This window comes from Engystomops pustulosus, chromosome 5, assembly GCF_040894005.1.
Source record: "Engystomops pustulosus chromosome 5, aEngPut4.maternal, whole genome shotgun sequence".
Classification (NCBI taxonomy): Eukaryota; Metazoa; Chordata; class Amphibia; order Anura; family Leptodactylidae; genus Engystomops; species Engystomops pustulosus.
In genome coordinates, this window is record NC_092415.1 from 131375458 (window position 1) to 131497353 (window position 121896).

The 121896-nt window shown below is 41.5% G+C and overlaps 1 protein-coding gene across 2 annotated transcripts; it reads right to left on the reverse strand.

Annotated features, from left to right (window-relative positions):
* Positions 1 to 36649: 36649 nt before the first annotated feature.
* NR4A3 (nuclear receptor subfamily 4 group A member 3) lies at positions 36650 to 109480 on the reverse strand. Of its 2 annotated transcripts, none has more exons than XM_072153062.1 (8): positions 109157 to 109480; positions 107341 to 107484; positions 99449 to 100284; positions 94754 to 94883; positions 92907 to 93079; positions 78884 to 79086; positions 57292 to 57470; positions 36650 to 38890 (listed from the first exon to the last, which is right to left on the reverse strand). In XM_072153062.1, the coding sequence occupies exons 3-8, from the start codon at positions 100280 to 100282 to the stop codon at positions 38637 to 38639; spliced, it is 1773 nt and encodes a 590-aa protein (XP_072009163.1). In that variant the 5' UTR covers positions 100283 to 100284; positions 107341 to 107484; positions 109157 to 109480; the 3' UTR covers positions 36650 to 38636. The 2 variants fall into 2 exon arrangements, with proteins under 2 accessions (XP_072009163.1, XP_072009164.1); XM_072153063.1 differs by lacking the exon at positions 109157 to 109480 and adding an exon at positions 108983 to 109079.
* Positions 109481 to 121896: the final 12416 nt, after the last annotated feature.

A 121896-nucleotide genomic window follows, 5' to 3' on the forward strand; every position in this document is an offset into this window, starting at 1 on the left:
TCTGTTTCAGCTCCCGTTCTCTGATTAAGGTCTCAGTTTTCCTGGACTTTGGTTCTGTGGCGAACTTTGTGCATGCCGCCCTGGTCTCCCGGCAAGACATTCAGATGGTTTCTCTTGAGAAGTGTCTTGATATTTCCTCAGTCAGTGGACAAATCCTGTGCGATCTTGTCTGTTACCGCATTGAGCCAGTCTTTCAGCTAATAGGAGCTCTTCATATGGAAAGAGTGTCCTTCTACATGCTTTCATGCTCCACCTCATCTCTCCTGCTGGGTCCCCCAGGGCTGCAACTCCACGTACCAGTCCTTAACTTGAAGACAAGGGAGATCTTTCGTTGGGGACCAGAATGTCTGTCCCGTTTCATGGTGTTACCTCTACCTGTCCTGGCTTCCTCCACGAATCCCAAGCCGTTGGAGGCCTACCTCGGATGGGCGAACTGTCAGAAAGTCTCTGTGAGAAGAGTCTTTGGACTCCCTGGACTACCACGGGGGATGATGGTACTAGCCGCAACCCGGTACCGGAGTCTAAGTGGCCCCTGGCCTTCGCCAAAGCCCGCCGCAAAGCGGGATGGTCTAGCCGCGGCGGGTGCCACCAGGTCCTTCCACGGGTGCGACTAGTCCTGTGGTGGCAACAAGGTAGGGAAACAGGAACCACAGGATGGCACAGGAATCACAGGGACGGATCACCAGAGTAGGAATCGCTGGAAGGATCACAGGAATCGGACACAGGAATGGACTTCGGCTGGATGGCAGGACCTCAGAACGACGACTGGACCGCCACAGGAATACAGGACCGCCACAGGAATACAGGACCACCACAGGAGTACAGAACTGCCACAGGAGTATAGGACGACCACAGGAGTACGGGACCGCCACAGGAGTACCGGATCACCACAGGTGTAAGGGAATGCCACAGGAGTACGGGAATACAGGAACAGTAGGAACAGTAGAGTACAGACACATACAGGAATGCGGGACCGCCACAGGAGTACGGGAGTGCCACAGGAGTACGGGAATACAGGAACTTGGAGGAACACTGAAGTACAGACACATGGAGGAAACCTGGGAACACTAGGAAACACAGGAGAGCTTTCACTTCAGGAAAATGACTTGAAGATCCGGCAGTGAGTGAAGGGAGGTGCCACATTAAAAGGGCAAGCTGAATTAGCCAGCACCAATTATGAGGATGCTGGCCCTTTAAATCCAGAAGAGTAGGTGCACGCGCACCCTAGAGTACTTGGAGGAACACTGGAGTACAGACACACGGAGGAAACCTGGGAACGCTGGAACACTAGGAAACACAGGAGGGCTTTCACTACAGTGAAATGACTTGAAGATCCGGCAGTGAGTGAAGGGAGTTGTCGGATTATAAGGGCGAGCTGGATTAGCTAGCACCAATTAGGGGGACGCTTGCCCTAGAGACCGGGGACGAGCGCGGCCAGAAGCACCGGGAAGCAGGAACGTGGAAAGGTGAGTCAGAGTCTAAAGACGGGGTAAGCACATAGGGGAGCACAGGCGCACTACGATCCGCGACATAGGTCCAGGCGCCGCACGGCACAGTTACCACCTGTAAAAGTTATCAGGACTTTTTCCAAAAAACAAGCAGAAACTTTGCCACCACACCGTCCCGATGATTGTCCTGTGGATCTCCTACGTGTCATGTTGGTTTATTAAAGAGAACCTGCAGAGAGGCTTCATAAGCAAATCCTCCTCTCCGGCTGGCAAAGGCTTCATTTTCATGACCAAGAAGGATGGCTCCCTCTGTCCTTGCATAGAGTATTGCGGACTTAACAAGGTCACGGTTATAAACCGCTACCCCCTGTTGTTGATCACGGAGCTCTTTGACTGCCTGCGTGGTTCCAAGGTGTTCTCCAAGTTGGGGCCTACAATCTCATCCGGATCCGCAAGGGTAACAAGTGGAAGACAGCGTTTAACACTCGTGATGGACATTTCGAGTACCTTGTGATGCCATATGGATTATGTATTGCTCCCGCTGTCTTCCAGATTTCCATAAATGACATCTTCTGAGCCAGTCTCTCTTCAAAAAGGAGCTCTTCATAAGATAAGACTGTCCTTCAACGCTGCCACATTCCACCTCGTTTTTCCTGCTGGGTTTCCCGTTGGCTGCAACTCCACGCACCGGTCCCTAACTGGAAGACAAGGGAGATCCTTTGTTGGGAACCAGAATGTCTGTCCCGTTGCATGGTGTTGCCTCTACCTGTCCTGGATTCCTCCATGAATCCCAAGCCCTTAGAGCAGTGGTGGCGAACCTTTTCTGTGGGCACCCAGGCCATCGCCCCAGCACACCAGACAGGACTCAAAGAATCCTTTCAGTCATATAATAAATTTATACTTTGCTACTGGGGACCTTAGATGGAGGAAGAATGTGTAGACAGGACCAAATGATCTCTGGAGGGCCTTCTGCTGGCCCCACAATTCTCTGTATACAGATGGACACTGGAAAGAAGCTGAAATGATGCAAATTTTCCATCTTGTTCTCAGGAGGCCAATATGATTGAAAGTTATTGAAGAACAGGGAACAATAAGTTACTGCTTTAATTTTTGGTTGGCACCTCACAATAAATTTTGGGAGTTTTGGGTTGCAGTTTGGGCACTCTTGCCACTCAAAGGTTCACCATCACTGCCTTAGAGGGCCTACCTACATGTTATCAGGACTTTGCCAATGTTTTTTCAAAAAAACAAATAGAGACTTTGCCACCACATCGTCCCTATGATTGCCCTGTGGATCTCCTACCAGGTGCCTCTCCTCCCAGAGGCCGTGTTTATCCTCTTTCAGTTCCAGAGACTGCTGCTATGTCAAGTTTATTAAAGAGAACCTGCAGAGAGGCTTCATACTCAAATCCTCCTCTCTGGCTGGAGCAGGCTTTTTTTTCGTTACCAAGAAGGATGGCTCCCTCGGTCCTTGCATAAACTATTGTAGACTTAACAAGGTCACGGTTAAGAACCGCTACCCTCTGCCGTTGATCACGGAGCTGTTTGACCAACGAAACCCCCTTCTTTCTTCAGCTATATAATCTCCAGATGTATCCTGCTAAACTGTCTGCAGTTCTACAGTGGCCACACCCAGAAGGTCTACATGCCATTCAGAGGTTTTGCAAACTATTATTGTCAGTTTATTCTGCATTTTTCCACTCTGGTGTCTCCCATCGGGGCACTCACCAAGAAGGGTGCCAATCCCCGTCTCTGGCCCTCCGTGGGTTGAAGTCTGCCTTTGCCTCGGCTCCAGTTCTCTCTAGGCCTGACACGGCAAAGCCCTTTCATCTTGATGTTGATGCATCCTCTGTAGGTGCTGGAGCGGTGCTCACCCAGAAAGGTCCTAAAGGCTCACTCGCGGTTTCTTTTCCAAGACTTTTTCTTCCACAGAGAGGAACTATTCTATAGCAGATAGAGAGCTGTAGTCCATCAAACTTGCACTGTAAGAATGGCTATATCTTCTGGAAGGAGCCCTCCATCCGGTTTGTGTATATACATACCATAAGAACCTCCTGTATCTCCAGACAGCTCAGCGTCTTAATCCCAGGCAATACCATATTCTTTTCTCGCTTTAACCTGTTAATTCATTTTCGTCCTGCGGAGGAGAATATCACAGTGGATGCTCTTTCCTGTGCCTCTGATGTCATTGTCTCAGTCAATCAAGATGACTGGTCCTATCTGCTACAATGGACTGAGTTCTCCTTTAACTCAGGTGCAGCTTGTAGAAGATCCCACAAGAGGTGACGCGTTGTTGGTTCTTGTGATTTCTAACAATGAGGAGATTGTCCAAAATGTCAGTATCCGGGAACCCCTTGGGAACAGCTATTATAATATAATTATTTTTCTCTTAAACTTTAAAAAGCAGAAACAGGTGGGAAAATCAAAAACTTTGAATTTTAAGAGGGCTAATTTCCAAAAATTCAGGGCTGCAATACAGGATATAGACTGGGATCAGATGTGTCAAATGATGATACTAATGTTAAATGGGAGAAATTCAAATCTATCCTGGGTTTTTATACTTCTAAATTTATTCCAATAGGTAACAAGTATAGATGGGCTAGATTACACCCCACATGGCTTACAGCTACAGTTAAAAGGGCAATTAATGGGAAAAAGAGGGCATTTAAAAAATATAAATCTGACGGGTCACCTGAGGCTTTCAATACTTAAAAAAAACTTACCAAAATCTGTAAAAAGGAAATCAAATCACCCAAAATACAAAATGAAAGACAGGTGGCTAAAGATAGAAAAACAAATCCCAAGAAATTTTTTAGGTATATCAATGCAAAAAAAATGGGTCAGAACAGGTTGGACTCCTTTATTCTGAAAATGGGGCATCGGTTACTGGAGACCAAGAGAAGGCGGAGATACCTAATAGGTTTTTTAGCTCCATTTATACAATAGAAGAAAGAACTTCTGACTTGGGTGGTGCCAGTGTGGGTCATGCACCCTGTAATATACTAAACTGGCTGAATGTAGACATGATCCAATCTAAGCTCAATAAAATCAATGTGTACAAAGCTCCTGGACCAGATGGGTTACACCCCAGAGTTCTCAAAGAACTCAGTTCTGTTATTGCTGTATCGCTGTCTAAAATCTTCAGGGATTCCGTAATGTCTGGTGTGGTGCCAAGTGACTGCTGCAAGGCAATTGTGGTGCCAATATATAAAAAGGGCTCTAGAACTTCTCCAGGCAATTACAGGCCTGTAAGCTTAACTTCCATTGTGGGGAAATTATTGGAAGGGTTAGTAAAAGACTACATACTGGAGTATGTGACATCAAATAGAATAATGAGTGACAGCCAGCATGGGTTTACTAAGAATAGAAGTTGTCATACTAACCTTATCTGCTTCTATGAAGAAGTGAGCAGATGCCTGGATGGAGGAGCAGCTGTGGATATTGTGTTCTTGGACTTTGCAAAGGCATTTGACACTGTCCCTCATAGACGCCTGATGGGTAAAATTAGGGCTATTGGTTTGGCAGAAATCATTTGCAATTGGATTGAAAACTGACTGAAGGATTGTGGTCAATGATTCCTACTCAGAATGGTCACCAGTGATGAGTGGTGTACCTCGGGGTTCTGTGCTTGGCCCACTACTATTTAATATATTTATTAATGATATAGAGGTAGGAATTAATAGCACTGCGTCTATTTTTGCAGATGACACCAAACTGTGTAGAGTAATACAGTCTATGGAGGATGTTCATAGGCTGCAGGGTGACTTGGACAAACTGAATGTTTGGTCAACCACTTGGCAAATGAGGTTTAATGTGGATAAATGTAAGGTTATGCACCTAGGAGCCAGTAATCCAAAGGCAAAATATGTCCTTGGGGGAGTAAATCTGGGAGAGTCCCTTGTTGAGAAGAACCTGGGGGTACTAGTAGATCATAAATTGATTAACAGCATGCAATGTCAATCAGCTGCCTCTAAAGCCAGTATGGACTGCCTCTAAAGTGGTATGGACTCTCGTGATAGGGATGTAATATTACCACTATACAAGGCACTGGTTCAGCCTCACCTGGAATATGCCATCCAGTTCTGGGCAACGGTCCATAAAAAGGATGCCCTGGAGCTGGAGAGGGTTCAACGTAGAGCCACAAAAATGATAAGGGGTATGGAGGGTCTTGGTTATGAGGAAAGATTAAAACAACTAGATTTATTTAGTCTGGAAAAGAGATGACTACGAGGGGACATGATTAATTTATATAAATATATGAATGGTCCATACAAAAAATTTGGTGGTAAGTTGTTTCAGATAAAATCAAATCAAAAGACGAGGGGGCATTGTCTCCGTTTGGAGAAATCAAGGTTTAATCACCGGAGGCGACAGGGCTTTTTTACTATGAAAACTGTCAATCTGTGGAATAGCCTGCCTCAGGCGCTGGTCACAGCAGGCACAGCAGAGAGCTTCAAGAAGGGTCTAGATGCCTTTTTATACCTAAATAACATTGATGGTTATGTTATATAGAATTGTTTCCCCTAAATCCCTTCCTCATGCAATCCCTTCCCTTCCTTGGTTGAACTTGATGGACAAGTGTCTTTTTTCAACCATATAAACTATGAAACTCCCTGGATTCTGGGTCTGCTGGAATCTGGGTCTGCTGGAATCTGGGTCTATGGTGGAATCCCTCATCTTTCTCTATCTGCTGCTCCAATCAAACCCCGCCGCCGGATCTTTGAGCTATATCTTGAGAAAGCTTTCCATTGTGTTCCTTGTTCCTCGTATCCTGACCTCCTCTCATGTTGTGACCTTGGACCTGACCCTGTCCTTGGACCTGACCCTGACCTTTCTCCTTCGCTGCCAGCCCTAACCTTCTGCTCTGTATCAGTTTCTGTATCATTGCCGCCTGCCTGCTTTTCCTGTACGTCGACCATGCGTGCCACCACGGGCAAGTCGAACGACCAGATGGCACCACGTAGCAGCAAGACCATCCTGCTTTGCAGCGGGCTCCAGTGAAGACTGGGTGCCACTTAGACTCCCGTCCCAGGTGTCGGCTTAAGTCATTTTTCAGTGGGTCCACTACCCCTGGAGCCTGACAGTCCTATAGACATTGAGCCATCTTGTAGGCTATAAAATTTAAGTTTTTCCCTGAGTGGGGTCATGTGTGATCAACTTTTTTACGGGATGAATTGTATTTTCCATTTACACCATTTTGGGGTTGGTATCCCCTATTGTTGAAAACATATTGGGGCACATTTTCTTACCCGTCCGAGTAGTTCATCCAAAGTGCATTCTGCCGCGATTCACTAAGATCGTGCGCCCAATATCCTGAATGTGTCGCTTCCCTGCTTAGGTCCGCAGGAGTTCACCTTCTTCTTCTTGGTATATGTAAGTGCATTGTCTTGTGACACAAATTAAATCCGGTGCTCAGTTCGAATTTGTCAGATCGACAAATCGGACCGACGACCCCCCCCCCCCCATATCTGTCGCATACAAGCCAGTACAACTGTACCAAAATTCGATCGCATGCGACACAATCCCCTGCTAAATACCAGTCCCAGCAGTGTAAATCTTGATAACCATGAACAGTGTGACGAAAGTGCGATCTGCTACCCTTAGTAAATAAGCCCCATTAACTTTTTTGGGCGTGGAGGAGTAGAAAACCATCATTTATTTTTTTGAGTTTTCACCATTAAGCCTAATAAACATCTTATTTTTACTCTTTGGGGCAATACTATTACAGGGATACCATACTTAGTTTTAGAAACATTTCTCAAAATAAAACCTGATATGGGGCAAAATCTTTCGTTTTTGGATTGCCATCTTCCAAGTGGCATAACACTTTTATTTTTTTGACTACGTAGCTGTTTGATGGCTTGTTTTTTTGCAGTAAATGTTGCACTTTGCGCCAGTAACATTCTTGAATAGATATATTTTTTAAAATCACTTTTTATTGCATTTTTTGTGAGATTAAATTATTTTTATTTAATAACTTTTTTAAACTTTTTTTTACTCGTTCCACCATCGGACATTAACAAGCATACATCTGATGTATATGCTTGTTCATGATAATACACTATTTCAAAAAGTTGGGGTTAAAGAATGCAGTGTTCCCACATCTGAAAAAATGCATACATTTAAACAAAAGAAAAAAGCAGATGTGATGGCAAAACAAATCAAATTTTATTTACAAGAAAGATTTTAAAACAATTAAAAGAACCCCCACAACAGAGCGGATAAGCACGATTGGTCCCCCACCCCACACATTGTACAAAAGTATCAAAACACATGAAACCGTGTCACTGCAAAAGGCTATACACAAATACTGTAATGATGGTATAACCAAACACAAATATTGGTACACAATATATATCGATAAGTAAAAACAATGTGGTAGATGCGTATAACAATCATAACATGAAATCGATTACAGTAGATAAGTTGACTATGGCATATAATATATGCGTCACTGATTCAGGCTCAATAGGAAGTAGAGATACACAGTTCAAAAGAATAATGGTAATCACATAAAGTGACGTGTGCAGTAATACAAATGCTATACAAATAAATAAATATCAGAACAAATTACAAATTCATGGTATTACCAGATAAATCCAAGTGGGAGGGAGAGAGACGGAGACAGTCCCACGCGTATCACCTGTTATACAGGCTTCCTCATGGGATATCCACGTGTGTCAAGAGTGTGCCTTTTATTGTTGTTGTTGCCAGGGAGGAGGAGCCGGAGGCATGATAACATCCGGATGCTAGTCACAGCTACCCGCTGAACAGAGCCCACAAAATATACTGAAGTATCGTAAAAATAAAGTACTAACCAATAGTGAGTTGTCCTATTTGTGATAAACACATGTCATACATCTCCATCCAATCCTATTGTGCCGCTAACACAGAGTGGAAATTCAACGCATGCGTGTCTTATGCATTCCACCGGTATGGAAGTCTGATCACAATATAGTACCCATCTATTAGATGCGTTCCACTAAAAAGGAAGTGGTAATGACGCGTTGTTATGGTAACAGAGCCTAAACACAACTTCGAAACGTATTGAATGTTGAATCAACTGATATATTAAACATGCGTTCCACTTGAAGGAAGGTAGTTATGACACGTTGTAATAGAATAGAGGAACCGTATTGAATATTGAAAACACAAATGTTTTTAAAACATGAATCCCTGGTGCCCAAATGTCATTAAATATAGACAATATTGTGAATGGCCTCAAAGCGGCGCTATTTTATCCAAAGCATAATACAAGAAAAGGTAGCCAAAATATTTTTTTAGAAATAGTAAATATTGTAGCTTAAAAAAGACACATTTGCAGCAGTATATGTGTGCATTGTGTGCATTACTGTACATACTGACTAAAAGTGAAAATAAAATGAGTGTACCATTTTATATGGCTGAGATTTAGGCTACATTCACACGGACATATGAAAACGGACGTATACGTACCGTTTTTTACGGGTTACATTCATTTCAATGGACAATACGTCCAACCATTTATATTGCCGTTTTTGACACTGGAGTGTACACTCACCGGCCACTTTATTAGGTACACCATGCTAGTAACGGGTTGGACCCCCTTTTGCCTTCAGAACTGCCTCTATTCTTTATGGCATAGATTCAACAAGGTGCTGGAAGCATTCCTCAGAGATTTTGGTCCATATTGACATGATGGCATCACACAGTTGCCGCAGATTTGTCGGCTGCACATCCATGATGCGAATCTCCCGTTCCACCACATCCCAAAGATGCTCTATTGGATTGAGATCTGGTGACTGTGGAGGCCATTTGAGTACAGTGAACTCATTATCATGTTCAAGAAACCAGTCTGCGATGATTCCAGCTTTATGACATGGTGCATTTTCCTGCTGAAAGTAGCCATCAGATGTTGGGTACATTGTGGTCATAAAGGGATGGACATGGTCAGCAACAATACTCAGGTAGGCTGTGGCGTTGCAACGATGCTCAATTGGTACCAAGGGGCCCAAAGAGTGCCAAGAAAATATTCCCCACACCATGACACCACCACCAGCCTGAACCGTTGATACAAGGCAGGATGGATCCATGCTTTCATGTTGTTGACGCCAAATTCTGACCCTACCATCCGAATGTCGCAGCAGAAATTGAGACTCATCAGACCAGGCAACGTTTTTCCAATCTTCTACTGTCCAATTTTGATGAGCTTGTGCAAATTGTAGCCTCAGCTTCCTGTTCTTAACTGAAAGGAGTGGCACCCGGTGTGGTCTTCTGTTGCTGTAGCCCATCTGCCTCAAAGTTCGACGTACTGTGCGTTCAGAGATGCTCTTCTGCCTACCCTGGTTGTAACGGGTGGCGATTTGAGTCACTGTTGCCTTTCTATCAGCTCGAACCAGTCTGCCCATTCTCCTCTGACCTCTGGCATCAACAAGGCATTTCCGCCCACAGAACTGCCGCTCACTGGATGTTTTTTCTTTTTCGGACCATTGTCTGTAAACCCTAGAGATGGTTGTGCGTGAAAATCCCAGTAGATCAGCAGTTTCTGAAATACTCAGACCAGCCCTTCTGGCACCAACAACCATGCCACGTTCAAAGGCACTCAAATCACCTTTCTTCCCCATACTGATGCTCGGTTTGAACTGCAGGAGATTTTCTTGACCATGTCTACAAGCCTAAATGCAGTTCCCGCATGTGATTGGCTGATTAGAAATTAAGTGTTAACGAGCAGTTGGACAGGTGTACCTAATAAAGTGGCCGGTGAGTGTACGTACCGTATACTGGCCGTATAAAAATATAGAGCATGTCCTATTTTCTCCCGTATTTCAGTTCTGTATGCCCTAAAAGTTTATGGGCATGTATAAAATACGGGTTAAATACGTGCTGCATACGGATGAAAAACGTCACGTATATACGGGCTCATATGGCCCGTAAATACAGGACTGGAGAAATCATACGGTCGTGTGAATGTAGCCTAAGATTTATGAATATAGCTAAACAAAAACAGCAGAGACATCGTGTCCGAAAAAATTATGAGTGTAAAACACAAAATAAGTGAGCAGAAAACATTACATACGGTTATGATAAAAATATCACCTAAGTAAACAGCTTATCATAAGGATGTTACAAAAATGTTACTCCTAATATACATATAAGTAATCTCTAGTGTGGTACAGAGTTGGCCAAACTCAATGATGTGTATAGTGAATACTCATCAACAACCTGAATACTATTTAGATCGACAGCAAACAAACCTGAATGGCTAGAGTAATGTCATAGATAACAAATGCTAAAGATGCGGGGGATGTCGGAATCCCACTTGTCTCTTACTTAATATGCTGACGTCGTGTGTAAACATAACTGTCCAGACACTATCATGGTGGTAAAATAGTATCACACCTACTACGTGGGTGTGACAAAGAAGTAAGTTAAATAAGAACTTATGATAAAAGGCCAGACGGACAGATGTTATAATGATGCAAAGACTTGGCCGCGAAATATAAATGGCAAACGCGACTACACAATCACAATATATGTAAATTAGATATATTATAAATTCAAAATATAAATTAAGGTAGAAAATTGGTAACGTATGAGGTCACTAAACATAAAAGAACAGGCAGCAGAAAAAAGGACAGTGAGCAAATCAGGTAACAGACCCCATGCGTATGATATATTAGAGAAAAACGACTCGGCTTTTGAGGAGTATAAGAGCAAGGAGGAAAGGTATCCTGATCATGTTCATCCATGTAGACATCCGCAACAGGGCGCCAGGTGAAAAATGTCATACAGTAAAACTCTATGTGATGACGCAGAGAAGGCCCAAATCATGAGTAATGGCTGACCCTAATTCTTCGAATGGAACCAATAGCTTCAAGAATTCTGTTCTAGTGATCAGGAATATAGATTACTGTACCTGCTAGTGAAAATATAAACAAAAATGAATTAGAAACGTGAATCAATCATAAGGGGCCCATGAATACTAACAAAAATAGGGTGTCCAGAATGTGAACCAAAAATCGTGTAATATATGGGTGAAAATAAAATGACAAAAGTGCATACGTTAATAATAAATGAAAGAATATTGAAGTAAAAGAATAAAGTGAGGGTGAACTAAATGTGTCAAGTAAATAGAAGGCTAGTAGAGAAACATATACATCATTATTTATAATGACCTGTGAAGAGTAGTTCTTCATTTAAACCCGGGGTGTCAAGTGTAAAGATGCATCTTGATTCAATTCGAAGTAATTGGGATACGATGTTTCCTCCTCCTAAAGTTCTGTGAAATCTTTTCCAACCCAAGGATACGAAGGTCCCGTGCACGACTCCTGTGGTATTGAAGAAAATGTGAGGCTACTGACGTGAGTGTTTTGCCTTTCTGTAAATTAGATGCTGCTGTGTTAATATTTGATAGATGTTGAGGGCATCTTTTGTGCATCTCTTGGGTAGTCTGTCCCACATAAAGTTTTGGGCAAGGGCAGAGTTATGCATAAACAATCCCCCTCGTCTTGCAATGTATATAATCTCTGATCTTAAAATTTCCATGGTGGGCTGGGTCATTGAAGTCCGATGTGCATACCACATGTGGATATACTGAGCAATTCTCGCATGGAAAAGAGCCCACCAAGCAGATCCCTCTGCCTATCGAAGAAGAGGGGCGTTGAAAGTGACTGCTCGTAAGGACGTCCTTGAGATTCAGAATCAATCTGGAATCACTTTTAAGGATCCCCCAGTTCTTGTTCAGAATGTTATAAAAATCACTCCATTGGTTGTTGAATACTGTCACTAACCTGGGTTTAGAATCTGTGAAACTAACCTTTGTTTGGAGTAAATCACTGCGTTCACTGAGCTTAGCCCTTGTGAATGCACGAGAGATTGTCTTCTGTGGGTATCCACAATTTTTGAGTCGATTGTCGTCTGAAATCAGAGTCCTTGCTACAATTCCGCCTGAGACTTAAAAACTGCCTGGTAGGTATTCCATTTTTCAAATGCTCAGGGTGGCACTATAATAGATGGGTACTATATTGTGATCAGACTTCCATACCGGTGGAATGCATAAGACACGCATGCGTTGAATTTCCGCTCTGTGTTAGTGGCACAATAGGATTGGATGGAGATGTATGACATGTGTTTATGATGATTAGGACAACTCACTATTGGTTAGTACTTTATTTTTACTATACTTCGTTATATTTTGTGCACTCTGTTCAGCGGGTAGGTGTGGCTAGCATCCGCATGTTATCACACCTCCGGCTCCTTGGTAACAACAACAATAAAAGGCACAACAAAAAGAAAGGGATTGGGTCAGCTCACCCATGTTCACACCGGCAGGTAGACTCATTGTTGTGGTGGAGGGTGCTCGGAAGGGAAAAGCTGTGTCAATCAACAGCGACGAACCAGAAATCCAAAAGACGTACAAATCCAGCACTCCAAAGTTATATCATCTGGTAAAAAATCTTCATAACATTTATTTAATCCATCAATAAAAAGACAAAAATAGACGACATACGGTCCAGAGACCCATAGTGACCTACGCATTTCGAATGGTTACATTACATTCTTAATCATGGTCCTAACAGTACACTTAAGACACACACTTTTAAAAGCACAGAGAAAAGCACATACCAGCTGATGGAGATTACACTAATTGCTCCATGTTCACGCATCGAGGAAGTAACGATGTGCATGCGTACAGTAAGAGAAACCAAACTTGGTGGTAACAGATAACATATTTGTGAAAAAGTATAGACAATTAGAACTAACATGAGTTATTAATATTACTATTGTTCAAACCATTAGGACTCCTTGTCATGAGATTCAGGATCCAGAAAGCCTCGCGATTGCGGAGCTTACGTTCCTTGTCTCCACCTCTAACCGAGCCGTCTGAGATATGTTCACTAATGAGTTTCTTTAGAGGACGGATAGTGCTTCCGACATACTGTATATTGCAAGAAGTACACGTAACTAGATATATAACATATCGTGTGTTACAATTAATAAAAGAATGAATGGTGTTGGTGTTACTATTGTGTATTGATGAAAACTTTTTTGTATTCTTCATAAATTTGCAGTTATTACATCTATTTACACCACATTTGAATGAGCCTTTTATATTCAACCAGGATCCCTTCTCTATTTTCATGTGAAAGGTATAATGAGGGAGATACAATGTTGCCAATGCTGCAAGCACGTCTTGATACAAATTGGCAACCTTGTTGTAGGATTTTTCTTATTTTTTCATCAGCTGTTAATACCGGTAAATATTTTTTGATTATATTGATAACCTGATGGAAATCGCTACTATAAGTAGTTGAGAACACAATATTATTGGATTTTTTATTGTTTTTTCTAGGACCAAACAATAGTTGCTCTCTGGTTTTTGTTGCAGCTATATTTTTGGCTCTTTGGATGACAGTTGAAGTGTAGCCTCTTTTGGTTAAATGGTCTGAGATAGTATTCCTTATTAAATGATTGAGAGTCGCTACAACTTCTGCGGGCTTGTGTAAATTCCCCAACAGGTAAATTGTCAGCTACATGTTTAGGGTGGCAACTTGTAAATTAGAATTACCACTAGTACTTACGGTATGGGGAAGTATCAACTGAATTGGTAGCGTTGTTACCCTCTAATGTAATATCTAAAAAAGATATGCGGTTATTTTCTATTTGGTAAGTAAAACTTAGATTGCAGTCATTACAATTAATGTAGGATAGGAAATCAATGACACCCTGCTCACTGCCAAGCCAGATGAGCAGGGTGTCATCGATGTACCTACCGTACCAGTATATGCTGTCCTTAAAGGGGTTTGATATGTTGTATAAATATCTCTCTTCCCACCATGAGACATATATGTTTGCTAATGAAGGTGAGAAGCACGAGCCCATGGGGCATCCCTGTATTTGTAAGAAAAATTCCCTGTTGAATGAAAAATGTGTGACTGATAAAATGAATTGTTTGAGTTCATAGGAGTAATCTGTGAATCTGTACATATGGCTTTCAAGGGCAATAAGAGCTGTATCATGTGGTATATTTGTGTACAGAGCTGATATATCACAAGAGATCCACCTATATTGTTCATGCCATTCTTAAGAACTTCTTTTGTGTCCTGTATATAGCCTAGTATTTTCTTGACAATAGGTTGGAGGTAAGCATCCAACCAACCGCTTAGTCGTTACATTAAAGAACCCATCCCTGCAATGATAGGGCGCAAGGGGGAGGGAAGGTCTGTTTATGTAACTTAGGTAAGGCATGAAATATAGGGCATAGTGGGGAGGTAGGTATTAAAAAATCTCCTTCTCTTTCGGATAATAAACCTAAAGTCTTGCCCCATTTTATTAGATCTTTAAGTTTAACAGTCACAGTATTGGTAGGATCACTCAGTAGTTTTTTATAGACCTTGGTTTCATTTAGCATATCATAAATCAATTTTTCATACAAACCACTATCAATAACAGCAATAGAACCCCCTTTATCCGCTGTTTTAACACAAATATACGGATTGTCCCTCAATTCTTTCAAAGCTTTACGTTGTCTAATGCTTATATTATGATTTTTATGTTTATTTGTGTTATCAAGATATTTTAAGTCACGTTCTACTAAAGTTTGGAACATATCCATTTCTGCTGATCTGGAAGACAGAGGGTAAAACTTCGGATTCTCAATCTTGATTGAAGGGATATTAGAAGACTGTATTTATTTGTGGAATCGTGATCACTTAGATCTTGTAACGTCATGAGGGCACATTGTTCATTGAAATTTAAATTTTCGTATTCATTATGATGTTCACTCTGTATAGAATCCATAGGGTCATGACTGGAATCTTCATCCGTGAGGAAATGTCTCTTGAGGGTTAATAGACGAATAAATTTATTTACGTCCAATAGTGTATTATAGAGATCAAAACCCACCGTAGGAACAAAATTAAGTCCTTTGCTAAGTACTTGCATCTGGTCCACTGATAGAAGGCATGCAGATAAGTTAACAACTGTTAAGTTTTCTGCTTCTTGTTGGCTGTATTCGCCCTTGTAGTATATTGTATCGGCTCTGCGTTTTTACGGCCCGCTCTCCTCCTGCACTTTCTTCTGGCGGAGGTTTGGTATTCTTCGGATATTTGGAGTTTTTTTTGCTGTTGCTGTTGTTTCTTCTGTCCTTTGGACTTGGTATTTTGGTAATTGTGAGCAGGGGTACATGCACCTCCTAAACTATCACTGTCAGATTCTTCAGAGACAACGTCGGTGGAGTCTTGTTCAGACGAGGTAAATGAAACTTTACTTTTCTGACTCGTTTTTTTATTTTTATTATTATTGTTATTCTTCTTTAGGATCAAATGCAGGGAAGGTTCGTGCCTCCTTTCATTCCGCCAAGTGTATACACAATTTCTTTCGTAGTCTAATAGGTCACGATTAAATTTCATTTGCTTACTCTGCGTAATGAAATTCTCCAACTCCGATATGTTACTTCCTCGATGCGCAAACATGGAGCAATTAGTGGAATCTCCATCAGCTGGTATGTGCTTTTCTCTGTGCTTTTAAAAGTGTGTGTCTTACGTGTACTGTTAGGACCATGATCAAGAATGTAATGTAACCATTCGAAACGCGTAGGTCGCTATGGGTCTCTGGACCGTATGTCGTCTATTTTTGTCTTTTTATTGATGGATTAAATAAATGTTATGAAGATTTTTTACCAGATGATATAACTTTGGAGTGGTGGATTTGTACGTCTTTTGAATAAAAGGCACACTCTTGACACACGTGGATATCCCATGAGGAAGCCTGTATAACAGGTGATACGCGTGGGACAGTCTCGGTCTCTCTCCCTCCCACTTGGATTTATCTGGTAATACCATGAATTTGTAATTTGTTATGATATTTATTTATTTGTACAGGCGGTCCCCTACTTAAGAACACTCGACTTGCATACGACCCCTAGTTACAAATGGACCTCAGGTTATTGGTTATTTATTGTACTTTAGTCCTAGGCTACAATAAACAGCTGTAACAGTTATCAAAGGCGTCTGTAATGAAGCTTTAGTGTTAATCCTGATTCTTATGACAACCCAGCATTTTTAAAATCCAATTGTCACAGAGACCAAAAAAGTTCTGGCTGGGATTATAATGATAAAATATACAGTTCCGACTTACATACAAATTCAACTTAAGAACAAACCTACAGACCCTATCTTGTATGTAACCCGGGGACTGCCTGTATAAGAATTAAAGATCACTGCACACGGCACTTTATGTGATTACCATTATTCTTTGGGACTGTGTATCTCTACTTCCTATTGAGCTTTAATTGGTGACGCATATATTGTATGCCATAGTCACCTTAACTACTGTAATCTATTTCATGATCTACCACATTGATTTTTCTTATCAATACATATTGTGTAACCAATATTTGGTTACACCATAATTACAGTATTGTAATCATGCAGTGACACGGCTCCATGTGTTTTGATACTTTTGTACAATGTCTGGGGGGAGGGACCAATCATGCTTATCCCCTCTGTTGTGAGAGTCTTTTAATAGTTTTTAAATCTTTCTTGTAAATTAATAAAATTTGATTTGTTCCACCATCACATCTGCTTTTTTCTTTTGTTTAAATTCATGATAATACCCTGCAATACTGATAACAGGGTATAAGATGTGTCAGTCTATGCACATGCACAGGCTGACACTGTGCCTTTTAGATGCCATCACCAACGGCATTTTACAGGCACTGCCTGTGGACAGGAAGTTTAAATGCTGTTAAACAACCGCGATTGGAGCCCACTCCCAATCTTACACTGGGGTGCCGGCTGTCAGTTACAGCTGACACTATGTGTGTCCTGATGCTCGGAGATAGGAGCTGGGCTGGCATCAGCTATATATATTGGACACTGAGTGTTCAGGGCCCAGGGCTCTGCTTCTAATATATTGGACGCAGTGCGCTAAGGGGTAAACTAAGAGGGCTTGAAGTTCTGTACTGAACACAAGCTTTAGTTTCACAGGCCCAAAGCCTAGCGGCACACAGTTGACACTTAACTGTTTTAATTACCTATCAAAGTTTATCAGTACAACAAAAGTTTGCAGGTTTTTTAAAATTACGCACGGGGTGGAATGCCTTGCACTCTGGCTGTTTCGTCCTTTTATGCCCCCTCCACGTCCACATGGCATGGAGGTGGTGTAGTCACTGTACAAATCACTAATTCATAGTATCATAGTATATAAGGCTGGAAAAAAAAGGAAGTCCATCAAGTCCAACCTTTAAGAATTAAATAAATGTTTTTTCCCATACTCATGATATTTTTGCTCTCCAGAAAGTCATCCAGGCCTCTCTTGAACATGTATATAGAGTCCAACATAACAACCTTCTGCGGCAGAGAGTTCCATAGTCTCACTGTTCTTACAGTAAAGAACCTTTGTCTATGTTGATGGTAGAATCGCCTCTCCTCTAGGCGCAGAGGATGCCCCCTTGTCCTGGTCACAGGCCTAGGTATAAAAAGACCTTTGGAAAGATCCTTGTACTATCGGTTCAGGTATTTGTACATTGTCGTTTTTTTTTCTAAACTGAATAATCCCAATTATGCTCTCCTCTGCACCCGTTCCAGTTCTACTATGTCCTTCCTACACACTGGTGCCAAAACTGTACACAATATTCCATGTGTGGTCTGACCAGTGATTTGTAAGGGCAAAACTATGTCCTTATGAGAAGCTATTCCTCTCTTGATACATCCCATAATTTTAGAACCCCCAATACCCCCAATTTCAGCTCCAGTTTTACCAAGTAATTGACTGTATACAACATAATTATACTTTTTGTTTCCATGGCCCAGGTGTATAACTTTACATTTATCTACATTAAACCTCATCAGCCATTTCTCTGCCCACTCCTCAAGCTTCCTCAAATCCCTCTGTAATGCTAAACTATCAGCCTTAGTATTAATTACTTTGCACAGCTTAGTAGCATCTACAAAAATTGAAATTTGACTGTGTAAACCACTACAAGGTCATTAATAAAAAGTGGCCCTAATATTGAACCCTGTGGCACTCCACTGGTAACCTCAACCCAATCTGAGACTGTGCCATTAATGACGACCCTCTGTTTTCTATCACTAAGCCAATTACTTACCCAAATACACAGATTTTCGCCTAGCCCCAGCAGTCTCATTTTATGTACCAACCTTTTATGCGGCACAGTGTGAAATGCCTTTGAAAAGTCCAGATATACAACATCCACAGTGTCCCCCAGATCCAGTCTGGAACTTACTTCCTCATAGAAACCAATCAGATTAGTTAGGATAACATCTCTTTTTGATCCTTTTTTGTATATTGGTACCACATTTGCTATGTGCCCCAGTCCTGTGGAACATAACCGGTCCTCAGGGAATCTTCAAATATTAAAAATAATGATCTGTCTATCACGTTACATATTTCATGGAGAACCCGGGGGTGTTTGCCATCTGGGTCCGGTGATTTGTCTTAGTGGTTTGCGAGGTGGCACCGTACCGTTTCTCACAGGCCCTTTTTAGAATATTTGTGAAAAAGTCCAAGTCTCCAATTTTTTTTTGGGGGGGAAGGAGGCTTTTGTCTTTGAGAACATTGTCCCAGTTTATGCCTATAAGGTCTTCCCTAATCACTTACCTAGGTTCCCCCCAACCAGTAATTTTGATACCCTGTCAGGTCTGTTGGTTAGGATAAGGTCCAGCAGTGCTTCCCCCCTTGTTTGCTCCAGGACTAGTTGCGACAGGTAATTGACTTTTGTTGTTGACAAAAACCTGCTCAGGTTACAGTATGAAGTCTCCTGGATAACTCATAACTGGATACTAAATATTATATACCCCTCACAACACAAGTGACCGCACGCTCCACACACATATAAAACATCCCTTCATTATATATATAATCTACTGGAATTATAGCACACCAATCAATATACAACACCTCTAATTTATTAATACAGACCCCCCCTAACATTTGGTTTATATGATGCAAAGTAATCTATTGTATCCTATAACTAATATATCCCACCCTGTTATTATGTTACATATGATTTTATATTAAGTGCTACCCTGCCCAATGTAAATATATAGCACCCCATAATGAATATATACTGTGTATATATATATATATATATATATATATATATATATATATATATATATATATATATATATAATTTATTTATTTTTATAAAACCCTACTTTCATATATATTAAAGGCCTCGTTATTCACCCTCCAATTAAATTATATACAGTTCCCATATACAGACCCCTACAGCTTAGTAATATACTGTATCACATAAACAGCCCCCCAGCTTACCAACATACTGTACCCCATATACTGCCCCCCAGCTTAGTAATATATTGTATCCCATATACAGCTCCCCCAGTATAAGAAGAATCTGTCCCCATATAAATATATACAGCCCCACCCCCAGTATAAGAATGTGGCCCCATATAACTATATACAACCCCCCACCCCCAGTATAAGAATAATGTGCCCCATATAAATATATACAGATCCCCACCCCCAGTATAAAAATAATGTGGCCCCATATAAATATATACAGCTCCCCCACCCCCAGTATAAGAATAATGTGGCCCCATATAAATATATACAGCCCCCACCCCCCTATCCCATTATATTATTATTCGCCTCATATATATTACATTAAAAAGTGTATTTGAAAATTAATAAAACTTATACTTACCTCGAGGCAGGGTGCTCCCACGGTGCGTGGCTCCCCTCAGAGACACAGTGGCGTGACATCATCAGCCGCCGCCTGTGTCCCTGCATGTAAATCGCACTTGTGTCTTAAAGAGACAGGTGCGATTTATCTGATGGGTGATTCAGGTGCCAAATGCCGCTCTTAAAGGGCTCCACATTCTGCCGCCTGAGGCAAGATTTTCATCTCGCCTCATGGCAGATGCGGCCCTGGACTGGCGCCATGTTGGCTACCATTGCAACTACCATGCCTTCAAGAAAAAAAATCATCTCCAAATAGAAAGTAATTTTTATTAAAATAAATTCCAACAATGTTAAAATAAAATCCTTCGTAGTTTTATTTTGCTGCACTGCTTCCCTCTGGAAGATCTATAGAAATATAACATGACACAACATTAAATGAAGCTAGAAAAACCTTTTTTGAAGTGGGAACACATCATTCAAGGTATTAATTAAATCAGCAGTATTATAGATACATGAACTACCTGTTGTAAATAATTTGCATAGAACTATATCCAAAAAAGTGGCTACATGCGAAAATATAGATCCTGTGCCTAATACTATGGGCCTACCATGAGGAGATCTTAAATTCTTAATCTTAATAATCAATAATAGTTCATCTTAATCTTAATAATAGTTTAGACAATGAAAATTTAGGATCAGTAAAAATTAATTGTTATACTTTGATTACGACAGCACCACCCATATCAACCGATTTGATGGTGATTTCGCTGTCACAGGCCAGATCTCTTCTTTGGTAAAGCTAGGATTATTCAAAGCACATCACAAGTGACAGTGGATAATGTAGCAATTTCCTTTTTTTACGCCTTTTGTGAATTCAACAGTATGTAGTGCATCTACTTCCAGGGTAAAAGTACTCTTAGTCCTCAACTGGAACTGATTAAGACACAATTCAGACATACTCATACTAAAGCTCATTACTCGATCATGAAAGTAATGTTTAAGTTTGATAGAACAAAAGAAATTTTGCAAGCTGAAACTAGTCAGGATGAGTACAAATACAAAATGAGAAATCTTTGGACAACACAGAAATTTGATCATTAGTAAGAGTCATTAGTAAGAGTCTGAGTAAGAAATATTTACCCCTAAATGCGTTGATTCTTCTTTCTCAGCATCATCTTGGGTGTCAACGGGTTAGTTTTCCCTTGTGTCAAACTTCCTGACTCTGTGGTGTTTCTAGCCGCCTCTTCGTGTCTTGGATCAACGGATGTATGGACAGTCCTTGGTGTTGTTAAAATAAAGACAAGGATTGATCGCTTCCATGTGCTGTAGTAGCAACTTTATTCTGGTATTTTGCAAAAAATCATTTTGGTAATCCTAATTGACCTAAAACAGGAAAGGTTTGTTCTGATTTTCAAAAATAATGGGGAAATTAAAAACAAAATGGATCAATTTTCTAACGGACACGCCCGTGTGAATCTGTGCTAACTGACATATAATGAGTAGATGAACCTTCCAATTTAAAAATTAGAGGTGTGCAACACTAATTAGAAACTAATGGAGTTGTGAAAATTTCATGAAATTGCAAATAATTAAAATAACGTAATAAAGGATATTTTACTAAGGAAATCTGTTGATGGATAAGGGACTAGCATCTCAGTAATGGAGCCAACATTTTCACAAATGATTCCTTATTTGATCAGAGTGATTTAATCTATGCAGTGCTTTCCAATAAGGAAAAACATTTAGTTAGAAATGCATTGTGAAAACTGTATATAATACATATTTATTTATTTTTTTTTTTTAGGGTTGACATCTCTTTTAATTGCAGATATTGTGATACAGATATGTGAAGTATTGTTTTATGTTTAATGAAAATGTTTTTATTTTTCATATACTTGCTGAGTGTTGAAACTAAGAAGATGTTTGACTATGGCTGAAGCTGATCAAAGTCCACTGCTGTCCACCAAAGGAGTGAAAGACCCCCCACAGCTGCTGTTTGCATCTCTCTTAGTCAATGTTTACATCTATCAAGAGGGATTTACGACTGTATATCCACTTCAGGGAAGTGTCTCCGATGCCCATGTAATAATTTACCAACCAATGGACTATTACATTACTTCTTTATCCCTAAGTAATTTAGCCTTTGTCCTGCCCCACTGCAGGTTTCTGTATAATACTGTGTGACACAAATAAAGCATCTCACATCTGCCTTACCTTTGATGGCAACAGTACGCAGAGACTGAGATTTTATACCATACGTTGTCTTGGTTTGATCTCTCCTGAGCTCAACTCTGTGAATGTTATCAGTCATTAGAGAACCTGAGGTTGTGTGAATAAGGGCAGAACTTGACAGCTGGTGCTGAAACCCGGGACTACACTCGAGGAGCCGAGAGGGCCCCTGGACCGGCAATCAAAGGGTGCTTTCTGGCCATTCTCTGGACTGACCTGAGCCTGATCAACTCCACTGAACACGGTAAGTTCATTGATTTTTTTGAATCTTTGTCTTACCTGTGTCGTTGGTCCGGGGTTTGAGTTAGTTGCGCTTCTAAGCCGACCCAAGGGCCGCGCCTAAGTGACAGGTCTCGAACTCTGCTGTGTAGCTCCAAGAATTTATATATTGTTATAGTGTCACTGCCAACCCAGGTTACTCTAAGCCTTCTCCCGACCAGTCGTGGTTATGGTTATTGCTGCAGCGGTGAAGATATTGAGTATTGAGTTGTGTGCGGGTCTCATATAGTAGACACTGACGGTTGAATTTTGATTTTGGGCGGATGGCTAGGTAGGGAGGGATAGTTAGGAGTCCCAAGCCTTGAAGCTTGAGTAGGGGCTTGGGACTGCCCCAAGCCTTGAAGCTTGAGTAGGGGTTTGGGGCCGGTACTGGTACTTTGTACTGGTACCCATGTGGTGTTGCCCATAGACCTGGTTCCTTTTTGGTAGGGACGTTAGAGAGGGATAGAGAGTCGACGCAGCACGCTGAGAAGCACAAGGCCCTCATAAGTCGTGGTAAGACGTCATGAGGTTGTAATTTCACAACCGGAGGAACCAGGGGTGATTTGACGGCGGGAGAACGTGAAACTGTATTAATTCCGGAAACTGAAACTGATTGTACATTGAGCAACTGCTATGAAATTCTTTGTAAAGAGGACAGAAAGGGTTACAGCTTGTCTGGGTTATAGTCTTTGTTTAAAAAGTCCTCCTGGAGGCAGAGATAAGGGAACTTATTATAGGGGATTTATTGCAAGAGAATCTTACTGACAATGGCCATGTCTGATTCTTTAGGTACACATTATTTAATATATATATATATATATATATATATATATATATATATATATATATATATATGTTAATATCCAATTTGGAGCAGAGATCAATACATTCATATTGGCACACAGGTTTTAGTGTGCAATCCAAAATAGTTACTGCCATAATTTTCTGCCAGAGCAGAGTACAGGGTTGTGCAGCCGCAAGAAATGACTAGGTCTGACTGAATAACGCAGGAGGTGGGGACTGCAGCCCCATACAAAGGTAAGAAAATACATGTTATCTTGCCTATAAGCCTCCTGTGTCTCCGGTCAGGATAGCTATATAGTCGGCTTCTCACCTGTACAGTTTTGACCAAAGTAAAGCTCTGGTTATTGAACCTGGTCATATATAAGTATTGATCTTCTGTGGGTTGATAATAGTTGTGAGCTATGTAGTGAAGTCATCAGCCATCATTTGTCTCATTAGTTATTATACCACCATACAGGCTGATGTATAAGATATTTCCCCAGCACGTAGTAGAAGTCAAATATTCCTGCTGGAATAATAAATTATCAAAAAGGAAAGTAACAAAGAGATAGTAGGTTGTAAATTATGAGATCTGGGTGGAGGATCCCTTAGAGTGCCCGCTTAGCTAAGAGCTTGATAGAAAGAGACGGGCGATAAGAGACAGATCAAAATTGTTGTTATGGAAAGCAGTTTGAAGAAAAAGAGATTTTATGTGTTTTTCCTACCTGAAACAAAGAAGAAAGATGGCAGAGCAGGGCCCTGCGAGACTCCACCCCCTTTATCCCATATCATAAGAAGGGTGGATTAATGGAGTAAGGAGAGACTTGTTATTGTTTAAGGCAAAAGCCATTCCCCACAGTGCTTTGGTGGCGGCCATCTTTAAACAGCATACCTGTGGCCGAGCCCGGCAGCCATTTTACAGTCATGTGGAGGGTGTGGTTTCTCAAGGCTTTGAGGTTGGTTACCTGTGGCTTTGCTCTGTTGGAAGCCATAGAAGCTGGTTGGGGATAATAAATTTTGAGAATAGTATGTTGTTGAAATTCAAGAGTAGGAAATGTCAGTGATATTGGGGAACTGAACGCTGTTCAGGTGTTATAGAGAGAATTCTGGAACTGAATAGTGATGTTTGTTTGTTTGTTTGTTTTTTAAAGAAACCCCCTGTGGTTGGAAAGATTATTCAGACAAGACAGTGGGCAGTTGAAGAATTGATTTTAAAATAACATTTGTAAAAAGGTATTCCCTTGTATTACTTTGTATTACCCCTGAGACTTGTAGTGCGACAGGGGGAGACAGGGGGGGGTGAGGCTGCAGTGATAAGACAAGGTTGGCAGCATTCCAGCCCATAGCAAAGTGTTATATTATCTTGTCAGATAGAAGGTCAAAGGGGGAGACTATGAGATTCTCCTCCCCCCCCCCCCTCCTCCAAGCAGCAGTGAAGAGAAAGATTAGAGAAAAACTCAAGAAAGCCAATTACATTTCATCAAGTTATTGGTAACTCTGTTCTGAGAGCAAGTGTTGAGTACCAAAAGATCGTGATTTATTGTTTTCTAATATTAATCTTTGTGGAATTATGTCCCTGAATATTCTGCAGTGCAGTTAAAATTCTCTTACCCACAAATGTAGGACAATTCCACATTTATCTGCAGAAGTTAAAATTCCTTGCCCCAATAAAAAGAAAATATATCCATTAAGATTGAGGATTTTCTGTTTGCAGAAGTAGTGTCCCATGATTATAGAGCAAGCAGTTGCAGCCAATGTCACACTTATTGGCTCAAATTCTGTACTTTTTGTATTTTTGCATCTAGATTTGTATTTGTTTTCACACAGTAAGGGAAATAATCTGTGTGGTAAGTATTGCCACCAGGTGTCCAGTTTTCTACAGTAGTTATACTCTCAAAGAGTAGAACAGTAGTCTAGATGTTCTGTTTTTATATGTTTATGATCAAGCAATCTGACCTGATTTAAAACCTGATCTAAACTTATATTGTCCCCTTTGTGTTTTTTAGCCCATAGAGCTGATTCAAGATCAAGGTTCTTATGTTATGTATAACCACTGTTTTTCCCTCAGTTTATTCTGGAGAAAGTTTAGAGCTCAGAAATATCAGCAGAACGCCATATAGATAATTCTAAAAAGACCAGTGATCCAAGGTCACCAACATTGAGAGGTACTGGCTCTAAGCCAAGGACTGTAAAGGAAAATGATAAAGGCTCATGGCTCATCATTTAGTGAGATGAGACCCTCTTGTGTTTGAGCAGATAGTGGCAGCTTATTCATTGTTATAATTATCTCTCAGATTTTTAGCAAATTGCAGTTTATGTACCATATAATATTTTAGCTGTGTGCTCATAAGTGCAGCCCAAACACTTAAACAGCCTGGTACTAATGTTTACAATATGTTTTCTTTTTTATTTCTGAGCAGATTTTGTCCTTTTATATGCATCCAGTTGACATACTGCCTTTGGAGCAAGGGGGGAGAAGATCCAGGTATTTGGTTAAATTTAATTTACTTTCCTCCTCTTATGGAGAACCATGATTATGTGGGATTTTCTCACAGATTCAGTACCCTGACCTTGTACTCTTTGTGGATGGTTCCAGGTATTATTGTGAAGGTAAATGTTATTAACATGTTATATGCTGTCATTGCACAACCCAACAAGCAACCAGGTATAAGAAACAAAAGCACTTCCATTACATATTACATTAGTGGAACAGAACTGATATAGAAGTATGTCCCTTAGCTTAGGGTAAGACAGATATAGCATGTACACAGATTCAAGGTACGTTTGGAACAGCTTATGTTAACAGCCCTATGTGGAAAGCCAGAACGTTCATCACACCAGCAGCAGGCACCTAGTGAAACATGCAGACCTAAGATACTTGGAGAGGCTACTAGAGCTTACAGTAGTAGCTATTGTTAAAAGTAAGGCACACGCCAAGGTGAACAGAAACACAAGGGAATGACTAGGCAGATAGAGCAACCAAAGAAGCTGCCAGGACGTCTGTACCCTTAGTCGCCACCATGACTGTGTTGCCAGCTGAGGAAACCTCTACCTTGGTAAGTCCTAACATGCTACAGGTCCTGCAGAGACAAGCGGCAAAAGAAGGACAGAAGATGAAGCAAGACGAAGGTGCCAGTCTGATCTGTGGACAATGGACTCTTTACAACCTACTGTGACCCAGGTGGCTTATGGTTATATCCACCAGTCTGTGAAGGTTTCCCCACGGCATAACCAAGATTTTTTGTATCTTTCCCAGAGATAAGTGTATTGACTATATTCAGTTCAAAAATGGTCTACAGGTATGAGTGACCAGAAGTGCTCAAAAGATACCCACTTCTCAAGAGAAGTTAAGATTTAGGGATAGATTGGGTAGTTCACATCCCACCCCATCCACAAAGTAGCAGTAAGGTTGAGAGGTTGAATGGGACTCTGAAACTAAAGATCTAAAAGGCAATGGTGGAGACGGGGAAACCATGGACCGAGGGTCTACCATTAGCCATTAGCCCTTTCAGTAAGATATAGGCCAGTAAAAAGACAGGATTGAGTCCCTACAAGATTTCATTTTGTTTGGTTCCTAGATTAGGATATTATTGTTCACAGTTGCTCCAAATGCAGTATGGGAGACTTAGACTGTATGATAACCTTACACATGCACTGTTCTAAAGTATATGTTTGAGTTTTCTCTTTCATGAGCTTCAACCTGGAGATCGGTTGGTGATAAAGAGCCATGTGAGGAAGAGAAATGACTCTGGAGATGATGATGCCTTCCAGGTGTTGTGGATGGACAACAAGCACTTCAAGACAGCTAGAAGAAAGACCTAATTAGATTCACTCAAGTCAAGTTTTTTTCCTTTATGCCTTATTAAAGTTTTGATGGGGATTGATAAACTTCTTTGGGAAACAAATTAACTGTAGCATTGACCACCCATGGGACTCTTATATTTGGTCGGCTAGGTGATTGGTAGTCAGCCCTTAAACGACTAGGATTGTTTCTCTTAAGGGTGTCCTTATTAGTCCTTCCATTATTCTGTTTTCCATTACATTTTGGTCATATCAGAAATACACTGAACTCCAAAGGGCCCCTTCCCTCTGATAACGAGTGCAATAGGTTTCACCTGGGGGAACATTGGAGTTTTAGTCTCCCCACTTAAAACCCAAGTGGTTTATACAGATATTTAGAAAGGGAAAGAATAGGAGGAGTCTATTCAGCAGATAAGTCCAAGTACAAAGGGGGGTGGAGCACAAGGCTCTTCCCGTCTCAAACTGGTGAAGAAATCCTATCCCCTTCCCCACTGCTGACCAACTCCTAAGGGTTTAACTGAGGTGTGAGGGAGAGATAAAATAAAATCATTTTAGGGGGCACTGTGAAGTATTGTTTTATGTTTAATGAAAATGTTTTTATTTTTCATATACTTGCTGAGTGTTGAAACTAAGAAGATGTTTGACTATGGCTGAAGCTGATCAAAGTCCACTGCTGTCCACCAAAGGAGTGAAAGACCCCCCACAGCTGCTGTTTGCATCTCTCTTAGTCAATGTTTACATCTATCAAGAGGGATTTACGACTGTATATCCACTTCAGGGAAGTGTCTCCGATGCCCATGTAATAATTTACCAACCAATGGACTATTACATTACTTCTTTATCCCTAAGTAATTTAGCCTTTGTCCTGCCCCACTGCAGGTTTCTGTATAATACTGTGTGACACAAATAAAGCATCTCACATCTGCCTTACCTTTGATGGCAACAGTACGCAGAGACTGAGATTTTATACCATACGTTGTCTTGGTTTGATCTCTCCTGAGCTCAACTCTGTGAATGTTATCAGTCATTAGAGAACCTGAGGTTGTGTGAATAAGGGCAGAACTTGACAGATAATAACCTTATAACCAGAGTAATATAACAATACGACGCTGCTATACGGAGGGGGCGGGGCCTGAAACCAGCTGTAAAGTGAGTTACTTATATTGACATCTAGTGGCCAACGTGAGAATTACATTTTTTTATTTTTTTTTTAGGTTCAAATCAAGCTTTATTCCATTATATGTACAAATTAACACATTTTTCATCGCTATACCATAAAAACAGCCCAGAACCCCTGACATGCAACTCTAGTCCAAATTATTTTCAATATCTGTACAGTTGTTAAAAATACATACAATTGCTCATACAATACAGAAAAGTTACATTATAAAAAAACAGTATTAAATTACATATATTATCTACCATAGTGCAAAATACAGAAATGACTCTATCAAAGTGCCAGTGCAGAAGTAGATGGTATAAGAAAATACCATTCATGAACAAGTTTGGACTATCCCTATACATATATCAAGTTTTGAAATAAAACACATTGGATAATACATCAATGAGGGTAAGACCATTAGTAAGCAATCTTGGTCAAGCCCAGTGTATATACAAAAACTTTGAGGTAAAACCCTCCGTGGTGTATCCTTCTTCTTCTTTCCCCTTTCCTTTTCCCTTTTCTCTCTCTTCCACTTTTTCTTTTTCTTTTTTTCCCATTTTTTCTTCTTTTCTTTTTTTCCTTCCTTTCTTTTTTTTCCCTTACCCTACTACCCCATTTAAAAATACACAAATGACTGCTTCAGAGTGACAAGTGCCTAGTGTAGAAATAAATAATATAACAATTAATACACGGATTTAAACCATTCCTATATATATACCTTGCTTTAAAGTGAAGCGCTATAAAATATATACAAATAGTTATAACAAAGTGGCAAGTGCCTAGGACATCAATACTTGGTATGAGATAGAATCCTTAATAAGCATGTTTTAACCTTCCTACTGTATATACAGAGCTTTGGAATAAAAACACATAGAAGAAAATACAAAGAACTGTATCACACATATTAACTGTTGGAACACTTTCGGATATCCACATCTTAAGAATAGTTTTCCTGGCCAGGAATAACATTTGAGATAATAATTTTTTTTCCTTATTTGATATCTTAATGTTCTTTATATAGCCCAATATTCCCACCCAAGCATCTAGCTGTATCTTTATCCCTATTATCCTATTCATTTTTGCAAGACAGCCACCCAGTAACGATGAAGTTTTGGGCATCTCCAGAAGAGGTGCACCCAATCTGCTCCTTCATTCCCACACTTTACACATTTGTCATTATGCCTGTAACCCACCTTATTTAACCACTTTGGGGTTCTATGCAACCTGTTAGTAATCAAAAATTGTGAAATTCTATGTGAACCATTATTGGATACCTGTGTAAAGTTCCTTAGGATATACTCCCATATCTCTTCACCCTCTACATGATTTCCCAAATCCTGTTCCCACCCCTGTATACATTTAAACTTTATCTTTTGCGTGTTTCCTTGACTAAGTAAATTATAAATAACAGCTAATTTTTTTTCCTTACCATTTCATTAAATTTCCCCGAGCACAGAATAGTGCATTTGTGGTTCAATTTTTGAAAAACCACCATAGTCTGATGTACCCAAAAAGGTCATTATCCCCTAGCTTAAACTCCCTTTTTAATACCTCAAATGTTTTTATTGTTATATACCTTATACCCTTACTTATCCAACCCTTATAATCCCTTAACTCTTCCCCTTTCACTAATAAATTATCCCAAATGGGGGTAGATTCCAGCCAGTCATTATTACCCCAAATTTTTTTTAACCTTTTCCCAGCTGTCAAATGAAGTGGCTAACAACTTAACCCTCTTTATCTCTGTTGTGGGAATCGTCTCCATTATTTCCTCGATCCTTAGCTCACGATCTTGATAATTAAATTGTCAAGTCCTCTGGAGTGTCTTTCAGAATGGCTGCCGCCTGAGCGGCCAAGAAATACAGGTTCCAATCAGGCAGAGCAAGACCTCCTTTTTCTTTTGGGCACTTCAAATAACATTTGCTTATACGTGCCTTCCTACCTGGCCAGAAGAAATTGACACAAATTTTATCCATTATAGCAAATATTCTTCCGGGTATTTTCACTGGTGAGTTCCTGAAGATGTACAGTGCTTGTGGCAAAAACACCATCTTGATCAGGGTAAGTCTCGCTGCATATGATAATTTTAATTTCGCCCATATCTTAACCTTATTCCTCCATTTTCTTAACAAAGGTACAACGTTCAGTTCTACATACCTATTCACTGAGTTAGAGACTATGATCCCCAAATACTTAAATGTTTTCTGCCCATAGATAATTTCCACCGGCAGGTCAGATATAACTTCTTTTTTCCCAAGGGGCATTAACATTGATTTTGCCCAATTTATACGCAGACCTGACACCCTCCCAAACTTATGAAGAATATCCCTAACCTTATTTATGTCTTCTGACGGGTTACCAAGGAAAATTATCATATCGTCCGCATAGAGGGACGTTTTTAGTTCTCTTTCCCCAAAACTAATTCCACTAATCCCTCCCTCTTTTCGTATCATAACTGCCACTACCTCTATCACTAGGGAAAAAATAAAAGGGGACAAGGGGCAGCCTTGCCTTGTTCCTCTAGCTAAGGGAAACGGGGGCGACCTCTGTCCCCCGACACAAACCGCGGCGCCTGGATGTTTATATAAAAGTTGTACCCATCTAATAAATGGCTCTCCAAATCCCATCTTCTCCATCGCCACCCACAAAAAGTCCCATTCTACTCGGTCGAACGCCTTGGTTGCATCGAGGGAGAGGATCGCCCCCCCATCCCTCAGCACCTCCGGGGCTTCCATACAAGAAAACAACTTTCTCAAATTAGCCGTGGTTGTTCTCCCCGCCATAAAGCCACATTGATCTTCAGATACAACCTCCGTTATAGCTTTCGTAAGTCTCTTAGCCAAAACTTGTGCTAGGACCTTTACATCCACATTCAAAAGTGAAATGGGTCTATATGCATCAGGGTCAGTTCTATCCTTATCTGGTTTTGGGATTAAAATGATGTCTGTCTCATACATCGATAGAGGTAACTTTCCCCTAGTAAAGGCCTGTTCAAATACCCCTAATAATACCGTCACTAGAGTTTCCCCGTATCTCTGGTAGACCTCGCCTGGTAGCCCATCCGGGCCTGGAGCTTTATTCCCTAGGAGTTCCTTAATCACTCCCTTGATCTCTTGTAGTGACAGGGGGGAGTCCAATAGTTTCCTACTCTCCTCTTTCAGTACTTCTACTTCCACCCCTTCAAAAAATTCTATTAACTTCTCCTTTGTCCCCTTCCATTCTGAAGTGTAAATGTCCCTAAAATATTGCTGGAAGAATTCTAAAATCTCCACTTCCTTATTTAACACAATCCCCGTTTATTTTTAATGGCTGTTATAATTTGCGTGGAGCCTTTTCCCTTTACTAAGCTTGCCAGGAGCTTACTGGGTTTTTCACCCTCCATAAACCACATACTTTTACAGATTAATGAGGAGCTGTACACCTTTTGTTCAATGTGCTTCTCATATTTCTCTGTTGCTTTCTCCCAGAGTGCCTTATTCTCTATTGAGGTTACTTTTAAATACTCCCTTTCTGTTTTTTCAACTTCTTTCTTCAACCCATCCTCCTTTTGACGGAACTTAAATTTACAGTCTACTACTTCTTTTGTGTTTATTCTTTTTAGAGCTTTTTCCCCCCTTTCCCATTGCTCTAACTTCCCTATATTCCCCTGAGATTCCTTAAAGATTTCTTTTAGTTCTAAATCAATTTTCTCCTGGGATCCAACCTTATTCAGCCAGAAGCTGTTTATCTTCCATCTAGGCTGACTCCTCTTCCTCCCTACCTTCAGTTGGACAATCAATGGGGAATGGTCTGAAAAACCCCTTACACCATATTTAACCTCCTGAATGTTATGATACATCCTTTCGTTGCCCAGGGCCATATCAATTCTGGAAAAGCACCCCCAAGATTTAGAATGGCAGGAAAAAACCCTTTTATCTGGGTACTTTAGTCTCCATAAGTCCAACCACCCCAATTCCTCACACCATTTATTAAGATTGGTCCCCCCGATGTTACCCTGCTTTTGTGAGTTCGGGTTCAACCGATCTTTCCTGGGGTCCAATACCCCGTTGTAGTCTCCTATAAACAGAAATGGTAAAGTCGTTACTTTGGATTATCTATGGATCCTTTCACAGACTCCATACTCAAAAGGTGGTGGAATATAGATAGATGCAATGAGGCATTCCAGCTCCTGAATTATACAGTGTATAAGCACAAACCTCCCTTCTTTATCATTCCATTTTCCGTAACAGGAGAATTTAGTGGTGTTCTTTATCAATATACAAACCCCCCTAGAGTATACTGAGTACCCAGCGGCATAAATTTCCCCTATCCATCTTTTATTGAGCCAGTTCACCTCCTCTGCCAGAATATGGGTCTCTTGAAGGCATAGAATGTCGGCATCATAACAGGCTAGGGCCCTAAATATTGCCATTCTCTTAACTCTATCTCTCAATCCCCTCATGTTCCATGACACAATTTTAGTCATCTATTCCCTCTTGGATTTGGAGAGGAGAGAAGAGAGGAGAGAAGAGAGGAGAGAAGAGAGGACACAGAGAGAGAGGAAAAAAAAAACAAAAAACCCATAACAATCGAGCGCCTGCTCATGACCTTCACCTCCCACCCCTCTCCCCCCCCTGTCTCCCACCAACATCCCTCCCTCCCGACCTCCCAAAATACAATTGTTTTTCTACCTCTCTGGTGGGAGATTCATATCCATCCAGTTTTGTACCTCCTCCGGACTGTAAAAAAATTGGGTTTTTTCCTTAAAGATCACTCTCAATTTTGCCGGAAATAGAAGTGCATATTGGATGTTATTCTCTCTCAATCGTTTTTTACAGTCCCTGAAACTGCCCCGCTCTTTTCTTGTTTGGGCTGCATAGACTGGGAAGAGTCTAATCTCTCCATTGTTCCACCTCAATTCTGTTGCTTTTCTGCTTTCCTGCATCACCCGATCTCTATCCCTGGAGGACATGAATTTAATCAGGAAGGGCCTTGGAGGGCTGCCTGGAGGGGGGGGGGGGGTTTGGCTGGTATTCTATGCGCCCTTTCTATGAATTGCTTGTTCAGGAAGAACTCGTCCCCCAACCATTTTTTGAACCATCCCTCGAGAAATGCTATCGTATCCTTCCCCTCTGTACCCTCCGGGAAGCCCAAACATTTGATATTCGCTCTCCTTGATCTGTTCTCCATATCTACCAATCTGTCTTTAATTTGTTTGTTATCCTGTTTTAGCTCCCTGATCTCTACTTGCATCTTGCCCATCATTTCTTCCATTCCCTGAGACTGCTTTTCAACTTTATTCAAGCGTTCCTTTACTTTCTGCATATCCTCTCTAAGGAATGTTATCTCATTTTTTAACCCACCAACTTCTCCTACTAGATCCGCAATGGACCTATTGCATGTCTCAATTTTTGCCAAGATTTTATCCACTGCTGATGCTGACAGATTTTCTCCACTCTCCTTTTTCTGACCCTGGTTCGTTTCTGTCCCTTCTATAGGCTCCTCACCCCCTCTCTCTTCTGAGGTATGACTTGCCCCACACCATCTCTCCATAAGTTTAGTGTCACCTTTTGCCTCACCCTTGAGGTTTTTCCCTCTAGGGGAATCATTTTTAACGGTAAAGGAACCAGATTTCCGAGCTGCCTCTTTCTGGGGATTACTCCCTTTTGGGGCATTGGCACCTCGCGTCATCATACCACACCTATCGTCAACAATTTTAAACGTTTAATGTGACCCCCTTTGCAAACCTAGTTCTTACAGGATCTCCTGTCAAGATTATCAGTTTTATACAGGAATACTTAAACCCACAGTTCAGCAATGATGTGCCTATAAATGATTCCAAGTTACAAGCTGCCAAGCCTTATCTCCAATGAAAACAGTTCCGCAGCAGAACTTTTAGACCATAAAGAACAGTCTTTACTATCATACGAACTGAGGCAGCCTAAAACAAAGTTTTTTTCCAGAGTCTATCGTTTATGCGGACCCAGCAAGTCCATACTGCCGACAGTTCCTTTGGGGGCCATATTCCAGCGTCTTGCCCGCTCAATATATACAGTACTTAGAGAGTGACCCCTCAAGGAAAGTTTTTACACTTTAACTGAGTGTGCACACTGTTCCTCAGACTGAAGGCCCAAAGAGCCCATCCTCTTAGCGCATAGTCCAATAGCAATAGATCACACTGATAATGGCCCAGACTCTATATATTTTATTTGGCCAACCGTATTTGCCCCAGAGTCAGTTCCGGGCGTGCCTTGCTTGACCCCCACCTCCGGCAACCGTCGGCGCCCCGACGCTATGTCGTCAAGGGCACCTGCCCTCCACGCCACAGCTGCAGGAGACAACCCCCAGTACCCCCAGCGGGGGCCTTGCTTTTTTGACAGCCTGACAAAAAATACTGTTCTCATGCATTATATGCACTCACGTGACCTATGGCAAAAATGAGGATGGATTTCTCCGTGCTCCAGTGTATAATACTTGGTGGTATTTCCTGATCCACTTGAACAATGGCTGGGACTTTGCTCCCACGCTGCTGTCCTGGAGTCACTCCGTGTCAATTGCCAGCACCAACGATTCACCAGTTACGGACTCCCACCTCTCACATGGGAAATCCTTCCAGACGCCACTGATGCGTACACTGGCTCCAATGAAGGATGCCGGGTTCCTCTCATGACTCCGGCTCCCCTCAGATGAACGGGTTTCGTCAGACTTAACGGCTCCCCACAGCGGTTCACCACGCTGCTCCGTCACCACCGCTACTCTCGGGCTTTCAGCGACCCGGCAGACACATGTCCGGACACATGTCCGAGCGGGTCCCACCGTCACTCAAAGGAAGGGGGTGTGGCCGCGGCACACAACTTCCGCTACGCCGCTCTCATGCTTCCCCATAATGCATATATATAATAAACTTTTTTTATATTATACAAGAATGAAGTTCCAAGAATAAACACACAAAAGCTATAAAAATATATTTATTTGACGAATAGCAATTAAAGTATTAGCAAAACAAGAATTTGCATTAAACACTACATATATTTCAAATTGCATATAATTTACTTAGCAAAGTGTTTCAAAATATCAAAAAACATTACAGATCTAAAATGGGCCACACAACTATAAGATACACATTCAAAACACTCTTTCACAAAAATTCTCATTAAGCATTTAGTGCATGTGCAAACAAGTATAAAATGACAAAAATGGAGGTGTACCATAGATACATAAATAATTGTACTACCATTCATTATAAAATATATTAAAAGTTATAAATATATGTATGAAGAAATAAGTGTATTTCTATCATGATTAGGGAATAACTAGAAATTTCCATGTCTTTTAATCCAAAACAGTTATGAATGATTTCCATAATATGCATATTTGCATATGCGTGTTTCAATGTGTATGGCCAGCTTCAAAGCTTCATTTTTTTTTTGCTGGAATCTATCACATAAGAATTAAAAATACAGCACTGAAGGGTCACAAGAATAGACATTACATATACAAAATATTTGTAACAACACTGGCAACTTAAAATCACAATGTATAGACATTTCCAATCTAAGTAGAACATCTTTTGAGAAAATAAAGAGTTTTGTAAGGCAGAATAGTTAAGTTATTCATCGTTCAGCCCTATGTACAATATTTAAACCTGTTTTTATTGAACAATTTCTATAACATATATATTTACACTACTCACAAAAAGATATGAATATTTGGCTTTGGTGAAATTGTAGGAATAACGTAAAATTCACTCTGGCCATTAGAGATGAACTGAATGTGACCTCTAAAATGATACATGCACATGTCCAACAGTCAATTGTTGTATTGCTTTTTGTTCAACTTGCTCTTCTCTTAACAGAAAAAAATCTTGACAGGTGTGTGATCCATGAATTGCAACAATAAATTTCCTTATTCAATGAGAATTGGTATTTAAATAATCCTCCTCATTGTGGGGTGCACATTTTGACATCTTGAGACCAAGATGACAACTAACAATTGATCAACCGTACATTGACATTGTAATATTTCAAGCAGGGTGTTCTCAGAGCAAAGTGGCCACAAAGTGTCATCAGCAGTTTGCCACAAAGAGCCTTGAAGAGTCACAGGAAAGCATAGAAGTGCTTTTCCTCTGAATATATTCCACACTGATGTCCTGAATACCACAAAACTGATTGATTCAAATTGATTCATCCTTAAGCTTTGATTCATGGCAAGCAAAAATGATGGCCCAAAACAATGTCCTCATAGATTGTATGCTCTTGTTAGCAGGGCCCTCACTTCTATTGTTTCATATGACGATGTTATTATTCTGTAATGTCTTATTTTATTTGTATATGTATCCTATAGTACTGTGGGATATGATGGGCCTATATAAATATATATTATTATTATGTTGGATACGCCCTGGAGAGCTATATGCATCGGATGTTGTCACATGTTGGTGGCGTTACAGTTTGGGAAAGTGTGTCTAGTTAATCCTGAACTGCCAAACACTTTTTAAGTGGTACAGTGACAAGCCAATATTGCTTGAATAACATCATTAAGCCAGTTTTTCAGTCAGCATAAACAGCACAAGTCTAATTTAATTTTCATGGACAATACTGCAGCTCATTAAAGGAAACCTACCATATGATTTAATGCATTATGAAGTAAACACACCTTGAGAATGCTGTAGTTACACAGATACAGGATCATATCTTGGTTAATCCCTGTGCTGAGTGGTTTTGCTGATAAAACAGATATAACATTATGATAATGAAGCTGTCTCGCTTCTATGGCTGGTTCAGCGCTTCTCCTAGCAAGTGAATTACTCACTGCAGGAGAGGATGATGTAATCCCTGGGTTGTGTCTGAAGGCAGAGTAATCAATTGTTGCACCATACCCCAGTTGCTGTGTACTAATCAACCAGCTCAGGTTGATTAGTCATGTCTTGACTAACCTCCATTTGTAATTACAAGCTTCCATATGTAATGTCAGCCAGCCTGACCCAGCTTTCCTGAGGTCCTGAATGTTATAATAGTTTTTTCAGCAAAACCACTTAGCTCAAGGATTAATATATGATCCTGCATCAGTGAAGCTACAGCATTCTCACAGTATTTTTGCTTCATAATGCATCAAATCAAATTGAAAACTTATGGGATCAGCTGAATACTGTGTACAGATTCGTACCCCAGAACCTCAATAACCTCATACTTAAAGTATAGCGAGATGCCATTCCTCAGCAATTAGATTATGAAATCACCAATGAATAATTCCACTTAAATGGCGTAATTTCATTATATAATATTACTGCAGAACGAGCATTTGGCGTTTTCCATAAATTTCACCTAAAAGCTACCTATCTCTTTTTGTAACTTTTTGTGAGTAGTGTATATAAGTTGTTTCTTTATATATTAATTCTCAAATATTTGCAACTTGTACAGTATATTTGTATTAAGTATGAGTATTAAGTATTTATAACTGAGGTTATTTTTTATTTTATTTTCTAGAAAACAGTAGCTATAATTATCTAAAATTATTTAGCTCAGATTTATTGGATTTATCCAATAAAATTTTTACCTGCTTTATATTTTATATGTACTTATTCAGAGAATAAGGAGTGATACACAGTGCTCTAATATACATTAATTAAAAATGTAGCTGACTTATTTCTCTTGTACCAGGGCAATAGTAAAATGTTACAGCCCACACATTAGTCAATAGAAAAGCATCCCATGAAATAGACCAAAGATTGTGTCATTCTTGTGACCCACCACACGCAATAAGTAACTCCTGATATGCAATTATGACTATCCAAGTATCTCACAGGCAAATAGTAGTTTTTAGAGGAGCACTTATACTATAGCAGCATTTAATCATGTGTCAGTGAAGCATCCTCCTGTCTTCTCTCTCTTTGCTTTATTGTTTACCTGTAAAAAGTATTAACAGTAAAACATGACAGGCAACATCATCAAAAGACCATTCGGCTTTTTTTACAATCAACTTTAAAAAAAAAAAACTTCACCTGGAGACATGCATGTAAATTCACTGGTAAGTTGATCACTGCCACTAACTGAATGCCAGATATAAAGATAACATTTTTATTTAGTTACATGGATGCAACACACAAAACTGACTGATCCATGGGCTAAAGAATTCAGTGATGCAAAAAGGGGGTTACCAAGTACTATTCAAATGTGTGAGTAAAATTCAAATTACATGTATGTTAGAAAATGTCATAATTTATATAAAATAAGGAATAAAACAAGAAAAACATTATAGAGCAGACAACCCCTTTAGATGAGCTTTTGTTGTAGATGGTTTTAATAAGTGAAATAATACTTATCCAATTAGTAAGGTAATGTATCTAAAAACAGTCTTTCAATCAGAGGAGGAGGTGGCACTAAATCTTCAAGCTTTAGGTAAAATATACGTTGTAGTCCCAATGTACATAGAGCTCGCAGATCTGTAAGGAGGCCTAATACTGCTGCAACATCCAGCTGTCCTTTGTTTTGTCCATCTAAAGATAAGTGCTCTTTCAAACAAGAAATTATTCTGTTTTGTAGTTCATTCAATTTCTTAGGTTCTTTTAGACCATGTCGCTCTTAAAAAAAAAAACAAAAAAAAACATGCATCAGGATTACATAAATAATTTTAACCAAAATGTAATTTTTAATATCAAAGTTTAATAATTCAAAACATCTTCTTTAAGTCTTATTTTGATGAATGCACTAATATGAGACCAGCCTGTTTTGGGCAAAAACAACTTTTTTGCCCTTTTCTCTTGAAGTTACGGGTATCAGAATATGTAGAAAGATTACAATAGATTATTAATGTAAAAATTAGCATACACTAAAACTCGAAAATCATTTTATAGTTTATTGATCAGCACAGTTTAAGACCCCATGCACATTAATGCATGGGCGCCAGTGATACGGCAGCACAATTTGCAGCTTCATCACAGCCCCCACAGAGGTCTATGTGTGGTGTTGGGGCATGTGTGGGGGCTTCTAGACACTGCTGGGACATTTGTGGGGGCTACTATAAACTGCTGAGGCATGTGTGGTGGCTACTTTATACTGCTGGGGCACGTGTCCGGGCTACTGTATACTTTTGGGGCACATGTGTGAGCTACAATTTACTGCAAGGGGAAGTGTGGGTGCCATTATATTCTGCTGGGGCATGTGTGGGGGCCACTGTATACTGCTAGGCATGTGTGGGGGCTATAATTTATTCCTAGGCCACATGTGGGGGTTACTATATACTGCTAGGGCACATGCGGGGGTTACTGTATACTGCTGGGCATGTGTGGGGGCTACCTGTATCTTGCTGGGACACGTGTGGGGGCTGCCTGTATACTGCTGGGGCACATGTGGGGGCTACCTGTATAATGCTGGGGCACATGTGGGGACTACCTGAATACTGCAGGGCATGTGTCGAGGCTATCTGTATACGGCTGGGCATGTGTAGGGGCTACCTTTATACTGCTGGGCACGTGACAGGGCTACATATATATATACTACATATAGTGGAGGGGCATGCACTGGAGCTACATATATATTGGGGGTGCTCTGCTATCTAAATTAATTAGGATTTGCTGGTGTTAAATATAAATTAATTAGGGGGAAGTATATGGTAGTATATATTATAATATATTGAGGGGTCAGAGTGTACTATCTGTATATGCAGGGGGTACATTGTGGAGCACTAAGGGGGCATAATATGGAGTGTGATTTTTTTTTTAGGGATGGAGTGTTCTCTGCTTAGATAATTTACAGCTAGGAGAAGTTTCCATGATGTTTTCTACCTGATGGAGAAGGATTGGCAACAATGAGGAGACTACAGGAAAAAGAACGGGATGGACCAGGCCCACATAGACATAGAAGGAGACAGCTGCAGCCTAACAGTATATGATGTCTGTACCTGAGTGTAGCCCGGATGTGCAATAAATTTATGGCTGGTATATATTTATCTGTGATTATTTACTTCTAATATATATATTTATGCTTGTAGTATATTCATTTTTGGTATATATTTATATGTGCAGGATATTATTATGTTCTGTTCATTCATTGCTGGTAAATATTTATATGTGCGGCATGGTCATTGGTATCTATGTGCTTGGTATAGAAAGGACTCATCTCTATGACCAAAGCACAGTCGCCAATGCAATGACGTTAGAACTTGGAGCAGAAGTTCCCAGGAGCACGGAGGAGGTGGCTGCAGGCAAGGGAGTTTTCAGTTTTTTTTATTTTTTTTTTGGCTATGCTTATGGGCATGTGTGGGCATGTATGTGTGGACATGTATGGGCATATGTGGGGGCCACTATATATTGCTGGGGCACATGTGGGTTATATATATACTGCTGGGGTATGTGTGGAGGCCACAATATACAGCTGAGGCACATGTGGGGCTACTATTTACTGCTGTGGCACGTGTGGAGGCTACTGTATACTGCTGGGCATGTGTAGGGGATACCTGTATACTCCTGGGGCACTTGTTTGTGGGGCTACATATATATACACTCACCGGCCACTTTATTAGGTACACCATGCTAGTAACGGGTTGGACCCCTTTTGCCTTCAGAACTGCCTCAATTCTACGTGGCATAGATTCAACAAGGTGCTGGAAGCATTCCTCAGAGATTTTGGTCCATACTGACTTGATGGCATCACACAGTTGCCACAGATTTGTCGGCTGCACATCCATGATGCGAATCTCCCGTTCCACCAGTTCCCAAAGATGCTCTATTGGATTGAGATCTGGTGACTGTGGAGGCCATTTGAGTACAGTGAACTCATGTTCATGTTCAAGAAACCAGTCTGAGATGATTCCAGCTTTATGACATGGCGCATTATCCTGCTGAAAGTAGCCATCAGATGTTGGGTACATTGTGGTCATAAAGGGATGGACATGGTCAGCAACACTACTCAGGTAGGCTGTGGTGTTCCAACGATGCTCAATTGGTACCAAGGGGCCCAAAGAGTGCCAAGAAAATGTTCCCCACACCATGACACCACCACCACCAGCCTGAACCGTTGATACAAGGCAGGATGGATCCATGCTTTCATGTTGTTGACGCCAAATTCTGACCCTACCATCCGAATGACGCAGCAGAAACCAAGACTCATCAGACCAGGCAACGTTTTTTCCAATCTTCTACTGTCCAATTTCGATGAGCTTGTGCAAATTGTAGCCTCAGTTTCCTGTTCTTAGCTGAAAGGAGTGGCACCCGGTGTGGTCTTCTGCTGCTGTAGCCCATCTGCCTCAAAGTTTGACGTACTGTGCATTCAAAGATGCTCTTCTGCCTACCTTGGTTGTAATGGGTGGTGATTTGAGTCACTGTTGCCTTTCTATCAGCTCGAAACAGTCTTCCCATTCTGCTCTGACCTCTGGCATCAACAAGGCATTTCCGCCCACAGAACTGGCGCTCACTGGATGTTTTTTCTTTTTCAGACCATTCTCTGTAAACCCTAGAGATGGTTGTGCGTGAAAATCCCAGTAGATCAGCAGTTTCTGAAATACTCAGACCAGCCCTTCTGGCACCACAACCATGCCACGTTCAAAGGCACTCAAATCACCTTACTTCCCCATACTGATGCTCGGTTTGAACTGCAGGAGATTGTCTTGACCATGTCTACATGCCTAAATGCACTGAATTGCCGCCATGTGATTGGCTGATTAGAATTTAAGTGTTAACGAGCAGTTGGACAGGTGTTCCTAATAAAGTGGCCGGTGAGTGTATATAGTGGAGTGGCATATAGTGGGGCTACATATATGATGGGGGTGCTCTACTATCTAAATTAATTAGAATTTGCTGGTGTTAATTATAAATTTATTAGGGGATGTATATGGTAGTTGACTGTGATTTTTTTTTAGGGACGGAGAGTTCTCTGCGGTGATAAGTCATGGCGAGGAGAAATTTTCATTGACCTTATCTACTTGATGAAGAAGGATTGGCAACAATGAGGAGACTACAGGAAAAAGAACGGGATGTTCAGACATAGAAGGAAACAGCGTAGTCTAACAGTAAGTGATGTCTGTGCCCGAGTACAGCATATTTATTTATTTATTGCTGGTATATATTTATCTGTGGTTATTAACTGCTGGATATATATATATATATATATATATATATATATATATATTTATGCTTGTAGTATATTCATTTTTTGTATACATTTATATGGATATGGTTATTATTATGTGCTGTTTATTCATTACTGGTTTACATGTGCAACAGTCATTGGTATCTATGTGCTTGGTATATTAATTGCTGGAATATATTTATATTTTCATTCACTAAGATTGTTTCCTTTAGCGCTGCCCGATAAGAACATTTTGTAGTTTACAAACAGCAGTATGGTAAGGCAATCTGTAACATGGGACTGTAGGAGAATTTTATGGGAGATAGACAGATGATAGGTAGATTGATGATCGAAGATAAATCATCTTAACAGCAACGTTTCAACTCTTTCGTATGAACCTTTTTCCAAGCTTGATGATGGAATAAAAGGTCACATTTTTTCATCGCAACTCTTGGTGTGCTGCCATTTCTTTGAATCTATTTTAGGAAGACCTGAAGCCCGACCCTTTTTGTGCATACACTCACCATTTTTGTATTTGTTGTTTTTGACAGTTGTGCTGCTTTTAATTTTTTTTTTTGTAGATAGAAAGATTTGTAGTTAAATACACAGATATATAGATAGAAAATAGGCAAATTATAGGAGATATATAAATAGACAGATAAATGATCACCCGGCCATTCAACCAAGTAGTATTAAAAGAGCAATACATCTTCTGCCCACAAAAGTCCACAAGCAGGGGGTTCTTTAGGACAGAGGGACATTGGCAAATGCCCAGTTTTCTACCACCTAATGCCGGCCATTACTCCATGTGTGACCTGACCAGTGATTTGTATAAAGGCAAAAATATAGTTTGCCATAATCATCTATGCTTCTCTTGATACATCCCATAGTTTTTCTTGGGAGCAGCTGACTACCAAACGCCTGTAAAATTGAGTCCACTGTCCACTGCAGTAGTTCCCAGGGTTTTACTATTCAATACACAATATTACTTTTGTTTTCTCAGCCAAAGTGCATAACCTTTCAATTATCTATGTTAATTTTCATTAGTTGTTCCTGACCTCTGAGGAACCAAGCTGGCCATGCGCAACACAGAGAAGACAGTAGGAGCCCAGGAAGTTAAAGGGAACCTGTCACTGTGAATGTGTCCCATAAACCGCAGTAAGTACCTTATTCTTTACTTTCCAAGTGTCTGATTGCCACTTCTCTATTTTCAACCTGAGATAATGTAAAAGGCCCACATTTATCAAAACTAGTGCGATGTTTGCCTGTGTAGTGTGCAGGGTGCACAGATTCATTAAAAATGGTGCACAGTATTCATTAATCTGATACCACTTTTTGGTGCACTTTGTTCATGCTGCAGAATTGTGGTGCAGACAGAATTGTGGCACACATCAGTAATGAATGTGGCACAAACTCAGACTAAGCACTAACACGCCACTTTAGGTGCACATTTTTGCTGTGTTGTCGGACACAAAAACTGACGCAGACACTTTATAAGAACATGTGCAAGCAGTCAGACAGGAAATTGGCGGAAACGCTTTAATAAATGTGGGTCAAAGACAGAGGGGATCTCAAACATGAAATCACATTCCCTTCGCCTCCTCACAGTAAATTCCCACCCATACGTGGAATGCCTGTGAGTTTAAGGGTTGTCCTGAACCAGGAGAAAGAGCGGCCATTATCAGTTGAAGGGTGCTTGACTGCATGACTTGGTTGAGCTCTCGCACCTCCTCGACTTCATCTTAGGACCAGGAGAGTTGGAATAAAAGTGGTTTGGGTTCTTAGAATACTGGGGGCATAAGCTCTATTCTACAATGTCTTGCACCTGGTAGGATATCTGATGTGTTGCAGGAGAAGATCATAGAAGGAGTAGAGGGTGTATGAATAGTAGGATGGAGTAAACTAAAGGTGTAGACTGGTCAGAGAGGGGGCAGACTATATTGGAGGGTGGAGAATTGTATTGTTAAAGTGCAACATCCCCCACCGGGGCCTAGCCTTTTTCGTGACAGGAGAAAGCCGGTGGAAGATGGTGGAAGTCTTCTGGACTGACCTCTGCACTGAACTGGAACTTTCCAGCCACAAGGGATTTTATAAACTCCCCTTTTAAGCTGGTAACTTGTTATCCAAACAGCTTTCTACTTTCATTACACTATTATAACACATTCTATTGGACAACACAATTATCTATGCTGACATTGCTCCCCAGGCAGATAGTTATCAGCTGCATTACCATCATCCAGCACTTGAGATCCCTAGTGAGTTAATCAGGCTCCTTATGAAATCTATAGTAAAGGGCATGGAGTGGGTTTTAGTTTTGCATCACCAGGTTTAACTCTTGCATCGGCAGGGGTGTTTCAAAAGGAAGAATAAGTTAGTGGACGGGAAGATCCATGAGTTACAAACTTATAGTGAAGACTGTACCCATAAAAGCACTATCAATCAAATTTAAAACAATGAATGTTCAAAATTAAAGTTTATGTTCACAAATGCTAGAAGTATTAAAAGAAAAATGGGGAGCTTAAGGTTCTGTAGATGTAGTTAGTGTAGGTGGAGACATGGTTAGATGAATCACATGATTAGGATGTTAGACTTTAGAGTTTTATACTCTCTAGGAAAGACACGGCAAATAGGAGAGGGGTTGGTAAATGTTTATGACTTGAAAGTGAGCGGGAATGAAATGAAGACTGTGAATGGAAAAAATATTTTTACAGTAAACAAGAGACACCCCAACATCACTGAGGAAATAGAAGGTCACATTTATAAACAGAAGGAGGACACTGATGCACACTGAAACTAATGCTGTAGCAGGTGGTTGGGATGGCACTCTGTATACAAAAAGGAGCCAGCAGTGATGGATTGCACATCAGCTGAACAGGTGAAGTATAAGTTTTAATGTTATTATTATTTCTTAAAGCCATATATACAAAGAGAAAATTTAAAAGCAGCTCAGCTGTCAAAAAGAAAAATGGTGGGTACACACACAAAAAGGGTTGTGCTTTAGGTCCTCCTTAAATAGATTCAAAGAAATGGCAGCACACTAAGAGTTGTGATGAATAAAGGTGAACTTTTATTCCATCATTTCGATAGCAACGTTTCGGCTCAGCTAAGTGAGCCCTTTTCAAACTTGAAACAGAGCTGAAATGTTCTGTCAAGATGATAGAATAATAGTTCAGCTTTTTCATCACAACACTGGTGTGCTTTTTCTTTGAATACAGGGCCGGCGCTATGGGTAGGCAAAGGTGGCAATTGCCCAGGGCCCCTGGGAGAAAGGGGAGAATCTCTTCTTTCAAATTAATCTTGAATTTTGTTTCTAGGTGCCATGGATCCAGAGATATTCAGGTTTAAAGTGAGAATATCAGGTGCCATTTTTATATATAAAAATCACTCCCAAAGGCAGTTTAACAGTTAATATCTCCGTTTTCCTACATTTTAGAAACACAAATTTAGATTCATATAAAAGAGGAGACTCTCTTCTTTCATAGGAAAAAAGAAGTAAGGTTCTATGTGTCACAGAGCCAGAGATACAGCCCCCTGAAATTAACCCCCCCCCCCAATCCAGATTCTTAGCCATCAGGCTGCAGGGAGCATTTGCTGCACACAGGAGCTGCTGCACCTCACAGAGAGTGGAAATATTCACTTTATATGTTACTACATTTTGAGAAGGGATAATATCAACTAATATTCATGTTTTTAACCCTTCTCTATGCAGAACTATCTAAGAACACACTTTGGTCCACATGTATCAATCGTTTTTTTCTGTTGTTTTTGTGCCTTTTCATTCATTCATTCATTCATTTTTGCAAGTAAACGCCAAACTAGCTGCGCAGCAAAAATAACCAGCTTTCCCTCATTTATCCTAGCAATCCAGATGTTTTGCTGCGCCTAATGATATTCATCACCTGCGACTTTTCATTTAGGCGCAAAAACGGGCGCAAAAACACTCCAGCCCGAAGGTGGCGTTAACTGAGAAGAAAGTACTGAGCCCCTTTGCAGAACAGCTCATTTCTAGCAGCAAAGCTCATCCAGACACTGCAGACACTAGAACAGATCATACAGACATGAGATACTCTGCAGACAGGAGCTGCAGACTCTATTTACAGTTCATCACCTTCTATTTACAAAACATTCTGCAGAATCCTGAGCTCACAGCAAGAGAGAAGAGAACGTTACAGAATGTTGCAGATAGTACTGACAAGTGTCCCCCATGTAATTCTGCACAGTATCTGAGGGGGATACTGTGCAGAATTATAGGGGTGCAGCAGGAGACCAGCACTGGGGGATCCCCTCCAGGAGAAGCCCCTGCTGAGGAGGTCACTGGGTGCAGGGTGTCACACACCTGGGTGCTGCTGTGAGTGTTATCTTCATTCTGGGCTGTGGGAGAAGCAGAGAGGAGCTTGTAGCAGGATCACATGTAACTGCCTGAATCTAACATTGCGCCTAAACTGCGCCAAAATTGCACCTAAACTGTGTTAAAGTAAAGTGATTAATAAGAGGCAGAAAATATACTTATCACAGATGGTTGTAGCTTGTGATAATTCTGGAAAACAGTGCGCCAGAACTACCACACTTAGGCGCACAAAAGTGATAAATGTGGCCCTTTCTCTCTTATTCCCTTTTATTTTGTGATAGTTATTTTTTGTTGGGAAAATTGACTGATACGATGAACATTCAATCCTCTTCGCCTAATGTGACTACACCGCGACCAGAACATGTCCATAAAGTTATATGTAACACCAAAAACACACACATGTCCTGGAATAAAGTTTTTATTTTCCATCATCCTCCATTATTTATAGTAAAGAAAAACAGGGGGTCTCCTGAGACCCCTGAGGAAGCCACAACGTAGGCGGAATGCGTGGGGTGCGTGATCTCCCCCATCTCACAACTTGGTGATATCAACTTTTTCTCATTCATATTTTGACTTTATTGCATTGTCTGATCCTATTTGAAGCATCATTTCATACATTGATTGTGGGAAACTTTCTACATTTTGACCATACCGGTAACCAATGCATAGTCTATTATTGATCACACCATAATCCATACTAACACCAAGCTTAGACAATACACAATCTCTAGTAGGGGGAGAACAGGACATGTTATTGGCATGCACTGTGGATAGCACTTTATTCTTGGAGTGCTCATTTTAAATGTTTTTAAATGTCAGTGTTTAGTGTTTTGTATAAATAAATTGACAATTTCTTGCTATACATCATAGAACATAGTTGTCTTTTTACAAATCCCACCTGTTTTTCTTTACTATATACAATCGTTAGGGATGTGCGACATGTTGAGTTACCCATACTTAACATCCTCCATTACTTACACCTATGTTATGACGTTCTCACTCTCATTCTTATGAAGCGCGGAGGGTTCTGTTATTGTGCAGCTAATACAATGGCGCACATCTAAACGTGACTTTTATTGTCTCAGAGAGGTTTATGGATATATAGTTATTTATTTGGGTTACCATTGTGTAAGGAACAGACAATGATAGATCTGTGTGAATTTTCTGCAGTTCCCTTTGCTGCATATTTTGGTGAATATATTGGTGTGGGGTATGTATGCTCTCCTCACATCTTACTGTATTCTGGATTTGTACATATTTTAGAGGAAATTTTGAATGTTAATTGCCAAATGCATCGCCTGGCTGTCTGCTTTCAAAATTCTATAAGTTTTATGGAACATTTACTGTTTTATTCTGTTTTATTGATATATTTTGCAGGTTGTGACTATCTAAAAATGTCTAGCTGAAAAGCAGATATCTAGTTATTACAGTTTTAGTGATATTATGTGGATTTATTTATGTGAACATATAAATGGGGCACATTTGTGAACTCTACAAATGTCCATGTATTACATTTAGGAGATGTGAAGGTAAACATTTTCTGTTTGGATCAAATTTTTTGCCATCAAACTCAAATTTTAAGTATTTTAATAAAATGTTTCAATTAGAATCAAAATTGCATGAAGGTGCCTATGTCTATAAACTCTTTGATGCAATTTTGAAAATGGGGCAAGTGTCTGCTTTGAGAAAATATCGGTCCCTCTCCCCAATGGGCCTCACAGTCTAATCAACCTACCAGTAATTTTTTTGGAGTGTGGGAGGAAACCGGAGGACCCGGAGGAAACCCACGCAGGCACAGAGAGAACATACAAAATCTTTGCAGATGTTGACCAGCGCTGCAAGGCTGGAGTGCTACACGGAGCCACCATGCTGCCCATAAATCTCCCTATCATTTATCTCCTATAAAATTCTCCCATATTACAGTTTGTTTTACCATACTAAAGGAGCCTCTTACTGACTGTGACTGGTCATAAAATAGTTTTATTTTGGGGCCCCACTTTTAGTTTTGCCCAGGGCCCCACTTTGTCTAGAACCGGCCCTGTTTGAATATATATATATATATATATATATATATATATATATATTTATTTTTCTTAATACCTAGACAACCCCTTTAACTTTCCAATTATTAATTGGGGTAAGGGTCCTGCTTCTGCTGTGCCCCTGTATAGCAGAAGTTACATCATGTCATTATGCCACTAAGGATGTATGAAAAGGGCTCACAGGATTCCCGATGTATCAAAATATAATAGCAGTTATTTCCAGCAGTGAAGCCAGTAAAGAAAAATAGAACCCAAAATATAGGAATTACCGCTTTTTCACCATTTGGCAAATCTTTTTTTATAAAAAGTGATCAAAGGTCATACAATCCTCAGGCCTAGTTGTTCTATATATCATAAATTGAAGGGGACCCTGTCATCAGGAATGTAATTTTAACATGGTGACAGGCATAGTGATTTCAAAAATGTCTTAGTCATGCATAATTGCACAGATCTTTTCCTTTAACATTATCTGGCTTCCTTCCAGCAGTGTGTGCTCAAACTTCAAACAACTCAAGTCTTCTTCTCCTTAATGCCTCCTCCCCTTCTCCTCACTCATTGCCGTCCCCTCAGCCTCCCCCTGCTAAAGTCAGCTCACCGTCGCAGGCTGCACATACCGCACCCAGCCCCGGTACTCAACACGCAAACTATTAAAAAGCAGTAGAATTATTTAAATGCACAACAAAAGTAAACAAGGTAAAATTACCCTCGTGATGACAGGTTCTCTTTAAATAAAAGCATGCAATGTCAATCAGCTGTCTCTAAGGCCAGCAGGATCTTTTCATGAATTAAAAGAGGTATGGAGTCTTGGGATGGGGATGTTCTAGTACCACCATAGAAGCATTTGTTTAAAGGAGGACATGATAAATTTATACCGTATAAACTTTCTGTACAAAACATATGTTCAAAAGTTTTTTTAAAAAATAAGATCTCCAGAGGCAACAAGAGTTCTTTACTGTTAGAACAGTGAATCTGTGTGCCTCAAATAACAAATAACATTGATGTTTATAAAGTAAAATTGTGTTCTCTTCCATTAAACTCCTTCCCTTGGTTGAACATGATCATTTTGAATCTCATATTTAAGTATGTGCCATTAAACGCAACCAGCAAATGGAGGTAACCAATCAAACCACCCCCCAGGATCGGAACCCCGCTGTGTCATTTACCAGGGGGATGTAATCTTTCCCTGGATACATCCCAAGGTTTAATGAATGCCCTGGGGCTGTGGGAGGATTAAGATCGTGCGCCCGATATCCTGCATGTGTCGCTTCCCCACTGAGGTCCGCTGGAGTTCACCTTTTTCTTCCCGTGGTATGTAAGTGCATGTCTTGCGACACAATTTACATTTTAAATCCCGAATCCGAATCAGTCGAGTCATCTGACGCCCCCTGATTTGTTTCACATGAAAGTCGGCACAATTGTGCCAAAATCCAAACGCGTGCGCCAAAAACCCCTGTTAAATGCAGAGCAAATCGGAAATAGTCGGGAAACCCGACAGAAATGCGGTCCGCGGACCCTTAGTACGCAGACATTTGATAAATGTTTGTTATTAAAAGGGTTGTCTAACTATTAGAAAAAAATTGTGGGCGGGCTGTGGTAGGGCTTTTTTTTTTTTTTTTAAAAAAAGCTTTACTCAATCCGGCACGCCCACCTGTCTCCTGTCCCAGCTCCTCATACAGCGCTGTGACTAGGGAAAATTGGGTGTGCCAGGCGTCCATGCTGGAGTGGAGTTGTGGTGCCCCAGTAAACAAACAGGGTCTAAGAGGGTCTAGAGCAGTGATGGCTAACCTATGGCACTGGTGCCAGAGGTGGCACTCAGAGCCCTTTCTGTGGGCACTCAGGCCATCACCAGAGAGGACTCCAGGTATCTTCCTGCAGTCCCAGACAGCCCAGGACTTGCTGTGCACAGAGCTATTTTAAAGTGACAGGACTACCTTGGACTATTTTCTGCTTTATTAGTGTCCTCAGGGTGCTGGTATCAATGAAAACTGTGACAGAGAAGGGAGTATAAATCACAAATTAAATTTCTTTGTTGGCACTTTGCGATAAATAAGTGGGTCTTTGTTGTAGTTTGGGCACTCGGCCTCTAAAAGGTTCGCCATCACTGGTCTAGAGGCTCTAAGAAATAGTTAAAAAATTTTTTAAAAAGTTTCAAAATTTAAAAAATTAACAAAATATAAAAAATTCAAATCGCACCTCTTTCCCTAGAACTGATATAAAACGCAATAAACAGTAAAAATCACAAATACATTGGGGCAGATTTATCAAGCTGTCTGAAAGTCAGAATATTTCTAGTTGCCCATGGCAACCAACAGCTCAGCTTTCATTTTATCAGTGCTCATGAATATTTTAAAGGGGAGCTGTGGTATCGTAGCCATGGGCAACTAGAAATATTCTGACTTTCGGCCTCATATACCTGCCCATTCCCATCATACCTTGCTGGTTATTTTGAGTCTTGTCTTCCCTGTGTTTCTAGTTCAGTTTTACCTGTCTCCGTTTGTCTGCCTGTATCTGTACCTGATCTGTATATTACCCGCCTGATCTTGACCTCACCTGTATATAACCCGTTTGATCTTGACGTGACCTGTGTATTTTTCGCTTGATCTTGACCAGACCTGTGTATATCCTGCCTGTTCCTGTATCTGGAGCTGACCTGTGATTATCTGCCTGAAGACCTGTATTTATCTGTTGTTTGTCCCTGTCTAAGTCCTGTGTTTGTATTCTTCGCACCAGTGTGATCACTGGTCTATTCCTGTATTCCAGTTACCTGTTCAGTCTTGAGTTGGTTTCTGTGCGCCAGTGTGAACACTGTTCTATACCTGTATTTCCGTTACCTGTCCGCTCCACCATCCAGCAGCTGCCAGACGAAGTAAGTTTCCCCTGTCATGTTGTAGGGTCGCTCAGGGACAGTCAGTTAGGTTCCTGATAGTGGGTTTGCCCTTATCAGGGCGGTTCATCTGCTTTAGGCAGGGCCTTAGCCTGCAGGGACGTCACAGGGTGAGTTCGCCACCACTTACCTAGTCTGACAGCTAGCGCCAAGCCTGGTTGTGGTTGCGCGTTTGCTGGACAGGTGCTGACAAAATGTAATAAAAAGTGATCAAAATGTCACGCAGTCCTCAAAATGGTAGCAATGAAAACGTTGTCTCATTTTTCAAAAAATGACACAGATTCGTACACCAAACTACGAAAAAGTTACTGTAAGGATTCAGGATGCGTGAATCCAATGGACCACCACGGGAGATGGTACTAGCCGACACCTGGGACCGGAGTCCAAGTGGCAACTAGTCTTCACCAGAGCCCGCCGCAAAGCAGGATGGACTTGCCTGCGGTGGCAGCTGACGTCGAGGTACCTTAGCAGGAGACAGTCTCGAGGTCAGGTCCAGGCACAGGTTCAGGGCAGGCGGCAGAGATGCAACGTCAAGTCCAATCCAGGGTCAGCATCGGGAGGTCCATTCAGATGGGAAAGGGTACACAGGTACACACCGGTACACAAGACACGGGAATGCAGGAGACACGGGAATGCAGGAGACACAGGAATGCAGGAGACACGGGAATGCAGGAGACACGGGAACGCAGGAGACACAGGAACGCAGGAGACACAGGAACGCAGGAATATTGCTGGGGAGCTTTTTCTAAGGCTGTGAGGCACCAAGATCTGGCAGGGGACACAGGAAGGGGCTGGAATTATAAGGTGGAGGTGTTCAGCCATTTTCCACAGCGCGAGTCCCCGCCTTCTAGGCAGTCCGAAGGGAAGCCTGCGCCGTGCCGGGTAAGTCCAGCAGTGCAGATGGGGCGGGGGCGCATGGGGGAACATGGGTGCGTTCGCGATCCAAGACAGGGATGGAGGGCGCACCTGTGACAGTTATTAGCGTCAGAAGATCATACCAAACCAAAAAACAAAGGTGTTATTTGGAGCGCACAGTGAGCCGTAAAAACTAAGCCCCCAAGAACGTGACGCACATGCAGGTTTTCTTTTCCAAATTTGGATTTTTTTCCTGCTTCCCAGTACATGGCATCGTATAATAAATAACACCATAGAAAAGTAAAATTTGTTACCCACAAAATAAGCCCTCACACAGCTCTGTACACGGAAAAATTTTAAAGTTATGTATTTGTGAAAGTGGAGACCGAGAAATGAACAAAAAAACCTGCATCCTTAAGGGGTTAAAGGCGTTTTGCTAGTTTCCTCTCTTACTTTGCAGTAGAAAGTATCTGCCAACTGCCTGCACATGTATTTAAGAAGTGTCTGCGCCAGTTTTGTATTGCGGCTGCACTTTGCCCGACAAGACAGAAATAGTGAGCAGCAATTGGGGTGTGTTAGTGCTTAGTTGCGCCACAACTCTGTCCAACGGGTTCCACAATTGTGTCTGCACCACAATTATACAACATGAACAAAGTGCACCAGAAAAAATATGGTGCATTCTGCCTGAGCAATGCAGGGGTGCCACATAATGCAGTTTGCCCTATTTTTTTTTTAAAAGTGGGCTTATATGTTTCTTTTTTAAAAATTGTTTCACTCTTTTACGATTATTTTCAAACTTTATTTTTATTACTGAAACATTATTTTAAGGGAACCTGTGACCACATTTTTCCCGAATACAGCTAGTGACAGGTTCCTATAGAGCTCCATTAACTAGGTTAATAATGGTTTCCCTAAAGCCTCATAAAATCAGTCCAACAGCTCCTCACCCAGGGGCGCATCTGCCATGAGACGAGATGAAAATCTCGCCTCAAGCGGCAGAATGCGGATCCCTGTAAAGGGCGGCGAAATTCGCCGCTCTAAAGTGGGCGATTCGGGCGCCCGTTAACGCCCGAATCGCCCACTAGCTAAATAAATCGCGCCTGTCTCTTTAAGACACAGGCGCGATTTACATGCGGAGCGACGCAGCGCCTTTCGGGCTGCTGCGTCGCTCCGTTCTAATCAGTGACACAGGCGTCATGTCGTCACGCCGCCTGTGTCACTGTGTGGAGCCGCGTGAAGACGGGACCCGCGCGCCGAGGGAGCAGCTGCCTGCAGGTGAGTATGATTTTTATTATTTTTCCTCTTCTGTCATTTATTTTATGTGGCTAATAAGGGGGAGTGGGGAGGTATCGTGGGCGTGGGAGGGGGGGGGAGTACTGTATACATTATATGTGGCCATAATTGTTGTATACTGTGTGTGTGGGGGGGGGTTGTATACATTACATGGAGCCAGAATTGTTTTATACTGGGGGGGGGGGGTACTGTATATATTTTATGGGGCCAGAATTGTTTTATACTGAGGGGGGGGGGGTACTGTATATATTTTATGGTGCCAGAATTGTTTTACACTGGGGGGGGGGGGGGTACTGTATATATTTTATGGGGCCAGAATTGTTTTATACTGGGGGGGAGGTACTGTATATATTTTATGGGGCCCGAATTGTTTTATACTGGGGGTGGAGGTACTGTATATATTTTATGGGGCCAGAATTGTTTTATACTGGGGGTGGAGGTACTGTATATTTTTTATGGGGCCAGAATTGTTTTATACTGGGGGGGGGGGGGTACTGTATATATTTTATGGGGCCAGAATTGTTTTATACTGGGGGGGGGGGGTACTGTATATATTTTATGGGGCCAGAATTGTTTTACACTGGGGGGGGGGGAGGTACTGTATATATTTTATGGGGCCAGAATTGTTTTATACTGGGGGGGGGGGTTACTGTATATATTTTATGGGGCCAGAATTGTTTTATACTGGGGGGGGGGTACTGTATATATTTTATGGGGCCAGAATTGTTTTATACTGGGGGGGGGGGGGGGGCACTGTATATATTTTGTGGGGCCAAAATTGTTTTATACTGGGGGGGATGCAGTATATATTATATGGGGCCAGATTAATTTAAACTGGGGCGGGGGGAGCGGGGTACTGTATATATTATATGGGGCCAGATTCATTTAAACTGGGGTGGGGGGTGCTCTATATATTATATGGGGCCAGAATAATTTTATACTGGCGGGCTGTATATATTGTATGAGGCCAGATTATTCTTTTCCTGGGGGGGGTTATATATTTATATGGGTCCAGATTTCAGCTGGGGGGCTGTATATGGGATACAGTATATTACTAAGCTGGAGTGGGCTGTATATTAGGGGGTGCTATATATTCACATTGGTCAGGGTTGCACTGTATGTAAATTCATGTAACATAATAACAGGGTGCGATATATTAGTTATAGGATACCATAGATTACTTTGCATAATTTAAGCTAAATGTTAGGGGTCTGTATTAATAAATTAGGGGTGTTGTATATTGATTGGTGCTGTGTATGCTATAATTCCAGTAGAATATATATAATGAAGGGATGTTTTATATGTGGGAGAGTACGGTCAGTTGTGTTGTGAGGGGTATATACTTCATACTGTAAGTGACTGTGGTATTTTTAGGGACGCCGGGTGGAGATGCTGCACGGAGCTGAAGATATCCGGCCGTGAACTCAGCTGTGATACGTCATGGATTGGAGAATCCGGAATAAAGTCCTCCTGATGGAAGAGATTGTCATCTATAAGGTACTAGATGCCACTAATGCCTCTCAGATCCTGTAGTCAGTCACACAGTGTCAGGGAGCTGCCTGTGGGGATGTTACTTGTTAGTAAAGTTTTCAGCATTTACTTAACAGGGAGCGCGGGGGGGGGGGGGGGCGTCGGGCAGCATTTTAATATTCGCCTCAGGCAGCAAATATGCTAGAATCGGCCCTGTCCTCACCATACCATTACCTCTTCTCACATTCAGCACTTTATGTCATTTGACCAAACGTTTGCAAAATCTATCCCACATATGTATCTGATCACATTATTTAATGATTTAATGTTATTAGATACATAAATGGGGTAGATTTTTCAAATGTAAGGTGGTAAAGGACCTTTTGGTCACATGGCATTAAATGTTCAATGTTGTAACAGCCTGTCATGTAACATTCCAGCAGGGCACTGGGTAAAACATTTGACATAGCATTTACTTCTGAGTTGTACATGTCTGTAGGTGAATATTGGCAGACTAAGTCCGGGCAGTCCCCGGGTTACATACAAGATAGGGTCCGGAAGTTTGTTCTTAAGTTGAATTTGTATGTAAGTCGAAACTGTATATTCTATAATTGAAGTTCTAGACAAATTTTTTCTTTTGTCCCAGTGACAATTGGAGTTTCAAAATTTTTGCTGTAATTGGACCAAGGATTATCGATAAAGCTTCATTACAGACAGCTTACAGCTGATCATTGCAGTCTGGGACTATAGTAAAGCATTCGGAATGCTTCACCAGAGGTCGCAGCTAGGGGTCGTCTGTAAGTCAGGTGTTCTTAAGTAGGGGACCGCCTGTACTGGTAGCAGTGAGATCTGTCAATCAGACACAGGGAGGCAGGGCAGTGCAGTGAACACTGCATATGCAGGACCCCATTAATATTATTGGACTCACCTCACAGAATTTTTAATATTGCCATGGAAAGGAACCAATTAGGGATAAGGGCAATGCTTTTTAATCATAGTATTTATGACGTATTTATTTTGGGTGGATTCATGGCAGGTTCCCTTTAAAAATACGAACACCTATTTTATGACACTTATCCCCTCTAATGTGGCTAACGAATATGTATTCTTAGTGGAAGGAACTCTTAATGTAAATTGTGCAATGTGATATGAAATATCAATTTTCTCGGTTACATGTTTACCAAATTATATAATGTATTGTAATATAATACAAATTCTGTTTAAAGAATATAAGCTACAAGATATCTGTGAATCACTCAGTGGCAAAAATGACACATGAGGGGCTCTAGATTTCTTTCTGCTTCTCTACTTGTCATGAATGCTCAATTACTATGGCAACCATTATTTATTCAGTGAATTCAAGTAAAGATCAATATAGCTCGCCAGTCTTGTCAGGGCTGCTACTCATGTTCCAGAAACAATTTACACACACTCCAGTAGAAAGTCAGCTCTTTATGGATAGCCTTTATGACAACTTTCCTTAATTTAATTAGAAAAAATCTCAGTTTAACAAAAGATGAAATACAGCAGATTTTGTATTAGTCTACAAGTTAGCTGACCACTTGTATACTTGTTTGGTGGGTGTTGATGTAGCTGTACATAATCATGCCAATAAGGATGTTTGAAAAGAGTTCACATGCTGAGCCCTCTTCATACACAGCATGTGTTTTCTGCATAATGAAGCAAACATGCATCAAACATGTACACCTTCATGTGGGTTTAACCATACTTGAATGCAGCGAGCGTAGCCGCCATCCTGGCTTGGATCATCGCCCCCTCCAGCGTCATCAAGGGAAATTATCTGATCCAATATCAAAATCAACTGGATGTGTTAGAGCATTCCAAATCTATAACCACTTCAAGTGACACATGGCAGATTTGAAAAAAAAATTGTTTGTGGGTTAACTAAAGACAAAAATAATGCTAAAAGGCCGGATAATCATGTAAGATTTTTGGTCCTACAAGCAGAACCTCTCAATGAAATTTGTAAGATGACAACCCCATTTGTTTAAATTTTGTACTTACCAGAAATAAGACATATAGCGGATAGACAAGCCACGGTTGAAATATCAAAGTTAAGGCTTTGCAAACGTAGTGCAAAGTTTCTAATTGCATCTAGCCATTCTCCAAATCCACGAAGGCACTGAAGTCTATGAAGTACTAGTCCATTACAAAACACATATTCATCGGCAGTAATATTTGACCTATTTATAAAAAAATAAGATAATGAAAGAAATCAATTAACACATGGTTAATATATCCCTTTTGGAAAGCATATGCGTAGGTCTACAGGTTTGTGCTTTCCTCTTGTTCAATATTGGAGGATAATAGGTTGAGCAGGATGGACTTTTTTTAAAAACCTGTTTTATTATATAAAGTATATTAAGTATATAAAAAAAATTCTACATTCTATATATAAATATCTTTATTTTTTGGTTAGAATCATTTCAAAAACAAATTGAACATTATTTATACATGACAATATACAATATGGAAGTAGATGAAAAAACTTCAAAAGGTCAAAATATATCCAGTATAAGATGGAGCAAGGATGATTTCAGTCTCTAAATTGCCGACTTAAACACATTATTTATACATGGGTTAAACTTTATTAACTGAATTATACATGCACTGAATTTACAGGGATTTTTCCTGTAACTCTAACCATAACCTGTAAAGTGTATAGAAATAATATATAAAATGCCATAAATTGTAATACACAATCCCAATTCTAAGTTTTACAATACTGTATGGAAGGATAAAACAGGTCACTGCATAAAGCTAGGATGACTATTGCTCTTAACTCCTTACTGACTGGCCTGTTTTGTGCCTTATTGGAAAAGCTTTTTTCCATTTTTTATTGAGCATCTTAACTTTATTTCTTGTAAGTATAGCTATATAAGGGTTTGTTTATTTAGGTTTGTTTATCAAGGGATTTATTCAGATCTAGAGTTCAATTCAAAATGTACGAGGAGACTGAGACACAGGCATACAAGCTGTTGCAGCTTTCCCCTGCCCCTGGGACTCACAACACACTGCTGGCATGGAGCCAGGTAATGCGAAATATAGTGTTATAAAGTAGTGGCATTATTAAGAATGCTGACAAAGGCATTTTTAAAATTAGCATAGCATAGGGCAGTGATGGCGAACCTATGGCACGGGTGCCAGAGGTGGCACTCAGAGCCCTCTCTATGGGCACTCATGCCATCTCCCCATGGCAGGCTTCGCCAGATAGGACACAAGGCCTCTTGCAGTCCCAGGCAGCCCAGGACCCTAGAAGGACGCTGCAATGATAATACAAACTTCTACTCCTTCCTTCTACTGTATTGGTGTCCTCAGGTGCCTACACAATTTAAACATGTGACAGAGCAGGGAGTAATAAGTTACTGTTTAAATTGTTGCATCGGCACATTGCGAAAAATATGTGGGTTTTGGATGTAGTTTTGGCACTCGGTGTCTAAAAGGTTTGCCATCACTGGCATAGGGTATAGTGAGCTGTCACCAGCTAAAAATTGCATTCGTGGAGACAGGTTTGCATTAAGTCCTTATTACTAGTCCAGGAATACCCTGCTTGCTGGTTAGAAAAGTACCTTTAGAAGTTGTTTTAAAAACTTATTGTGCATGCTACAGGTGATTATTTCTACCAGTTAAACTTTATAATAAGGAATTGTCAAGAACCTACTTTCAGTGATAATATGGTTCAATGGGGTTGTATAGTGTTTTTCTGTTTTTGTGATGTGTTTCTTATTGTTCATATTTTTTTTTATTTATTGTATTGTTATTTGTGTGGCATTATTTGTCATACCGCTGTAGCACTACAATTTCCCTTTTGGGATAAAAAATATAAAACATAAAAAAAAAATATAACATAAAAGTGGTAGTAGTGAACAGCACAATTTTTAAGTTTATATAACTACACCTCAATAATCACCAAGTTATGGAATGAGTGGATAAGCAGCAACAACTGTTCCAGTGCCTCCAATTGTTTTCCAAGTGCTTGGACTTCCTCCAAACACCCCAAGTGGCGCAAGGTCCGAACACACCCAGAAGAACCTATGCAGTTAGGATGGCCCAAACTCACGCCAGCAGAGAGAGAACCGCATGAAAAAAGCCAGAAAACTTCAGGGCTTAGGCAAAGCAGGAAAGGTTGTCCTAGGTCCCCTGAGTTTCTCTCCTTTGAAGAAAGACCCTAACCACTTCACTTGGTGGCAAATATGCAGATTGTTCTCTGAACTCCCTTTGGTGGGCTGGCAGCCCTATCCTGCAACTTCCTCCTGAGGTCACGTGATCTACTCTGTGGTATGGGCTTTAAATGCATTTCCAGAGTTATTTGTCTTTGTGTGAGTATCAGGTCTCTACCATGTACTCCAACAATCTGTTTGCTCCATTTGATTTGTGCACTCCACAACCTGTTCTAGGTCATGCCTCTAACTCGGAGCCCGGCATTTGCTGTCCTCGGCCCCCAGCCTCCCTTCTGTCACCACAGGTGGAGCTTTCACTATCTGCCACTCCCCTTCTGGTTATGCGTCATGCAAGTCCCTGCCAGAAAAACCCATCCCACTTTGCAGCAGGATATGGTGAAGACTGATGGGCTTCCAGGCTCTGTGCACCGGCACTTGTAAATGCTTAGGGAAGCTGGCGAAGGGGCATCTCAACCAACCTGCAAGGATAGTGGCAGCTGGGACAGTATCATACAGATCTGTGCCAGGCCATTACAGATGTAAAAAAGAGACTAGAGGCTGCCGCCAACTATGGGCGCCGCCAACATTGATCAGATAGCCCTCAGGTGTGTTATCAGAGGGTGACAATCTTATCCAAGATGGCAGTTCCCACCTGCTGCCGGCTGATACATGTCGCGGCAACTTTGCAAGTGGGGTGTAAAGGATACCCACCCATGATCGCACATATTAACGCTGGGGGAGGGCTAGTACCAATCACGGGTGTTAACACTGGGAGGGGCTCACAGGCTGGGGCATACTCCTTTTGCCTCATGCCGTTGTACTATTATAGCAGCTTGAGACAAGGGGTAAACAATAAGAAACTCAACTTTCAGATTGTACCAGTTAAAGAAATAGGTGGCAACAAGATCTTTATCTGCAGCTTGCATTTCCAGCTATCAATTCTATCACTTCTAAGACAACGTGAGTCCTAAAATATAAATAATGAGATTCTTATCTTGAATATGACAGAAAATGCATGGTTTTAGAACTGAAGAAAAAGATGTCTAAAGTCCATAAAATTGGCTCATATCAGGCAATAAATAACTCTTCCCGTCTCGCACTTAAGAGGTGAATTTATTTTTAGGTACACACGCAATATTTCATATAACAGAGGGAATGCTATAGAGGACATTTCATACCCAACCTGAGGACCTGGCTAGTTTAGAAGTGTAAAAGCTGGTCACATTATACAAACAGAGACCCAGCAGTGACAATAATATTTACATGCAAAAAAAATAAAAAAGTCATGGATTTTTACAGGAAGGGGGCAAAAATGAAAAGATGGAAACTTGCATACTTCTGGAAAGTTTATACCAAGCAATATCATTATAAAAAAAGTAGTACAGGCAGTCCCCTAAATAAGAACACCTGACTTACAGATGACCCCTAGTTACAAACGGCCCTCTGGATATTCGTAATTTACTGTACTTTAGTCCTAGGCTGCAATGATCAGCTGTAACAGTTATCAAATGTGCCTACAGTTAAGCTTTATTGTCAATCCTGATTCTTATGACAGCCTAGCATTTTAAAACCCAATTAACACAGAGACCAACAAAATTCTGGCTGAGGTTAGAATTATAAAGTATACAAATCCGACTTACATACAAATTCAACTTAAGAACAAACCTACAGACCCTATCTTGTACGTAACATCGGGATTGCCTGTATTGGCACAGTGCTTCAAAAACAAACTGATTAACAACTGCTAATTTTCTTATAGCGTGTTTACCAGGATGAATTTCAGACCTATCTTGAGTATAAATGCGTCTTAGGTTTAAATAAGCAAGGTATATAATTAAATAGAAAACTCCAGACAGAATATGAGTAACTAACATTCATAAAGCTGGATTTTCCCCATTGTGCAATTGTGCACTTTATAAATGATCATTTTGAATGTATGTTTATGAATAAGGGATTGATGCAGTTTTCTGATAGACATGTATTTCTTATACCAGTTTGTAACCCCTGACCTGAACTGTAGTCAATAACAAATAATAATAAAAGTAATAATAATAATAAATAACAATAAATAATAATAATAATAATAATAATAATAAAAATAACAATAAATAATAAATGTAGTCAATAGCCAAGCCCATGATGCTGTGGGGCAGGGTGAATATGACTTATGTATCTAATATAGTATTTGTTGAGGAATTTAAATCTTTTAAATTCTCTTAACATAATGTTTATTGAAATAAACAGATCAGCCCACAAGAGGGAAGGCAGTACAGGCGGTCCCCTACTTAAGAACACTCTACTTACATATGACCCGTAGTTACAAACGGACCACTGGATATTGGTAATTTATTATACTTTAGTCCTAGGCTACAATAAACAGCTGTAACATTTATCACAGGTGTCTGTAATGAAGCTTTATTGTTAATCCTGATTCTTATGAGAACTCAACATTTTTAAAATCCAATTGTCACAGAGACCAAAAAAAGTTCTGGGTGGGATTACAATGATAAAATATACAGTTCCGACTTACATACAAATTCAACTTAAGAACAAACCTACAGACCCTATCTTGTATGTAACCCGGGGAATGCCTGTACTGGAGTCATTGCTGCAGATGTAAATGGCACAGATGGCAAATTGCTTGCCAAATATTGCCAAAAACTGGGTGTAACAAAACGTAAGCAAAGCCCAGGCATCTTGCACCAATATCCCACATCACAGCACCCAGCATCTGTCACAAGTCGAACAAACCATCAGGCGGATGTAGGTAATGCACAAATGAAACACAAAGATCCAGTTCCAGCATCATCATCCTGATTGCTGAGTTGAATTTGCAGAAAAGGTTTCACCGCAAACAGGGCTGGGACAAGGCATTTTGGTGCCCTAGGGAGACAAGCAAAATTGCGCACAAGCTCCCATCCACCCAACGCGGCAGAATTAGGGCTGGTCCTAAAGGGAAAAATTAAATTACCCCCCCCCCCCATTAAAAATAATAAGAAAGGCCAACTGGTATGGAAACCTCTACAATAAGGCCTCCAAGCCATGAATATAGCATAAAATAGAAAAATATATACCTCCAGTGAAAATACCTGCGATGCTTATACCAAAGAGAATGTAGCAAACGCATAAATATATTCCAGTAATGAATATACAAAACACATAGATACCGATGACTGGGCCGCACATATAAGTATTTACAATCAATGAATAAACAGCACATAATGATATCCTGCATAAATATATACTGAAAATTAATTCACTACACACATCAATATATACCAGCATTTCATGTCCTGCACATCTGGGCTGCACTCAGGCACAAACATCCCTTACTGTTAGGCTGCTGCTATCTCCTATGTCTGTGTCGGCCTGCTTCATCCCGCTCTTTCTCCTGTAGTCTCCTTATTGCTGTCAATCCTCCTTCATCAGGTAGAGAACGTCATGGAAACTTCTCCCAGTCGTGACTTATCTCTACAGAATTTGCTAACTTGGTGACTGTGGCCCCTAAAAAAATCACAGTCAATATAATGTCCCCTAGATAACAGCTAAGTGCCCCCTGCATATACAGATAATACACTGCGACCAATCAATATACTATAATATATACTACCATATAATTTCCCCCTCATTAATCCGGTACCCCCAGCACACTTCCCCAATATAAAGATATAGGTAGCACTTGCTCCCAATATATAGCCAGCCAATATATATCCAGCCAGCCCCCTGCCCCCCCCCAATATATAGCCTGCATACCCCCCCAGGGAGTATATATCCAGCCTTCCCACCTGTAGTATATAGCCATCCTGCCCCTGTATTATATAGCCATCCTGCCCCCTGTAGTATATAGCCCTCCTGCCCCTTGTAGTATATAGCCCTCCTGCCCCCCTGTAGTATGCCTGCCCCATGTAGTATATAGTCATCCTGCCCCATGGCGTGTATTGCCACCCTGCCCCCATGTAGTATATAGCCAGTCTGGCCCCTGTAGTGTATTGCCAGATCCATGTAGTGTATAGCCATCCTGCCCCCCTAGTAGTATATATCCAGCCCCAGGTAGTATATAGCCATCCTGCCCCCAAGTAATATAAACCCATCCTGCCCCCATGTAGTATATAGCCATCCTGCCCCCATGTAGTATATAGCCATCCTGTCCCCTGTAGTATATAGCCACCCTGCCCCATGTAGTATATAGCCATCCTGCACATGTAGTATATAGCCATCCTGCACATGTAGTATATAGCCATCCTGCCCCCATGTAGTATATAGCCAACAAGCCCCCATGTAGTATATAGCCAACAAGCCCCCATGTAATATATAGCCATCCTGCCCCCATGTAGTATATAACCATCCAGTTCCATGTAGTATATAGCCATCCTGCCCCCATGTAGTATATAAAGCCATCCTGCCCCCTGTAGTATATAGCCATCCTGACCCCTGTAGTATATAGCCATCCTTCCCCATGTAGTAAAGCCTGCCTGACTCATGTAGTATATAGCCATCCTGCCTCCACGTAGTATATAGCCATCCTGCCCCATGTAGTATATAGTCATCCTTTGCCCCTGTAGTATATAACCATCCTGCCCTCTGTAGTATATAGTCATCCTGCCCTCTGTAGTATGTAGCCAACCTGCCCCCATGTAGTATATAGCCAGCCTGACCCCATGTAGTATATAGCCAACCTGCCCCCATGTAATATATAGCCAACCTGCCCCCATGTAATATATAGCCATCCTTCCCCATGTAGTATTTAGCCAGCCTGCCTCATGCAGTATATAACCATCCTACCCCCTGTAGTATAAAGGCACTCTCCCCCCATGTAGTATATAGCCATCCTGTTCCCCTGTAGTATATAGCCATCCTACCCCCCCTGTATTATATAGCCAGCCCCATGTAGTATATAGCCATTCTGCCCCCCTGTAATAAACAGTCAGCCTGCCCTCCTGTATTATATAGCCATGCCCCAAAATATAATAAAATAATACTTACCTACCTGCACTCCCTGGAACAATCACGTGTGACACAATCCCAGCGCAGGCACCTGTTAAATACCTGTCAATGCCGGGCAAATCCCAAAAAAGACAAAGAGTCTGACAAAAGTGCGATCCGTGACCCTTAGTAAATGAGCCCCATTGGCTCACAGTTTTAGCAATTGTGGTGCCTGTTCTTCATGAATCTGGTGCTCCCTGTACTGCCACGACAGAGTGCCCCAACTTTTTTTTTAACATAGGGTGTGCGACGCACTTCTGTTGGACTCTGCATGATAAATGTGTCACAAGGTCCGACTGTGCACTGGAACGCCCCTTTCAGTGCAGAATTTTGGGTTGCGTCGGGTATAGAGCAGCCGTTACACAAATGAATCACGGGCGACACATATGTGAAGCAGACACAAATACATGTGCAAGCAGTTTGCACATAAAAGAATGTGCAAAATCCGACAGAAAACTAGGGCAGGGGCTTTAGTTAAATGTGGCCCATTGGGTTGGAAAACCCTGTGCCGTTGTGTAGGTTTATAGAAAATTAAATTACTGGCAATTTTCATCTTTTTCTGATACCTCCACAATAGCACTAGTAGAATGTGTTATTGACCTATTAGAATTTGCCTTTATCTGAAGACGGTTGGTAATAGCCAGAAAGGCAAAAATAACACAAATAAATTTCCTCAATGGGTTCAGAGGGAGGTCTCAACAAGGCAGCTGGCACTATAGTAAAATCTCACGGCCGGAGCAAAATGTCTGAGGTATGCAGAAACCTTTTGATATAAGGATCTTATGGCAGTTAACCACTAAAAAGGCACTAAGGGATGCAATATGCACCTTCTACTTAGTATTTTTAAGACTCTCTTACAGGTCTCTTTTCCAGGTTTGGCAACCAGCAAGACCAATTCTTTTACCCTAGTAAATCAAGTAAAACATCAAGTAAAACTTTCCATAGTTTTGTAAAAATCTATTAAGTTACCTTCTTCCACTGTGGGAATAACTGATTTGGATAAGCCTCTATCTCTCAATAATTTTCTCTCAACCTCTATATTTAGATGATAAGGTGCTGGATGAAGAATAGTTCCTTGAGAGAGAATATTCCCTTTCCAAAAACCTGGGAAGTAGAAGGAACCCTAATCTTTTGGCCCAGAATGTGGTTATTAAGATCACACTGGCTCTTGATAGAAGGGTCTTTGGGATAAGAGAAAAAGTAGGAATAGTTATTCTTGAGACAAGGGGGGATATTTATAAGGACCTCTGCGCACCGCCAGTGGCGCAGAGGCCCTGAAATAATCGCAAAAGCTAGCAATAAGCTTAATTATTTGCCCCGATCCGCCACCTTCACGCCAGTGGGGCATGAAGGGGCGTGAAGGTGAGGCACGGTCGGCCGAGCGGAGGGCGCAGCCTGACGGGCGTAGGATAAACGCTTCGCAGTCTCCCGCCCCGATACATCAAGAAGCAGAAGCCTCTTGATGTATCGGGCTGCGAATTTGCAGCGGCAGGGCTATCATACGGGTACCGTATGTGCTTTGTCTCAAACAGATCCAGAACTGGAGAAAATCTAAAGGAAGATCCTGGAAGCAAGCGTCCGCTCTCTTTTATTTGAACATGACTTAATAGTCAGCATTTTTTTTTATTTTTCAATCATAGTCCCCTTTTAGAAAAATACACCTCTCCCAATATTCCTGCCATTTTTTTAACCCCTCCAAAAAATAGGATTTGTCAAACTCTCCAAAAATACACCTCTGTCTCCGCTATGACTTCCTCGTTTGAGCTAATAGTTTTTTCCGCGAGCCATTTCTTCATGTTAGAGAACAAAACAAAGTGGCAAGGTGCCCGATCGGGTGAATATGGGGGGTGCGGTAGCAATTCATAATGCAATTCATGCATATTGACGGCAACAACTCCGGATGAATGTTCTGGTGCGTTTTCTTGGTAAAAAGAGCACCTTCTTTTTGGCCAAATGCGGCCGTGTCTCCTTCAATTTTTCGTCGAAGTGGTCCAATAACTCACTGTAGTATTGTGTAATGATCATTCTTCCTCTTTCTAAAATAATCCATGTGGATGATGCCGTTCGCATCCAAAAAAATCGTCGCTATGGCCTTCGCCTTCTTTGGAGCAGATTCACCAGGAGAAATCCATTGTTTTGATTGTTGCTTAGTTTCTGGTGTTTAATGATGAATCCAGGTTTCATCAGCGGTGACAACTCAACACAAAAACTCCTTCGGATCTCGCTTAAATTGCTCTAAACACAGCTTCGAAGTTTACAGCCACATCCGCTTGTTTTCCACTGTGAGCAATCGCGGCACACATTGGGCCGACAATTTTTTCATCCCCAACGTATCATATAAAATATTAAATGCCGCTCCGGTCGACACAACTACGGCCTCTGCCACTTCGTGCACTTTCATTCGTTTCGTCGATCAGCAATATCATATTGTGGACTTTTTGAATGATTTCCTTGGTAACCACGACTTCCTTACGTCCTGGTCACTCCTCATCAAAAACGGATGTTCGCTCACGTTTAAATTTGTTGAAACAATATCTAACTGTGGTCATAGATGGCGAAGTGTCCCCGTAAACAGCATCCAACTTTGCTTTTATCTCCAAACATTTTTTCCCATCCAAAAACAAAAAGCAAATTACCAAATGCTACTGCTCTTTTTCCATCTTAGCGAAAATCACAAAACGCGTCTTACTCAAATGGTTGCCAAATCCAAACTAACCAATCAATCAGTCTGCAATTTGTTTTGCCGTCATTTGATAGATGGCAGCACACAATGATAACACCAACTTCCCTCAGGAAAGCCCTCTGTCGTCAAACATGGGTACTCATTGAACCGCTCTTGTAAATGTTCATAGTTTCATGTCCAGGAATCGTCTAAATATGGAATTATCTACACATGGTTTATATGGAGTCACTAAGCCACTAATTCCGGGTGCCTCTGGCACAGGTCTGTGACCTAGCATTTCCTCCTCCTATTATGGATTTGATACTGAGCAACTTTGGCTACTTGGTCTCTGTTCTGTTTTAATGGGTGGGGTTTCCCCTTCTCTCTCTACTTTTACATGCAACTTGTTATACTTTTTTGTTTGGGAACCCAGTATTATTACACCCTGGCTCCACTCTTGAGTGTTTGTATCTGACAGTACATGTGCTTTCCAGGACAGAATCAAGGCATGATTACCAGGGTCCTACACCTACCTTCTGTGAAGAAATTGCATTTACATTCTTTTTTCTGACTTGTGGCCGTATGTGGATCTTTATTATTAGGCTCCGATCCTCTTGGTTTTGTATATGTGTATTTGTAAACTTTTTAATTGGTTTTAAAAAACATGCATGTGTGACAATTTTGCTATTTTTGTGAATTGTAATAAAGTTTCTGATTTTTTAGCCTTTACACACTTGTCTTTTTCTTTTTGGTCCTAAGCCACTAATTCTGCCATTATAATTGTAAAGACCCTTTAACCTGTACAAAGGTACCTTTGAGATTTGGGATGAATCGGAGACTAGTAGTAGGCATTTTTACTGTTTTCATCTGTGCATCCTGCTCCAATAGGTTTGTGAGTCTCCTTACTGACTCCATCATGAATGTTTTTGCTTTGTTTCTTAAATGTATTATATTTTGATAACAGCCATTTGGATACATGACAAGGAACATCCAGAAATAGAAACCTTTCTATATCTGGTCCAACAGCACCAGAATCAGTACATTTTTGTTGATTAATCCATAAATTTTTCTCCAGAAACTGATCCAACTGAACAACACAAAAATAGTTTGGTGGGCGCGAGGACCAGAATTCCAGCTAATTAGCTTGCTGGATGATGCCGAAGACCAAGGGAGAAGATGTAATATTTTTCCAGGCCTGGATGAAATTCGCCAGTTTGCCCCCACTGGAATAATTCGGTTACTGAGAATTTTGAATTGATGTTTGTTCATCAAGATGTTTCTGTTCTTTCCTTTGAAGGACTGGGATTTGTTAAAGCTTACATTTGTTAAATCAAATCAAATCATATCTTCTTCTTCTCAGAAGCGTTCTCCAACATGTCATCCAATTCCATTCTAAGTTTCACTATTTTTGTGTCTCCTGACCAGTTCTCATTCCAGTACATCTCCTGGCAACACCCGACGGAGTATCTTCCACTTATAAAATATGTGGGCCATAATGTGGTGCGGTAGGTATAATGTATTTACAATGGCAGACATGAGGTGATGCTGTAGTAATGCTGTATGTAAACATGATAAGATACTGTATCAGTAGTGTTTATACTCACACCACCACTAATAAGATGTTTTATATACAATAACTGCCATAACATGCTGTTAAAATACTGTATATAAACTGACAGACATTATGCAGTAGAAGACTGTGGGGCACATTTACTAAGGGTCCAAATCACGTTTTTCCGAATTGCCCCAATATTTTGGCACAAAAACGCGGAATTTAAAAAACGAATTGTGTCGCAAAATCAATCACTCACATGCATCGGGAAAAGGTTGGTGAACTCCAGCGGACCTCGGCAGACTTCAGCGCAGCAGCAACACCTGGTGGCAGGGCCGGCTCCAGGTATCAGTTGGCCACTGGGCGACAGAGCCTCAATGGGCCCCTTTGCAGTGAACTCATGTGTCAGCATTAAAAATTCAAAAACTAAAAAACTGTCTCCGGTTCCCTGAAATATTCCCTAGTTTATCATCCCAAACAGCCGTGTCACGGTCAGGGCAGTTTTGAGGTCATTTAACCAACAGGGCGAACCTAAAAATGTGTGCCCCTCCACTCTGCCAAATAATAAAACTGAAACTTCAACTTCTGCTGCAGAACCTCATAATACACACTTCAGCTGCAGCAGAACCTCATATACACACCTCAGCCGCTGCACAACCTCATAATACACACCTGAACTGCTGCGGAACCTCATAATACACACCTCAGCTGCTGCAGAACCTCATAATACATACATCAGCTGCTGCAGAACCTCATAATACACATCACTGCTGCTGCAGAACCTCATAATACACACCTCAGTTGCTGCAGAACCTCATAATACACATCACTGCTGCTGCAGAACCTCATAATACACACCTGAACTGCTGCGGAACCTCATAATACACACCTGAACTGCTGCGGAACCTCATAATACACACCTGAACTGCTGCGGAACCTCATAATACACACCTGAGCTGCTGCGGAACCTCATAATACGCACCTGAGCTGCTGCGGAACCTCATAATACACATCACTGCTTACACAGAACCCTCTCTGCTTCTCATGTATATTTGAGATGATTAATATCATTCACACATCCACACATGCAGCAAGACATATATACAGGCATACTGAGACATGCAGACAGCTACAGATACATGCATACAGCTACAGAGACATGCATGGAGGCAAACACACACACTGACAGACAGATACATGCAAACAGATACAGATACACATGCAGGCAAACACATCATCACACATACCATACACTCAATATATGGATCAGTAATACACATCCATACATATCACATACCATCACACACCCTGTGGTATCACACAGAAGAGTCTTCAGGCTTCTCCTCCTCCTTCTCCTCTTCGTCCTGATTTCTGAGCTGCCGGATTTCAGCTTTACTGCAGCTCAGTGTGAAGAGGTGATAGGAGGGAAGGGGGGGAGGTTAACCCATAATGTGTTGCATCACACAGGCAGCTCTGTAGCCTCTACCAGTGGTATGTCTGTCCGAGTGGGGGAGGCACAGTGCAGGACAGAGCTCAATCACAGGAAGTAAAGATGTGCACAGCATGTGTGGGCCCCCGGCAGCTCTCTGGGCCCCGGCACTTGCCCAGGTATGCCGGGTGCTGGAGCCGGGCCTGCCTGGTGGACATCAGGTGCACGACCTTAGTGAATCGCCGGAAGATCCGAATCCTCGTCGCGGCAGGACCGGGTAAGTAAATGACCCCCTGTATGTTCTGATCGTGTGTAGACTGCTATTCACCTACTATGTAGCCGCACAATGGGGCAGATTTATCAAGCTGCCTGAAAGTCAGAATATTTCTAGTTCCCCATGGCAACCAATCACAGCTCAGATCATTTTACCAGTGCTCATGAATATTTTAAAGGGGAGCTGTGATTGGTAGCCATAAGCAACTAGAAATATTCTGACTTTCAGACAGCGTGATAAATATGCCCCAATGTGACAACATTCCCATTTTCACATAACATGCGTGGTGGGTCACTTTTAGTTTCTTTATTTCTATTTCTACAGTTTTATTTGTATGTGGTACCATTTTTACTTATATCTAGCAAAGTAAGCACTGGTATAAGGAGAGATATAACAAAAATGTAAATGCATCTATATTGCAAAAATGCAAGACTTCCGAAAATATATAGAGTCTTCAACCCCCTTAACTTGTCTCAGACCGCCAGCTAACTTTAGACGTGGGTGCAGGTTTGGAGTCTGCACTTAGTCTATGGGTGTCAGACACAGCTGGAGGGAGAAGGCATGAGGAGTTTATTAACGCTTGTGCCTGCTCTTTTCTACACTGCATGGCACAGGATTAGTGCTATACAGTGAATAGACCCGGCGGTCTGCAGGGGTTAACCAGAGCTGCTGGGTCTGATCAGGCATAGTACAGCTCTGATCGAACATCAGCTGCTGGGGGGCTGATCTTACTAGCCCCATTCTCTCCAATATCGCCATTTTGTGATTGGTAGTGTTGGAGAGAGTTGTGCTAGTGATCTGTCCCTTTACTGTACCCCAAAACACACGATTACCCCCCCCCCCATTGTCTGTTTTCCCTATCCCCCACAACCGCACTTTTAAGTGTGATCTGTTAGGAGTTGTAGTAGTAACGTGTAGGAGTAGTAGTAGAGTGGAGGAGTAGGCGTTCTGTGGAGGAGTAGAGTGGAGGAGTAGGTGTTGTGTTGAGGAGCAGGCGTTGTTGTGTGGAGGAGCAGGCGCTGTTGTGTGGAGGTACAGGCGTTGGTAGCATGTTGGAGGAGTTGTACCGTGGAGGAGTAGGAGTAGAGTGGAGGAGCAGGCGTTGTGTGGAGGAGCAGGGGTTGTTGTGTGGAGGAGCAGTTGTGTGGAGGAGCAGTTGTGTGGAGGAGCAGGCATTTTTGTGTGGAGGAGCAGGTGTTGTCGTGTGGGGGAGCAGGCATTGTTGTGTGGGGGAGCAGACATTGTTGTGTGGAGGATCAGGCATTGTGTGGAGGAGCAGGCGTTGTTGTGTGGAATAGCAAGCGTTTTTTGTGTGGAGGAGGAAGCGTTTTTGCGTGGAGAAGCACGCGTTTTGTGTGGAGGAGCAAGCATTTTTGTGTGATGGAGCAGGCGCTGTGTGGAAGAGCAGGTGTTGTTATGTGGAGGAGCAGGCATTGTTATGTGGAGGAGCAGGAATTGTTGTGTGGTGGAGGAGGTGTTGTTCTGTGGTGTTCTGTGTTGTTCTGCTGAGGAGTAGGTGTTCTGTGTTGTTCTGCGGAGGAGTAGGTGTTGTTCTTGTGTAGGTTGTGTACTATCCCCCCCTTTCATGGCGATGAGTAGGATGCGCTCTGAGGCCATCCATAGGTTTTTGCATTTTGCCGACAATGCACAGTGCCCACCCAGACATGACTTCAGATATGATACATTGTATAAGGTCTGGCCCATATTAGACTATCTGAGTGCCCGATTTATGGAAGTGTATACTCCAAAGAGGCACATATCAGTAGATGAGTCGTTTGTAAATTTCAAAGGGAGACTTCACTTCCGCCAGTAACTGCCCAATAAGAGAGAAAGGTATGGCGTGAAGATGTACAAGCTGTGTGAGATTGCATCAGGGTACACTTTTAGGTTCAGGATATATGAAGGGAAAGACTCTAGAATAGTGCCCCCAGAATGCCCCCCTTCCTGGGAATTGCTAGAAAGAAGGTTTGGGATTTGGTGCAGCCACTATTGGACCAGGGCTACTCCCTCTACCTGGACAATTTTATACTAGTATTACCCTGTCCAAGTGCCTCGCTTCCAGACAAACTGCGGCATGCGGCACTGTTAGAAGGAATCAGAGAGGTCTCCCGAAGTCGCTGCTAGGGAAAAAGCTCAGAAGGCACGAGAGCCGAGCACTAAGCAGCGACTCAGTATTGTGTGTTAGGTACAAGGACAAGAGAGACGTCCTTGTACTAACAACAATACATGGGCACACAACCACCCCTTCTCCTGTACGAGGTACCAGTGCAGAAGCCCCCAAGCCGGACTGTATTTTGGATTACAATTGGTAAATGGGAGGGGTCGGACCAGGCACTTCAGCCATAAAATGCCATGCGGAAGTCGAGGGTGTGGTACAAAAAGCTGGCCGTGCATATCATACAGATGGCACTGCATAATGCTAACGTGTTACATGGATGTGCAGACCAGAGGGGAACTTTCCTGGAATATTAAGAGATGGTTGATTTTTAAAGACCAGGAAGGGGAGAGTGCTAAATGGAACGTACGTATGGAAGCGAGGTCACAACACGCATTGTACCAGGGGAGCACTTTCCAGGAGAAGTTCTCCGAACTGCCAGCCGGGAAGGGCACAGAAGAGGTGCAGGATGTGCTCTAAAAGGGGCATAAAAAAAAAAAACTATGTACCAGTGTGACATGTGCCCCGAGAAACAAGGGTTATGCATGAAAGATTGTTTCAGGATTTATCACACGTCCCTGCATATATAATTGTACCCTGAACAATGCACTCTCACGTAGCTTATACATCATGGCACATGCCGCACCTTCCCTGCTGAGCTCTGCTGTGTGCCCAGTTTGTAGATTATTGTCACATATGGTTTCACTCCCATGGTAGGACCTGGGCACAAGATGACATAATGGATCATTTGTACTATGCACTATCCATTATGCCTCATCCTTGCGTCCACTTGATGGCTTAAAATACTCACTACGCACCTAGATTTATTCATGGAGTGATGTTGTTTTCAAACAGGGATTTCTACTGTACTGGGGGATGGGGTATTATCATACCCGTAAAATCCCACAGAATGATTTTTGTATTACATTTGGGCCAGCATCTCAGGGGTTAAAATGTTCATACAACCCTAGATAAATTCCTTGAGGTGTGCCCTTTCCTAAAATGGGGTCACTATTTGGGGGTTTCTTTAGTACCTCAGGGGCGCCCCAACACTAATCTAGTGAAAAGGGTGCTCCAAAATTTTGCTTGTCCCTTCTCACCCCTGCCGTATCCCCCGACTGTCAATTATTGGCACATAAGTGGTATTACCGTACTCGGGACAACCCGCAGAATGATTTTCAGGGTGTTTGTCTAAAGTGGCATTGGTTGGACAGAATATATTAGGCACTAAAATTACATTTTTGAGACAAAAACACAAATTTTACTCTGCACCATTTACTTTGCATTACATTTTGGCCAGCATGTTGGGGTTAAAATGCTCCCCCCAACCCCAAATAAATTTTTTGAGGGGTCTAGTTTCCAAAATGGTATAATTACTCGGGGGTTTCTATTGCACTGGTACCTCACGGGCCCTGAAAACATGACATGGGACTCCAAATCCAAACATGTGAAAACGGAGCTCCAAAAGTAAAATTTGTCTCCTTGACTTCTCAGCCTTGCGGTGTGCCCAGTCTGCCAATTATTGGCACATGTGTGGTATTGCCCACAGTATGTTTTTTTGGGTGTTTGTTTAAAGTGGCATGGGCACAATATATTAGGCACTAAAATGCATTTTTTTTGTTAAAAATGCAATTTTTACTCTGAACCATTTACTTTGCATTAGATTTTGGTCAGCATGTTGGGGGTTAAAATGCTCACCACAATGCCAGATACATTTTTTTGAGGGGTCTAGTTTCTAAATGGTGACATCTTTGGAGGTTTCCTATTGTACTGTTACTTCAGGGGCTCTTTAAGTACACTGTGGCACTACAAAACATTTGCAGCCAAATTGGCCTGCTCAATACCCAAGAGCACTAATTCTGTTCTGGACATCACTGTGTGACGAAACAGCAGTTGACATCCACAATTCTGGGATGTATAGTTACCTCAAATTCCTTCTGAATGTGTCCATTTTAGGACTAAATGAGAATAATCGTAATCAAAAATTGAAATTTCTAAATTTCCAATCCATTTTTGTTTGCTTCCGGAGACAAAATTAAAGGGTTTACAGACTTCTTAAATGGTGATTTGAATAGTTAGAGATGTTAGGTTCATAAAATGGTGTTACTTGTGGGGGTATATAGTACATAAGCCTTTATAGGGCACTTCCAAACTGAATTGGTCAACAAAAATTTAGCATTTTTCAAATCTCTTGAAAATCTGAGAAGTTGCTACTAAAACTTGAAACCTTCTCACATCTGTAAAAGAACATGGAAACGTAAAAAAAAAAATTATGGAAATAAAAAGAAGACCAATGGCAAAAGGGTTCTAGAAAAAAAAAGTTGTGTTGTGACTTTTTCTCTAAAAAGTAGAACATTTAAAACTTTGAAAATTGTCATTCTTTTAAAATTTTTCCTAAATGATTGAATTTTCACCGAAATGACACTACTAACATAAACTACAATGTCTCACGAGAAAACAATTTCAAAATCACAGGGATATCTTAAAGTGTTGAAAAGTTATTACCACAGGCTAACACTGGTCAAATACTTAAAAAAAAGGATTGAGTCTTAACGTACTAACAGGCAGCATCTTTAAGGGGTTAAAATCCCCATTGATACTATAAAAAATATAGACTATACATATTAATGTACAGTATTAATGTACGGGCAACACAGTGGCTTAGTGGTTAAAATTACAGACTTGCAGAACTGGGGACCTGGGTTCAAGTCCCAGGGTCAACATCTGCAAAGAGTTTGTATGTTCTTTTCGTGTTTACATGGGTTTCCTCCCACACTCCACAAACATACTGGTAGGTTGATTAGATTGTGAGCCCCATTGGGAACAGGGACCGATTTGGCAAGCTCTGTGCAGTGCTGCGTAAGTATTATGATTAATTTATAATTAATGTAAAAAAAATATAATTTTAATATAATAATTTATAATGTTGATTTTGAGTTAATTTGTAAGTAAAAAAATAAAAAAACATACCGTATATATTCTCAAGTATAAGTAGACCCTGTATACAGCCAGCCAGTCCACTGTATATAGCCACCCAGCCCACTCTATACAGCCACCCAGCCTCCTGTATATAACCAGCCAGTCCCCTGTACATAGCCAGCCCCCTGTCTAGAAGATAAAAATAATAAACTCTATAAACTCCACCCCCCACCCACAACAGGTCCAGTACTTGATCCACATGCACCAGCAGTGACAGGTCAATGTGCACTGGCGGTGCACAGACTATGACATCAGCCGCTTTGTGCCATCATAGTCTGTGCTCCGCTAACACAAACGGTCCTGACGCTGCTGGCGTGCAGGGATCAAGAAGAGGACCTGCGGAATGTGTCGGAGAGGTGAGTACAGAGTTTATTTTTTATATACCCAAATATAAGCTGAGTGGTGCTTTTCCAGCACAATAATTGTGCTAAAAAACTTGGCTTATACTCGAGTATATATACGGTATATACTATATAATACAAAAACAGAAAAAAGCTTTTTTCCACTTTTTGTAAAATTAACCCCAAAAAGAACTAAAAATGAAAAAAAGTCCTTTAACTTATTTTAAGTTTTAACTAGCCCTATGTGTCATAAAAAAACACCACAAAATTTTTAAGGTAGCATGCAAAAAACATACAAAATTTATTTAAAAAATGCCATTTAAGCCTTTTCAAGCCTCGTCACTTAAAGGGGTATTCTCAAAGACAAGACTCTTAAATATACTCAGGTTAACAAAATAAAACATTCTCTAATTTACTGTTAATAACAAAAGTAGAGCATTTCACAGATTTAATTCCAACCTATCTCTTTCAGTCCTGGTGCACACAATTTTGGTTGTCCCGGTACCCGACCATGAATTTTCTGACTTGGGGTCAGGAAAGACAGATTTTTCTCATAAAAATCTTCTCCTGTCTCATACTGCAGTGTCTCGGCATTGGCCGCTCCCATCTGCATTCCAAGACAAGCTCACATACACAGACTCACACATTTCCTGCCGGAAAACAGTAGCTTGAGGAAAGTAAATCTACAAGCTACAGGCAAGATAAGATATTTATATCAGGGGAAGGAAGCACAGCAGAGTTGACTGTGTGTGTGTGTGTAGAGTCATTGGGGCACATTTACTTACCCGGCCCATTCGCGATCCAGCGGCGCGTTCTCTGCACAGGATTCGGGTCCGGCTGGGATTTAAGATGGTAGTTCCTCCGCCGTCCACCAGGTGGCGCTGCAGCGCCGAAAATAATCTTAACGCCCCGGAATGCACCATCCCATAGAAGGTGAAGGTGAGCGCTCCCCAAGCGACACATTTTCGGCATTTAAATGCGGCGGTTTTTCCGAATACGTCGGGTTTTCGTTCGGCCACGCCCCCCCGATTTCTGTCGCGCGCATGCCGGCCCCGATGCGCCACAATCCGATCGCGTGCGCCAAAAACCCGGGGCAATTCATGTACAAGCGGCGCAAATCGGAAATATTCGGGTAACACGTCGGGAAAACGCGAATCGGGCCCTTAGTAAATGACCCCCATTGTGTGTTATATCTATCTGATGGATCTTCTCATCTCTCATCTCTCTTTTTCTATGTGTCAGATACTAGTTAATGTTCAGAAGCTAAATGAAAGTGTCGATAAACTGGTACCCTCATAATGTAACCAGATTGTGAGCACAAAGGGATCATAATGGGATTCATTTACTAATGGTCCATGGCCGCACTTTCGCTGGTTTTTCCAACATTTTCGTTATACGTGCCCTGAGAGAGGTTTTTACTGGGGATTGTTATGCGGCTGCACTGGCTGGTTTGTGCAGCAGAAATTTCTGTTTGTGCCGCTATCGCTTTTAAGATATTAATAAAAGTTTCCATAGGTCATCAGAGGTCAACCAGTCCCTCCCACACATTACCCAAATCAAACAAAACGGGTGGCAATCAGTTGTGCTGCTCAAATTTTGTGTGTTCTGCTTTTGTTTTGAAGATAATAATGAAATTGTAAAGGTCAAAAGATCAGCCAGCCCCCCCCCATTAACCAAATAATGCTGGTCTGTGCAGCAAAATTTTTTGTTTGCACCGCTCTCATTTTTAATGTATTCATAATTTTTTCCAGGGGTCACTAGGTTTATTTCTTTACCAGTTCATCCTAAACACGTTAACTTATCTAAACACCTAAACGTGGCTTAAAATTATAGCAGCTCAAACCAGAACAAAGGTAGCACAAACGTTTGACACCAGTTTTGTTTGACTTGGTTAATGTGGACTGGCTGGCTGACCTTTTGACCTATACAATTTTGTTAATATCTTAAAAAACAAAAGCAGCATAAACCAAATTTTGAGCAGCACAAACATAGCACAATTGATTGGTCAGTTTAGTTTAATTTGGGTAATCTGGAAGGGCTGGTTGACCTCTGATGACCTCTGGAAACTTTTACTAATATCTTAGAAAACGATAGCATCACAAATGTAGCACAAACATTTGATACCAATTTTGAAGTTAGATTTGAACAAGTTGGGAGGGAGGCAACTTCGCTCAGGTGTGAAGTTGGCCGAAACTTTGCAGGATAAAATAAATAAAAAAGAAAGCTTATATATCGCATCAGTGTAGTAAGGTTTGTTCTGGCACTGTATCTGTGTAGTGAGTTTGGCTTCAGCACCGTATCGATGTAGTATGCTTGGTTCTGTTTGCATCTATCTGGTAAATTTGGTTTTGGTACCATGACTTAGTAGTAAGTTTGGCTCTGGTACAATATTTTTTATTGTATCTAAGTAAATAGCGTAATGCTTGTTCTCATATATATGTGTATATATATATATATATTTATATGTATATATATATACTTGGTCTATATCTATTCTATATCTATGTATTGAGTTTGGATCTGGCACTGTATCTTTGTAGTAAGCTTGGTTCTGCTCCTGTAACTGGTAATAACGATTTTGAAACTTTATACTGTTAGGGGGCTTACTGTCTACAAAAAAGCCCGAGACCCATTGAAGCATTAATCCACCCCTGGAACCTAGCCTTATAAACCTGACAGATGCTTTTTACATTTATGATTGCAAGTAAGGCTAAGATTACATTTGTGTCCTACAGCTTCCATTATACCCTTTGATTATTTATAGTGGAAAAAAAGTGCAGCAACCGATGTTACTTTTTCTGACATGAATAACGGAAGTGTAACAGTAACTAGCATTGTGTATTTCTCTGTGCTGAATTGAAGACTTTCCACAGATATATTTTTTACGCTCTTTTAAAACCTTTGAGGCAAGTGTGAACTTGGCTTACATGATTTTGGTTTTGTTGCTGTTATACTACATAGAATGTTAAACAATAAATCTTTAAGAGAAGGACTCTAAATATGTCCTAGTGTAAGATTATGCTTGCTTCTAATTACAAACGAAATAAAAAACATAAATTACCTTATTGAAAGTCTCAGTACAAAAAGTTCCAGAAATGTTGTTTCAATCAATAATAACTGGTCATCCTTTGCAAGTTCTGAAAATCCAGGTAGCTTTTGTGCCCAAATTTTTGAAATTTCAACAGAGTCAGTAAGGAGACTATAGAATTGCTGAATGTTTTCAGTATCTGTGCTTGTAGTAGCTTGGTCACTATCAGCAGAGTACTATGTTCAAAAATATAAATGCAAAGTTAGTTGTTTGCACAATTTATAGTGAAAGTATAACTAAATCATGATCACTTAATATTTTAGAATACATGTATTACATTTGATAAGAAGAAAGAATATAAAGTTATAGAGTAACTACAAAGTTACCCCGCCAAGGAATATATCTATATATCTATCAGCCCGACTTATAAAATCATATTTAGTTTCTTCTGAAGTAGGCGGGCACTTCCTGGTTGTGACATCAGCTAATTGAGGCCAGAACAGCTTACCTCACTTCCCATAATGCTGAACTCTGCTCTTTAGCACTACCAATTCCAGCACAGATTATTACAAACACATATATGCCTATGCAGTGTTACACAGATAGACCTATAATCTAATGCATTCTTATCACTACTATACAAACACAATCTGCTATGATAGATGTGTTAGCCAGGCTGTTCAGCAGATGCCATCACTCTCCCCTCTTCCCAGGACAGAGGGGTGGGAAGTACAGAGAACAGAGGAGACATAGCACACACAGAAGTAAATAGTCTTCATTCCATGTATTAGATTGCTGTGCTGGTCCAGGCCCTTCTCTTCATTGACCCTTGTCAAAGGCTAGAGAGAATTTGGTGGTGTGGGAGGGAAGGTTTATGAATGATAGATTCTTTATTAAATTAAGTAGCTTCAGAAGGAGGAGGCGGACTATGTTTGGGAACATGAGAGGAGAGTATATATAGAACAGACATGACGCAGTTACTGAGCAGAGACCAGAACTAGCAACCAGAATGTCAGGCTGATGGCAGAGGGCTGAGACGGTATGATAGCAGAGAAATGGCTGCAATAAGGCAATGAAAGTATATTGGAAAAATGATTGTTTTCAGCTATTGCAGCTATAAAAAAAGAACTTTATAAACTTTAGAGTTGTGCTTTAACCCCTTTGCGACTTGCGCCATACTAGTACGGTGCAAGCCGGGTCCCAGTGCATGGAGAGGGCTAGCGGGCCAAGCCCTCTCCATAGCCAGTAAGTCTTTGCTGCAGATTGCAGCAAAGGCTTACCGCTCACACCCGTGATTGGTGCTAGCGTGAGTTTTCCTGCAAATCGCCGCCATCCTGCCGCGGATCGGTGCTCCCCGTGACATCATCTTCTGAAGACCCTAGGCTGTCTCATTTCAACCCATTCATTACAATGTGCTAACAGCACATTGTAACGAATGAGGAGGCAAATCCCCATGGATAGGATCAATCAGACAACTTAGGGTTAAAGTATCGTAGGGAGTCTGAAAAATAGTAAAAGTAAAAATGAAAAAAAGCTTTAAAAAATTATAATAAAAAAAACCTAAAAATTTAAATCATCCCCCTTTCCCTAGAACTGATATAAATATTAATAAACAGTAAAAATTATTAAAACCATAAAAGACCAAATATTTGGTAATATATAGGTGTTTTAATAAAGTGGCCATTCGATGTACTACTATTCAAATGCTAGGATACCGGATGTTCATTTTTAAATTGTTTATGCAGTCATTAGCTCTACAATGTAGAGAACAAAGATACTCTTTAACACCATTGCACCATTGCACCACACCCTCTAAAATGATTTCTTTATAAAGAAAACATTTTTGATAAAAAGTAGCTACATAGACTACAGTCAGAAGTGTCCAGCAGTGCCAGATACCTCTCAACACGTCTTTACACATCAGGGAATGCAATGATAAAGTGCTTCACCCTATCTTTGAGGGATCTGTGTGACTGCAAACCCTTGCCTGGCACCGATCAGCAGAGCTGTAGAGGAAGCTTAATCTACGGGTGAGGTGGTAGTGACAGCTGATTGCAGAGGTAATGATTTTTGTGCCAGTAGTATATATTAAGTGATGAATTTACACCTAATATGAAATTTTTGGCAATGTATATTTCTGAATGATTTGTTTTACAATCAGATGAAATTTTCCAAGAAAGCTTAGAATCATGTAATAGGAACTATTAAGGAAACTTACTATATTGTGTCCTCTTGCAACAGTCTGGTCCACCCCTCAAAATATGGGGCCATTTTAGTGAATATATGATGTAATGTCGTATTTTGTTTTTAAAAAGTATGAAATAAATATTTCGAATTTTTATTATTTAGTGGTTGAGTTCCTTATATTGTGGTGAATAGTGATATGCCTTGGGGACTACCACTGAATGGATAGGAGTAGGACAGCATTAATTTTGGTGAAACTGACCAAATAGGCTTTATTTTAAAGGGTTTCTAGTAGAAGGCTTCTTCTTCCTAAAATGATCGCGGCAACAGTTTGGAAAGTTGTTTATGTAGAAACCACAAGACTTTGGATTTTAAAGTCTAACAGGTAAAGCTTTACTACAACTGGGTCCTGGACTTGGACCCTATGGTAAAAGTACAAATATTGCCATAACTTCTTGTCATCCGTCCCCTGGTAATTACATTCAGAACCTGAATAGAGACAAATATCTATGACTCAACTTGGCCATGAAGCCTGCACGGCAGAGGAGATCCAGTCATACACCTCACATCAGAAAGTGGTACGATGAGAGGATCAGATACAAATAGTATACATACCTTCTAGCGAGGATTAAATAAATAAATACATTTTAGCAAGGATTAAATGATATAAACCAGTTTGACATGCTTTGTGCAGCGCTGCAGAATCTGTGTGCGCTATATAAATAAAGAATTATTATTATTATTAAGCAATGTGAGGGCTTGTTTAATGTATTGCAGTGTACAGTGTAAGTAACTGAGCATGCAGCAAAAAAAGGAGCGGACCCCAAAGTCAGCTCACTGAAGGAGGTCAGAACCAGGGACACTACACTTACTTGTCGCAGTCATACCGGGTCATACTGGACTGTGATGACACAGCCTGACGAGGCACTTACAGGACCAGATGTCCCTAAATCTTCTTCTGACGCGGCAACATAGAAAGGCGGCGTATCAGAAGAAGTAACCTTAATGGCTGCCATAAAAAACATAATTTGGCGGTCATTAAGGGGTTAAGGTCACTCTGTTTACATTATGTTATCATTGCGTGGATTTAAAGCTTATTTACGCAAATGCTATGTGAACATGGTATTAGACTGCGTTCACATGTTTTATTTACATTGAGTTAACATTGCCTTAAATGACACCACATTTATGTAATTGTAATGTGAACGCATTTTTTACACCACATTAAATACACGTAATGTGAATGCGATGTTAGGCTGCATTAACATTGCATTGATTTGAGCCACAGTTACATTTACAGGCTTTGTTTATTCGTTGTGTTTACATTCTGCTAACATTCAATTAACGTAACTTTTACACCACATTTACCTAAACCCAATGTGAATGTGTTTACAACTCATTTAAATAAACGGTTGTATGCAAGGAAAACTATCTTGTTTTTAAGGGATAACATGGTGACATTTATTGGAAATTATCTTCACCAGGGACATTTTTTAATAACATGTTATTTAAGAAATGTGTGAATTGCACGACACATGCTGTATATTACCATATGGGAATACGTCTTTATGTTTTATCCACTGGTGCGACGTTTTGAGACTATTTTCACATGGTCAGGTTTTCAGATGCAGCCTATGATGTTAAAACCAGAGGGGGAGTATAAATAAGGGGAGGAGTAGCAACTCTCCATTATTTGTTCTCACAAATTAGTAACCACATCTGCTTACAAAACTACATCCGAAAATCTGAACGTGGGTTAATAATAGTCCTCTCGACAATTTTGAAGAGTATGTTTTGCCGGGAGGAGCCTGAAATTTTTATTAATACAAATAAATATCTGCTAGGTCTATATAGTGTTAATATGCAAGAAAATTATTACAGTACTGTGTTCACACATAGCAATCGGTAACCAGTACCCGCTGTTTTGCATTTTTTAAAACTTCCTTGCTGTGTGCTAAGCCTGGTATCCGACTCGGGGAGCACATGGCAGTCTAAATGTGGCCTGTGACACCCCCCCCCAAAGAACAGACTGTGGCTAACCCCCCATACCCTACTATGACTGATGGAGCTCCTCCCCCATCACAGACTATGGATGACTGCACTTATTATTTTATATTTTTATGTAAGGGGGAAATAATTCTTTAATTTTTGGAATTTTTAACCCTTTTACGTCACGGGTCGGCTGCATGGAGAGGGCTCACAGGCTGAGTTCTCTACACAGCCAGCAAGTCTTTGCTGCATATTGTAACAAAGACTTACATTTAACACCCGCCATCTTGTTGGACATCGCCGCTCCCCATGACATCATCGGGGAGCGGCGGTCTGTTGCCATGACAGCCTAGGATCTTCTGAAGACCCGAGACTGTCTTGTTTCAATCCATTGATTACAATGTGCAATTTGCACATTGTAATGAATGAAGAGGAAAATCCCCTTATACTGCCATACAGTAGTATGGTAGTATATGGTAGGATCAATCGGACAACCTAGGGTTGAAGTACCCTAGGGAGTCTGAAAAATAGTAAAAGTAAAAATTTTAAAAAGTAAAAAAAAAAGTAGAATAAAAAAACCTAAAAATTAAAATCATATACATATAAATAAATAGTAAAAATCATAAACACATTAGGTATCGTCGGGTCCGAAAATGCCCGTTCTATCAAAATATACTAACCGTTTTTCACTGCATTTTGCCCCGTAACAGAAAATAGCGCCCAAAGTCAAAATGGCACTTTTTTTGCCATTTTGAAAAATATTAAAAAATCTATAAAAAGTGATCAAAAGGTCGTGCAGTCCTAAAATTCATAGCATTAAAAAAATTTAATCAAAAGTCGAAAAAAAGGGACCATCCACAGCTCTGTACACCGAAGTATAAAAAAGTTATTAGCACCAGATGATGGCAAAATTTTTAAAAAAATTCTACATGAGTTTTTAATTTATGGAAATTTATGAAAACATTATAAAACCTATAAAAAATTGGTATCCCCGTGATCGCACCTACCCAAAGAATAAAGGAGTACCAGTAGTACGCAGAAAACAAGCCATCACAGATCTCTGTACATGTAAAAAAAAGTTATAAATTTTTGATTGTGGGGAGTGTAAAATAAAAATGAAAAAACAAAAAAAGAGTGAGGTCCTTAAAGGGTTAAAAGTAATTTTCTTTATTTTTCATTTATTTATTTAATAAAATGTTTCCACTAGTGCAACAGCTAGCAGGAAGCTTATTATACAGACGGTCCCCTACTTAAGAACACCCGACTAACAGACGACACCTAGTTACAAACGGACCTCTGGATGTTGGTAATTTACTGTACTTTATCCTTAGGCTACAATAAACAGCTGTAACAGTTATCGCAGGTGTCTGCAATTAAGCTATATTGTTAATCCTGGTTTTTATGACAATTCAACATTTTTTTAATCCAATTGTCACAGAGACCAAAAAAATTTTCTCTGGAGCTACAATGATAAAATATACAGTTCCGACATACAAATTCAACTTAAGAACAATCCTCCAGAACCTATCTTGTACGTAACCCAGGGACTGCCTGTATATGTGTTCCCTGCTGTTTTTTATATAGATCACAGATAAGAGTGATATTATGGGTTGTTATAGCCGATCTGTATACATGTACATTCAGAGAGCATGCACATTTCATCTTCCATGCATGTCTCTCACCCCTCAGTGCTCAGTATGAGCATTGTTTCCCGGGGCTGCTGTGACAGGGGACTGATGATATCTACCTGTGTCATAGTACAGGATTGGGCTGAAAGTGTGACAACCTGATTGTGCTGATGGATGTGCGTGCTGTGCACACATTGCCATGAGGAGAGGCAGGGCTCCCCCCCTGTGTAAGGTCATGTGACCCAAACACTGCTATGGTCACATAACCTTACATTGGGCTCGACAGGAGCAGCAATGCCCCATGTGACTAAAACTCATGTTACCGCAACCTCTAGCCTAAGGCCTTGTGCACACAAATGTATACTTCTGACCGTGTATTACTCTTACCATATTGTTTGCATATGGGTTGCTAACATCCACATCCACTAAAATAGGCAATACAGTGATTCATATGAATGGCCATATTTCCCACATTACAGTAAATAAGATATAAAGAAAAAAGAAAAAATATGTGTTCAACATGCATTTGTTTACTGCATGCATCCTGTATATACAATGGGTAGCCAAGGAGAACTGGAGCTGTGGGAGGACATTTTTTTTTGCAGCTACAGATTGATACAGTGACATATGTGATCATATGGGTGAGAAATGTGCTGTACCTATGGCCAAAATACAGCTGTATATACAGAACAGAAAATTTTTGTGTATATTACATGCTATTAATTGGGTATAAAAAGGCCTAGGGGATATAAAGTAGTCTAGGCCAAAATATACATCGGATATAATCTAGCCAAGGACATTTTAACTTTCGGTAGTCTGGTGTAGGGGTATAATGTACGGCTGGGCGAGGATACATCAATGTAAAAGTAGCGTTAGGTTAAGTCGGCTATTGGTATCATCAACCCCTTATGAAAGAGTTTCTCCAAAAAGCACGTCGGATGTGCATGTTTCCGTCTTTGGACATCACCAGGTGTGCTTACGTGGTTATCTTGTTACTCCCCATTTGGGAATTAAATAGATTATTGCTACATATATTGCTCACCTACTGTTTTCCACCTGGATTACATGAAATGTATTATTTCCAAATGGTATATGGGAATGAAGGTTATGTATTCGCACAGGACCGGCACGAGCACCCGGCCAACTCGAACAAGTGTTGGGGCCCCGGGGTACTGGAGGGACCCACTCGAGCCCCCAGATCAATTGTACCAGTGTCGCCATAAGACACTAGTACAAATGATCACCATCCAGATCGATTACTTTTCTGCTTCTATGCTGCGCTCAGAGATTCCTAGAAAAAAGACTCTATCCCGGAAAATCAATACAGCAGTCTTTTTTTAGGCACACGTGGAAGACCAAGGATTAGCAGACGAGGAGGGGCCGGAGGCACCAGAAGCTACGGAGACCCAATGACGACCAGATCGCAGGTTGGACAAATGCCTAGAAGCAGAATCCAAAACTCACCTTTCCTCGTTCCCCCAAAGCCTTGCTCCGCACGCTATGCGACGGCTCTGAAGCCGGCGCACATGATGGCGTCATCAGATCATGTGTGCCGGCTTCAGGGCCGGCGCGTACGGGAGGTCCAGGCCGAAAAAAAAAGGCAGCTGCAGGAACTGCTCCGGGGGAAACAGGAAAGGTGAGTTTTTTTCCCAGAGGGGGGGGGGAGGGGGTTAGTGTGTCCGCAGGGGGAGGGAGGGGGGTTAGTGTGTCCGCAGGGGGAGGGGGGGGTTGGTGTGTCCCCAGGGGGAGGGGGGGTCAGTGGGTCCCCAGGGGGAGGGGGGGTCAGTGTGTCCCCAGGGGGAGGGAGGGCAGTGTGTCCGCAGGGGGAGTGGGGGCAGTGTGGCCATTGGAGGGCGGCGGCCCATGAAGGGGCCCACTAAGGCTCTGTCACCCAGGGGCCCACTAAAACCTGGAGCCAGCCCTGTATTCACAGACATATCTATATAGGATGATCATATTCTCTGATAGTTCACAGTATAGTAGTGATAGGGGGCCTGCTTCAGATGCTGCATATATATATATATATATATATATATATATATATATATATATATCGTGATGTTTTCATATTTTATGATGAATAAAGATACTTTTTTTTTACTATGTACATTGTGTGATTCCTCTAATATGTGAAAAATTTTGGTTAGTTGATCTATACAGAGTCAATTGATTAAAGGGGTTGTCCGAGTTAAAAAAAAAAATAAAATATATGTGGCCGGGAGGGGGGGTGACTAAAACAATAAAGCTGGTGCCGGTGCCCTCCGGTATCCAGCGCTGCTGTCGCTCCGGTCCGGGCGCCATGTAAACAAACATGGCCGCCGGAGCAGCGCTGGACTCAGCTTCCGGCCGGCCGTGGCCGGGCACGCCTATCCATCCCTATACACAGCATTGTGTATGGGGGCCGGAAGGTTGTCGGGTCCGGCCGGAACTGAGTCCAGCGCTGCTCCGGCGGCCATGTTTGTTTACATGGCGCCCGGACCGGAGCGACAGCAGCGCTGGATACGGGAGGGCACCAGGAGGTAAGTACATCTTTATTGTTTTAGTCAGCCCGCTGCTGGCCACATATAATTTTTTTTTAAAACTCGGACAACCCCTTTAAACAGAGTTAGTTGAATATAAGATGTGCTATATTGCAAATGGCAGCCTATTTACAGAAGCACATTACTACACTGAAGGAACAAATGAGTGTAACTGAACAACTACAAGACTCTCTAACTTCAGACGATTTTACCCAACTCAAAGAGCGTCTCTCTAAGCTCCTCAAGGAACAACGGACAACAGTGGAAGATACCAAGAGAAAGACATCGAAGATTATAAAGCCAAAAGAGTCTACAGATGGAAGGAAGGATACTTCCTATTTGGACAACGACGCAGCAGATCATCCTCAAGAGATTCCTAGTAAACAGACTCTGTCCTGGAAAATCAATACACCCAGCAGTCTTTTTTAGGCACACGTGGAAGACCAAGGATTAACAGACAAGGAGGGGCCGGGGGCACCAGAAGCTACGGAGACCCAATGATGACCAGATCGCAGGTTGGACAAATGTCTGTGACCCTACACACTCACTTGCCGTGAATATCTCCTTCTACGCCTCCTAAGCCCAAGCTGAGTATACAGTCCTACACAAGGGTATCTCCTTCTGCCCCACCTACCAGTTCAATACTTTCCAGCTGGAAATGGATCTACAAAGGTTCTACAGGAACCTCAGACTATGAGCCCAGACACTACAGAGACCCCGACTTTAGAGGATAAACCACCTCCTACATGCATTAGTGCTAAACATCTCAGACTTACATACAAGAGCTCATACATGCCCTCCAAATCCTGTGCCCCAGTAGAAACCTACATACAACTGGTCACCAGAGATTTAGAAAAATTCTGACATAACTTTCAACTAGGCAGATACAGAACACATTCCAATATGGAGTCTTTCGACCACCAAGCATTAAGATCACTCATGGAGAACAAAAGTTTAGTGATCAAACTGGCTGACTAGGGGGGAGCACTAGTTATCATGGATAAACACAATTACATCAGTGAGGCCCTCAGACAGCTTAATAACACTGAGGTATATGCCAGAATTCCAGCTGATCCGGTTTTCCAGATTAGGGAGAAAATCCAAAATATCTTCAGGGAATATACACTCACCGGCCACTTTATTAGGTACACCATGCTAGTAATGGGTTGGACCCCCTTTTGCCTTCAGAACTGCCTCAATTCTTCGTGGCATAGATTCAACAAGGTGCTAGAAGCATTCCTCAGATCTGCATCCCGCAGATTTGTCGGCTGCACATCCATGATGCGAATCTCCCGTTCCACCACATCCCAAAGATGCTCTATTGGATTGAGATCTGGTGACTGTGGAGGCCATTTGAGTACAGTGAACTCATTGTCATGTTCAAGAAACCAGTCTGAGATGATTCCAGCTTTATGACATGGCGCATTATCCTGCTGAAAGTAGCCATCAGATGTTGGGTACATTGTGGTCATAAAGGGATGGACATGGTCAGCAACAATACTCAAGTAGGCTGTGGCGTTGCAACAATGCTCAATTGGTACCAAGGGGCCCAAAGAGTGCCAAGAAAATATTCCCCGCACCATGACACCACCACCACCAGCCTTGAACCGTTGATACAAGGCAGGATGGATACATGCTTTCATGTTGTTGACGCCAAATTCTGACCATACCATCCGAATGTCGCAGCAGAAATCGAGACTCATCAGACCAGGCAACGTTTTTCCAATCTTCTACTGTCCAATTTCGATGAGCTTGTGCAAATTATAGCCTCCGTTTCCTGTTCTTAGCTGAAAGGTGTGGCACCCGGTGTGGTCTTCTGCTGCTGTAGCCCATCTGCCTCAAAGTTCGACGTACTGTGCGTTCAGAGATGCTCTTCTGCCTACCTTGGTTGTAACGGGTGGCGATTTGAGTCACTGTTGCCTTTCTATCAGCTCGAACCAGTCTGCCCATTCTCCTCTGACCTCTGGCATCAACAAGGCATTTCCGCCCACAGAACTGCCGCTCACTGGATGTTTTTTCTTTTTTGGACCATTCTCTGTAAACCCTAGAGATGGTTGTGCGTGAAAATCCCAGTAGATCAGCAGTTTCTGAAATACTCAGACCAGCCCTTCTGGCACCAACAACAATGCCACGTTCAAAGAAACTCAAATCACCTTTCTTCCCCATACTGATGCTCGGTTTGAACTGCAGGAGAGTGTCTTGACCATGTCTACATGCCTAAATGCACTGAGTTGCCGCCATGTGATTGGCTGATTAGAAATTAAGTGTTAACGAACAGTTGGACAGGTGTACCTAATAAAGTGGCCGGTGAGTGTACATTAGTTGGTGTCATTAATGACCAGACAGCTAAATTCCTTACTAATCCTAATCCGGTGACTCACATTTTCTACACGATACCGAAATACACAAGACACTTGTCAAACCACCTGGGAGGCCCATTGTTGCCTCCACAGACTCCATTCTGTCACTATTATCTATCCTGTTAGAGAGAGTCCTCAACCCTCTCATAAAAAAAAAATTTCTACTAGACACGTCTTTATTCTTCCACCTCATCCATTCATTGACCAACATACCTACTGATTCCCTCCTGTTGAGTTGGGACGTAACAAGCCTCTACACCTCCATACAAGATGATAAAGGCATACAGGCGGTTGCCGATATTCTGGACAAACATAACTTTAATACAACTCACAAGGCCTTCTATCTAGATATTTTGTGATTAGTCTTGGGCGACAAGTTTTTTATTTTTCAGGACCAATTCTTCTTACAAAGTCATGGTACAGCCGTGGGCTCCAACGTGCCCCCACCCCATATGCAAACTGTTTCAAGGATGCTTTTGAGACACGATATATCTACTCCAATCCCCTATACATTCAGCATTCCATAGTTTGGAGGCGTAAAGACCTAAGTTAATGTGGGCCATAATCTTTCCTAAATAAGCTGTACACCTGGACTTTTCAAAATTAGAGGAAAGTCTGTGACCGCAGTCCCTACATTCCCTATGGCAGTGGTGGCGAACCTATGGCACTGGTGCCAGAGGCGGCACTCTGAGCCCTCTGTGTGGGCACCCAGGCCATCACCCCAGCATGAAGTTCACCAGACAGGACTCAAAGAATATTCCTGGAGAATGTTCCTACAATGATAGGCAAATTTGCCCTCCTCCTTTCAACTGTGTTAGTGTCCTTAGGAGGCTGAAAAATTGAAAATTGTCAAAGAAAAAGGAGAAAAAAAATTACTTCTTAAATTGCTGTGCTGGCACCTTGCAATAAATAAGTGGCTTTTAGTTGAAGTTTGGGCACTCCAACTCTAAAAGGTTCACCATCACTGCCCTATGGTGTGTTTTCCGTATGGCTTTTTTTAGGAGCTTTTCTCCCCTATAAAAAACATATATCAAAAAACTTGTTAGATAAACTATCCATATATAACAGGCAGTGGCTGATGGCCCCTGTCCAAAGTCTGTTCCAGGTCCCTGACTATAATGTATGGTTTATAATACTAGTCTTCTCATATGAGAAAGTGACACCTTATGGGTTCCCTAAGCGTCTTGTGCCCTGTTGCGCCCCCCACACCCTCTGCATCCCCTCAAGACTATCACCGGATTGGGAGTCTTGGATACTTAAGGGGTATCACGCTTGCTGCTTTCAGTATACACACTGCTGAAGAAGATCTTACCTGGTGGAGGTAAGATCACCTGGAGATGGACAGGTAACACACAGTGGAGCTCGGGGCACTCTATTTAGAAAACTGCTCCTTCCCTACAGTACACCTTAGGTCTCCCTCCAAGGACAGGAATCCACAGAGGTAGGTGGGGAGGAGCTATTTTTTATCCTCTCCTGTCCTTAGGAGTTGGACCCTCTTTTAGAGGCGCTGTTGTGGTGAAGGGGAAATCCCCCTTACGATAAATTCCCCCCTTTTTATCCATCCTGCTTTTTCTTTATGGTTTTAGTTCATATGAATGTTTTAAAATGTACATAGCATTTATTACCAAGTTTGAAAATATTGGACAGGTAGTTTCCCCTGTGCGCCTGCCCCCGCTGCCGCGGACACCATGGTTCCGGCACTCCAGTGCTCTGTCCAGCTCCGTGCTTCCGGCCGCTGGCCGACACTCCCGCCCCCGCATACCTCCGCTCCCTGCATACCTCCGCTCCCCGCATACCTCCGCTCCCGCCCCCCACACTCCGCCGCTCCCCCCACTGCTCTACTACACCCAACCTAAGCTCCCGACTTCGACCCCTCTCCCACGGTCCCGGCTCTCAACCCCCCTTCCCAAACCCTCACTGCTGGCTTCCAGCTTCGACCCCCCCCCTCCCCCACTCCCGCAGTCTCGACTCCCCACCGCAACCCTCGCTCACGGCCTGAAAACGCCTGCTGCCGCAGGACAAGGCAGAACTTGCCAAGAACCCCGAGACCATAAAAGAAAGGTAATGGTATTTTATCTTATATATATGGGTGTATATGTATGTTTGGATGTATATGTATGTATGGGTGTATGTATGTGTGTGTATATGTGTATGCTTGTGTGTGTATATGTATATATGCATGTGTGTGTATATGCGTGTGAGTGTGTATATATATGAATGTGTGTGTGTATGTATATATATATATATATAATGTATATGTGTGTATATTTGCTATATGTATGTGCAGTGTGTGTATATTCTGTATCGACTGTTTGTGTATGTGTATATATGCTATATGTATATGCTGTATTTGTAATATTTATCAGAACTTCTATTTTGTACTACATGGTGGCACGCTGTATGCATTTTATACTAAATGGGGGGGACACTGTATGCATTTTATACTACATAACGGTATGCTACGGTATGCTTATTCTACATGGCGGCAGGCTGTATCTATCTTATTCTACATGGCGGCAGGCTGTATGCATTTTATTCTACATGGTGGCATGCTGTATGCATTTTATACTACATGGTGGTATGCTGTATCTATCTTATTCTACATGGCGGCACGCTGTATGCATTTTATACTACATGGTGGCATGCTGTATGCATTTTATTCTACATGGCAGCATGCTGTAGGCATTTTATTCTACATGGCGGCATGCTGTATACACTTTATACTACATGGCGGTACGCTGTATGCAGTTTATGCTACATGGCCTCACGTTGTATGCATTTTATACTACATGGCGGTACTCTATCTATTCTATACTTCATGGCGGCACGCTGTATCTATCTTATACTACATGGCAGTACGCTGTATGCATTTTATACTACATAGCGATACGCTGTATGCATTTTATACTACATGGCAGTACGCTGTATGCATTATATACTACATGGCGGTACGCTGTATGCATTTTATACTGCATGGCGGTACAATACGCCTTATCTATCTTATACTATATGGCGGCACGCTGTATGCATTTTGTAATTTTTTATTTTTACACCAAACCAATATGATGGATCTGGTCCTGACATTCCCTGATATATTACATATAGGGGGGGGGGGGGACTCTCTATGGCTCGCCTCAGGCAGCAGACAGGCTTGGTGCACCCCTGACTGCAGCGGCTGAGTTTTCCAGTGTTGTGCTTGATTTATCTCAAGAAAACAATGTAGAACTGAGCACGTAAATATAACACATTCATAATTTACATTACTATCATAGCCAAAGATAAATAGTCAAATTAAAGATTAATTTAGAATACATGTTAACTTGATCACATTTTATACTGTAAATTTATCACATATTAATGGCTAGAGCTTTCTTACTGCAGAGTAGTCAAGTTCTGTTGGGGCAGTGTCTACTATTGCTTGAACCAATTCATCCAGCATACTGACTGAGGTATGTGGCAGATGAGGTTGTGATAATTCTTGATGACAAGGGCTCTTTGGTTTAGAAGGCAGCCTTCCTCTTCTTCCTTTAAGGCTATCTGTTCTTACAACTGAACAAGTAAACACAAAATACAGCACAGTAAAAAACTTTAAACTATCATGCATGAACACATCTATATACTAGCACTGGTATATACCATGCATAAATAGATCTATATACTAGCACTGTAAATAATATAAAATACATTCTATGATATTGATCATAGCAACACTGTATATACAGTGGGTACACAAAGTGTTCAGACCCATATACATTTTTCACTCTGCTCCATTACAGAAAATTGGTAACATAAACATTTTTGTTTTGCTCATTAATGTACACTCTGCACACCATTCATTATTCCCAAGACATTTATTGAGATAAGTATAAGCATACTGTAAGTATTCAGACCCTTTGCTCAGTATTGAGTAGAAGCACCTTAGAGCTAATACAGCCATGAGTCTTCTTGGGAATGATGTAACAAGTTTTTCACACCTGGTTTTTGGGATCTTCTGCCATTCTTCCTCGCAGATCCTCTCCAGTTCCCTCAGTTTGGATGGTGAACATTGGTGGACAGCCATTTTCAAGTCTCTCCAGAAATGCTCAATTGGGTTTAGGTCAAGGTTCCGGCTGCACCAGTCAAAAATGGTCACAGAGTGGTTCTGAAGCCACTTCTTTGTTGTTTTACCCCGAGTTCAGGGTCATAGTCTAGTGGAAGGTAAACCTTCGGCCCAGTCTGAGGTCCAGATCACTCTTTAAGAAGCTTTTATCCAGAATATCTCTGTACTTGACTGCATTCATCTTTCCTACAATTGCAACCAGTAGTCCTATCCATGCAGCTGAAAAACACCCCCATAGCATTATTCTCCCACCAACATGTTCCACTGTTGGATTTGTATTTGGCAGGTGATGGCTGGTGCCTGGTGTTCTCCACACATGCCGCTTAGAATTAACACCAAAAATGTAAATTTTTGTCTCATCAGACCAGAGAATCATATTTCTCATAGTCATTCATGTGTTATTTTCCAAACTTTATGTGGGATTTCATATGTCTGACACTGAAGAGAGGCTACCGTTGGCACACTCTGCCATAAAGCGGCCACTGGTGGAGGACTGCAGTGAAAGTTGACTTGGTGGAACTTTCTCCAATCTCCCTACTGCTCTGCTCTCCAATCTCCCTCTGGAGCTCAGCCACAGTGATCTAGTGGCCAGGTGGAGGAAGAGTTGTAGTCGTACCAGACTTCTTCCATTTAAAAATTATGGAGGCCACTGTGCAGTAATTGTTTTGTAAGCTTGGCCAGATCTGTGCCTTACCAAAATTCTGTCTGGACTCCAATGAAGGAGTAGAACCATGTCAAGAAGAAAATGGACAGCATGTGAGTTAAATATGAGTGTCACAGCAAAGGGTCTGAATACTTATGACCATGTGATATCTACATTTCTGTTTTTTTCTGTCAAGATGGGGTGTAGAGTGTATATTAATGAACAAAAAAATAAAATTTTTGATCTTACCAATTGGCTGCAATGAAACAAAGAGTGAAAAATGTAAAGGGGTCTGAATACTTTCCATACCCTCTGTGTATATATCCTCGGTGTGTTTACAAAAGTTTACAAAAATTGTAACGTAGCTAAACTGTATTTCATTTATAACAAAAAAAGTAATATTAGTAAAGACAATGTAAATGCAATACAAATAGAGCATTACCTTAATAGTTTGAGTGCTACCATTTAGAAATCCCCTTACCTTCCTTAACCATGCCAACATTAAGACATTTCTGAAATCTGCAGTACTGACAACGATTTCTTCGTCTTTTGTCCACAGGGCAGCTTTTATTTGCCAAACACACATATTTTGCATTTTTTTGCACTGTCCTCTGAGAAATATAGAAAACACAATGCTTTTCTAATTGAAGTAGAAGACACTAACAAAACAAGGCATGCAATTCACCACTTAATAAGCAAGCAATGTAATTTGTATTATTAGATAAAATTAATTTCCCAACACAGTAGCCTGCAGGAAGATAAAATTTATTAGGTCTCATGGCTGTCATTGAAATTATCGAAAATAGGTTTGAAGGGAGACATTGGAACAACAAATTTAAAACATGAAATTGTTCATAAAATTATCGAATTGTATAATAAGATGTGGAATTCTCAAACCTTTCCTTGGGGATATTATTGGGAATAGTTGCATTATGTGTGGTAATGTCAACACAGTATACCAAAGAATAAAACAATAGCAAAAATAATTCACACATAAATGCATAAACATAAACTATGCATTACTGATGTAAAAAAATATATATAACTTAACAATAAATAACTTTTAAGGTTGTTTAAAAGTAAATTCATTATCAATAGGTGAATAATTTTGCCCCAGAAAACTCACATCCTATGGCTTGTTTTACTATAACAAAGTGACTGGAGACAGGTTGCATATCATGTATCTTTCTGTCTACTGTTTTCCTGTAATAGAGTTGTAATTAAAAACCTACACATTTCTCTTTAACCCCTTAATAACGGCCTGCAAAAGGCGTTAATGAGTAAGCATTTTAGTGAATTTTGAGATGTAGTATTTAAAAATGCTTTTTTGTAATGTATAGTTTTTTTTTAAATTTTCAAACATACTCAATATTAACGTTATAAATGAATTCCTTTTTGTGTGATGGTATTTTTGATGTATAAAATGCCTAGTCCTAGACAAACGGGGCAGCTATGGTGATTTTTTCAAAGCATAGTAGGATTTTTGGTAATTTATTAGGAAAAGTGTGTATGTATGTACAGTATATATAGAGTGTTCCTTTTTTTTTTACTTTATATGTCCCTTAACCCCTTATCACCGACACTAGTTTTCAGCTCAATGACCAGACTCGATTTTTCAAATCTGACATGTCTCACGATAATTGGTTATAACTTCGGAACGCTTTAACATATCCTGGTGATTTTGAGAATGTTTTCTCTCGATACATTGTACTTCATGTTAGTTATAAAATTTAAGTGATAAGTTTTGCGTTTCGTTCTGAAAAAAAGTGAAAATTTGGCAAAAGTTTGTAAAAATTCTTCATTTTCCAAGTTTGAAATGTTCTGGTTTCCAGACAAGATGTAAAACTACCCAAAAAGTTTGATAATTAACATTTACAGAATATCTGCTTTATGTTGAGATGATATTTTATGCTTCCGGTCATTTTTCTAGGATGTTATGAGGTGCAGAACTTTAGGTGCGATTTTTCTTATTTTCATGAAAATTGTCAAAACTCACATTTTGAGGGACAACTCAGCTTTCAAGTGACTTTGAGAGGCCTAAATAATAGTAAAACCCCATAAATTACCCCTCTATAGAAATTTCACCCCTCAAAGTATGTAAAACAACTTCTATTAAGTCTATTAACCCTTTAAGTGTTTCACATGGGTTAAAAAAATATGGACTCGCGATTTAGAAACTATAGAAATTTTTGGGAAAATACATTCATTTAGGCCAAAACTGACATTTTCAGAATAAATTAAATGATAAACACACTGCAACGTTTGATGCCCAATTCCTCCCGAGTGTACTGATACCCCATATGTGGTGGTAAACTGCTGTACAGGTGCACGGCCGGGCATAGAATGAATGGAGGCGCCATTCACAGCAGATTTGTATTGCCACATTGTACGACCTAGAAATTTTTATTTTTTTTGGTAATGCGAACATATGAGGGCTTATTTTGTATGGGATGAGATACAATGTATAGATAATTTATTTTGGGAGTCTAAAGCTTATTCATGAGATTTTATTAACTATTTCAAGGGTGACACAAACAAAATCATCAATTTTTATTTTGGATTGTTAGCATTTTTTCCCCCCGCTCACCGTAACGTAAAAATAATATTTTATCTTTATTCTCTGGTTCACTATGATTGCGGTGTTACCTCATTTATATAGTGTTTCTTATTTTTGCTCAATTTTCCTGAGCAAAACCAATATTGGAGAAAATCGCATTGTTTTTACTATTGACAACTTTTCAGGGCCATAACTTCTGTATTTTTATGTTGTCAGATATGGTTGAGGGCTTATTTTTTGTGAAAACTGTTTTTCTTTTCAGTCGTATCATATTAGGGAACGTAAATTTTTAGAACATTTTTTGTGATGGTGTTTGATGAAAAATTGTATATTACGGGAAGTTTTTCGAGTTTTTTTTTTCGTAGTTCACCGAGCGGGTTCAATATTGATTTAGATTTATTGTACAAATTAATACGGACGCGGTGATACCAAATATGTACATGTTTTTGTGTTTTATTTACTTTATTTGCATTTTATGTGTTACTGGGGAGATTATGGGACTTTTATTTTATTTATTTATTTAATTATATTATAAAAATCCAATCCGATCCATGGGGGACACATTTGCACGCCGCGGTCATGCTTGACCGCGGCGTGTAAGGGGTTAAACACCCGGGATCAGAGTTTTTCCGATCCCGGGTGTTAGTGCCGGGTCTGGGCTGTGATATCACAGCCCGACACCGGCACTATACTGACCCGATGTCCTGAAATCTTCTTCTGACGCGCCGCTGTAGAAAGGCGTACTCGTCAGAAGAAGTACCCTTAATGACCGCAGTAAAAAGCCAATACGGCGGTCATTAAGGGGTTAAGTCATACATGTTTTCCACTGTGACTGGGGCAATCTATAATGGCAGGTGTCGGGGGCGGAAGCTTGATCATAGCTGTGTTGGGTTTCATCAGACACAGCAGCTCTGATTAACCCGCTCAGACCCAGTAATCATGTTAGCTCCAGGTCTATATAGGCATCGGGAAATGCTACTTCAGAGCTATGCAGTGTAGAAAGGAGAAGGCAGAATTGGTAATAAACGTATTCTAACCCCTCCCAAGGGTCTCTGGCATTCTGTGCAGGAGAGCAAGAAACTGCAGAAATGCCAAAAACATTGCTGCAACCTCAGGACCCGCATGGCCCACTGTCAAAACACAGTACCACAGTATATATAGAGAAGTCTGAGACGCTAAATGTCATTTAACATGAATTAAAGGAATACAGGTGGTCCCCTACTTAATGACACCCGACTTACAGACAACCCATAGTTACAGACAGACCCCTCTGACCACTGGTGAAGCTTTCTGAATGCTTTACTATAGTCCCAGACTGCAATAATCAGCTGTAAGGTGTCTGTAATGAAGCTTTATTGATAATCCTTGGTCCCATTACAGCAAAAAATGTTTAAAGGAAACCTACCACTTGAAGTGGCAGGTTTCCGATGGCAATACCGAGCACCAGCTCAGGGTGAGCTGGTGCCGGAGCTTATTTTAGTTAGTGTTTTAAACCGCGGTATCGCGGTTTAAAACACTTTTTAAACTTTATAGCCGGCGCAGGCAGGTACGCGCTCGGCGCTTACCGTGCGCGCGGCTACATAGGAAGTGAATGAGAGCCGCGCGCATGGTAAGCGCCGAGCGCGTACCTGCCTGCGCCGGCTATAAAGTTTAAAAAGTGTTTAAAACCGCGATACCGCGGTTTAAAACACTAACTAAAATAAGCTCCGGCACCAGCTCACCCTGAGCTGGTGCTCGGTATTGCCATCGGAAACCTGCCACTACAAGTGGTAGGTTTCCTTTAAACTCCAATTGTCACTGGGGACAAATTTTTTTTTGTCTGGATCTACAATTATAAAATATACAGTTTCGACTTACATGCAAATTCAACTTAAGAACAAATCTCCGGACCCTATCTTGTACGTAACCCGGGGACTGCCTGTAATGGAAACTGGTGAGTACTGCAGAATGGGTGGTTATATTTAAGCAACCTTCTATTCTGCTAAATAGAGGGAAGTTTATACAGTAATTAGACATGATCCTTCAGGATTACTCCAGTTTTTAAACTATCTTATGAGAACTTGTGCACATCAGATTATGGTGCCTTAGACAGCCTGATAACTGTGGCACTTACGGTGTTATTGTCTGCAGTGAATGTGCAATGTTTTAGTTAAAGGAAATCAGAATCAAGTATGGATTGAACAGAGACAATTACTCATAGATTCAGGCACCATGTCTTAGGTAATCTTCTTATATTTGTTATCCTTCCTTTTAAAATAAAAGTTAAAAATTATGCTAATGAGCTTGAGGGGCTCTGGGAGTGTTTCCACAGGCTGCATTCACATGTGCAGTTTCTGATGTCCAAACCAAAATTATTTTAGAAGGGAGGAGGCCATGGATAACAAATATAGGAAGATTACCACAGTCATAGTGCCTGGATCTACGAGTCAGTGTACCTGGTTTATTACGATGGATTTTGATGGTAGATTTTCTTTAAACCCATCATGCTACTGTTGCTGCTTCTGTCACTTCTATACATGCTTTATGTGTAAACTTGCTGCTAGCAAAATGGAAGGTTGCTTTTTTGATGAAATTCGACACAAACTTTACAAATACATATAATAAATTGTGTTATCTTACCTTGAAGAAGCCTTTACATCCCTCACACGTTCTAACACCATAGTGTTGACATGCAGCATTATCTCCACATACTGCACAAGTTCCTTCACCAGAGGAAGAGCTTTTACTAGACGGTGATAGAATATTTCCCTCACCTAACATATTAATTGCTTGACCAGTTGAAAGTGGGGAAAAAACAAGACTTGATGCTTTTGTTATTGGTAGACTGAATGGTACAGTTTCCACTGGTATTTGTTCTCCGGGAGAACGTATCGGTATGTTATGAGAAGAATCATAGCACACTGGGGGTTTCGGCAGCGGTGAATGTGGAGGAGAGCTCTTGAAATGGAAAATTGGAAAAGGTGGAGTTTTATGTGATGGATCCATCAAGTGACTGGAAGTCAAACATGAATGTGTAGCCGACAAGGTGTGAGGTTCTTCCCATTGTAGTGACTGGTGAGTTGAAAATCCAGATGTAGATGAAACTGATTGAGGTGATGATTTGAAATACATTGACGTGCTAGGCATGACATCTTGTGTTTGCTGGGGGATTGAACTTTGGTAGCTGGATAAAGGGGTATTTTCCATCTTTATCAGTGGCCTCTGTGCAGGTGATTGCATTTGGTACAGGCAGGAGGGCTTGATTTCATAGCTTCCTGAATATCCCTCAATGAATGTGCTAAAACTTGGCAAAGATGTTGTTGCTGAAGCTGTAACTTGGGTACTGCTTAATTCCATGTTACATTTTGTAGTTGAAATATTTGCCATGTCTACATTGAATTCAGAAGCATGGCCATAAATATGGGTAACAAATGTAGATCCAGGTGGAGTGGGATTGTACTGCACACAGGGCATATCTGTGGAAATATAAAGCAGCTAATATATAACATGTACTGTAAATATATGTACAGAATATATAATTTCATTAACACCAAAATCATTACATATTTGTTTACTATATACTGTTAAAATGGTAGCTTAAAGGAGTTATTCAAGAATTTGGGGCTCAAGGTTATCAATACTAGACTTGTGGGGTCTACTCTCAACAGCCCCACCAAACAGCTGCTTACAGAGGGATTGGCTCAAAGGCTAATGAAAAGTGGCCTATTTCCTACTAGGATACTGGACCAGACCTGCATTGTTTCATTATGTTCATATTCCTTTCATAAAGTTAACATTATGGTGAGGTATCTCAGCTTCTTCAGGAGGGACAGTCTTGACATTCACCATATCAGATCCCCCACCACTATACTTCCCAATGGAAGGGAGATGTGTGGAAAGGGGATTGTTCACCTTTTGCCAGTCTTGCTCTGAAGTTGGTGGATGCTTTTATGGCCTGCTGGGAGCCATTTCGTGAGGGATGCACCCTCTAACAATATTAAAATAAATAAATTTCAGGAGAACTAAACTGATTTGATGGTCCCAATCTGCCCAAGCCCTCCAGTCCCACTTTGACCTCGCACTATTCAAAAGGGGACTAAAAAATAAATAAATTAGTGGAGGGTTATACAACCCCAGGAGACCCTCTTCGCTAATATTATCATGTCCTGTTATCAGAATACAATATAAAAAATAAAACCCCACTTGGTATTGCCACATGCTAAATCTAGTTACCTTGATGATGATAGCAAAGAAAAAATTAACATGCAGGAAAAAAAAAATCTTCTCATACCTCTACTAAAGAAAACATTTATATGATGACAGAAAAAATTCTATTAAGTTTTTTTTTTTAAATAAGCCTTCTGAACAACAAAGTACAGTGAGTATACTAAATGGTGCAACATGGTGACACAGGAAAGAAAGGCATGTGTTGTTACAGGTTTGCTTTTTTACTTTATACTTCTGTGCAAAATGAGAATTTACAATATAAAAGAAAAATGTATTTTTTCTACCACATTGTAACTTGGCTTGTACAAACTTGTAATATATTGTGCTTGAATAAAAAGATTTACAAAACAAAAATATTTAAAAAGGAGTAGAGAATATACCATAAAAAATAAAATCCCATTTGGTATTGCCTCGATAATGATACCAATAAAATCTACAGATATTAAATATAAAGGAGTGGGTGTTCTTATAAAGATATAAAGGACATAAAAGAATTTTAATGAAAATTTGTTTTCTTTTCTATGAAAGTATAAAAACATAAAAACCATTTAGATAGATGTGGCATTGTCATAATCCTACAGTTTGAATACATTACTCTTTTTACAATTTTTTGGGGATTAGGGGGCAAACGAAAAACTTTGTTTTGCAATGTTTTTATGATGTTTACTATGACAGAGTATGACACACCAAGCTGCGCTAACCACCAAGCAACACAGATTAGGGGGTGTTCCGTCACTCAGTCGGACCGTGCGCCAGATTTAACATGCAAACCTGTTGCATGCCCTATGTTAAAGGTGCACCACAAACATGTTGGTGAACTTCCCAGTGCAGGGAATCGACAGATTAATGATTTCTGGCGCACATTCTTAATAAATCTGTCGCACAGAGCAATATACATGGGAAGAGCACTTTTAGTGCAGTTTCCTACAATCTTAGTAAATGTGCCCCGAGTGATATTAATTATGTATAACTTTTTTGCATTTAATTTGACACATTAAAGCATTTTTTTTACAGAAGAGGATGCCCCCTTGTCCTGGTCACAGGCCTAGGTATAAAAAGATCTTTGGAGAGATCCTTGTACTGTCCGTTCAGGTATTTGTACATTGTAATGAGGTCTCCCCTCAGTCGTCTTTTTTCTAAACTGAATAATCCCAAATTTTGTAATCTGTCATTGTATTCTAGTCCCCCCATTCCCCTAATAATCCTGGTTGCTCTCCTCTGCACCCGTTCCAGCTCTACTATATCCTTTTTATACACTGGTGCCCAAAACTGTACACAATATTCCATGTGTGGTCTGACCAGCGATTTGTATAAGGGCAAAACTATGTCTTTATCATGAGAATCTATTCCTCTCTTGATACATCCCATAATTTTATTTGCTTTGGCAGCAGCTGCCTGGCTCTGGTCACTAAAATTAAGTTTACCATCCACCAATACCCCCAAGTCCTTTTCAGCTCCTTGTACTGCAGTGTGTTATAATTGTATTAGGTTACCTGCATGCCAGCATGCTCAGACTGTTAAAAGGAACCATGTGCTGGTCAGATCCCACTAAGCACAGTGCAGTGGACAGGAGTCCTTGCATCATAGCAAGATAAAATGCAGTACCTGCCTGCCGGTTGAACAGCAGCACCAACACTGTAACGCTTGGTCTGTGGGGCCTGACCAGCACACAGGTCTGTTTCCATGGACAGAGCATGGTCGTGGGCAGATAGCCTTCTACTTACTGGTAGCTTTTTACACCAAACTTATGGCAGGTTGGTCTAACAGGCTTTTGAAGGAGGCAGACAAAGGTGCCATTTTCAATTTCCGTGCTGTCATTGGAAACCATCAGAGCCTTAAATTAAATCTGCGTGGGTTAGGGGGGCAATAGTATTGGCAGAGAAACTGTTTAACCCCATAGATACCATGGTCACTACTGACTGCAGCAGTTAAGGTCAATACCCTTGCTGGGTATGTACATGCCCAAAAGAAGGCATCACATTGCTACACTGAGAAAAATACACTCACCGGCCACTTTATTAGGTACACCTGTCCAACTGCTCGTTAACACTTAATTTCTAATCAGCCAATCACATGGCGGCAACTCAGTGCATTTAGGCATGTAGACATGGTCAAGACAATCTCCTGCAGTTCAAACCGAGCATCAGTATAAGGAAGAAAGGTGATTTGAGTGCCTTTGAACGTGGCATGGTTGTTGGTGCCAGAAGGGCTGGTCTGAGTATTTCAGAAACTGCTGCTCTACTGAGATTTTCACGCACAACCATCTCTAGGGTTTACAGGGAATGGTCCGAAAAAGAAGAAACATCCAGTGAGCGGCAGTTCTGTGGGCGGAAATGCCTTGTTGATGCCAGAGGAGAATGGGCAGACTGGTTCGAGCTGATAGAAAGGCAACAGTGACTCAAATTGCCACCCGTTACAACCAAGGTAGGCAGAAGAGCATCTCTGAACGCACAGTACGTCGAACTTTGAGGCAGATGGGCTACAGCAGCAGAAGACCGCACCGTGTGCCCCTCCTTTCAGCTAAGAACAGGAAACTGAGGCTACAATTTGCACAAGCTCATCGAAATTGGATAGTAGAAGATTGGAAAAACGTTGTCTGGTCTGATGAGTCTCGATTTCTGCTGCAACATTCGGATGGTAGGGTCAGAATTTGGCGTCAACAACATGAAAGCATGGATCCATCCTGCCTTGTATCAATGGTTCAGGCTATTGGTGGTGGTGTCATGGTGTGGGGAATATTTTCTTGGCACTCTTTGGGCCCCTTGGTACCAATTGAGCATCGTTGCAACACCACAGCCTACCTGACCATGTTCATCCCTTTATGACCACAATGTACCCAACATCTGATGGCTACTTTCAGCAGGATAATGCGCCATGTCATAAAGCTGGAATCATCTCAGACTGGTTTCTTGAACATGACAATGAGTTCACTGTACTCAAATGGCCTCCACAGTCACCAGATCTCAATCCAATAGAGCATCTTTGGGATGTGGTGGAACGGGAGATTCGCATCATGGATGTGCAGCCGACAAATCTGCAGCAACTGTGAGATGCCATCATGTCAATATGGACCAAAATCTCTGGGGAATGCTTCCAGCACCTTGTTGAATCTATGCCACGAAGAATTGAGGCAGTTCTGAAGGCAAAAGGGGGTCCAACCCGTTACTAGCATGGTGTACCTAATAAAGTGGCCGGTGAGTTTATATTTATTTTGGGATACAATAATATACAACAAAAAACTTCTATCTTCAAATAGTCACTAACCTGTAGAAAACACCCCTCTATGGGAAAATCACAATTTCTACCATGGAGCCACAAATTGTGATTGTTTAAGGGCTTCTATGCCAGAAAACTGGAGTACAAGTCATAAAAAATAACCCCCATTGTGTTTTCCCTGAATAAATGGCCAACACCACAAATTAAAACTCATCTAAAAAAGAACAGGCCCTCAAACAGTGACAATGATGGAAAAATAAAAAAGTTACAGCTTTTAGAACTAAAAAAGGTGATGTCCTAGACCTGGCTGTGTCTTGTATGTGTTAAATAAGATCCCATAAGATTGTTTCATGAATCTGTAATCATTAAGTTCCATTTAAAAGACAATGGGGCACATTTACTTACCAGTTCACTCGAGTTCACCGCACTGGTCCGACAGAATTCACCATCTTTTTTGAGGTGCACCTTTAACATAGTGTCTGCGACACAATTTGAAAGTTAAATACGGCACTTGGTCCAAATCATTCGGACTATCCAACGGCACGCCCCCTAATTTGTGTTGCATGGAAGCTAGCGCAGCCTCGTCACAAAAGGGTTGGGTGCGACACAGCCCACACACTTCTTAAATACCTGTGCAAGCAGTTTTAGCCATGAAGAACGTGAACAGTCCGACTAAAGTGCGTCGCAAAGCCCTTAGTAAATGTGCCCCAATGTCTTTCAAACAAATGAAGAAGCACATAGAGTGAATGTGGATACAGTCCCAATGTAGGTGCATGATTCAACCAGGGCTTACTCCAAGGTCATTAAAAATTCCCTCCAGAAATCCTGCATGAAAGTGGCACTCCATCAAGTTTTGTCTTTGGTGATTACAAGAAGTTACCACTTCTCAGCTCTTCCAGGATGTATGAAAGTGGCTTCATGGAGGAAATGAAATTTTGTAATTTGTGTCATGGATAAATAAACACTTTATTTCAAGAACTTCCTGGAGTGCTACGTCCATGCAGGAATTTTAGACCATGTCTTTGAATATAAAAACATAAGACCAGTAACAGTGGGAGACACAGACCAAATGGAAACCAGAATATGAGCCATTTTTCAATAATTAAAAATATTGCTGCCAGTAGAATTATAAAATTGTCCATACCTCTTAATCACCTGCTGAGGTACCATTGCTCAAATTTCCCTATAGCAACACAATTCCATTGTGTTATTTTACAGGCCCCTGTAGAGGCCCCATAATAGTGAATGACTGAGGTTATAAGGCTAAGACATTGCTGTCGCACTCCCACCTATCAGGCCATTGTTATTTAGGAACCCTGAAATCCATTTTATTCCAAAAGTGTGGCTGTCACAGCCAGCCTCATAATAGTGGCCATACGATTATTTTCTTGAGATGCATGTAAATCATCTTTTTGCGTCACAGGGTTAATCAAATGTCTTCCAAAGAAGATACACAAAAAATATGAAAAATGCACATCTGCTGCTATTATGTCCACTCTAAAATGTGGTTTACAACAGCATACATTTATAACCTATTCACTGGATTCGTTAGATTTGTCTGACTGCTGGGTGACCCACTACTAGGTCTGATCACTAGCTCTGAGATCTGAGATAATTTCTCCAAGACCACAAGGTGAAAGAATTTGAGTATTCTGGCAGCTGCACTGTTCAAAGTCTTAGGTTCTGAGAAATATAACCAAATACAACAGTCAGCTACTTCAACTGTATAGACAATACATGGAATGTTAGCCTTATGAAGAATAGCTTATTAATAAAAAGTATGAAGTGATGTAACAGTTAAAAAGTAATATTGATTGTCCATTGGATACACCCAAACAGGTTGCTATTGGTTTGTAATCCAATGCATTGTACACAACAGGAAATATATTTGATATCTGCAAGATAAGAACTGCACTCGAGACTATACAAAGAAACAAGTGACTACAATACTAACACTATTTTTTATTTTATATATTATAATGAAGAACAGTTTAGTAAATAAAGAACATTTTACAATAGTAATAAATAGTATAAATCCTAAACGCTGCTCTGAACCCAACAGTTCAGGTGTAACTAGAGTATTCAAGAGAATATGACAGGGAGTGAAATGTTAGGGTTATGAAAAAATATTCAGAGACAGATCTTGTCAGTGCTAGATTAAACATAGCATCTTACTCTAATGAATATGGAAGTAAAAGGTTATAAACCAAGCGCATGCATGTTATGGTTTGAAATACCTGAGTCCGTCTTTCTATATTAACGGAAACCTGGAGCAGACTCTGAAAGCAGTGCCAAACAAGGCAGACATACCAACACTGAGCAGGTAACATCAGCTAATAGCAAATAAACTAATGTTGTTTTTAAAACGGAATAATATGGTATTATATAATATATGTTTTAACCTGCCAGAACCTCTGCATCTTGTACAATAAGCAAATAATATTGTTACTTGATAATAAAAGAAAATATTCTAAAATATATCTGTAAATGTGCTATACAAAAAGTAATCTGCCCACAAAGGAAAAAAACAATACATATATATAGAAAGCGCACAAAAAGGTAGCACAGGATTTAAAGTGAAAAAATGACAGTACTTTTTCAAAATAAGTCACAAATGTTTTTTTATATGTATATATCTGAGAGAATTCTTTATATGAGGCTTATAAGTATACAGTATGCTCACCTTAATTAAAAGGTTTTCCCTTATTTTGATTTATCAGAAGATCAAAAAATAAGAAAAAAAAAAGCTTGGCTTAATTACAAATGCAAACGGAAGACTTTCTATTTGTATCTGTCTTGTATTGACTTCCAAAAGCCTCCTTCTGTAAGGTGCCTGCTGCCCCCACTATTCTATCTGTCAAGATATAGACCTGGCAGAAAACAGCAAAATGGATGGGGGCTGGTGACATTTAAAAAGATGGAGATTAATAGTTTTTTAACCAACACTGTTTTTCTGAGGAATCAGGATAATGGACATTAGCGTAGACAAGTCAGTTTATATTTGGCAAATAAATACTTGAGAGCGTGACTGTCAAATAAAACTATGCACACACACTATACATTACTAAAATCACAATGGCAGAAGTTACCTGGATGGTAGCTTTCTTGCTGAATGGTGTAAGTACTTGACTGACTGGGTACTAGATGAACCTGGGAAACCTCTGGATGTGAGGGACCTGGATGAGGAATGGATACAGTAGTGCTGTGAGATGGCAGCTCCTCGGACCTGCAGGCTAGAAAGAGTAGTGTGAAGTCATTAGACCTGTACCGAATAGTCCATATTTATAAATGGTCTACTGTATAATAACCAATATAAGCAAAGCAACTATAAAAATGCAACCTGTAGCACTAAACTCATTACTTGTCTTCCCGCAAGACCTTCCTTGGGACCTTAGCCATGTACCTAATCACCACAGCCCCATCTTATCCCTCATCTATATCAGGGGACAGGTACCCCGGCTCCTCGTGTTTACACTCACTTACATAGAATATACAGAACTCACAGGGATTATAAGGGACACCCGCAGCTCTGTATAGTCTCAGAAACCTATACACAGCGATCGCATGCGTTATTATCATGGACACCCGCAGCTCTGTATAGTCTCAGAAACCTATACACAGCGATCGCATGCGTTATTATCATGGACACCCGCAGCTCTGTATAGTCTCAGAAACCTATACACAGCGATCACATGCGTTATTATGAGGGTCAACCTGCACCTCATGTATACATAGCAATCAGATGTTTTATTAAAAGGGACCCCCTCACCTCTTTACACACTCAGTCACCTATAAATGACAGCAATCACATGCGTTGATATGAGGGACACCCCGCACATCTGTATATACTGACAGCAATCACATTGCGTTATTATAAGTGACACCCGCACCTCTGTATACAGTCACTTATACACAGCAATCACATGCGTTTTTATCCGGACCCCCCCCCCCCCTGGACCTCTGTTCACACTCGGACACCTGTGCACAGCAATCACTTGCGTTATTATAAATGACACCCGCACCTCTATATACAGTGGCCTATACACAGCGATCACATGCGTTATTATCAGGGACACCCCGCGCCTCTGTTCACACTCGCACACCTATACACGGCGATCACATGCATTATTATAAGTGACACCCGCACCTCTGTATACACCTAGACACCTATACACAGGGATCACATGCGTTATTATAAGTGACACCCGCACCTCTGTATACACCTAGACACCTTTATACAGCAATCACATGCGTTATTATCAGGGACACCCCGCACCTCTGTATACACCTAGACACCTTTATACAGCAATCACATGCGTTATTATCCGGACACCCCCCCTCCCCGGACCTCTGTTCACACTCGGACACCTGTGCACAGCAATCACATACGTTATTATAAATGACACCCGCACCTCTATATACAGTGACCTATACACAGCGATCACATGCGTTATTATCAGGGACACCCCGCGCCTCTGTTCACACTCGGACACCTATACACGGCGATCACATGCGTTATTATAAGTGACACCCGCACCTCTGCATACACCTAGACACCTATACACAGGGATCACATGCGTTATTATCAGGGACACCCCGCACCTCTGTATACACCTAGACACCTATATACAGCAATCACATGCGTTATTATCAGGGACACCCCGCACCTCTGTATACACCTAGACACCTTTATACAGCAATCACAAGCGTTATTATAAGTGACACCCGCACCTCTGTATACACCTAGACACAGCGATCACATAATGTGTTACTTCTATGGCTCTACACGTGAGTATAGCGGCATCATCGCCATAGCAACCGCTCTCCCATCTCCTCCGGTGGAGGCAGCCCGCACAAGTTTCTCGGGTCAGTAAATGGCTCTTTGCTGCAGCTTCTGATACCTACTTGGTTGCTGTGAAGATTCCGTCTTTACAACACTATAAAAAGTCTTCCAGAAAGAAATGTTTTGCGTCTTTGGTGAACTGACGATCGTGGCTTTTCTAGGATGTGTGAGTCTTCCCGTGTGATGGAATAATTCCCATAATCAAAAGGGGTTGCTGTGGAGCTGTAGTGCTGACATCTGCTGACAAGTCCCTGTGTGTGAACATCTCTTAAGAGGGGAGCGCTACAAGTTTCCCCGTGGAGGGGCCGGAATGCGAGACGTCAATAGTGACAACATGAGAGGCTGACGTCACGGGCCTCCTCCTTCCCGCGCGCGTGGAGCGCTGTGTGAGGGGCGGGGAGTCTTCCCCTCATCGTACAGTCAGTGTGTTCCAGCTGACGGCCTGAGGTACAGTAAACGCTGCTCCACACCGCCATCCTCTGCCAAGTCTCATCATTCTTTAGATTGCTGTATGGAAATTTAGGCAAAGCGAGAGAGGGAGGATGGCCGAATTGAACAAAACACGTTGTAGAAGCCCTGTATTAGTGTTTTGTGTACAGTATATAAAACATGACTAAGAGCCTTTTTTGTAAAATCCTATTTTATTTTGCAATGACCAACCATAATTTTGTTTTTACATATTGTGGTTGTTATAAAATGTATCATTTTAAAAATTAACTACTCATTCCCCCACTAAAGTCCTGCTCTGTTAAAGGAAATTTATCAAAATCAAACATGATAAACCACAGACACTTATACCTCATGCACACTGATTTACTCATAGATCCAAGCACTGTGACTGTGGTAATCGTATTCTATGAGTTATCCATGGCCTCCTTCCTTCTAAAATCAACTTATAAAAGTATGCCAATGAGTTTGAAGGGCTCTTCTGTGCTGTAGCTTCACAGGCTGTTACACTGAAGAAGCATGTCTCGCCTGCCTCCCTGCTCCATCTGCACTTTCCCTCTACTTCCACCTGCTGTAATCAGCAGAGGGAGTTTCAGCACATAGTGGGAAGGGGGAAATGCAACAACCTGTGCAGTTGCAGCATAGTGGGACACTGGTAACACCCCTTAGCACTTATCACTCATTAGCATAATTATAAAAGTTGGTTTTAGAAGGAAGGAGGCCATGGTTACCATCTGAAAGAAGATTACCACAGTCACAGTGCCTGGATTTATGAGTAAGTGTGACTGATTTATCATGCTTTATTTTGATGGTAGATTTCCTTTAAACCTATTTTTTTTTTAAATATGCTTATCATAATGTTTTTAATGTCAAACAATCTTTATTTCAGAAACCTGGCATTAAGTGGACTCTTTACACAGAGAAGGGTGATCATCCTTAAAGCAGACCTGTCACCGGGAATGTTATTTTTATCTGGTGCCAGGCTCCAATAGCCGATCCCCAAGATACAGAGGAGGTTCTATTCCTGCTCGTCTATGTGTCAGTCAGTCATTTTCAATTGTAATTGGCGTTCATCTGTGAATGAAACACAGGATGCAATCACGAGGCCAAATTTGTATTCCAGATGATGGCACACGGTCTGTACAGGTAGCCTTACAGCTCAGAAACTATAAAAATATTGAAGAAACAATGACCACAAAAAAGGACAAGAGACATATTTTGTGGCCCTAGGAAAATACATATTTGTGTGCAGGTAGCTTAGAACAGTCAATTTATTGCTATTTGACACTTTCTTCCTCAAATTTTGATATAATGCATCTCTTTATCTAGGGTACCTGGTTGTACAGGGGGATCTTAGTGACTGGAGGCGTGAACACATTTCTGGGCTATTTTTTTTAGTTGTATTTTAATTTTTATATGTATCTTTTAAATTTTAATTTCTCTCAAAGGTCAGAATTGGTGCCTTCCTTCTTCAGAAGTATGTTATCTGTGAGGAGAGAGCTGGGTTCTTTGCTGTCCTTGGTGCTGCTGGACATTTTATTAAGGGGAGGCTGCTGGTCATTTAATTAGTAAGGGGATGTTGTTGGACATTTCATTAATGAGGGGAGGCTGCTGGACATTTAATTTGTGAGGGGAGGATGCTGGACGTTTCATTTGTGAGGGGAGGTAGCTGGATGTTTTATTTGTAAGGGGAGGCAGCTGGACGTTTCATTTGTGAGGGGAGGCAGCTGGACGTTTCATTTGTGAGGGGAGGCACCTGGACGTTTCATTTGTGAGGGGAGGCAGCTGGACGTTTCATTTGTGAGGGGAGGCAGCTGAACATATTATTTGTGAGGGGAGGCTGCTGGACATATTATTTGTGAGGGGAGGCTGCTGGACGTTTCATTTGTGAGGGGGTCGCTATTGGACAGTACATGAATACGTGGGACTGTTGCTGGACAGTATATTAATTAGAGGGGCTGTAAATGGGGCCATTGGGCCCACTGGTGTCATGTTACGCAACTTTCAGATGGTATAGGTGTTTCCCATGTAGGTGATTTCCTGATTCACCATTCCCTGATGAATGTGATGACATGACATCACACGTGATTACATTGCATGTATCTGAGGTCATATCCAGATCTCACAGGCGCAGAGAACCTTTATCCTGTAAGATGGATGTGAGAGGTGACCACTTGTAGTGAGTTGTATTGGAAAGGTGTGATGCTGTTGTAGGGGAATGATCAGGATCAACTGGAGAGACAGACAAAGACCGTAGGCCTTGAGAATGAACAACCTTCCCAGCAGTCCATCCCTACCCTAGAAGACAACTGGGGGACGTTCCCTTCTTGCGCCAAAGTGCAAACACAGAGACAAGGACAAGAGAACAGAAAAGGATAGTCGCGAAATACAGGTCAGAACCAAGAGGACAATGCAGTACAAAAATCACTAGGCAAACCGATACTCAGGCAAAGGGGTATATATTATTTAGGGGCACAATGTTGTGATACCAGAGGTACTTGTAATGTAAGTGACTGGTATTTTTAGGGTGATGTCACCCCGATCTGAGTGCGTTTTAAGATCGTAAAAAACGCATGCGTTTTTGTCCCTTTTTAATTGTGCAAATTCGGAAAACCAAACAAAAACGCATGCAGTTTTTTAACGAACACGTTTTTACGAACTAAAAACGGCCCAAAAAAGGCCTAAATGCCATGTGTGACATCACCCTTGGGAGAGCAATGTGGGGATGTGCTGCACGGAGCTGAAGATATCTTGTGGCGGATTAAGCAGTGGGAGTGCAGCTGGGAGAAGTTGCAATAAAGTCCACCTCCTGATGGAACAGAGCATCACCTGTACATCACTAGATGCACTTATTCCTATGTCTGTTCAGAACTTTAGTCATATGAAACGGCAACTTTTATTATTTCATTAAAATCATTGCACCACCACTTTACATAAATTATTAAAAATTGCATTATCAATTCAAGTGGCCATAGTGTGCTATGTCTGCAAATACCAAATGTTCAAATGCCAAGAGAAATTTGAGCGGTCTTGCCCGATCTGACATACATTAGTAAGCAGGTTTTTGTTATCGCAGGAGTCACCATGGATAGTTTCCCTAGAAAGCCATGGGGTGTCCCTAATCCCCGAAAGGCAGAAGATTACCGCGCTTACAGGGGCAGTCCCAAAAGGTTTTCCCTAAAGATCTGCTCTAGTAGTCCATGAAAAAATTTATATGCTCAGACGAGTTCATCTAAGACTCTTCAGAGGGTTGAAAAACAAGCAGGACAAAAGAGACTGATAAGGCTCAGCAGAGCAGAGTTAAGTAGTCAAAGAGTTATCTACTTACTGATGACCCTCAACATTAGGCCTCTTTCACACTTGCGTTTTTCACGTGCGTTTTCTGCGTGCTCTACTTTTGCAAGTCACGCGCGTGAAAAACGCACCATACAAGTCTATGGAGATGCATAAAAAATGCGTTTTTCACGCAGCAAATGCCATACAGCTCAGTCCTGAGTCCTTTTCGTGTGCATTACCTGCACGTGATATCAAGGAACCAAGACGTGGGTGAGTTTCTCTGACTGGGTCCTCAACGATACAATCTTATTTCACAAAAAAGGCCTGGAGGTGGCCTCACTAAAGACCCATTGGTCAAGAGGTAGAGGGGGGATTCATTTACCCCATTAAAACTTCAATCTTTATTTCAATTTATTAAAAGGGAATGGTGACACTCAAAACTGAAGTTAAAAATCTACAGACTATAGGGTTGATGTCTATAAGTATTATTAGGGAAGGAGTTGTGGCTACACGGTTGTGTGTTTTGTGTGACTGGCTTGTATTGGCTTAAGGCATCTGGGCTTGCATATAAATTCGTCGTAGAGGGGATGCGTTCCCTCTTCGGCTGTCATTCAGACTTATGAGCCCTTGCTGGTGCCTTATAGTGCCATTATTATTAGTTGGGTGAAATGCCAATATTGGTGTTTTCGTCAGAGGGACGTGGGTCCCTATTGTATGCGTGAGAAACGCATTGAAATTGCATTGAAAATGCATTGTAAACGCGCGTGAAAAACTGAGACACTGAACAAACTCTGACTGAAAACTGATTGAACTCTGATGCAAAATGTCAGTTTTTCACTGACCAAACACTGATCGCACCCTGATCAGACTCTGACGTGATCTGCAACGCAAGTGTGGAAGGGGCCTTACAAAGGACTCCTTTGCCCAATTGCTGGCTATGGAGCTGTCAACTCATGTGTGAGCTGCACAGCACAACGTACCGTCTCAGTGGAGTGTGATGCGTGGCTATGGATGCCGGTGCCTACGTACTAATAAACAGACAGAGGAGAGGGATCACAAAGACCATTAAATTTAATTTGTCACTACCATGGCACTACCATGGCACAATTTGCTATTTGAAAAAATAGATAAAGAATTGGGGCTACTCAACGGATATCATTCCATCCAATAGGGGTTCAGTTTTATTAAAACATTAATGCACCAGAGGTCCAACATCCCATCCCTACCAATCGCATAAAAACACATGCATATATCAAAATAATATATACTGTATATCAAACTAATGCACCTAATAGTACACCTAAGAAAATCACTAACAATATACATAGGAGTATGGCTACATACACTGGTTGGAAAAAGAGGTGTAGTAGTCCCTGAAACAATTGTGTGATTGTGCAGTGTTCACACTGTTGAGGTATTTGTTGCTTGAACAACAATGTTTCTCAGAAAAGTCTTAATACTGAAATGAGTACAAGGTATAAAAGTCAAAATGTATCAAAGACAAAATCTTCTTTTCTCTTTTGCTTTCTTATACGTACTGTCCCAATTTAGACGCAATAGTTGGATAAAGTGTAACACACATTTGTTGTCACTTTAGTTGGATCGGACATTGGGGGTCATTTACTTAGATTCGTGTTTTCCCGACGGATTGTGGCGCATCGGCACCGGCATGCACACGACGGAAACCGGGGGGGCGTGGCCGACGGATTCGGAGAAACCGCCGCATTTTAAAAAAAAAAGTGTCGTGGGAAACGCACTTACCTTCACCAAGTATAGGATCGTGAACTCCGGCAGGCTTGCAAGTAGAGTGGAAAATTGAACGGTGCGTGAGTATTATATGATCTTACATTTCTCACAAACAGCGAACATCATTTAATATTGCAATCTTGCTTTCTTAATCATTTGCAAGCCAGATAAGAGACTGCTAATATGTATGTCACGCTTCATCCAACTAAGACACCAAAGTGATGTGCACTACGTCTTATCCAACTAAAGTGACGACAAATGTGTGTTACACTTTATCCAACTATTGCGTCTAAATTGGGACAGTATATATAAGAAAGCAAAAAAGAAAAGAAGATTTTGTCTTTGATACATTTTGACTTTTATATCTTGTGCTAGTTTCATGATTAAGATTTTTCTGAGAAACATTGTTGTTCAAGCAGCAAATACCTCAACAGTAAAAACACTGCACAATCACACAATTGTTTCAGGGACTACTAAACCTCTTTTTCCAACCAGAGTATGTAGCCATACTCCTACGTATGTTGCTAGTGATTTTCTTAGGGTACATTCACACAGCGGTATGCCCGCCGTGCGGCCATACCGCCGTGTGCTGGAGAGGAGGAGGAGGCAGCCCCTCCTCCCTCCATAGAGAATAGCGGCGCACGGCCGCACACACGCCGAAAGATAGAGCATGCTCTATCTTTCTGCGGTGTGCGGGCCGGATCGGTGCCACACATGTGTGGCACCACATCTGCGCCGCGCCGCTATTGCCGTCTATGGGGACGTACATGCGGCCGCAAATTTGCGGCCGCATGTACGTCCCCGCAGACGGCCATGTGAATGTGCCCTTAGGTGTATTACTAGGTGCATTAGTTTGATATACAGGCAGTCCCCGGGTAACACACAAGATGGGTGTAAGTTGGGTGTTCTTAAGTAGGGGACTGCCTGTATATATTATTTTGATATATGCATGTTTTTTTTATGGGATTGGCAGGGGTGGGATGTTGGACCTCTAGTACATTAATGTTTTAATAAAACTATATTTTATCGAAAAACATATTCTGTGTATTTTATTTGCAACGATAAATTGGTGTGTTTTAAACTGGTGCTCCCGACACTTGGTAAACAATTTGCTATTTGATTAAGACATTTTAATTCTTTATTCAGCTGTTCAGTAGCAGTTCGGCAATACCACATTGATTTCATTATGTGTTATAACCTGTACTAAATAAAATGTTTGATTGTGTCACAATATAGTTAGAAGTCTGAAGGTAGATGGTTTTCCTGGACATACCACTGGGGCCTGACCTAGATCTTAAAAGCCATGGAAAGCTTTGTGCAAAAAGAAAAAAAATCAATAAACACATATGGTTCTAAGTTCTCTGAGAATTTTTTAGTCATGGATGCATAAACTACTATATTGAAAGTTTCGATGTAGGGTCTTCCCCAGCACTAATTCAAATATAGAAAGATGCAGAAGAACAGGCACTACCCAAGTCTCTCCACACTGTGAACACAGTGTGAACTCTCCCCAATAGCACGGGACGATACCTTCTCCAATCGCTGGTGTAATGGGATCTATTGTGGTGCTCTATTCCCAATAGAATAGAAGCCAGTAGTGGAAAGTCCAAGAACAGAACGGCACTCACTTTTCTCAATCTATGATTCCTTTTGCAACACCCTCGCCGATGCAATGGCGAGGGAGTGTTTGCGAATACGTCCCACCTGCATGTATCCACATTAAACTACATGGTCCTGATAGGACATAGGGGTATTGCAGTGGTGAATCCTGCCCGGCAAGGCAGAAGTTAAGTATTTTGTATGATGCAAGATGCTATTGTCCAATGATCTGTGTTACATCCTGTCCTTTGTAAGCTGAGATGTGATTGGAGGAGCAGCCACCACCTGACCAAAGGAAGGTAACAAAACCCCCTGGCCAGGAATGTTCTAGGTCTCAGATCTCAGGGGAATTAGAGAGATGATTCTAGTGTGGAATCCTAGAGATCAGTGAGTGAGTGAGGAATCTCTGTCTAGCCCATACCAGAGCAGGAAGAGCTTAGCCCCTGCCTCTGAAGAGTGGAGTATTAGACTAGAGTTAGTGTAGTGAGGAAAAGGGGTATCATCTTACCTTTAAAGGTGATACCTGAAGCCCTACAGGACAAGCTGAAGCTTCCTACCAGGACACAGCTGCCTCCCAGCCTGCCCTCTACATCCAGGCTGGTGAACTATCTCCTGAGGCTCCCTCCAATTCACATCTCAGCACTCCATCTACCTGTTAAAGGCACGTTGCTGCGGTTCCTGCCGGTTCAAATAAAGAACTGTAAGTTGTTTTCTTCAACTTCTGTCTCCGTCTGGTCCCTGCTAATACGGCTGCCTTCATCACCGGTACCCTGTCCATCACCCAGAGACTCGCACTCGGGACATTAAGGGGTTGCCCCAGGGAGATCCGCTATAGCAGCCTCTCCCTCATCTTTTCTTGCCAACACCACCCTGCTGGAGACCTGCCAGGCTGTAGGACAGCCCTCCGGTTCCCCCGTACCAAGCACCGTGACAATAGCGTGCTTAGGCCGCAACCGCCAGCCACTCCGGTACCGCGGGCCCCGGCTGTCTCCAGGCCACACCGCAAGGGCTAGGCCCCGGTGGGGGATGTTGCACTTTATTCAAGCGTTAAAACATCAGACATCTGAGGACACCGGGGTCCACAAGGTAACAGCCTGTTTCGCATGTATAGCGCTTTGTCAAACCCAGCACTGATCTTATATTATCTTCTTTAGATTTCACATAAGAGAACACTACTTTGCCTCTGCCCCCATGTGTAACACTGCAACACTAAACACCTTTATGAATTAATTTCCCGGGTTCTCCTGTGACCCATATCGCGCTCCTCACCTGTTCATGTGGCTGTGTGCACGCGTCCCCAACTCTTAGGGCGCGCGCGCGTGCCAGCTCAGAGACATTTAGAGGGCCAGAGCACTGCTGATTGGTGCTAGCCATTTCCAGGAAATTGTTAGAGGCCTGCCTCTCCAGGCATTCCCTGCCAGATCTTTGTGCTATATGCTTTCGAGAAAGCTATTATTGTTGCCCTGTGCTTGTGTATTGATTTCCCGTTGTGACCCCGGACCTGTTCCTGTTTACGCTCCTCCGCTGACCTTTTGCTTAGCCAATGACGTTGATCCCCCTGCCTATCCTCGACCATGAACCTGCCTTCCGTTTATGGACCTCGCCTTTGTGCCATCATGGACAAAGTCGCACCAGTTGAACAACCTGGTGGTACCACGCCGCAGCAAGTTCAACCGGCTTTGCTGTGGGCTCTGGTGAAAACCGGGTGCCACTTAGACTCCAGTCCCAGGTGTCAGCTTACATCATCGTCCGTGGTGGTCCAGCGGGTCCACTACCCCTGGAGCCTCACAGTAAGATCTGGCCATGGACCCCACCAAGGTTCCCCTTCTTGAATTGGCTGATCTTACCACCGGCATGGTCCAGCAATCCCAGCAGATTGCCACACAAGGTCAACAGGTTGAACAAGTGGTCATCTCTTCTGTCAGCAGCAAAATTCTCTTCGATCTGGTCTGGTACCACACTGAGCCTTTGTTACTGCAAGTCGGGGCACTACATAAAGAGAGACTGTCCTTCTATGTGCTACCTTGGTCCACGTCTTCCCTCCTGGTCTACCGTGGTTGCAGCTCCACGCACCTGGGAAATTCTTCGTTGGGGACCTGACTGCCAGTCTATCTGCATGGTGGTTCCCCATCCAGTACCAGTCATGCTCTCTTCCGTGGTTCCCAAGCCTCTGGAGGGTCTTCCAGCTATCTATCAAGACTTTGAAAACATCTTTTCAAAGAAGCAAGCAGAGACTTAACCACCACACCACCCCTACAACTGCCCTGTTGATCTGCTGCTGGGTATGTCTCCATACTATTATTTGACCGTCTACGTAGAGCCAAGATCTTCTGCAAACTGGACCTTCCTAGGGCCTACAACCTCATCCGTATCTGTGAGGGAGATGAGTGGAAGACAGGTTTTAATACTCGTGATGGACACTTTGAGTACCGGATGATACAGTTCGGACTCTTCCAGGAATTCATTAGTGACATTTTTAGAGACTTGCTATATATCTGTGTCGTGGTTTATCTTGACAACATTCTGGTGTTCTCTCCAGATCTTGAGTCCCACCAGTTCCACGTACCACAAATCCTCAGTCATTAAAGGGCCAATTGCCTTTACGCCAAACTTGAGAAGTGCCAATTTCACAAGCCTAGTCTTTCTTTCCTCGGTTATATTATCTCCGACAGAGGCCTCCAGATGGATCCAGACAAGCTCTCTGCTGTTCTTAAATGGCCTCGTCTTGTAGGACTTCGTGCAGTACAGAGGTTCCTGGGGTTTGCAAATTACTACCGGCAGTTCATCCCGCACTTCTCCTCTCTGGTGTCTTCTATTGTGGCGCTCACCAAGAAGGTTGCCATCCCCGACTCTAGCTTAGTGAAGGCTTCTTCTGCTGCTGAAGGTCAAAGTCTGCCTTTGCTTTAGCCCCAGTTCTTTTACGGCCTGATACAGAGAAGCCTTTCTGGAAGTGAATGCCTCCTCAGTGGGAGCTGGGGCAGTGCTCACACAGAAAGGGCCCAAAGGCCGAACCCTCACTTGTGGCTTTTTCTCAAGGACTTTCTCCTCCTGAGTGACCGGTTGTGGCCGCTCCAGAGGACCTTCGGCAGCTACCTCCTGGCAAGACCTACACCCGACCTGCTCTATGGAAGGGGATTCTGTTTTGGGTACATTGCTCACGTGTGGCTGGGCACCCAGGGGTGCACCGCTCAGTTGCCCTCATTTCCCATTTTTATTGGTGGCCAGATCTGATCAGGGATGTACAGGACTTTGTGGGCTCCTGCGCTCCCTGCTGGAAATAAAAACCTGCTGGTCTCCTTCAGCCGGTGCCCAAGGACGCATCAATCCAGTGGCCTACAAGCTGCGACTTCTTCCCACCATGCATCCCGAACTCCTTCCATGTCTCGCTACTCAAGCCTGTCATCCTGAACTGCTTCTCTTGGCAAGTTCTTCCTCCTGCTCCTGAGGCTGACTCCACCGATGTCTTCGAGCTAAAGGAGATCCTAGGCATGAAGACGGTGAGAGGTAAGCGGTACTGCTTGGTAGACTGGAAGGGGTGCAGAGCTCGAGGACAATATCCTGGACCATGATCTCCTGCAGAGATTTCTCCGGCCCAAGAAGAGGGGGCGGTACTGTCGCGGGCTCACCTGTGCCCCTCTTGCCCCACCACAGCGTCGGCACCACTCACCTGTCCCCGTTCCTGTTCCAGCTCCAGTGGCTGTGTGCGCATCCCTGACTCCTAGGGCACGCCAGCTTGTGAACATTTAAAGGGCCAGCGCACCGCTGATTGGTGCTGGCCATTTCCAGGAAATTGTTAAAAGCCGGCCTCTCCCAGCATTCCCTGCCAGATCTTTGTGCTATATGCCTTTGAGAAAGCTACTACTGTTGACCTCTGCTTGTGAATTGATTCCCCAGTGTGACCCTGGACCTGTTCCTGTTTACGCTCCTCCGCTGCCAGCCCGGACCTTCTGCTTAGCCTCTGACGTGGATCCTGTGCCGCCTGTCCTGACCTCCTGCCTGTCCCCAACTATGAACTTGCCTTCCATTCCTGCACCTCGCCTTGGTTGCCACTGCAGACAAAGTTGCACCTGTGGAACTAACTGGTGCAGGCTCTGGTGAAATCAGGGTGCCACTTAGTCTCTGGTCCCAGGTGTGGGCTTACGTCATCATCCACGGTGTTCCATTGGGTTCACTACCCCTGGAGGCTAACAGTGGACAGTGCAAGGAGTGCTTCATACAAGAAGGAGTTGAGAGAGTGGAGTAGCAGAACTGAGCTGTCTTCTGTGAGACAGGAAGGGGTGTCACTGAGGGAGGAAGGCAGCAGAACTTTCTGGAACTTTATATGGGATGCTCATGAATGAGGAGAAAGAGTAGACTATATGTATCTTTCTCAGATTCAAGTAGAAGATCAACCAACTTTGCATCTCTATTGGTAAAAAGCTTTGCATATGTTTATAAATACATTTGTAACCTGCTGCTCTTTGTATCCAGTACAACTCTCTGGTAGTAAACCCAAATCAATTTAGGAGCTTACAGTTTGTGATGGTGTTATATTATATTTGCCTGTTTGGTCAGGTCTTTTCAGCAATAGAGACTTTGGTTCTTCTTTAGGAAATTCTCTTCAAAGAGTGACAAAGCCAATGTCTTGCTCAACTACCTCATTCCTAAGTTGAGTCAGGATAGCAGTGTCAGTGTAAGTCAGGAGGTAGGGTATCTTGAATGTATGCTGGACCTCCCCTACCTCCTTACAGTGGGTACGGAAAATATTCAGACACCTTTAACCCCTTAACGCCGAAGCCACTTTTCACCTTCCTGACACGGCCCATTTTTTCAAATCTGCCCTGTGTCACTATAAGTGGTTATAACTTTGGAATGCTTTAACATATCTAAGTGATTTTGAAATTGTTTTCTCGTGACACATTGTACTTCATGTTAGTTACAAAATTTTGGTGGTATGTTTTGCATTTATTTATGAGAAAAGATATTGGTGAAAATTTGGAAAATTCTCAATTTTCGAAATTCAAAATGTTCTACTTTTTCCACACATGAGTCATAACACCAGAAAACGTAGTAACTAACATTCACCAAATGTCTACTTTATACCTCCATGGTTTTTTATACATACTATCATTTTTGTAGAATGTTATAGGGCAGTGATGGCTAACCTATGGCACTGGTGCCAGAGGTGGCACTCAGTGCCCTTTCTGTGGGCACTCAGGTCATCACCAGAGATGACTCCAGGTATCTTCCTGCAGTCCCAGACAGCCCAGGACTTGCTATGCACAGAGGTATTTTAAAGTGACAGCTCTACCAGGGACTATTTTCTGATATATTGGTGTCCTCAGGTGCTGAAATTAATGAAAGCTGTGACAGAGCAGGGAATATAAATAACAAATTACATTTTTGTGCTGGCACTTTGCGATAACTAAGCGGGTCTTTGTTGTAGTTTGGGCACTCGGTCTCTAAAAGGTTCGCCATCACTGTTATAGGGCTTTGAACATTAGGCGCGATTTTTCACATTTTCTCAAAGTCACTTTGAGAGGCCTAAATAAAAGTAAAACCCCATAAATTACCCCATTATAGAAACAACACCCCTCAACGTACGTAAAACAACTTTTATGAAGTTTGTTAACCCTTTAATTGGTTTACAGGGGTTAAAACAAAATCGGATGCAATTTCTCAGTGGATAAAATACCAAAACGCTCCACAAAATTTGATACCCAATCTCTCCCGTGTATAATAATACCCCATATGG

Excerpts from the sequence above, each read along its gene's own strand:
- NR4A3 (XM_072153062.1), bottom strand. The coding sequence starts at position 100,282 with ATGCCCTGTGTGCAGTACAATCCCACTCCACCTGGATCTACATTTGTT. Across the intron at positions 94,884-99,448 it reads GATGTAAAGGCTTCTTCAAG|AGGACAGTGCAAAAAAATGC; the intron begins GTAAGATAACAC and ends TATATTTCTCAG. Across the intron at positions 93,080-94,753 it reads TGTTGGCATGGTTAAGGAAG|TTGTAAGAACAGATAGCCTT; the intron begins GTAAGGGGATTT and ends TTACTTGTTCAG.